This window comes from Daucus carota, chromosome 1, assembly GCF_001625215.2.
Source record: "Daucus carota subsp. sativus chromosome 1, DH1 v3.0, whole genome shotgun sequence".
In the NCBI taxonomy this organism is placed as follows: Eukaryota; Viridiplantae; Streptophyta; class Magnoliopsida; order Apiales; family Apiaceae; genus Daucus; species Daucus carota.
In genome coordinates this window covers 1,879,001-1,987,527 of record NC_030381.2, presented here as the reverse complement: position 1 = coordinate 1,987,527, position 108,527 = coordinate 1,879,001, and the positions used below count along the sequence as shown (strand labels likewise).

At 34.2% G+C, this 108,527-nt stretch overlaps 15 protein-coding genes and 1 long non-coding RNA gene across 25 annotated transcripts; 7 read left to right on the top strand and 9 right to left on the bottom strand.

Annotated features, from left to right (window-relative positions):
- The first annotated feature begins 13,550 nt into the window (after positions 1 to 13,550).
- Positions 13,551 to 14,222, top strand: LOC108200371 (brassinosteroid-responsive RING protein 1-like). The gene has a single exon (XM_017368498.2). The coding sequence runs from the start codon at positions 13,636 to 13,638 to the stop codon at positions 14,089 to 14,091; it is 456 nt and encodes a 151-aa protein (XP_017223987.1). The 5' UTR covers positions 13,551 to 13,635; the 3' UTR covers positions 14,092 to 14,222.
- Positions 14,223 to 17,845: 3,623 nt separating this feature from the next.
- LOC108198645 (zinc finger protein CONSTANS) lies at positions 17,846 to 19,803 on the top strand. Its single transcript, XM_017366420.2, has 4 exons — positions 17,846 to 18,591; positions 18,943 to 19,110; positions 19,195 to 19,326; positions 19,473 to 19,803. The coding sequence occupies exons 1-4, from the start codon at positions 18,094 to 18,096 to the stop codon at positions 19,566 to 19,568; spliced, it is 894 nt and encodes a 297-aa protein (XP_017221909.1). The 5' UTR covers positions 17,846 to 18,093; the 3' UTR covers positions 19,569 to 19,803.
- Positions 19,804 to 25,661: 5,858 nt separating this feature from the next.
- On the top strand, positions 25,662 to 30,662 carry LOC108196644 (AT-rich interactive domain-containing protein 2). The gene is made up of 3 exons (XM_017364032.2): positions 25,662 to 25,802; positions 27,221 to 28,641; positions 29,589 to 30,662. Exons 2-3 carry the CDS (start codon positions 27,265 to 27,267, stop codon positions 30,438 to 30,440), a joined length of 2,229 nt encoding a protein of 742 aa, XP_017219521.1. The 5' UTR covers positions 25,662 to 25,802; positions 27,221 to 27,264; the 3' UTR covers positions 30,441 to 30,662.
- A 2,130-nt stretch (positions 30,663 to 32,792) lies between these two features.
- LOC108204561 (uncharacterized) lies at positions 32,793 to 36,472 on the top strand. Its single transcript, XM_017374067.2, has 2 exons — positions 32,793 to 33,103; positions 34,554 to 36,472. The coding sequence occupies exons 1-2, from the start codon at positions 33,005 to 33,007 to the stop codon at positions 35,793 to 35,795; spliced, it is 1,341 nt and encodes a 446-aa protein (XP_017229556.1). The 5' UTR covers positions 32,793 to 33,004; the 3' UTR covers positions 35,796 to 36,472.
- A 2,809-nt stretch (positions 36,473 to 39,281) lies between these two features.
- On the bottom strand, positions 39,282 to 41,302 carry LOC108196352 (cytochrome P450 86A22). Its single transcript, XM_017363608.2, has one exon. It carries the CDS (start codon positions 41,020 to 41,022, stop codon positions 39,400 to 39,402), a length of 1,623 nt encoding a protein of 540 aa, XP_017219097.1. The 5' UTR covers positions 41,023 to 41,302; the 3' UTR covers positions 39,282 to 39,399.
- Positions 41,303 to 42,960: 1,658 nt separating this feature from the next.
- Positions 42,961 to 45,730, bottom strand: LOC108199832 (short-chain dehydrogenase TIC 32, chloroplastic). The gene is made up of 8 exons (XM_017367863.2): positions 45,439 to 45,730; positions 44,686 to 44,917; positions 44,508 to 44,587; positions 44,256 to 44,409; positions 43,912 to 43,990; positions 43,604 to 43,688; positions 43,471 to 43,517; positions 42,961 to 43,331 (listed from the first exon to the last, which is right to left on the bottom strand). The coding sequence occupies exons 1-8, from the start codon at positions 45,542 to 45,544 to the stop codon at positions 43,158 to 43,160; spliced, it is 957 nt and encodes a 318-aa protein (XP_017223352.1). The 5' UTR covers positions 45,545 to 45,730; the 3' UTR covers positions 42,961 to 43,157.
- A 2,460-nt stretch (positions 45,731 to 48,190) lies between these two features.
- On the bottom strand, positions 48,191 to 51,038 carry LOC135151363 (uncharacterized). 5 transcript variants are annotated; one of them, XR_010290191.1, is made up of 6 exons: positions 50,649 to 51,038; positions 50,114 to 50,434; positions 49,851 to 50,019; positions 49,661 to 49,771; positions 49,394 to 49,545; positions 48,191 to 48,464 (listed from the first exon to the last, which is right to left on the bottom strand). It is a non-coding gene; the product is annotated as an uncharacterized LOC135151363 (long non-coding RNA). The 5 variants fall into 5 exon arrangements; XR_010290190.1 differs by having other exon boundaries at positions 50,653 to 51,038; XR_010290189.1 differs by having other exon boundaries at positions 50,114 to 50,216; positions 50,315 to 51,035.
- A 3,777-nt stretch (positions 51,039 to 54,815) lies between these two features.
- LOC108210074 (aquaporin PIP1-2) lies at positions 54,816 to 56,490 on the bottom strand. The gene is made up of 4 exons (XM_017381333.2): positions 56,030 to 56,490; positions 55,618 to 55,916; positions 55,214 to 55,354; positions 54,816 to 55,092 (listed from the first exon to the last, which is right to left on the bottom strand). Exons 1-4 carry the CDS (start codon positions 56,424 to 56,426, stop codon positions 54,979 to 54,981), a joined length of 951 nt encoding a protein of 316 aa, XP_017236822.2. The 5' UTR covers positions 56,427 to 56,490; the 3' UTR covers positions 54,816 to 54,978.
- Positions 56,491 to 56,906: 416 nt separating this feature from the next.
- On the bottom strand, positions 56,907 to 58,728 carry LOC108205071 (probable aquaporin PIP1-4). Its single transcript, XM_017374851.2, has 4 exons — positions 58,262 to 58,728; positions 57,648 to 57,946; positions 57,279 to 57,419; positions 56,907 to 57,188 (listed from the first exon to the last, which is right to left on the bottom strand). The coding sequence occupies exons 1-4, from the start codon at positions 58,593 to 58,595 to the stop codon at positions 57,093 to 57,095; spliced, it is 870 nt and encodes a 289-aa protein (XP_017230340.1). The 5' UTR covers positions 58,596 to 58,728; the 3' UTR covers positions 56,907 to 57,092.
- A 1,772-nt stretch (positions 58,729 to 60,500) lies between these two features.
- Positions 60,501 to 62,643, bottom strand: LOC108197343 (uncharacterized). Its single transcript, XM_017364931.2, has 2 exons — positions 62,505 to 62,643; positions 60,501 to 62,012 (listed from the first exon to the last, which is right to left on the bottom strand). The coding sequence occupies exon 2, from the start codon at positions 61,958 to 61,960 to the stop codon at positions 60,617 to 60,619; it is 1,344 nt and encodes a 447-aa protein (XP_017220420.1). The 5' UTR covers positions 61,961 to 62,012; positions 62,505 to 62,643; the 3' UTR covers positions 60,501 to 60,616.
- A 682-nt stretch (positions 62,644 to 63,325) lies between these two features.
- On the bottom strand, positions 63,326 to 67,892 carry LOC108204768 (UDP-N-acetylmuramoyl-L-alanyl-D-glutamate--2,6-diaminopimelate ligase MurE homolog, chloroplastic). The gene is made up of 6 exons (XM_017374372.2): positions 65,871 to 67,892; positions 65,588 to 65,704; positions 65,216 to 65,391; positions 64,740 to 64,885; positions 64,408 to 64,572; positions 63,326 to 63,647 (listed from the first exon to the last, which is right to left on the bottom strand). Exons 1-5 carry the CDS (start codon positions 67,726 to 67,728, stop codon positions 64,554 to 64,556), a joined length of 2,316 nt encoding a protein of 771 aa, XP_017229861.1. The 5' UTR covers positions 67,729 to 67,892; the 3' UTR covers positions 63,326 to 63,647; positions 64,408 to 64,553.
- A 1,106-nt stretch (positions 67,893 to 68,998) lies between these two features.
- LOC108210744 (transcription factor EGL1) lies at positions 68,999 to 73,747 on the bottom strand. Of its 2 annotated transcripts, XM_064089760.1 has the most exons (9): positions 73,405 to 73,747; positions 72,867 to 73,121; positions 72,594 to 72,690; positions 72,460 to 72,474; positions 71,759 to 71,815; positions 70,902 to 71,654; positions 70,352 to 70,792; positions 70,085 to 70,182; positions 68,999 to 69,697 (listed from the first exon to the last, which is right to left on the bottom strand). In XM_064089760.1, exons 1-8 carry the CDS (start codon positions 73,497 to 73,499, stop codon positions 70,111 to 70,113), a joined length of 1,785 nt encoding a protein of 594 aa, XP_063945830.1. In that variant the 5' UTR covers positions 73,500 to 73,747; the 3' UTR covers positions 68,999 to 69,697; positions 70,085 to 70,110. The 2 variants fall into 2 exon arrangements, with proteins under 2 accessions (XP_063945830.1, XP_017237627.1); XM_017382138.2 differs by lacking the exon at positions 68,999 to 69,697 and having other exon boundaries at positions 69,933 to 70,182.
- Positions 73,748 to 77,164: 3,417 nt separating this feature from the next.
- Positions 77,165 to 86,321, top strand: LOC108204994 (kinesin-like protein KIN-14J). 3 transcript variants are annotated; one of them, XM_017374729.2, is made up of 19 exons: positions 77,165 to 77,306; positions 78,401 to 78,522; positions 79,002 to 79,126; positions 79,787 to 79,870; positions 79,992 to 80,069; positions 80,165 to 80,257; positions 80,357 to 80,386; positions 81,109 to 81,450; positions 81,537 to 81,618; positions 81,706 to 81,801; positions 81,893 to 82,072; positions 82,179 to 82,285; positions 82,394 to 82,572; positions 82,698 to 82,862; positions 82,971 to 83,224; positions 83,381 to 83,544; positions 84,836 to 85,443; positions 85,678 to 85,775; positions 85,933 to 86,321. In XM_017374729.2, exons 2-19 carry the CDS (start codon positions 78,435 to 78,437, stop codon positions 86,019 to 86,021), a joined length of 2,862 nt encoding a protein of 953 aa, XP_017230218.1. In that variant the 5' UTR covers positions 77,165 to 77,306; positions 78,401 to 78,434; the 3' UTR covers positions 86,022 to 86,321. The 3 variants fall into 3 exon arrangements, with proteins under 3 accessions (XP_017230218.1, XP_017230217.1, XP_017230219.1); XM_017374728.2 differs by having other exon boundaries at positions 77,166 to 77,306; positions 78,398 to 78,522; XM_017374730.2 differs by having other exon boundaries at positions 77,171 to 77,306; positions 78,352 to 78,522.
- Positions 86,322 to 90,439: 4,118 nt separating this feature from the next.
- LOC108218462 (serine/threonine-protein kinase BSK7) lies at positions 90,440 to 98,503 on the top strand. Of its 3 annotated transcripts, none has more exons than XM_017391582.2 (11): positions 90,440 to 90,658; positions 91,327 to 91,394; positions 91,472 to 91,692; positions 92,622 to 92,757; positions 94,436 to 94,569; positions 94,657 to 94,762; positions 94,974 to 95,059; positions 95,816 to 96,004; positions 96,533 to 96,685; positions 97,389 to 97,502; positions 97,875 to 98,503. In XM_017391582.2, exons 2-11 carry the CDS (start codon positions 91,328 to 91,330, stop codon positions 98,118 to 98,120), a joined length of 1,452 nt encoding a protein of 483 aa, XP_017247071.1. In that variant the 5' UTR covers positions 90,440 to 90,658; position 91,327; the 3' UTR covers positions 98,121 to 98,503. The 3 variants fall into 3 exon arrangements, with proteins under 3 accessions (XP_017247071.1, XP_017246998.1, XP_017246927.1); XM_017391509.2 differs by having other exon boundaries at positions 91,264 to 91,394; XM_017391438.2 differs by having other exon boundaries at positions 91,183 to 91,394.
- Positions 98,504 to 98,776: 273 nt separating this feature from the next.
- Positions 98,777 to 100,839, bottom strand: LOC108193908 (uncharacterized). The gene is made up of 3 exons (XM_017360759.2): positions 100,681 to 100,839; positions 100,244 to 100,523; positions 98,777 to 99,521 (listed from the first exon to the last, which is right to left on the bottom strand). The coding sequence occupies exons 2-3, from the start codon at positions 100,504 to 100,506 to the stop codon at positions 98,912 to 98,914; spliced, it is 873 nt and encodes a 290-aa protein (XP_017216248.1). The 5' UTR covers positions 100,507 to 100,523; positions 100,681 to 100,839; the 3' UTR covers positions 98,777 to 98,911.
- A 77-nt stretch (positions 100,840 to 100,916) lies between these two features.
- On the top strand, positions 100,917 to 103,354 carry LOC135149945 (protein MAIN-LIKE 1-like). Its single transcript, XM_064086232.1, has 2 exons — positions 100,917 to 101,227; positions 102,204 to 103,354. Exon 2 carries the CDS (start codon positions 102,206 to 102,208, stop codon positions 103,352 to 103,354), a length of 1,149 nt encoding a protein of 382 aa, XP_063942302.1. The 5' UTR covers positions 100,917 to 101,227; positions 102,204 to 102,205.
- Positions 103,355 to 108,527: the final 5,173 nt, after the last annotated feature.

Here is a 108,527-nt window from a genome sequence, read left to right as displayed (position 1 = left end):
GAATGCTAACATTCATTTCAAAACCATCCATCAGAATAGCAGAAAACACGGTAACATGAATAAAGACTCACACTCACATACGTAAGTCCAAAACTACCATAAAATCACCAAAACTAGATTAGTTAGTTACTGGGTAGGAGGAATTTAGGACTACTTTAATCCATAAACTTTTGGAGGAGTTCTTCAGAAGACAAAGACAACAACCTAACAGTTTATGTGAATAATTTATCTTAAAAATATGAAGACCAGTCAAACATAATAATGAAAAACAAAAAGTTACATTCATAACTGATTTCCATCCGCTCTCAGACACTAATATAAAGCTTATCTAAAACAAATAACTGGTGTACATAATCCCCAAATTCCAACAGCTTAAATTCACAATCAAACAAATAAGGTAAACAAAATGTTAACATAAAAACAGAGGCAGGGAGAGAGTGTGAACATATAGAGTGAACAAGGCATAATATAACAAAAACAGAGGCATTCAATTAAAAATAAAACAGAGATACGCACCACTCATACACATAATCATAAAACATATACACACCAATCATAAATACATACACAAGAATTGAATAAAAGTAGTACCTTAAAGTAGATGCTTAAGCTAAGTCCCAACTTATCCAACCCCAAATTAGCACTGGAACAAAGAGAGGAAACAAAATTAGTACCAAAATAAAGAGAGTCTCAACAAAACAGAACCAAAAAACAAACACCCCCAATTCAAACATGAAACCCTAGTTTTGTTTGAAGCTCGAATCGGTTCAAGGAGTCCCCATTTCCATTGATCTGTGAAAGTTTAACTCTCAATTGAAGCCAATTGATTTTCATCTACAGCTCAGTTGAAAGAAATTTGAGAGAGAGAAAGAGAGAACTGGCTAGATCTAGAAGAGAGGCAAAGAGAAATGTCCAGAGCGGGTAGGTAGACATTTTAATTTTTTCAGAGAGTGTGTTTTGACTTCTTCAAATATTAACCCGCCCTCTCCAAAAAAATTTGTCCGCTTGTCCAAAAACTTAGCCCGCCTAAAACCATAATGAAAATTGCAAATTTTACTTTATTTTTATATATTTTAAAGATAATATAGTTATAGATTGTATTCAAAAAAATTTTAATCGATAAAAATATTAGTTAATTACTATATCTAGTAATTTATTTAAAATAAATTATTTGTGTCATTTATTTAAAATCAACTAATAACATATTCTATAAATAATATTCTTTATTTTTAAAATTTATTCAATTTTGGTATTATTATTTTATTCCTATGCAAATTTACTACTTTTACTATATTTAATTATTTTAAAGCGATTATATGAAAATTAATCTTTTTTCACAAAGAATTGTGTTTTCATGTTTAATATAATATATTTTATCAATTAATCATTTAAAATTATTATAATTATATTTTATGTAAATATTATTATCATATTATAAATAATTATTTTACTAATACTCTATGCAACACATATGTTTGGCTATTGCAACATCAAATGGACATGAATGACTATCGTTGCGGTAGGTATGAATTAGTGCCTCTAATGCAACATAATTTTGCAACACTCGTGTTTACACCATTGCGATAGGCCATATATGGCGTAGTGTATGAAACCAACAACCTTGAGGGTTATTAGTTCCTTACAACAACTACAAGATACACAAACGTTAACAAGTAACATATCTCAGACTAAAGTGTAGGAGATAGCAACAGAACAATGTCAACAAACATTATTCAGCAGCTCAGGAATGTGAAGACTGGAAGAACAGACTGGAAGATTCAAGTACGGGTCATAAGGAAATGGATTGTCGTTACCAAAACTGGGGAGGTCTTCAAAGGATTCAATCTCCTACTTCTAGATGGGAAGGTAACTCTCCAGACCTTATCAACCTCATGTATGTTAACATAGCATCTTATGTGTGAACTAATTACAAATCATGAATGAAATAATAGAACTGTAGAATGCACGCCACCGTTCCTGGTTCAATATCTGAAAGACTAGATCGCGCACTGAACACAGGGAGTATATATGTTATAAAAAATTTCCAAGTAAAAGAATATGCAACCAAGGACAACTTCCGTCCTGTTGACATGGATAGGAAAATTGTTTTCACATCAGAAACTAGGGTAAAAGAAGTTCCTGAAACTGAAGTTTTCATTCCAAAACACATGTTTGATCTTCATGAGTACGCGGAACTGCAGAAAAGGGCTGCACAAGTTATGTACCTTACAGGTAACAAAATCAACTATTATGATCAACTAAAACATAGTTATTAAGTATCTTTAATGTCCATGTCAAATGTTTTTTAACATATATTACTACTGACCATGTGGATATTTTTGGGTAGCAGATGTAATAGGTATTCTGGACAAGAAAGAAAAGGTGAATAAATATAAGAACGGAGCTGGAGTGGACACTACCAACATCAGGTTTAAGATCAGTGAAGGCAGGTAATTATCTCTATAAGATGTTCAAATATTCAGACCTAAGCAAGTTCTAAATCCTCTATCTTTGTTTAAGGAAAAAAATTAATGTTACATTCTGGGGTTCATTGGCTGAAGAATTTGAAGAGGCAATGAACCAAGCAACCGAAGAACCACTAATTGTAATAATCTCTAGCGGAAGATTGACTGCTTGGCAAGGTATTTGTTTATAATTTATCATTTTATGGTTTATGATGAATCTACAGATAAATGAAAATGAATGGCTTGCCACTCACAGATCAGGTTGATATTTGCAACTACTGTCCTACACAGTTTTACATCAATGCTGAACATCACAGTGTGTCCAAACTAAGGAAAATGTAAGCACAAACAATTTTTTAGTGATTTAGGATTATTATTGTTAAAAATACTAAATGAATTTCATTATTAGGCTGCTGGATCCCAATTTCGCTAATCATGCAAAATATAAAAAGAAAAAGCCTACCAAAATTTGCAAGTTTAATGAGCTTCGAAACATGGGACCAGATTTCCAAGAGGTATCTTCAGTTTAACTTATAAGTAATATTAAATTTATTATGAACACTACAACTAAAGATACATATGGTTACAGGATTTGGTGGTGACCAAAGGAAATATCAAATTGGTGGATCAGACAACAAGGTGGAAGATAGAAATCTGTTCTTCTTGCTACAAAGAGCTTGAAATTGAGAATAACAACATGACCTGCAAGATTTGCAATCGCATTGTTCCACATCCTCTGAAGAGGTATTCAGTTAACACGATCGTAATTTCCAAACTCAACTATGTAAAAGATAATCATATTGAAATTTAAATACACAGGTTCGAGGTGATAGTAATAGCAGCAGATGATACAGGAGGTTTAGAAATTATCTTGAAAGACAGGGAGGTTAGAGCTGTAATAAACAAGACTGTCGAGGATCTGGAAAACAAGGTCAGTTAAGAAAAGAATTATATAACTATATGATCGTCCTTTTCATGGTTCTTAATGTCCATATTGGTTTATAGGATGATCAGTTCCCACAATTACTAAAGACTCTTCAAGGCAAAGATTACACGTTCAAGCTGAAGGTTACAGCAGATAACATCCAGAAAAAGAATCAAGCATTTGTTGCAACAAACATAATGATGGGATGGGACTACAAAGAGGAAACAGTGACCGAGCCGGATATAATAGAGAACAGCCAAAGCAAAATGCCAGAGGTAGAACAACCCTCATTTCCTCTTCTCTTCAACATTGAGCTTCATTCTTACCGGTTGGTAATAATAACTATGTTTTTTCTTCACTCTCAATGATAATAACAGCCTTCTGGATCATCTTACCATCTCGACGAAATTTCGCAACTCAATTACACCAACAAATGAGAAAATTGCATGTGGTAAATTCCCAAACTCAAATTCTTCCAATAAGTACACATATTAAGTTACCACAAATTGACATATTTTTTGTTCTCTCCCCTATAATTAATTTGACAGATGTGGATCAAACATGTTTCCAGGCAGTTGTGGTGGGAAAACTTTTGGAAGACGGAAGATTTCATGCTTTCAACTTTAAATTTGAAGTATAATCTAATGTTTTTGACAAAATTTCTATGCAGAACGCTATGTAACCTAAGATATATTCACTTTTGTACTGAATATTTTATAAAAAATTATGCAATTATGATTGTAGTATGCTTATTACTCCTCTTACTTCGAAAAATTAATAACTCTGTGATTGCCTGAATTGAATTGGGAAAATATCTATCTTCAGCATTAAAATGTCATACCCACATGGTAACTTCTAATTTATATAAGCATAACAGAGTTAAAGAAAACTATCTGTAACAGCTGAAAATGTAAATTGGAGAAAAGCAAACAAACATCTCCCCCCCTTCGAGCTCAAAATCTTCATAAAGGCATTGCACACCAACAAACTTTCGCATCTCCTTATTGAATGGAACTTGAACTCGGTAACCATTACGAAACTCGAGACACACCACATCAGGGAGACGGAGAGCATTTTTTTGACAAAAACGAAGGGGGACACGCTAAAATGGAATGCATGTACAGAAGTATTAATCTATTTAGGATAAGAAACTATGAATTAAACATCAACGGAAAGATTGAAAAAACTTACAATCTCATCGGTGAAAAGGTCGTGCTCGGTGACATACTTCAAGAAACGCTCAGCAATGAACCCAGCAACCTCCATTACTAATTAAATCAGCAAAAGAAGTTATGCTATGAAATAGAAAATAATGGATAGTTTATTTTGAAAACAAGTTATGAAGAGTGAAAGAGAAAACTCAGTCACAAATAGTTTCGAACTACACAATAGATTAAAGATGAGAGTGAAGAGAGTAATAACCTTGAATAACGGAAAAATCTTTATTACAGTGTTTAAAGTCACAACTGCATCGCCGTTACTTTTCTTCCTGAATCATTTATATTTTTAAGACCCATAGCATACTTCGGCCCAGGCCAACAGTAGTTGATGTAGGCCCAAAACATAACATCCAATTAATTAACAAAAAAAACCCTTTGTTGTAAAATATATTTCTTTTTCATGTAATTAATATAAAAAAACAAAATTAAAAGAGGAAACCATGCGAAGCGGGCAACAAATCCTAGTTTGTATAACACCTAAACCCAACTTAATGGCCACATATAAATTGTATTTTGATAGGCTCGGGTCGGGTCAAGAAGTGAATCGTATATACGGACTGTGTAATGTAGATGGACGGTCCTGCTAAGAAAATCGTTGAGAATGTAGGGGCTAGTTCTTTATTGTGGCTCCAACAGTCTTCTTGTCTACTTATTTAATAGTACTTCGATTCATTTATAAATTCAATAAAAATTCGACAACAACTTAACATTCATAAATTTTACATCACAAAACGACGTGTCAAGAGGTCATTAGGAGCTTTGGATCCATCACTGTAGCTAACGGATGCCTTATTTAAATTAATCAAATCTTTTGCCTATATAAATATTAAAATATATACTAAAAAAATTTGTAATATTTGAGACCCATTTTAGATGAATCAAGATATATGTCAATTAGCTAAGAAAAAGGTAGACTTTTGGTCTCTCCCGGTCATTTGACAAAGTATAGTGAACCGACGACGTAAACATCAGAGAATTGGTGAAAGATTCATAATTTGGAGAGCTGATGGTATTTAATTATTTGAGTGAAATATAAAATGGAAGCAATGGTCAGGGACTCAGGGTGCCCCTGATTCAAGTTTTATAATTCTTTTTTATATTTTGCACTCTTCAAATATATGAATAATTCTGAAATTCGAGATTCTAAATCATAAGGTACGCAAGGTTTGCGTGTGATCATTACATGCATAGGAGGCTCTCCAACCACAAAAACGTCTTAGCTGAAAAATGAGCTGTCATATCAAAAATAAAATAAATAATCAACATCTTGAAAAAATACTATTCCAACCACATTGTTTTTGTCTATAATATTAGCCAAGATCTCGTAGAGAGTTAAATTTGTAGAACCTCTGCATGCCTATAATAAATCTGTTAGAAGATCACACAACATTTATTATCATATTAAACTGGTATATTCGATTTATAACAATCTAAATGTTAATAACATACTATTTTTAAATTATAAGCAATCAACACAATCTATATCATCGAAACACAATATCTTACGGTGATACAGGTTTATAAAGTCTTACTAATTCAAAAAAATTTATATACTCCTTCCGTCCCCTCAATTGTTTACACTGGAGGGGTACACGGAGACCAAGACAATGTATGAAAAATGAATAAAGTTAGATAAAAAGTGGGTAAAGTGGTGGGACCTACTAATATTTAATAATAGATTTGAGATAGTGTAGGAAAATAGTGGGTGTAATAGTAGTTTTTATTGTTAAACATGAGATAATAGGGGAAGATAGTGGGTATAATGATGGGAAAAACTTACTATTTAAAGTAACGTAAAAAAATGAGAGGAAAATCTCAAAACAGTAACTGTAAAGAAATGAGAGGAACAGAGTAATATCTTACAAGTCAAATTTACGAGATCCTGGCGGTGTGGGCAGGGATACAGATACAATACGCACATGTAAAACAGGCCTGAATTTCCGGGGTACTATATTACCAATGCGTGTCTGAAATTTGGCCACAACTAGCAATGAAGCACCTATAACAGAGACTGCGTGTCTAACTATTTATGAACTTTTAATCATGTAGATTGTAGAGTAGTCACGAAATTTCATAAGAAATATGAAAAACACATAATTTCATTTTTATCTTTAGTTTTTTTCACTAAAAAATCTGAAAAATTGTTTATACATCTATATTTTCAATACGTATTAGAATATGTCCAATTAATTGGCAATTAATTTGAAATAGGAAACAATAAAAAAATAACTCAATTATACCACTACTGTCTCCCATTATATTATATAATTGATTTGGAATTTCGGAGACACATGTTAATACACATTGACTTTATCATTTTATAAAATATCGATAAAATTATTTTAAAAATCCATGAAAACACATTCTAAATTTTATCACGGCACTATATATAATCAATACCCTTAACTTGATATATGAATCCAAAATAAATTAGATCGTGAAAATATCATATTTATATAGTATAATAAATGAGATAGCAAATTTCTACTTGCGGTTTAATCTTTTGGCTGTTGAGGATGGAGAATCATATACACAGCCATAATTTTGTACATATTGTACTGTTGATTTAACGGTCAGAATTTAAAAATCAACTTCGTGCAATTCTTATTTCTGGCTAGAAACACATGATAAGTTCTTTTTTAGCCGGATGACAATCCTTCCGGTTGAAAAAGAATCTGATAAGTGAAAATACAGAAACATGTGGGTTTTGTTACTCGTAAAAATCACAAATCGGTCCTAATCAGTAGAGATGCCGATTTAAATTTAATTGAAAGTTGGGAATTAGTCTGAAAGATTAATTGAATGTATTTAAATATTAAAATATTATATCACATATATTTCTACCATATTAATTACTTATTAACAAATATATATTTATTATATCATAAATTCTACGATTACTCATATTTAAAGCAATATATTATTTATTTTAATAAATTGTTATATATACTTCAATTAAAAATATTTTATAAAAATTAATTAGATTTCAATAATGAATTAACTAATCACATACCAAGAAATTAATCAGATATTGATGAATTAAATCGGAAATTTTTAAAACACGATTCCTCACTATAGCTATCATAAGAAAGTCCATATCTTCATCTACCAGCTCTTTTACCAAGCTGGTAGAGATCTTAAAAAAAGAGTTCGACGACCGAAAATATCAACTAAATAAACAGTTAGATAGATGTTTCAATCTTAACTGTGAAATGACTGATCCAACTCAGAAAGTTGATGGTTTTATAAATGATCCTTGTCCTAGCAAGAAGACCAGACCCCAGTTCTAATCACTCTCTATATATTAACCTAATCCTTAGCACACACATAATAAGGTGGCAATGCCAATCAACATGAGATTTCCACTGAGCTACAGTGATTTCTCCATCCCAAAAATCATACACAACACATCATGCTTTCTTGGCCTCATCAAAGAACTCCTATATGTCATCCTCTTTTACCAACCATGCGTCGAGGCATTTCTCGACCCCGACATAGACTGGCCGACACGACTCAAAACCCGACACGAAAAGACACCGCTCTTGGCCGTTCTTACACGGGAGCTTCTGCCAGTGGTGAAGTACTCCGAGCTTGTCAACCCTCCAGAAAACTGCGCTGTCTGCTTGCACGAGTTCTCCGACAGTGAGGAGATTCGAAAACTGACGAATTGTCGGCACGTATTTCATCGGGAGTGTGTGGACCGTTGGATGGATCATGAGCAGAAAACATGCCCGTTGTGTCGGACGCCGTTTATCTCGGATGACGTGGAGGAGGCTTGTAATAACAAAATTCGGAATGCGGCTTGATTCGACTCCGATTTTTACCGGATTAATTAAATTGTCGGTACTTCGTTTTTCCGTGTTTTCTAATATCGGAATCTTTAAATATATTTTGCTTGTGATATATTATTTCTGATGATAAATATTAGAATATGATGTTAAAATTATGAATATCTTATTTTCAGGATATAGAAGCTTCAAGAACATGTACACATTATTATCAGAGTGTAATCGATATTTAATGTTAATTATTCGTAACTTTTTTAGCTGCAAGGTATATATTTTCTCACCTTAACAGCTACCTAAAGGGAAACAAAAATTACCACTCAAATAAGAAATAATCTTGTCATCTATATGTTTATTCACAGTAATATTGCAGGTAGGTCTCTGAGAAGATCCTGAATTCCTAATCCTAAATCAAACAATTCATGATATATAGTATATTTTAATATTTGCACAAATTACTTTTGAAATCGTAGGGTTCAAATTTTAAGAAATCTAAGTAATAATAAATCGATTTTTTATGATATGTTCATATGAATATTCTAAACACTAAATTCTATACATATAAATCATGTGATTGTATCCGACTTAATAACGATGGATCCTACAACAACAAGATCAATCAAAATTAACTAGATACATAATTTATTTCTCATAACATTTGTCCATCAACATACACTAAATAAATCAGTAATAAATTTGTCCACAAATAATAGGTGCTAAAAAAGAAATAAAAAATTTGTCAAACCATCAGGAAGGTTAGCAATAGATATCAACGATACCCATCTCACTCGAAAAATTAAGACAGGGTTTCTGTCTGCCACGCTATTTGACAACCCTCGCTAGAGTGCGACAACCCTTTGAGTGAGCCAACATAAACATCAAAATGGATGAAATCTTGAATTTTTGAATTTTCGAGAGATACGTATATAGGTTTAAATTTGCGCAATCTTGTCTCTCAACGCAATCCAGTGGAGCAGCATCCAAACATTAATGGCATTAATTTTATAGGTGGAAGGTTCGTGTGCTATGGATAAATACAGTTAGGGGTGTAATTCGGGTCGAGCAAGTCGAGTTTCGAGCCGGGCGTAATTCGAGTCGAAGTTAATCAAGCGAAGCCGAGCCGGCTCGTTTAACTAATCGAGCCTAAATTCCTGCCCGAACTCGACTCGTTTAATTTCACGAGTCGAGTCGAGCCGGCTCGTTTAGCCAAACGAGCCGGTTTTAGCGAGTCGGACGAGCGGCTCGTTTAGTTTTACACTTAATCGAGCTTAAACCTCTACTAGAACTCGGCTCGTTCAATTTCACGAGTCTGGTCGAGCCGGCTCGTTTAATTAAACGAGCCGGAACTTTTGCTCGAGCTCGGCTCGTTTAACTGAACGAGCCGAGTCGAGCCTACTTAAACGAGTTCGAGCCGGGCGAGCTCGTGAGCCGCCCGACTCGAATTACAGCTCTAAATACAGTTAGTTAACAATAAAAAAATGTTAAATATTTCAAAAATTATCATTAAAAAAAATTGTAAATATTATATGTGTAACATATAAAAAAGTACAGTAACATTCTTCGTGTACGCCCGTGACATTATTTATAAATCGAATTTTGTAGATAATTCGAGAAACCCGAAAAATACTCTAAGTGTAAGTAATTATTTTTTGTCAAGAGGTCAAATATGCACGATGCATGTTCACTTGAGTTTAGAAAACCCGATGTCAAATATGGGTTTATCTGCAGGTAAATTTCATAAAAACGTCGAAATTTATGTTATCTTTGGTGACTGACTCCTAAACACGCACCATAACCATGCGTTATTGCGTCGGCTTCTGAAAAACGCATCTTCTCTTTAATTTTTGGCGCTTGGAAAGAAGAATTTTCTGCTTGGCCGAATCGAACATGTGATCTCGCCAGGTCAACATACTTCTTAGGTGAGACGAATCCGAAGTCTCGGACAAATAAAGAAGGGTTTGTCTAGTGTGTGCCCATGGGCACATCTAAATGCAGAATTTCATAGGTTTGTAAGATTTTATTGGTGTGGTTGTTGCATTTGTAAGGGGGTCCACCATTATTAAGATACAAAAGTCAATCAAAATTTCTCAAACTCATAAAATTTTGCGCTCAGCATGTGCCCACAGAGACACACTAGAAAAACTGAATAAAGAATAAACTCAACGACCTGACTTATCTAATCTCGCTCCTGCTTTTTTACTTCTCAGAGCCTGTTGAGTGTTGACTGGTTCCATTAACTCCTATTAATGGTAGGATTTGTATAATGTGTGTTCATATCGGCATGCTAAGCACTAAAAATCAATTGAATTAGAGAGTTTTGATTGATGTGATTGTTGTAAATGCAGAGAGTCCATAGACTAAGCCAATAAAACCCCCCAAATTCATAAATTTTAGTGTTTAGTGTGTACTCACGGACACAACATAGAAAAACCCTTAAGGTATTAAGTCTCTTACATTTAAAATCTACTGTATCTGTTTCTGGTTGTCCTTGTGCTCTTATTGGGTTTGTGATGGTGCAGGCATATGCAACCAACTAATCATATATACATAGTACATAAAACGTCTGCTTTTTAAGATATTGATATTATTATTATAACATACTGTAACATATTGTTAATAGTACTGATTTACATATTTTTTGTTTTTTTAGTCCTAAAATTTGCTCTGTATTTCAAGTAGCCGTCTTTGTATACTTGTATTCAAGATATTGTTTAACTGTCTTTTCATGAGAATATATGATTACAATTTATTGTTTGTCGAGCTTGGTTATTGATGTAAATGTCGTATGACTTTTTATTATTAGATTAAATTTTTTAATTCAAATAAAAAACTTCTCCGGCATTTTCTACTTTTAGATTTATAATATTACATTTGACTATTTTGAGCGAAATGTCATATTTAAATTCACACAAATAAGTAAAAGAATACGGCCTCAAAAAAAGTGGAAACCATAAAAAGCATAATTACGGTATCCACTAATTGTGTGCAGATGTCTAAATATTCTTTTTGTTCATTTATCTTCTTCTTTTTTAAAGAAGATTTTCTTCTCTCCACATACAATTATACAACAACAGAAAAATGCTCTTTAATTTACTATACTTATTGTTATATTAGAAATAACTCCTTAATAGTAAAAGAAATTCGTGAAGTTTTGAGCCAGGTGAAAAATGAAAATCATGAGAACATCGTGCTAGAGACCGATTGCTTGTAAATAGTTCAAGCCATCCGTAACTCCTTGTGTTTTTCGTATTTAGGAAGAGTAGTTAAGGATTGTTGAGATCTTCTGGCAAGTCTGCAACAAACACATTAAGTTTAGGTTTGATAAATTGTTACTCCCTCCGTCCCCCTGAGTTGTATATATTGGGGGACGGGAACGCGGCACGAACTTTAATGCTCCTGCAAAGTGTAGTTGTGCAATTTATTTTTAAAATTTTTTTTTCTGAATTAAAATTTAGATGTTATATTTTTATACAGAAAAAGAAAATCTCAAAAATAAGTTACGGAACTATATTTTATAAGAGCATTGAAATGCGTGTCGAACAGTTAAAAAGAAACGTATAGAATTAAATGGGCAGAGGGAGTACATCTCAGTCTCACAACGATATGAGTGCAGGGAGACTTTAGTTCATTTTATAAATATAAATACTACTCCTAATTATACCAACAAATCATGAATTCATGATCTTTTAGGATTTTTGGTGCGCTTGTAAATTACTCAAGTTTTTGTCATTGGGTCAGTGTATTTCGACTTATTTCCGGACTCGAAATTCGTGACTTGACCCGATTTTCGAGAAAGACTCAGGATTTGATCCGGGTTTTGACTCGGGTTGTCGCATATGATATTTGGAGCCAGGTTTCGTAAACTTGATTAGTCAAGTTGCCGAAGGTGGAGACACAAAGGTTGGTGGTATTATCCCACAATGGCAAAAGTCCAGAGGTGGGGACACGAACCAGTCGGTATTATCCCACAATAACTAGAGAGGTACGATTTAGGCTTATGAGCCGTTTCGGCCTTAGAAATTTAAGTGGGGGAGTTTGTAACACCCCGGTCCCACATCGAGAAGTGTGGAGAACTTAGTTCAGTTTATAAACATAAGTACTACTACTAATTGCACCAAATCATGATTTTTTTGGGGCCTGTGGGGGACTTGTGAATTATTCAAATTGTTATAATTGGGCTAGTGTATTTCGGCTTATTTTCGGATTCAAAATTTGGGACTAAACCCGATTATCAAAAAAGACTCAAGATTTGACCCAGGTTGTCGCATTAATGGTCCGCGAACAAGATTGCTCATTTCTTGGTGACAACCTCTAATTCTATAACTAATGACCGATCGTATTTGAAGTGTGGGAGATGTCCATCCCGATTTGTATCTATCTTGACGAATGATTTGAGTAGTTAATAAAATCCAACTCTTTTATGACAAAAAATAATGATCTTCTTAATATTTAATAATAAATATTACTCTTTGATGACTATTATCGTAGAAAGTCAAAATCAATAAACACTGTCTAGAAATTAGAGTAAAGTTCTAGCCATCATTTTATTGAAATCCTCCTAGTTCATTTATATTCTGTAAATAAAATATGTTGTAAAATATGTTTCATAAATATCATTATTTTAATAAAATTTTACCAGTACTATATATTTACAAGTACAATATGTATATTCTATAACATGAACGTGTATGTTCTGCAAACTAAACATGTTTTATAAAATAATATATTTTACAATATTCTATTTGTAAAATATATGGAATACTTGTAAAATATATGGGAGTCACAAGATTTTCAATAAATTAATGATGTTTGTAAAATATTATTTGAACAATAATATATTTTAAATGCAGAACACGTATTTATTCTAAGAACTTCAATGAAACAGTGGACTCCATGTATAACTTAACTCCTACAAATTAATTAGAAAAATGTGAATAAATCTAATAATCAATGATATTGATAGCATATATATTATTTTTTAAACTATTATTCCCATGTATTACATCAGCAAATAATTAAGTGAATAATTAGTTGCCGATAATATATACTACACGCATGCTTAACATTAATTTGGCCGTACCTCTGACATTGACTTTATATTTAACAGAAAAATGGCTCAAATAATTGACATTTATCTACAGCTCCCCAGTTCTCATTGCTTGCTCTCTCTATATAACCATACTGCGCCACTATTTTTTGTCTCTCCCCTTCTTCTCCTCATCCCTTAAACACAAAGACAAATGGAATTTCCAGTAAGCTACAAAATTTTTTCCTTCCCCAAATTCATACACAACACATTACACTTTCTCCGTTCAATAAAAGACTTCGTATTCACAATACTCTTTTTCCATCCGTGTGCCCAAGATATATATTTGTCGACACGATTCAAAACCCGACACGAGGTGCCAACTTTGTTGGATGTTCTAACACGGGAGCTTTTACCTGTGGTAAAATACTCGGAGCTTGTCGACCCTCCACAAACCTGTGCGGTGTGTTTAAATGAGTTCTCTGGCTGCGAAGAAATACGAAGACTGCCGAATTGCCAACACGTGTATCATCGGAATTGTGTGGACCGGTGGATGGATCATGAGCAGAAGACGTGTCCGTTATGCCGGACGCCGTTCATTTCCGATGACATGCAGGCGGCTTTTAATGAGAGGCTTTGGACTGCTTCTGGAATCTCCGATTTCTACTAGGAATATTATTTAGTCGGGACTTCGTTTTTATGTACTCGTACGCTAGAATCTTTTATTCTCAGAGATACTTGTAATATTCCATCATCGATATAAGAAAACAAAAAAAAAATTGAATCACGAAAACTTGATTGTTCAGCACCTAGATGTACAGTTTCGACATTTCATATTTAATCGGTTTAATCAATAATCAGGTATGAACTCTAAATCACGTGATTTTTTAAAAGTAAAAAGCTATAAGATTTAACATTTTATTCTTTCTACGTTGAAAACGTTAGATTATCATACGTCATTAACTAATATATGAAACCATTTTTCACAATTTTATTATTCACAGATATTACTTCTAAATGTTGTGAGATTTGGAGCCATTTCTCTTACTTTTAAATATTTCATTTATCTTACTTTCAAATATCGTGAAATTTGAGACCGTTTCTCTACTATAGCGTGGAGATCATTATATAGAGAAAATTTGATAAAATTATATATTTTATTTAGGTGGTGTTTGGCAAACACTTAAAAGCCCGGCTTCCGGGATTATAAGTTATGAGTACTTATTCGTACCGTTTGTGTAATAAGTCAAGAAGCACTCATAAAAAGCTAGGAATGCTAGCTTTTGTCCCAGAGTTTCTACTTATTTCCCAAACACTTTAATCACTTATAAGTCTTGTTTTGTTTCTAACTTCTACTCCACTTATTTATTTTAAACAATAAGCACTTATTTTAAAGTCACCCAAACGGCCCCTTAGTATTACTACTTTAAAGAATTTTTTATGTGAAGTAACTAAGGAACTTGTAATCTATATTTTCCTTTACGTAGATGTACTTTGGTCATCTACTTGTTTGTCTCGTATCAACATTTCAGTTACCTTACATTCTCTTTCGTTTTCTATGTCTTGTATATAAGATATAGGCTCCATGTGTGCGGCCAAAACGAGTCCCCGAGCATATATAACTAGTTTATGTCGATTAATTAGTTTGACTTTTTTTAATTTATTCAAGCATAAGAATTTTTCCTCGTTAAATTAAAGGCCGTACAGAGCCAAATGACCGCTTTACACCATTCTCGCTGTTTTTAGTAGTAATAATTGTTACCATTCAAAATATAACGCAAAACATAAGAAGATCGAGAAAAAATAGCAAGAAAGTATGTATAAAATGGATAAGTGCATTAATATTAATAGAAAACACTCACCCCCTCTCAGTATTGTAATCCCCATTTTATTATATATTTTTCTGAAAAAGTTGTCCCGATAAATTTATATAGTGAATTCTAGGTAAAATTTATAACTGTTCCGGAATTTTTCACCACTTCCGGAACAGTAGACAGATAAAAAACTGGAATGCATAGATTCGACTGATCAAAATGATCGGTTAAAGTTAAATTTGTTCTTTTACGCGTTATTTCAACTATCTTTGTTTTCAAATTGATAAGATCGTTTTTAATAATTTCATCCGGCTAAATTTGATTATTTTTACGGTAAATAAAGACCGGTTAAAATTCGCAATCGATTTAGCAGTTTTTTCTATGACGTGTACTGTTGTTGAGGGAGGTTGAAATCCTTAAACTAACCTATATGGAGGCTATTTACAGTATAAAAGTAGCTGACTATAAATTCAACTTGTTTACATTTGTTGGTGATGTTTCTGATTATTTTTGGGCGTCATTTTCGTTCGTGCATTTTAATTTTAATATTTCGAACACAGCCGTCCTTGAACACAGCTTAAAAGTTGAAAAACAGAATAATGTCTGGGGTCAACGAAAGCGATTAGCAAACTAATTATATACTGTACTGTATTAGTGTTGTATCAAGAGCTTAAGAAAAGCTCATTTGATTTAGTCAAAGTTAATCCTGTATTAATACTTCTGGTTCAGTTTCCGTACATTCTTTGTTATGGCCGGCTAATAGTAAATTCATTATTTCTTTGGAAAACTTAAGCTGCAACGAATAAAATCGATCAAATTTACAGGAAATAGTCTCAATGTCACTGTGATATCTAAAAAGTAGAATTCCTAAACTTATACTCCCTCTCCCTCTGTCCCCTCATTTCTTTAAATTATTTTTTGACACGTTTTTCCACACTCATTTAAAATATAGTTTCATAATATATTTTTAAAATTATTTTCCTCTAAATAAAAGTTTGATCTTTAAACTTTTATTAAAAAATAAAATTTCAAAAAAAAAAGTTATGAAACTATGTTTTATAGGAGTCTCAAAATACGTGAAATACGTGAAAACAGTGTACGTAAACTACCACGGGGAGGGGGTATGATTAATTTGTAAAACTATTCTATCAGAGAATTGTATACGCAGATCTGCACTATTGACCATTAGTATGAGTGTATGACTATCAGTATAACTTTTTTTTTTGCCAGAACTATTATTAGTACTAGTATAACTTTATAAGTACTGTCGAGTGTCGACTATGAAACATGTCAGTTATGTTCGTTTTCCAAATTATTAGTGGGCCTGTTGATCGGCCTTTAAGTTGTAAAAAGTCCAGCAATCATAACATACACGGGCTTGAAACTTTTTCCAAAATTGCCGGTCCATCATCTGTTTAACTATGCGGGAAGTCTAACCTGTTCCGAGAAAGTAAGCTTATATAACTCTCACTTCTATACTTCTATTTGTATTCTCGGGTTTGCGATAAATTCAAACTTTAAAAATATTAAAGGGAAAATATATTGAAACGTCCTTGAACTATTCCACTTTTATTCGATAGGTCCCTGAACAAAAAATTCCCCAAACCGGGTCCTTTAACTTTTCAAAATTTTGTATCAAGTCCTTCCGTTAAGTAGATTCTAACGGACGTTAGAATCTTTGCTGACATGGCGACACGTCACCAGTTGATCCACCAGAATTTTTTTGACATGGCGACACATCACCAGATGATTTGTACATACTGCCATCATCATTCTCACTCTCTCCAGCACAATCTTCATTCCACTCTTGTGCCAATACATTTTAAACACTTTATAACCAAGATCACTTCGAACATACTTTTGAAGTATGAAAATAGATAACACGATTGAAAACATACTCGACCTTACCTCCATTGTAGTATTTGATGCCACGCTCTTGCACGATCTCACTTCCGTGATGAATGTACAAGGTGATTTCGGCCATCATGTCTGTGAATAGATGGCGAGATAGTTTGTGATGATAGTATGTATTTAGTGTAGTGCGTTTGTGTATAGAAGCTGCCCAATCTAATTTATTGATTAAGAACCCTAATTCCCTTTAATGGAACCCTAAAACCCTCTTTGTAGATTGAAAGAAATGAGTGAATTGGGAGATATAAACGCGCTTATAAACTCACATGCAGGGCATGTGACTTGTTTTTTAAATTTAATTTCAGTTTAATTTCATTTTTCTTTTAATATATGTACAATCAGCGCCATGTCAGCGATGGATCAGCATTAGTCGTCGCCACATCAGCAAGATTCTAACGTCCGTTAGAATCTACTTAACGGAAGGACTTGATACAAAATTTTGAAAAGTTAAAGGACCCGATTTGGGGAATCTTTTGTTCAAGGACATATCGAATAAAAGTGGAATAGTTCAAGGACGTTTCAATATATTTTCCCAATATTAAATTAGAACTCGGTAAATTTCAACCGACCCTGCCATACATTCCTCGACTGTTATTCAAACTTACCTAAACTAGGCCACCGTAAAATTTTCATCCCAAACATATTCGCGAATTTACATTACTCCATGGTAAGCTCTGGAATTTTCAGGCGAACTCATCGAACTCTCAGATGACGAATGGCTGATCACAGATATGCTTCTATTAGAAGTATGAGAACCGAGAATAGAGCTTCTTGCATTGATGTCAAAATCAAAACAAACTACACTACCAAGTGCCAAGTGTCCTTTTTATTCCATTATTTCTTTATATTAAACTCCATTAACCATCACATTTCACATAGTACAATGCAACAAACCATTTTAGTATAAATACAAGACTTGAGAAATTTCCACTTAAGTGTTTTTCTCAATGTCTTCTGATCTCTTTGTGTACGATCCCTCTTACTTTTCTTCCGACTCATTTTCTCCTTACAATGAGGCTGTTTCCATCAATGAAATTCTCCAAACGTTACCAGATGATGAGAATGAAATCAATGAGCTTGCAGCTACACTTTTTTCTTCTTCTTCAGCATCACCACCTGATCATCAGATGGAGAATCTGACTATTTCTCAAGAAACCCATGTGGGAAACACTAATGGGCTCACAGATTATGAAGTTTTGGATGTGAAAAGTGAGGATTTTCAGAACCCTTTTGGCTTTTCTTATGGTTATGGTGGTTCTTTTGGTACTAGTGGTGGTGAGTGTGAGAATGCAGTGAAGATGATGCAGAGGAGTTTTAGTAGTAAGCCTCGGTTCTTGTACCAACCTTTCATGGGATCCTCCAGTTTTGATTATGGCCAAGAATTTAGCTCTCCTGGAAACAGCTCAATGAAAATCAGAAAGGTCTGCAGCACTGGTGATTTACAGGTCAGTTCTTTCATTTATTTAAAACTAATTTTACCTGGGCTCTAGTCCCGACAAACACATGTCGTAACATATCAAATAATAAATTAATCATGACTCGTAATAATCGGAGTCATCATTCAATCTTGACTCTCGTAATAATCAGAAGTTGATTCATGGTTCACAGAGTCATATTAATTTGGTAATTTACGACATGTGTTTATGTGGGACCCGAACATTTTTACATTTTCGAAATTTTGAAATCAACATCAGAAGAGTAAGAAAGAGTTAGCTTTAGGGGACAGAGGAGAGTTGTGTTTCATGTTCTGAAGCTATACATCATAGCTGCTGAATTATTTGTGGTCCAATATTCAGAGTATCAAAACAAGGGAGAAGTTGTCATGTAGCCCACTGGGAACAGAGAAGTCTTTCATAGAAGAAGCCAATACAAAAGTGGTGAAGTACAGTGCAGAAGAGAGGAAAGAGAAGATTGATAGGTACAGAGCAAAGAGAGCCCAAAGAAATTTCAACAAGACTATTAAGGTACTTGATTTTTATCATCATCCATAAGTTTAATTATGCACATTATTCAGCATTGATTTATATGTAATTCTGTTCTTGGAATAGTATCAATGCCGGAAGACATTAGCAGACAATAGGCCGAGGATACGTGGCAGGTTTGCGCGCAATGATGAAGCTCAAGGGAATCCAAAAACTGTGAATTTTAATCGCTACGAAGATGCAGATGATTATTCATGGGTAATATTGCTAATCTTATTTACTTTACGAGTGAAAATCATGATCCCGTCCCCAATCTTGTAGTCTAGTGGATATCCCGAGTGGCATTGTAGCAAAATGTAGATGGTCTTATTATAAGAGATTTTTATTTTTGTTAATATGTATAGGCAGAAGAGCTTAGGAGAGGAGATGAAAGCAATGAAGCAGTTTTCGACAGCAGTGCTTCCTCTTCTTCACAGTTTCAGTGCTTCAGCTATCACTGATCACAGTTAAAGTTTGAGCTTTCATTAGATTTTGGTTGATGAGAATAGCGAGATTCAATGTGGAAAGAAGACTTTATCAAGTTATGGCAATAGCTAGCTAGTAGTTCTTGTTATCAAGTTATGAGAATATTTGTTAGGCTAGCAGTTAGTTTCTTTTCTCTTGTTTCCAGCAGAGTTTATAATGTACTGTACCTGAAGATGCCTGCACAAACTTCTCTTCTGTTATGAATCAGACTTTTTTCAGTCTCTTTATAATTTCATATGTTTTTATGTCGCTATCTTGAACGGAGGGTGACAATATCAAATACGACTGGACCGACCCGAACTTAAAACCTGATTTAATAAGACAAACCTGATCTGAAAATCATCTGACCGACGCAAAATTGGTCTGAAATGACAAATCATTTCATTCTTAAAATTTAAAATTTCAATTCAAGTGATTTTATCTAAATCCAAAATCGACCAGTTTGCAAACATGAAAACGACTTGTCATCCGAAGTTACCATCCCTATCTTGAGCATACATGACATGCGTTGTGCTATTTAAATGGATTACTATAGCACAACGGATTACTCACACGTATGCTGTTGTGCGGACAAATACTCATTTTGGCTTTGAACTCTCAAAAACTTGCAATTTTTGTTGCGAGAAGTATTTCATCAAACATCACAAAATCAAAATCATGCAGGGAATTTTATGCTTATTTGTTTGAACACATCGATATACAGTCAAAGAGCTAGCATAATCAACTGGACCTCTGTAACGGCCTTATTAAACACCTTACACCTCCCCCGAGAAACTACTCCACTTCGATAACAATAATCATCAGAAGAAAAACACAATTTTTACTGCAGATTGTGCTTATTGTTTTAACGGTCTTTCTAATATGTGCCCATTACCTAATGGCACACAATAAGCACCAACTCTCATAAAAATGGCTTGTTTTGATTGGTGGAATTGATGTGAATGCAGGGGGACCATTATCATTTATTACCCATCCACCAATCAAAAGCTAGTATTTTCATGGGAGTTAGTGACTATTGTGTGTTTATGGACACCATAGAAAATTCGTTGTTTTAAATATCTTAAATAAAGAGATCAGGAGACGGAGGATATATATTTATTTAATATTGTTATGGAATAAGTTGTACGGATATAAGCATAAATTTATAATCCGTCTTTTTAAGTAAGGATTCGAAAACTAGAGAGTGCTCTGATAGCAACTGTGTTTTAATGGAGAGTATCAATAATTATCGGATTGAAATAAAAATTTAAACTAAATAGACTAATTTTGACAAAATCTTAAAAGAGTTTTTCGATTATAATATTGTCGGTGTGCTTAAAATACAAACAAATAATTTAAATAGCTATTTATCAGAAAAATCATGCAAACAGTTTACACTAACAGTACTAACCATCACAAAACAGCTAATTCAATATGCTATGACTATGATTTTAATATTGTAATTCACACCTTGACCATCTCATAGTATGTTAAGTCTGCAAACCAATGAGTGAATGGTGTTAAGCTTGACTAATTTGCATCAAGTATTATGCTGCACTAACAAGGATACTAATACAGTATATAATGTCTACTTAATCATCATTATGTTTGTGGATTATTGTTCTCCAAGAGCTCCAAAGCTTTTGGTTCATGTTTAACACACGACTTGACTGCTTTCTGACCCTATATATCATATATGGTAAAAGGCAAAAACAACTTTTCCTGCTTGGTAAGTGAAACTTGAAAAGATTGCTAGTCCAATTAAAAGCAGTCAGACGAATTCAACCCCTATAGGTTTTATACCTAGATGATAACATATGCTGCATTGTTAATTGATCAATGTGCTCTAATCCTTCCTAGTGTGGTCTAATCCATGACACTAATTATGATTAATTCACTATATTTAGCTTAATCAATGCGCTTCCATACATGCAAGGAGGGTATTGTCATGAAAAACGAGAATCGGGTTTAATACCTATTTGATTGACCGTTAATAATTCAGTTGACCATTAATAATTGTACTCTACAATATATTGAAGCACATTAAAGGCATAATTTTTCACTTTAATACACAGAAATAATAATTGAGAATGAAAACAAATAATCCGGGAATTGGAACTAACAAGATCGTGAATGATATTTAATAAGAATAATATTTTATAGAAGTAACTAAATTATTAATTAAAATATCGGATATGAAATAAGAATCAGATTTTTGTTAACCTGATTTATCAACTACTCCCTTTGTTGGGATATAATAGTCGCTTGACTTTTTTCCACCTATTTTTAAGAGTTTTGACCATACACTTATAAATATTATTTTTAAAATTTTCTTTTTGTGAATAAAAATGTTGGTGTCGGATTTTTATTCACAAAAGAAACATTTTAAAAATAATATTTATAAATATGCTCAAAACTCTTAAAAGTACGAGAAAAAAAGTTAAGAGACTAATATATCCTAATAGAAGGAGTATCATACAACATGCTTATATTATTACTGCCTTTGTCCCACTCATTTTATCCAATTTTTTTTATCACTTGACACATATTTTAATATTTTTATAAAATATAAATGTATAATTTATTTTTAATATTTTTTGTTTCTAACTATATTTTTATTTAAACAAATAAAATAATTTATAAAATTATATAATTTATAAAAATTTTAAAATACGTGTGGAGTCCTCCATCTTAAACGTATATAACTCAATGAAACGAAGGTAGCCCATGTTTGAAGGAGGGGAGGATTTACATATATATTCTCAACGTACATCTGTATCAATTTATAAACTTAAAAGGCAGATGCTTTGATATCAAACCTAACTATTGAACTATCCTTTTCAAGCTCATTATGAAGCATAGCATCTTCAGCATCATATGCTTGATCACATAATTGACCAGATTATTTATTCTAACCAGTGTAGTTATCACATAATTGACACCTACATATATTCATGCTTGAACACTTCACTAGAAAAACACCACAAAGGGAAATGTCAAGCATCGCATGAGTTAAAAAAAGAAAAGGAAATAGCAGATGATATATATATATATCAAGACCGAATCTTTTATCTGTCTTTTCTTTATGTTTCTATACTTCTCTAGTTCAATCATTCGATTCAATGCAAAAACGTCTTCGAATTTAAATGAAAAAATAAGGATAATGCCATTAAGAAAATCGAGCAATGTCACGAATGTCAAAAGAAATTTAATACTTCTTACAAAATGTTTTTATATTGTTGCAACCATCTGTGAACACGAGTCTGATTCATTGGGTCCGGTCCGAGTCGGGTTCCTGCCGACGAATCTGCCACCTATCCGCTGATTTGTGGTTGGTACCGTTGTTTATAATTTAGTTTATTTTAAATAAATTTGTATTTTTTGACTGATAAAAAATAAATTTGGCATGTTTTGTGACATTGCAAGGATTTAGCCTAAAGCTGGAGTGGAAGAAATGCCATTCCTAGTAGGGATCACAGCTTAAATCATGACCGAGATTCATATATCCGAAATGTTAAAGGCCGTTCCATATCATATCAGGTCCAGGGCGAAAGCAAAATTTTGGATTCTATCGGCAAAAATTCTTATAAAATATGTATGACATTGCGAATTAATATTTAACTAAATAGGTTAATACATAAATTATACTAATGAAATCAAAGACCGGCCTGAGTACTAACAGGTTATTGGGGCAGCCCACTGCGCCGGTTGTCCCTCCGTCCCTGCTCCTATGTACTCCGGTGCGCGGATTCTTTGTTAACGGGGAACCTGGTTGATGCCGAGGGTAATAAGAAAGAAATGCTCATTGAATTCATGATCGAGGTAATCCCACTCAAAATGATTCCCAAGTCTAAAATCACTTTTTGACCAAAACAATACAACTGCATTATTATTAATTTTACAGACTCACCGTTGTGTATTTTCATTTTTCAACACCATATCATGAGGTTATGAGTTCGTGTTTATAATAAATTTGAAGTATATTTAAAATGTTAGATACTCAAATATCAATTCTTTATCTAAACTATGATATTGTGATAAATTTCGATTGTTCTAAATATTAAAAACTCTTACTTGTTATTTCTCTTTTTTAATGCAATTTATCCAAAATTAATACAATAATATTCATAAATATGTCAAAACTAATCAATATTTTAAAATTATGTAAAATTCATAAAAAAAATTCATCTAAATTGGAGTGAAAGCCGGCGCCAGAAAGGTGTTTGAATTTGATGTGTCGATAAATGAGAGATTCAATAAAAAATTTGCCCCCGCAATGCTGGTGGCCATTCTAGAAAAAGAGCTTGGCTGGGCCCTAATCAATTCCCAGTTCTTGTACATGGATAAATTTTTGAGACAATCCTCACATTTTTTATTTAATACTCCTTCTGTTTTGAAATATAGGTCGCTTGACTTTTTGACATATATTTTTAAGTTTTTTGATCGTTTAATTAAAATTGTTATTTTTTAATTTATTTTTTCCCGAATTATAATATTAATCATATACTTTTAATTGGAAACTTTTTTTATAGAAAATGATTTAACTATACGGTCAAAAGACTTAGAAATGTATATCAAAAAGTCAAACCACTTATATTTCAAAATAGAGGGAGAATAATAATACGCGCACGAATGTAATGCAACTACTCATCATTGAGAATAAAGAAAAGAAGAATAAAGAATCCCTTGTCACGATGATGAAACTAATTTTGTGGGGAAAAAAAAAGGGATGAGGAATTGTCAGGAAAAGAACCCTAATAAGGAATAGTTAGAAATAGTATTCCGAGCTTTATTTGATTTGCCAACTCGTCGTCTTTGTTTTCGATCTTTTATTCTACTTGTCTCCTGCACCCTAAAATAAACTTTCTTTGTATCGCTCTCCGCATCATGCAATAAATAAGCTAATTTTAGCTAACAATCATCATGCAATATATGCATCAAAATGTTCACCTAAATTTAAATTCACATCATTTTACAGTTTCGAACTTTTTTTCTTGAATCCTTGGAATTTTAATTTCGCTTGGCCCTCCTGTGATGTGAACCGTCCTAGCTCCCAATTCCCAAACTCCTGGTTGTTGGTGTGCTTTAAACTTTAAAGAGTTAAAAGGAAGTAATGATCCCTACTAATTAGTGCAGCAAAAAGCAAATGTCACAATGGCAGTCAAGTGATAGAGAATCATTCATTCGTATTCAAGTGTTTGCCACTGCAAAGCAGAATCGAAGGAAGTTCCTTTACAAAGAAAGAATCGACTATAAAGCTCCAATCACATCTCTCCAAATATCTCTAATGGACGTTTAAGCAGCCGCATAAATTAATCGACGTTTAAAACGTCTTGATTTTTTTATTAAATGAGTGATTAAGTATTTTTAAAAATTATGAGCCAAAAAAAAAGTATTTTTAAAAATTAAATTTAAATATCATTTATTATAGACAATGTTCTAATTAAGAACTGTTGGCCGTCGAGACTAATTGATATCTAAAATGCTTTCATTTTTTACTAAGTTGATGATTAAGTATTTTTTAAAACTAAGCGAATAATTAAACGGATTAAGTACTCATTAAACGGAATAAGCGGCTGAACTATCAAATTTAATTTCACAATATTAATGTTTTGGTATTATTACTATCACTATATTAAAAAATGTAGAAAATTATCTTATTAAAAATACTATAAATAAATAATTTTAATTTTGAATATAATAACATTATACCTAAATATTTAAATGTGTATATTGTTAGTCCGGTTAATGACCCACTTTAAATTTCACTTAAGCGCCAAAATATTTATGTTATTAGATATATCAGAGGATACTAGTTCTGAATATGAAAATTTTATTTATTTTTTTCATTTTATTGTATTTTTGTTAAATTTAAATTAATTTACTAAAAGTAAAGAAATGAAGAAAAAAGTATATGAAACAAAAAAAAAATTGGGCACCCTCTCTTTGGTTTTATCGTATACATCAGTTTGGGCTCATCTTCCATTTCCTCATCTTCATAAAGCCCAAACCGTGTGCAGTCAAGCCCGGTCCACAACTGGTCAATATAATTTTCATCCCCAAATTATACACAATTATAAAGCACTCAGTTTCGGTGCTGTCCCTATCACCGAACGATCACTATGCTCACTCTTCAATAAATCAAAAGCAGCTCGTCAATTTTCATATATGGAGTATCAATTTTCTCGATTCGCTACTTAATAAGCCTCATCGACAAGATTTTATACAAGGTAATTATTCATAAATACGTTACAAATAATTATGCATGCTATGATTTACTGTAGATGAATCTAGTTAAGTCCGCGTCAAAATTTGCACGTTTATGTGAGATTTTCGGAATAGTACTGTTTCGGAATGTTTTAGTTAATATATGATTTAGTTAATTTCGAGTCCAAATTGTCACGTTTATGCCGAGATTTTTGAAGTAATATTGTTTTGGAATGTTTTGGTTGATTTTTGATGCAGTTAAGTTCGAGTCGAAATTGTCATGATTATGTGGGATTTTTTGAATAATAATGTTGTGGAAGGTTTGAGTTAAGATATGATCTTGTTAAGTTCGAGTCGAGATTGTCACGTTTATGTGAGATTTTTGAATAATAGTGTTTCGGAATGTTTTAGTTGATATTTCATGTAATTAAGTCTCATTTGAAATTGTCACGATTATATGAGATTTTTGGAACCATGATGTTTTGGAAGCTTTTAGTTAAGATATTATCGAGTTAAGTGTTTTAGAATGTGTTAGTTGATATTTGATGTAGTTAAGTTTGAGTCGAAATTGTCATGATTATATGAGATTTTTGGAACAGTGATGTTTTGGAAGCTTTGAGTTAAGATATGATCCGGTTAAGTTCCGGTCGAAATTGTAGTGTTTATGTGAGATTTTTGAATAATAGTGTATTAGAATGTTTTAGTTGATATTTGATGTAGTTAAGTTCGAGTTAAAATTGTGACGTTTATGTGAGATTTTTGGAATAATAATGTTTTAGATGATATATGATTTAGTTAAGTTCGAGTTGAATTGTCATGTTTATGTCAGATTATTGGAATAATTATGTTTTGGAATGTTTTAGATGATATATGATTTTGTTAAGTTTGAGTTGAAATTGTCATGTTTATGTGAGCTTTTTGAAATAATTATGCTTTAGATGATAAATGATTCAGTTAAGTTCGAGTTGAAATAATGTTTTGAAGTCAAGAGTTTGATAAAGGCTAGTAAAATAAGTTCATGTTTGTTTTGAGTGATTAAGTTCCCTGGTGGCTGGTAGGTTATTTGTTATAAATGTGATGCATTACTTGACCTATAAAATTTTTTCAATAAATTTCAATGATCCCTGGGAGCTTGTTCGTTGGATTGTTACAAGTGATGATAATAAATGTGTCCGAATCATGAACATTGACTAGGTTGTAGTCCACACAAACAAACATAGGCCAGGGTGATTTTGCCCTTGATAACCCTGTCCCGTAAAATAGGTTTAATGAGTTCTCCATGATTCATTCTTGGTAACCTTTTCCCCAAAAAGGAGGGGCGTGTTAGTGATTTTATATCAAGTGCATACTGTATTCTTTATTGGTATTTCCTTTGGTATTAAAGTATGGTACTTATGTGCATTGATTGTTTTGTTTTGCTTCCCTCATTTTGCATGTGAAGAAAAAGTTATATTTTGAAGGTGTAAGGAATAAATTTGAGGTTCAATGGCTGGATGGTCGAAGCCAAAAGACATTTTGGCACTAACAAGTTATGAAACTAACTGTGAGGGCCATAAGATGCCGGGTGACAATCTTGGTTTTACTGTGAAAGATAGGATTTTCCATGACTGCAAGGATGATTTGGAAAGTTTGTTTGATCAAGTAATTCCAATTTTTCTGAGGGAGATATCTGTAGATAATTGTGCTAGACCTCTTCCGGCAATGTTGAGCAATGGCCAGCCAGTGAATTTGTTTCAGCTGTTCTGTGTAGTGAAAAGAAACGGAGGTTTCTGTAATGTGTCTGAGAATGGTATGTGGGGTTTGGTTGCAGAAGGATGCGGTTTCAGTCCTGTGTTAATGTCGTCAATTGAATTAGTGTATATTAAGTATCTCAATGAGTTAGATGGATGGTTACGAAAGATAAAAATGGATGCGAGGATGGATAATGGCGAGACCCAAATTATCAAAAAATTAGGTCTGTTAATTGAGGAGTCAAAGGAGCTTAAGGGTCTGGTATGCAGTGATGAGGACAAGGGGAGGAACACTGGTAAGGTTGAACTTGATTTTGACAGCACTGGAAAACCTACCGATATTTATGGTGGTAAGCATGGACCGCAACAGTCAGATGACAGCATGAATTTAAATAAAGTAAATCATGCTGTAGAAAGTAGCTACGACAATGAGAAAGACATAATCATACAACATGACAAAAGTATTACTTTTTCAGCCAAATCCTTTGTTGAGAACATAATCAACTCTCAAAAGAAAAAATTGTGTTCTGAGGCTAAAGTAGAGAAAGTGCAAGTGAAAGTAGAAGCAAGTAGAAGTTTTGTTGACAACAGAACTATTGGTGTTCGGGATGATTATGATATCCTTTTATCTGCTAGAAGTGTTGTTAATAAAGTAATTAGTTCTATGAAAAGTGAATTAGGTCCGTCAAGACCATCACAAGAGGTAGCCAATGTCAGAAAGACTAATGACTATGATCGATATTTTTCACCCAAAAGAATAGTTGATAAAGATGTTGATTCCCGGAACAAGGTAAATAGTCTGTTGCCTTGGAAAGGCATAAATGTAGTGCATGGAAATGTGGGTAATACTAAAGCTGACTGTGGAAAAGTGCGCATTCCAGATAATGCCAGGGTTGGGAACCCTGTTGTGTTTCGGAAGAGGAAACGGGAACATATATCTTTACCGGGAATGCTGAAGTGGATGGCTCATGTTGCAAAGCACTCCAATGATCCAGCAATTGGAGAAGTACCTGGGCCTTCCACTTGGAAAAGTCATGGAACTCAAGAATACTGGCGGCAGGCTTTGTTGGCACGTGAGGCACTCTTTGTAAAAAGACCAATATATGCAGACCTTGTAGAATCTTCATTTCAGGTACAATAATATTGTCTGTAAAACCTCTGTTCACCATTCCCACTCCCTAATACAGGCATGGGACCTATTTCTATAATTTCTTCGAATAAAACAGTGTAATTTATTCCCATTTAAAAATTTATACACACACATAAATGCAAGTTACATCAACACAAATAAGAGCCAAATTTTCATATCTTGTGTTCATTCACGTAGGACTTTTGGCTTTTACTAGCGAGTTAAGATGAAGGATCTGGTTATTAAAGTGTCCTAATTGTTTCCATTTAGTAAAACTTCTTCAAAAATTAGTTGTTAGTTTTATTGGGCCTCTATGGCTCTACGAGTCAATAATTTATTTAAACCAATCCCTCCCATTATAGATAGTAGCATTAGCACGTAATCAGGTAATCTGCATTAGGATTATAATCCACCCTAGACAAATTCCACAAAATCTGTGCCAAGCACCGCCTCAGACAAAAATCTAATGGAAGATATAATTTTGTTAGATAAAGTAAGAAAGGATATTCTCAATTTTGTTAGATAATATTAAGAAAGGATATTCTCAATGGTACTGGTATTAATGACTATTCCTGGTGGTAAAATAGATCTATGCTCCAATGACTTTTGTAATTCTGATAGAATATAGTAAAACTATATCAAATATAAATAAAAAGTGATGATTGCCAAATTTTGGTACTATAGCGTTGTTTTATCTTTGATTGTAAGTGCATATTAGGTAGATTATAAGTCATAAATGCTAGGTATTATACGTATTTTGTTTTTTGGATATGGCTTATGACGAATACTAATTATGACTTTGATTACAGTCTCTCGCTTGACACAGTAAATCATAGTTACTATTGCTACCAGATTCTCATATATAGTCATTTTAGTAACCAGCAAATTGTATACTTGCTTGTTTCAGCTTTCGTTATATCTCACAATATAATATTGGCATTAAATTACAGAAGAAGCAGAAGATGCATCCTTCAATGTATGAGGACACAGATGTCATCCACAAATCCGCAGAGAGAGTGCAACGTAGCAAAAGCTTCTTATTGTCAAAATCTCAGTTTTCCCCACATTGGAACCGTGACGATGCTACTCCAAGAAACCTTGCAAGTCCTGGCCAAGTAGAAACAGATAATGCGCGGAAAGTGCCATCATCTCCTATGAGTGAGGGAATACTAAGTAGGTTTGCCTTGGCTGTTTCAGGAGAGGAGGCCCCTGTGAGCGATGTTTCTGTTGGTCTTTCTTTTCAAGCAGAAATTCCAGAATGGACAGGCGTGGCTTCAGAATATGATTCGAAGTGGTTAGGCACAAAAATGTGGGTTCCGGATAAAGATGAAAATAACAAAACTCCAACAGAAAAGCATCGTATTGGGAAGGGAAGGCAAAGCACATGTGATTGTCTGGCTCCAGGTTCTTCAACATGCATAGGGTTTCACATTGCTGAGAAGAAATTAGAACTAAAGGTTGCTTTGGGTCCGCTATTCTATCGTTGGAAGTTCAATCGGATGGGCGAGGAAGTTTCGCTGGGCTGGACAAGAGAAGAACAAAAGAGATTCAAGGCTATGGTGCTACAAAATTCTACTGGCCACAACCATTTCTGGAACAATGCTTTCAAGCTCTTTCCTTCCAAAACAAGAGAGGATTTGGTGAGCTACTACTTTAATGTCTTTGTTCTCCGGTGTAGAAGCTATCAGAACCGCGTCACACCAGATAGCATAGACAGTGACGATGACGAAACAGATCTTGGACCTATTGGCAGAAGTTCTTATTTTGCAGGAAACCTTGCTCCAGTAACTTATTTTACCTGAATACTCAGATTGGGAGCAACCTTTTTCTATATGGAGTTTGTATACATATTATGACTTGTAAACTAAATTTCTGGCAGGGACCGATCTTTTCGGTACTGACCATCTTTCTCTTTTCCTGAGATGATCGTAGTTTTAAGTCTTAATGTGTCTAGCATGACTATGTTTGTAGAAGTCTGGAAGACGATGGTACCTGGTTTTCTAAATCGTTTTCTTGCTGGAACATTTAGTCTAAGTTGGTATTGTCTGTGCTTCTTTCATTAGCATTCTAAACATATACAGGTCTCTTTTAGAATCTCATTTATCAGGTATATGGATGAAGGAATTAGAAGTTATTTCTGAATGTTGTGCCTTGAATATTCGATATGATGCATGTGGAAAAACAAATTTCTGCATGGAAGAAATGCGACAAAACGCGACGAAGTCATGGCAAGGTAAAATTCCCAGGTATGTTTCTCTCTTATTCTTTAAGATATGGTAGACAAGAAAATGTTGTTCATTCTACTGGCTCAATCTCTGAAAATGTTTTTGAGATTGCTTCTTAATACTTGGCTCCATTTCACACACATTCTTAGTATGACCGAGTTCATAATCTATCCTGTTTTAATGAAGTATGAAGCATGGGTGATTAGGTGATTGTTCAGTGCCTTGCTTGTCGTTTGGCTTAACTGATGCTTAGCTTATTAGGGTGATGTGAATGTGATAGTCTACTGATAAGCCCTTATCTTTGATTGATCGTCGTAAATTTTGAATAAATTCCGAGTTCGATTATCTTTTTTCCCGAAAACTAAAAAGAATATATTATATTATCGTCTCAAAGACATTAGTAAAACGAAATAGAATTTTATTAAACAACAACACGTTTTACAATAAAACAGAAACAATATTTTACAATAGGATATACATATTTTTATCACCGAGAGGGGGCGTTTTTACGGTGGGTGAGATTAATTTCTAGTTTATCAATCAAATATTTTAACTTATCTTAATTTTTAAAAAGAAATCATTTATTTTCAAAAAAAATCATACTATATATATATTTATCTAATATATATGGTTTAATTTTTCTAATAAGTGATGCTAAAAACTTATTAAATATCTAAATTTTAAAAATAATATATAAATATAATTTTTTTCTAAAATAAATTTTTATTTTTCTTGAATATATATATCAGATTTTAATCCTACTTTCTTTCCATTTCACATTAATTCATACCGATTTCTTAACAGCCCAACATCAGATGCACAAATTAATCATTTATTAATAAACCTCCTTCTATAACTTTTTTTATTGCAATTTGCATCAGAGTAAAATAATACTCCCTCCGTCCCAGTCATTTGTATACAAATGGCTGGGACACGGAGACCAAGAAAATGGGTCAGAAATGAGTAAAGTTAGATGAAAAATGGGTATAGTGGTGGGACCCATTTATATTTAATAATAGATTTGAGATAGTGGAAGAAAGTAGTGGGTGTAATAGTGTTTATATTATTATAGAATGAAGATAGTGGAGGAAAGTAGTTGGTATATTGATATTTTATATTATAAAAATTTACTACTTTTGAAATGTATACAATTGATGGGACGTCCCAAAAAGAAAACCGTATACAATTCACTGGGACGGAGGGAGTACTATATGAAAAAAACTGACCGAACATCACAATGATATCAATACAATTGGGAGAACACGTGTTATTGTTAGAAAGGTTAGTTTGGAGTAGCAGGTAAAGTTTGTACAGGTAGTTAGATGCGCAACCGCACGTGCATACTTTGACAATAATTCTCCATTTTTTATCATTATCCCTTTTCAAGCCACGACTCTTCCGACTCACATATTTTCTTGGACTTCACCGTCCTCGAAAGTCAAATAAATGAACTGATTCAAGTTAATAAATCCGAAAATTTCAAATTCGACTTTAATAATAGATAAGTCTTATTCAATTTTATTTATGAAACGTGATTTTTATATATGATATAAATATTATATAATAAATTTAGTTTTATTAATTTGTATTGGTCCATAAAATATAACAAAATCAAAAGTTTTATATATTACCACTTATTAAAATAATCATATTTAAAATTTATATTATTGAATATATATTATAATATTTTTTATATAAACTTTGAACCTTTCAAATTATCAGGGGATCTTTGTTTTCTAGAAGCAGATAAACTCTTACTCGAAAATTTGGATGGGCTTGGAAATGGATTTTAAATCGGAGAAAACTCCTGGTCACGAAGTAACACGGTATTCATCTTGTTCGAGCTAGCTAACGGTGGCTGCAAAAGGACAATCTCGTAATTTCACAAATACAAGGACAGTAAAATATGCGACCATAAAAGTCCTTGCCGTGTTCGACCTGATCAACACTTACATACTCGCAACACGTGTGTGTTTATATTCAGACATAGATACACAAATTGCAGTTAAATCTGAAATTCGCTATACTTTCAATATCTAAATTTCGAATCCAGTTTTGCTTAAAATCTCGTCGAAATTTGCGAGAAATTCGATTTGATCGGAAAATTATATGTAAGCTTTTGTTGAGTTGATCGACGAAAGATGAACGGAGGAGCTCACAACACATACGAAACTATAAACGCAGCTGCCAATGTGATCGCATCGGCTGAGAATCGTGTGCATCAAGCTTCTCCACTTCAGGTGATTCATTTATGTTCTTTATACAATGAATTCTACTTTCTTTGCGTTATTACACGTCATTCTGTACATATTTCTGTCGTCGTGTTACTTTTTTACGATGTTTAGTGTTCCGGAGATCTCGGAAGTGATTTTTTTTTTTTTTCTGTTTATGTGAATTTCCTGATATTGATTTCGGATGTTTTGAGTTGTGTTGTTATAAATTGAAATCGAATTGTTATTGTAGAAAGGTAATGGAGTCTGCGCTTTTTTAGACGGTGAAATTTGTGATTCGAGAATTATCGGATTAAGAATTTGCTGTGTTGAATGTATTGTGTAGAATGTGATGTACATTAGCCAATTGGTAGATTGGTAGTTGAGTACAGGTTTTTGAATACGCTTAAGAAGGCGAATTTGTGATGTTATTGCAGAGGAACTGTATCTGGTTCCTTTAATTTTGTTAATACGTTATGTGTTGTATTTGTTATTGGAAATGTTGTAATTTGAGAAAGGTTAGGGAGATCGCATTTTGGTGTCGGTGAAACTGTTTATAGACTATACAAGGGTAGCTGGCAGTATTAATTTATCAGGTTAAATGATCACGGTGAAGAATGTGTCCTCTGGATAGACCGTGTACATTATGTAACTAGTAGATTGTGCTTGAGTATAATATTTTGGATTCTTTTTAGCTCTCCATAGAGAGGCGGTTTAGTGTGGATATGCATCTATTGTTATTTCCTGCATTTTAGTTCAGTTGCTGAGGAGGCAATCGTGTTCCCTCTGTTCGAGTAAACTAATTATTTCTTGTATTATACTGATTTATCTGTATGATGTCTTTTCTCCCTGCCAAGTTCGGGAGAAGTGTGGACGTAAGTCCGAATCTAAACCCCTGTATGGTTTTTTCATAGATCAGTGATTTATAGAAATAGCACTTCAATTTTCCAGTAAAATGTTGGAGTTATGACTGATAATTAGGTCAGATACACTATTACTGGATCTTCTCAAATTTGGGTAATTGGACCTATACCATTGATGTATCATGTATGATAGAATGTACTGCTTAATGAATGTGTTCTTGAGTAGCAGAATGTTATAGTGGGTTATTTCAGATGTATATTATTATATATGATATAATGTACTGCTTAATGAATGTGTTCTTAAGTAGCAGACTATGGTGGGTTCTTTCCATATGTATATTATTAATATTTTTAAGTACTTTATAATTGCTTAATATCTCTAATTATTTTGAACCTCAAGGTGACTGAGTGACATTGCTGCAACTTAACTACTAAGTTACATCATCAAATTTACCCAGATAAAGAATACAATCAATTCATTTGAATGATGGAACTTGCCTCTTCATGTTGTCGAGAATTATAAACTATCGTCGTTTTTGTTACATACATGACGAAACCAAACATACTCACTCTATGTGACATGCATAACTCTTACAACTATATTATCTTGAATGCAGAAAAAACGGTGGGGAAGCTGGCGGAGTTTATATTGGTGTTTTGGGTCTAACAAACAAAAGACAAGGATTGGACATGTTCCTGAACAAACAGCAGGAGCAGATGGTACTGCGGAACACAATTTAAACCAATCATTGTCTGTGATACTTCCCTTTGTGGCACCTCCATCCTCTCCTGCATCTTTCCTTCAGTCAGAACCTCCTTCCACACTTCAATCGCCAGCTGGTTTGGTTTCTCATTCTGCCAACGTATACTCACCTGTGGGAGCAGCCTCTATGTTTGCTATTGGTCCTTATGCCAATGAGACCCAATTAGTGTCGCCCCCTGTATTCTCAACATTCAATACTGAACCATCCACAGCTCCCTTTACTCCTCCTCCTGAATCTCTTCAGTTAACTACGCCTTCGTCGCCTGAGGTGCCATTTGCTCAGCTTCTTGATCCCAACCACCAAAACAGAGACGCTAATAAAATATATCCGTTGCCCCAATATGAATTTCAGTCCTACCAGCTTCACCCGGGAAGCCCACTTGGCCAACTGACCTCTCCCAGCTCGGGCATCTCAAATTCAGGGACCTCGTCTCCTTTCCTTGATTGCAATTCTACTCCTGCACGACCACACTTCCTTGATTTCCGTACTGACAACCCTCCTAAGCTCTTGAACCTTGCCAAGCTGTCTCCACATAAATGGGGATCCCAGCAAGGATCTGGTTCTTTGACCCCAGATAATATGGGATTAAAGTCCCAGGATGGTTCTGTGCTGAATGAGCAGAACTTTGATATTTCTGCTCTCAAGATTTCATCCGATGTGCGGAAAAATGATGAAACTGCAATTGATCATAGAGTCTCATTTGAGATCACTGCAGGGCAAGTCGGTAGATGGGTGGAAAACAATCTAATTGCTTCCCCGAAGGTTCTATCTAAGTCGGAATATGTAGAGGGCATTCCTGAAGGCGATGAAGGTTCAGCCAATTTGCCTAGTGATTGTGAGTGTAATAATACAGGTGCAACATCTGATCAGACTGAACAGAGAGCTTGCAGAGACTGTGCGGATAGGGAGAAGCATCAGTCAGTTACCCTTGGGTCTTCCGGAGAATTCATCTTTGACAATGCTGAAGTAGGAAATACTGAAAACCCACCTAGCATAGGTTCTGACTGGTGGGCAAAGGAAATGGTTAGCGGTAAGGAGGCTGTACCAAGTCAGGGCTGGACCTTCTTTCCTGCAACGCCGCCAAGTGTCAGCTAACGGATGCATATTAAACCATTCTTCAGTTTTGTGCACATAGGTGATGCAAGTTGAATTTGGACGTATGTTGTGAAGTTTGCGGTTTTGGATCAGAGATACATATCCCAACTCATACCTGCTTATAGCGAACATCTCCTCACTCTGAATCAGACATTCGAAAAGCGTAAAGTAGAATAATGATCAGTTTCAGTTTCCCTATATAGTGCCCGTCCATGTTATACCAACTTCTGTCAATATATATGCTTGTCTTTCCAGAATGATATGCTTGTCAATATCGGCACTCTCTAGATCAATCAGATTAGAAAAAAGTTTGTAGTCGCCTTGGCTATAACTGTGCTAACAAATGGTCTCTTCTACTTAAATTTTGCTCATCTTGCAATTGAAATGGTAGGAGTTACTTGTAGTGTGGATTCTAAACTGATTGTTTCACAGATGGAAGTGAAATAAGTTAGTGCAAGACCAATGCTGCTTGTCGGTCAGTGATCATCTGTTTACTAATCATTTCTGCAGAAGCATTCCTGCATCTGGAACGGATGAAATTCATGTTAGTATCATATTTATATGATTTTACCTTTTGTTTTAGACGGAAATTATGTACATTAACATTTTTTCCGAGCTATTGGTAGGCATTTGGTATTAGAATATGTTTCTGTTCTTCTGACAGTTTCCTTGTTTAATTCCGTTTCATGTTTAATTCCGCTCTTTCGAGAGTTCGGAGAAAAGTACCCGGGCCTTAAAACAGACACTCAACCGGAAACAGATGAAATTTTCGGCTGGACCTTATGGTCAGTTCAAAACTGTTCTTGTGTAGGCTCTTGAGACTTGATGAAGTGATGTTCATGTCCACAGAAAGATACTGATTTGTTGCAGAATAATATTCCCTCCGTCTCAATTTATAGGCTCCTTTTGTCAAAAAAATTTGTCTCAAAATACTTGTCCCTCTCTTCTTTCAAAACAAATTTATCTATATATTAATAGTACTTTTTTTAAACTCAACATTATTCTAATTTCTCAATGCACAAAATCTCTATATTTATTGTGAACTGAGAGACTAAGAAGATTGACAGTTGAGCTGAATTCTAACCAACAGCTTTAATCATCCCAGGATTAGAATTTTGATGTGTTGTGACTGTGGAGTCTTGATAAATTGCTTGCACGTAACGTAATCGAAGATAAACATTTTCATTAATTTAGCAACAAACTTAACCAGATGAAATAGTCTTGTCATCCTATTTCTCTGTTTGTTTTTCGATCATAATAAATCTCAACTGGAGTCCCTCGGCTACAGGGACGAAGCTATGTAGGGGCCAAAAGGGGCCATGGCCCCCCTAGGGTTTCCGTAATACTATAATTTGTATTATATAATTTTGAAAAAAATTATATTTTCTTTTTATATTTATATAAATATAAAAATTTGGCCCCCCAAAAAAATATTTGTCCACTCTTAAGAGATAATTTTAACATTATAAGATGAAGTGTTAATTTTTAGATTTCTCTAATTTATGTATTAGACCAAATTTATGAATAAAAATAAACAAATATATATATATATATATATATATATATATATATATATATATATATATATATATATATATATATATATATATATATATATATATAATTATACTATTTAAGAAAAAGATTTATGTGATAAAGGTAAACGTCAATATAATTCTTTTACAAGAATTTTTGGTGGAGGACTTTCTTATCCGAGAAACTTAAACCCCACTTATTCATTTTCGTAGAATAAATTAAGTTAGTCTTTGTGCATTATCAGTTTTTTAATTAATATTAATATTTTTCTACTCATCGTCAATTCAAATTTTATCATCCAGGTAATATTTTTACTTGTTTAAACTATAGTTTGTCATCTTGTAAATAAGTATAATATTTTTTTTAAGGTTAATAAGCATAATGTTTAGTTTTTGAGATATTGTAAAAATTTTACTTACTCTTGTTTAAAATACAATATAATTTTTTTTGAAGTACAATTTCATTTAATGTGTGTTACTTGCTAATTAAAGATTATCGTATAATTTAGAGTTATTATGATGAGTTTCCTGATATTTTATACTCTTATATATCTAAAGACAAATAGCTAAATATTTTAACTGACACAATTATATATTTGATTTCCTGGTTTAAAAGAAGGCAAGGTTCTACTATAATTTTTTTATTAGTACTTTTGTATTTATTTTATATTGAATATTTCACTGTGTTGACGAAAAATTTCATTGTGTTGAAGAAATTTTTTTGGCCCCCCTTATGAATGTTTGCTGGCTTCGTCCCTGCTCGGCTATCGAGAATATTGTTCATTTGTTTGTGTCGAAAGAGTTATGCGCCAGTGACTTATATTTTTCTCCTTAATTTGACTATTTATAGAACTATTATAATATTTTATTATTTTATTAATAATTTAAAATTATTCAAACACATAAATTAAAAATTATTTTTAAATTATAAATAAATTTTTACCAACAAATCATAATTATTTTTTATAATATTATATAATACTTTAATTCTTGAGGGTAGGTGTAAGCTGTCCGTTGTGGAAATAATCAAACCTGACAGAACACTGATGATAATAACTGTGACACCCATGCATTGTACGTGGTAATTACTACTCCCTCCATCCCATTTTAAGTGTCCACTTTGCAAATTTCACACATCTTAAGAAACAATTAATGTGATGTTTTTATCATTATCTTCACACACCTATTCACCTTGGTTTTTATAAATATTAATTACGTATAGCATCACTCCTACTTGAATACCGTGTATTTGACCTTTCTTCACTTCAAATTATACTATACATTCATATTCCCTACATTAATGCATTAATGAATTTAGGAAAGGCTTGTTGGTTGTATTTAATATTGGAACTAGTAAAAAATTGCATGGGTTAAAGAGTATGACACATATTTTGGGAATTTTTTTTTTGGCAAAATGGACACTTAAAATGGGATGGAGGGAGTACATATGATCTATGGTCCGTAAATCATGGAGCTGTCTATCAACAACCGATCATCCAACAAAGCCATGTACGTGGCCATTGGCCGAGGACAAGAAGGATCAATTGATCGTCAAATATTGAGTGAAAATGAAACTCAAAATCTGAAAAGATAGAGATAACTCAGTGGTTAAGAGTTTATGCTCTGTCGTTTTAGGTTTTGGTTCGATCCTGGCTCTCACCCCGAGAAATTTTGTAGAACAGATAATCATTTGTAACCCTGGCTCACCTCGAGAAGTTTTATAGAACAGATACTCAATTGTTGCTCTTTCTGTCTCAGAACACTATTATTTTTCGTTAATATTCATGTTTTATTATATCATAATAGTTAAGTTATATGCTATTAAAATTTGTATTATTTTTCCAGAAAAAATAATAATTTTAACATGTAATTCCTCACCAACCTTTCTGAGACAAAGTTTATGTAAAAAAAACCAGTTTGGTCTGGCTAAAATAAAATTTATAAACAAGAATGAAAAATTGAAAATTCGTAAATATAAACTGTTATACACATACATGTACTAATGTACAGACATCATATCTACATTCGACTCATAGATGATTATTGTAAATATGCAGCAGAGAACATATTCAAGCAACATAATTTAGCTCCTCATCAGCTTTTGTCTTGCCCATGCATGCAGAATTATCTGCAATCTTGGCCACCACAGGAGCCAAGTCCCTAGGGTGCACATCAACCTTGAGCCCATATTTCATGAACAATGTCAGCGACATCTTCTGCTCCACGCGGTGCCCTTCCGCCACTGTCAGGCGGTGGCGCAGCAGCACTGCAGCCGCAATTGACTTCATTTGCAGATAGGCCAGGTCCTTGCCTAGACAGATCCTCGGCCCTGCATTAAAGGACACAAATTTAAAGGGATCCTTGGTTTCGAATTTTGTACCATCTTGAGTTAGCCATCTTTCAGGTCTGAATTCGAGACAATCCTCTCCCCATATGAACTTCATTCTCCCGGATGAGTAGATTGAGTAGGTGATTGATGAGCCGGCCGGAACCACCGTGCCATCCGGCAATGTGTCGTCGGAGAGCACGTGTTTCGAGTCCTCCGGGACAGATGGATATAGCCTGAGTGTCTCGGACAGAGCTGCCTTGAGGTATATCAGTCTGTCAACTTCTTCGAACACTAGTGGCTCAGCAAGCCACGTGGATATATCCCTGCCACGTGTCTCTGTCAGAACAGAACATATTTCTAACAAGATTTTTTCTTCTACTCTGGGGTTTTTTGTGACCAGCCAGAAAAACCAGCTCAGCGCCACGGAGGACGTGTCGCGTCCAGCTAGGATGAAGTTGAGTGCCACGTGTTGCAGAAATTTGTCAGAGTATGACTCTTTTTTCTTCATGAAACGAGACAGCAAATCGTCGTGTGGGACCCCACCGCCGCCATTTTGCTGACTAATCAGCTCGATCTTACGTGTATTGATGACACCTGTCAAGTACTTGTCCACGTGGCCAACGCCCTCACTCAAGCCGACTTCCATGCCAATCCTGAGCCATTTTTTCAGCTTCCAAATCATCTCTGGCAAGATAAATCGCCTCAACGTAGCCTCCGTGGCTCGATCAAAAGCCGAAGCAAAATGATTCTCAGGCAAGCCAGGAGCCAGAGTCTCAGGATCCTTACCAAAAGCCAATCCACATATATTATCAAAAGTTAGCCTTAACAATAAATCTTGAAGATCAACCGGCTCGCCTTCAGCCTCAGCCCTCTTCAGAATCGGACAAAACCTAACCTTAATGGCTCGACTCACCCACCGTGCCATGGCCTGGCGCAACGTCCTAGTCGTAAACTCCAGCGCAGCCGTTTTGCGCTGGAATTTCCACGTGTCACCGTCAGAATTAAAAATCCCCTCACCAAGCAAATCATGAAACACACCTTGCCAATTAGGCCCCTTGGGGTAATTCTCAAACCTCACCTTCAAAATATGCTCTAAATTATTCGGATCACAAGTGACCGTCACGAGGCCTTGCTTCCGCGCCAGAAATGGCACTGCAGCAATGCACGTCTGGTACGTGCCGCCACAGGCTCGTAAATTTTCAGCTATCCAATCATGCATTCTGTCAGAATTCTCAATCAATCCAGGGAGACTCCCCAACAAAGGCCACACTCGCGGACCCTTCAATGGCCTAATCATCGCCTTGAACCACATCATATAAGCCGCGATGACTGCAAACACCAACATGATCGTCGATGCATCCATTGATCAATGTAGGATTTTACGGAAATTTGAAGTCCAAGAACAGAGGAAAATAGCTCTAGGGTTGTCCAAGACAATGAAAGAGTGAGTATTAATAAGGGGATGGACCGACTTTGTGTACATTTTGTAGCTCCGTAAAATATGAAGAGGCTTTTATGGCGTGTAATGCAAGTTGTTGGGAGAGAGTTTGCTAGCTGCTAACTAATTACTGTAAACAACCACTTTCTACAATTTTGAAGATATGTTAAGGTGATTTCGAGGAGGTTTCAAGGTTATATCGGTTTTTAATACGCATCGAATGACATATTTGTAAATATAAGATCCCGCCCCTCCTTGATTTACATAAATATCTATCTGTCTTGAAAATAATTGTAACGGCATGATGTCCTCCTCAGACCAACAAACTCCAATATATGTCTCGTTACAGAAGAACCTTATGTCGTATGTCCTGCAGCTTTGTTTGCCCTATTTGCATTGACACGTAGTATTTACGCAGGATTCGGGTTTTTGATAAGCGGTTGACATTAAAGGAAAAATGGCTAATTTCGATCAAGATAAACGGGTTGAATTTACTTATTTTCGATCGTTCTCGATCATAATTGAATATTTTCGAGCACGGGGTCGAATAGTTGAAAATACCTAGACGATCGAAAATAAATTGTTTTCGACTGATAAATTCTAACTTTTCTATCTATTGTTTTTTCGACCGTTCTCTATTTCGACAAAATGTGGGTCGTCGATTTACATTTTTTTCCTATTAATTTTGACCGATTTATACTCAACTGGTTTCGGTCGAAATTATAGACGAACGAAAAAATCCGTCGAAAATAACCGTTTTTCTTTCGTTATGATTGAGCAATTTTTTATATCATGAATTAAAATTTTGTATATGAATGCAAAGGACATGCAACGTCACTCTATAAATTGAAGCTTTAATCACAAACAATCCATTACAAAAACGCTTCACATATAAAAAAACGTTTGAAGATGTTTACAAACAATCGATTACTACATACCAGCTTCCTAATATGGATATGTATATGAAACTCTCACCTAATTTGGCAGGAAAAAAGGGTTGAGTGCAGAAGTTATAGCAATAGTTGGGAAAACGAAGAAAATAGGGCATACATATGTTACAATGCAGGATACATTTAGATTTGTATAGTTGGTTGGAAGATGAATGAAGTAAAACTAGTACGACACCACCTTGGCTGGTCTTGCAAGAAAATGAGGAAAAATACAGAGCTGACATATTTGATATTTACAAAAACTCTTAGCTAACCTCATTTTAATTCTTATCCATTTTCTTTTTTCCATGTTATCCCGTACTCTTTTCGTGTCCTTTTTTTATATAAATAAATATATCTATTTTTGTAAGAAAAATATGAGTTACACCTTCCATTTCTCAAATGAGTTGGCTGATTTTATATAAAGCAATTTAAAGTGTATTGACGATATATTTCTTTAATTTAACTTTTTTACTTTTTTGTACATAAATTTTTATTCTTAATATTTGTATTTACAAGAATTTTTTTGAAAAATAAACTATGTTGCTATGAGGTCAATTTCTTTTTCTATTTTTGATAATTGCAATCAATTGAATTGTGTATTAATCAAATATTAAAATTATAGTCTGATGATAATTTTTTAAAAAAATATTCAAAAAGTTGTATTGGAAAGAGACATGAGAAGTATGTATTCAAAAAATTGCTTAAGAGACGGGAGAGTATTTTGGACAAATTTTTTAAGTTGTTTTCCTCTGTGAAGTGTTAACTGATTTCTATTATACTGTAAATCAAATGAGTTGACACACCAACTCAATCTAATTGGACTCAGATCTATTTAACAGACTGAAATGAAACAATAATTCAGTAAAACAAGTTTGTCTAGACTTCAATAGGATTTTTTATCAAGAGAAACAAACTCATTGCACAAGCAAACTGAAAGGAAAAACTTTACTCACATACTCACATTAATAGTTTGATAGTTAAAATGATCACTCTGCGATTCAGAGGACAGACAAATTAAGTCAGATTGTTGCATCTTAGAGAAAATCCACACGAATTCGATGTTATGGCACAGAAAAGTACAGAAATTACACACAATTCTGAACAGGTCAATGTATCTTTTAGTGAAAGCTACTTTCCTGCTGTCAAGTTCAAGCTGAAATCCCACAGTCTCTTGGCCAACTCCGGATCCTTAGACATTGCGCTAGTGGCGCTGGGATCTGCTTTGTTACTGTCTATAAAGTATTCGCCGCTAACCCCTTTAACTTGAGGATGCAATGCCACATAGCATGTAGTTGCTGCTCCCTATAGGAAACGAGATTCACATTAGCTCATGAATCAATTTTAATTTTGCATACACGACGTCAGAAATATAGATTTAGGTATTATAGTTGAAAGAAAATTGCAGAGAATGTGTATCAGAAATGCAAAAGAGAAATAAAACCTGGGCAACATTTTTGAGAAAGAACTGGCCGATGGTAAAGAACAACCCTGCAACAGAGCAAGAAAGCAGCTGAATAAAATTGATATAAATCAATATATGTCTAAGGTAAATTTGCAGATTGAAAAATACTTACAACCGACGAGGTTGAGGTTATTTGTAATATTAGTGGCAATAAGCCCAGGATGTAGTGAATTCGCAGTTATATCTACTCCATCTGCCTGTCAATCGTAGAGAAAGAAACTAATAGTAAGTTTCAGCAACCAGTCTTTCTACACCAAGGTTTCAGGTCTTTCTTGATTGGCTAAAATCATTCACCAGGATAACACAATGCACTATAAGATGATGACTAGTCGACTATCCCTGGCTTGCAGATACATGATACTCATTTGTCCGCTAAAAAAAATCAAGCTAATATTCGATAGTAAATGAAGTAAATGTTACCTTTAAGCGCCTTGCTAGTTCATTAGTGTGCAATAAGTTACAAAGCTTTGATTGTCCATATGCAGCATTCCCATCATAACTGAAAGTAGGCCAAAATTACAACACAGTAGATAAATGATGATAACAACTGCAAATAATCATCTCTAAGAAGCAAATTAATTTATACTGTATTGTTTAGTTTATTAAAAACGCAAGCGATGAAGTAGAAACACATCATTTGTTTTTATATAATCTTGCCCCTTGTTTTTAGCTGTCGCTCAGTTGCAATTTTGTACATACTACACAAATCACAAACACGAGTGGTCTTGTGTGTGTGTGCACATTTTGAGTTCTGACATACGCACCTAGATTCCTCATTGATTTTATCAAAGCGAATTCCTTCTTTATAACTGCTCTTGTGTAGCACAGATGACAAATTAACAATTCTTCCTTCTTTGTTGCTCTCACGTGCTGTTTTTTTCATCGTGTCCAATAAAAGATTTGTCAAATGGAATGGGCCTGAGAAAGGGTAAAAAGACCTTATTATGCATGTAAAAGTAAATAAACAATAATGGCAACTAATAAAAGGAAGCGGTGGATAACATATCACAGCATACCCAAATGATTAACAGCAAATTGCTGCTCTATGTTGTCTTTGGAGAGCGTGAAAGGAGGTGCCATGATTCCTGCATTGTTACTTTTGACACCAAACACAAGCAACTCAATTGAAGCAAGGAATAAGAAGTAGAAGACAATAGTATGGCACTGAAAAAAAATGGCTAAACAGTATCTTACATGAGGATGTTTAAGGGAAGACCGGAGGAAATATATTCAGAAGCAAATTTGCTGACAGATGCCAGTGAGTTGAGATCTATCTCCATGACATCAATTGTAGCATTAGGGGCTTCTGCGAGTATTTGTTCTTTAACTTTGTTTCCAGCATTAACATTTCTTACTCCCATAACAATGTGTACTCCACGCAAAGCAAGAGCACGTGCAGTTTCGATTCCAATCCCATTCGATGCTCCTATTATCGTACATCAATAGGTAAACGAACTTCTTCATACAACTTATCTGTTAAGTTCTAAAGCATCTATCGAAGTATCCGATAATTTTCACCTATTGTGTTGCACTATATGTCTATATCAATTTCACAGTAAAGAGGTTTTAAACCCAAGTACACCAGGATTAGATAGCTGGATCACTGATTTGTCCTACTTTTTTTTTCTTGGTTTTCCCCCATTTCGGGATTAACTAATGAGGGCAGACATTTTAAGCATCTATCTAAGATCCTAAATACTTTATATCCAAAGCTAACTAAAACAACCCAACAAAAGCACTTATGCAGATCACAGGTAAAAAAAAGTCACTTGTCCAAGCCACAACCAACACTATCAACAGAGTTGAAAACAAGCCCATCACTCATCAATCAACAAACAAAAGTACTATATATCTGAGCTATCAGAACAAACCCAATGCAAATCAAAGACTAACAACAAAAGAAATCATAAAAAAAATAAAAAAATTGTCAGTGAGTAAAAAGAAGACCTGTAACAATAGCAGTAAGGCCAGTTCCATCAATCCCTTGAGTAACTTGCTCAGCTGTGGATTTACCAGAGAACCCAGATGGCCCAGCCCATCCAAAAATCCACATTTTAACTTTCTTGTTAATTAAGATTAGGAGAGATAAGTAAAACCCAAGTCAAGAAATTCTGTACTGATGATTCCTAAAGCTAAAAATTTAGTACAAAACTGAAGTTATTACAAGTGAGTTTAAGTGTTGCTCTGATGTAATAATAAGCTAGTGGAAAGTAAAAGCAACTTGGGCCAGCCAAAAGAGACCAAAAATAGTAGAATATTAGCTATATAAGTATATACTACTAAAATAATACCAGCTTTAATAAAAGCAGCGCAATAATTCTTTTGCTTTATTTATAAACTAGGTGTGAAGACCGCGCTTCGCGCGGTCCGTAAAAACATTATACTGTACAATACTTCGAAGCATTGAGAGCACATTATTTAAAGAATTAAGCTGTAAGCGAGCCAGAGAAATTAATATAAACGGGCTCCATAATTTTATATTGTTAAATAACTAATTACTCTCTCCGTCCCACCCAATTGTTTACATTGGGTTTGGGCACGGAGGTTAAGAAATATGTATAAAGTAGTGAAAAAGAGGAAGAAAAGTGGGTGAAGTGGTGGGACCCATCGATTTTTAATATATAAAAGAGAGATAGTGGAGTAAAAGTAGTGTGAAAAGGAAGGAAAAGTGATAAAGTGGTGGGACCCATTAACTATTTTGGGAAAGTTTTGTAATGTAAAGAAATGGATGGGACGTCCAAAAGAGGTAACTGTAAAGAACCTGGTGGGACGGAGGGAGTACAAGTTTACAAACTACTTTCAAGCTGGTAAAATTTCCTGAAAAAGAGCATCTGCTCTGCTTTTCTTCCAAGCATTATATTTACACTCTGATGCTTTCATTTTCCTGGCAGCAAGAACAATGGAAAATATGTTTTTGTATATAGGAAATCACCTGGTTGTCCTCCTTAAGCCAGCAGAGTGGTACTAAATGATAGCCGCATAAATGGCAGGAGTTTGTAAGTTCCTTAAATTTGCACTTTGAATTTTAAAACTCTATAAGATATCTGGTACTACCATCCATTCAACAGAAACATTATAGGGATACAATACGTGTGGGGTCCATCACAATATCAAGAGAAGTTTGGTAGTACACTCCCAATCAGAGTTGTTATGCGAGTAAAAAGAACAAAGCTTTTTTTTTTTTTTTGTCACAATAAACGGTTGTATTAAACCAAGAAAAAATTACAATTCGGATGGACAGAGTTTCCTTCATTCAAGAAGGTATATCATCTAACCGAAAGTATGTAAATACTCCGGACGCTTAGATAACATAACCTTTCAAGTCCGAAGAGAAAACCCACAAAAAAAGGGCCTCGTTAAAACCCCTCAAGAGCAAAACCCTGTGGGAAAAAAACTCAAGGGGGAAAAAGAGTACCCTACAAAAAATACATCGATTACAAAATAGACTAAAAATGAAGTCTTCTTTATTCCTTTCTATCTTTGTTTGTAGCTCAACTGTCTTGTCCACCAAAATTCGCGTCTTCTCGGAAGACGCCTTAATAGATAAATTCTTAAATGCTTTTTCAAACATCCTGAAAATAAGACAAAACAAAATGAACGAATGTGAGCAAATTTAAAATTAAAATAAAAGACATAAACGAGCCAACATTATGGCACTTAAATGCCTCTTATGGGCCAATAATGCCCCAATAATGGTCGCCATAAATGGTCGCCATAAACGGTACTAAAACCTTAATTAAGAATAATTAGTATCCTTAATTAAGGCACAATTATCGCCAAAATAGCTCTTCTTCTCCACCCTTTCTGGACCTATCCATCACCACCATAGATATCAAGAAGTTCCTACATCCATAAAATTAGCAATACCAGAACAACACAATATATAAAATGGATGAATATCAAAATATAAAAAAACGACGACAAATAAAATTAAATCAAATAACTCGAATTCAACAAACTTGGGATCAATACTAGATTCAATCGAATTAATAATGTAACAAACCACTTAGGGTTATTGGAACCCCTCACCTGAGCCATGGTCGGGTCTCACATGAACTTACCCAGCTACAGAACCCAATTAAGCCATAACTATCTAGGGTTTGATCATCCTTTAAGATCCGTCCCTTGTAAATCAGCCGCTGCTGCACAGCTGGAACATTGCAATTCTCCGCGACAACTTGTTTGAACTGCGACACAGTGGATCCCACACTCGCTCGGACACTAAACTTGGAGCCGTTGGAGCAGCGGACGTTGATGGAGACGGCGTCGTCAGCTGCGGCGGCGCCGAGGGGAAGCGACTCAAGGATAATCCCACCGTTTGTCGCCGAAGGTTTCGGCTTGTGGATTTTGTGGAGGTGCGTTTGGGAAACGCAAGGAGGCGCGTGCTCAGAGGAAGCCTAGATCTGGTAAGCGTAAAGTGTGATGCTGTGTATATGTAATTGGTGGTTACGCCGGTGGAATGTTCCGGCGAGGAGTTTGCTCACTGGACTTTTAAATGGCCAGAATAACAGTGATTGTTCTTTGTGAAAACGCGTTCTTGTTCTTTGTTAAGACCAAGCCTTTAGCCAGATTTTTGTGCGAGCTAAAGTTGCAAAATAATTTAACATCAACACCACCTCATTGGCCAACAGTAAACTGAACCCCTATGGCTAGGTTCAACTCCAAAACATGATAATGAAAACAAAGTGCTAGGAAAACATAACAGATAAAAGGAGTTGTTCATTGCATTCAACTGAAAAAATACAAAACACCAAACATATAATGTGTCTTAAAAACATAACGTCAGAAGCGAACAGTAATATAGCATCTTGCATGAAGTTATGGTACAGCAAGCAGTCACCCATACATCAAGGTGCCGCATTTTGGCTCTCAACAACAGCGTGAAGAACGGGTGACCGCTTTCTCTTGCCGCTGCCAGTATCTGCTTCCACTTTGCCAGCAGATGCTGAAGACTCCGCCTGATCGAAGGCAGCCTGGAAGATGACAAGCAGCGCATGACAAAGATTAATTACTTCCCAAATGAGCTAGAGAAAATAATTTAAACGGCCTCCATAACTTTAAATTATTAATAACAATATTAGTTGTTATATCATCATCTTTATCGCCATTAGCCTGATTTACAGACGAACAACCCTCTTGAAGTGATGGCAGCCGGGAACAAATGCAAGGTGAGGTCTCGAAGACTCACACTGCTTTTTATGCAATTAACTTCGAATTTCATTACAGATAAGTTCTAAGACCTCATCTAATCACATTGTTTACCTGGTCACCCGTATGTACAGCTTATCAATTCGGTGGCCTTTTCACATCTACACTGAACTTGAAAGTCCAACAATCTTATTTAAATTAAATTTCAATGTATGCATGTACTCCTGCAATACTCTGAACTTGAAAGTCCAACAATTCTTATTTAAATTAAATTTCAATGTATGCATGTACTCCTGCAATACTTTGAACTTGGAAGCCCAATAATTCTTATTTAAATTAAATTTCAATGTATGCATGTACTTCTGCAATTTATATATTGTTCCTCTATATTAAACTGGCACACTATTTCAAAAGAAAATCTGAGAGGATCTTAAGGTGATAATTAGTTAAATTATTTGAGAGGATCTTAAGGTGATAATTAGTTAAATTATTTATTATTATGCACATTTTAAAGAGCAGAGAACATTTTAAGATTGATTTTTCTGGTGAAAGGGGCACTAATATAAAAGAAATAAAGCCAAGCGAGAAGAAATAAAAACAGAAAATCAGAGGCATTGCTTAACACACAGAGCATAGTTTAAATAATGAGTGAATCACATTATCATGAGTGTGTGCTAAACTACAAAACAAATAAGCTTTCAATAAGCACAAGCAAGAAGTATAGCATAGGCTGCAGCTGAAGGAACGCACTTACCTATGGCTTATTTTTCCTCGCATAAGGAGATTCAAGATGTTGCACGGGTACATATACCGTAGAAACTCCATAGTCCTCGCAGCCATCAACTCAATTGTACTTGTTAAGTGTCAGTTTGAAGACAAATTCCTTCCCTACGAGGGTGTGCAGTTCTGCAGGAGTAGAGTTGTATCTGATAAGTTTGCATATCTCAAAAAAATCTGTACTTCTATGATTGCAAATTTAAGCTCCTATACTTGTTTATTTGAAATAATGTTGCTTCCTTACCTCTATTGTCATGGAGGACTCCTCTTTAATTTGTAAACTAATGCCATTCTCCGAAGCAAGCAATTACTCTAAGGACCTTCATCCTACTCTAGTTGACAGCTTTACGACCATCTACATATATATCACAAAAAAAGTACAATCGTATTGTTCGCTTGAGTCTGGAACGAATTATTTTAAATTTCAAATCTACCTTAGTATTGGCTTTACAATTGTAGCGTAATTCAGCACCACGAGCCACAAATTCCTTCCAAAAATATGATGTGAACATTGTGCGCATCTGTTGAAATCCTGGAAACTCTCCGCATCTTGTAGAAGAAAAATCAAGCTTGATACCACCTCCTTTAACTATTCTGAACATCCTGTGTAAAGAAGAAATCAAATCATCTTCAAATCAAATCATCTTCAGATCAAATGCTTCAGATAACACACATGAATAAGTGCCAAAAAACTAACTTTTCTTTGTCTAGAAGATCAGCCTCTCCACAAATAAATGACATTAACCTTCTACTCTAACAAAGACATCCACCATATTCTTCTCCTTGATCACCTGCTCAACCTGTCAAATCCGATATCGAATTAAAAACCGGTACAAGGCACAACATGCATTATAGCAGGGGACAAAAATTGTGTTTGTCAAGATCGATCAAGAAGTACTCGATTGAGATCCGAGATCGAGTAGCTCAACAACATTAGATCAAGCCACAAACTTCGGAGCATATCACTGATTCTTCAGCACAAAGAGTCTAGATATGGCCTGGGCTAATCGCCCATCAACTAAAAATTCAACCAATCACAAAGCAAATCAATCAGTTTGATCAATTTAAACAAAGCCTCTAACATCAAGATAAAAAAAGGTAAGTTTCACACACCGCCAAATCAAATTATAAAGTAAACACAAAAATTAATCAAACCCCTGACAATAATAAACATAATTGACCAGAACAATGAGGGAAAAAGAATTTGGGTTTGATTTTGGAAGAAATGGCACCTACAAGATTGGAGGAGTGGATGTCCAGGGACGCCGCTGGAATTTTCTTGATTAGCTTGATTTTCAAAAGAGCGAGAGACAACGAAGCCGTACAGAATTGTTCCGATCCAAAGAAGGTCGGGGTGCCATGGCGGAGAGTTTCGATGATTGTCAGTTTTGAGATTTTGAGATGAGAACTTGAACTTAAATTTTTTCAGTTGCGGCCTTTATGAATACTCAACTGAAAGTAATAAACTTCAGTAATTAATGTTGAGACTTTCAATTTCTGTCCAGAAGTTCAAGATTTCCTAACACTTATCAACAAACAGCGAGGCCTAGGAACCGAGGGAAAATAGAATGGGAGTCTTGGAAGCCGCCACGTCAGCATCCCGAGATTTTCCTTTATATAAATATATAGATATAGATATAGAGGGTGAGGTTCAAATCAGAACCTATACTAGAATTAGAACTTAGGACCGTAGACATCCGTCAGATTTATTTAAAATCTATGGCTGTGATCTAAAGGGCATTTATATTAAATCATTTAATATCTTCCCTCATTAAAGCACACATTATATTTTCATTATATTAGGTAATAAATTATATATCATATCTCACTATTTCAGGAAATATATCACACATGATATAATTATAGTATACCATTGCAGCATATCTAAGTAATAGATAAAAAAATCAAGTCAATCCGTAAATATATTATGGTATATCATTGCAGTATATTTAAGTTACAGATAAAATAATGAATTCACTAATTATTTCATTTTGGCTTATATCGTGTTTCTGAATTGAATCTATTATTTTATCTATTACTTACATATACTGCAATGGTATATACTATGGTTATGTTATTTTTGTATTAGTTCGACAATAATGTAAGAGTATAATTTATGATATACTGCAATAGTATTTTTTGTTTTAATGAATATATGACATAAAAATAGAGTATACTGCAGCAATATATAATAATTATATATTGCTGCATTATAATCTATTTACAAAATAGAGTATACTGCAGCAATATATAATAATTATAATTAAAACTAAAATTAGTTATGGTAAGTAAGTCATTTTATTTAAAGTGATTAGTTAATGGTCATAAATATGTACATATTTAATGCATATAGTACTTCGTAATTAAATGTAATTTCAATCTCAACCATATAATATATTTAGATCTAATGGTCCTTAGCGAGTTCTAAGTTCTAACAATAACTTGGTTCTATCTCGAACCTGACCCTAGATATAGATATAGATATAGATACTTTGTAATTTAAAATTAGACATAATTTAACAAGAGATTGTCCAGATTTTTATGGCTTTGTACGAACTTCGCTCCTTAAACAAATGTTACACCGTATTTATCACGTTTTTAGTATTTTGTTATTAAGTGTAATTTTTTATATTATTGTATTTAAAAGTACACTCTAGGTAATGGACCTTAAACACACTCAATATTCACCGAATATGTTTTTAATGAAATTCGAACTTCGAATACTCGTAAAAAAATATAATTGTCTCATTTTTGACGAGATTTGAACTCTCGACATCCTGTAAAGAGAGCGAGAGAGATATCATTAGATCAAGAAACCGTTTGTAGATTTGGCCGTTTGAATTAACAAGTGACAAAAGAATTGCCTACATGAAGTCAGCAGAAGATCATGCATAAACATGACGGAGAAATTAAAGAATCTTTTGTTCAAAAGATGCAAATTCAAGCATGAATACAGCACTCACCGATAATGTACATGCATAAACATATTGCTGGCAAATCAATCCTTAAGCATAACCTTGACAATTACAATGCAGCAGGGAGAAAAACGGAGGAGCCGATAATTAATCTACTTCGATACAGCAATATAAGCTGTGCTCTTGAAAGGAATGGCTCGGAGGACTATCTGGTGGTATGCTGCAGCAAGTGCAGCGCCGATGAGTGGACCGACCCAGAAAAATCCACTTATATAAATGAAATCTAACACGAATTAAACTTAATATATGTTATTGATGTCTGAATATTTAACATTCAAAACGCAACATTGTTCGGTGTTTGAAACTCAAAACGTTGCTTCAAATTGGGTTTGTAATTCAAAATGCAATTCGAAATTGGGATTTGGAAAAAACTAATAAAAACGGTTACATGATTAGATTGAAAAGAGCTTAGGAAAAATAATAATAATAAATGATATTTAAGATCATTTCTTCAGAAAATGATATTTAAAATATTATGTATGGAATATGATAAACGAGGCTTTTTTTTAGTATCTGTTTGATGGAAGTAAAAAGTGCTCCGAATATCTTGTGACAAAAAGACATTATTTTTTATTTTTTTTTGAAAAGCATTCTTTTATTTATTATAATAACTCAAAATATTTATATATTTTATGAAAATATATTACATTCTTATAATTTATATTGAAATCACGTGATGAACTTGAAATATTTGAAATATAATGATGATAATGTTACCAAGAATTCATATATAGGCCAACATTCCAGAGAGGGACTCCTTGTATGGAGTTACATAGTGCGCCACTATAAATCATCAATTTTATTATAAATTCTGTTATAGAATACATATAAAACGTGATTCTAATATAGAATACTATAAAATAAATCTATTTTAAGTAATTTAACACTTAAAATTTGATTAAAAAAAGTATATTTTCGAAACTGATTCTACAACAGAATAATTCTGGATGATTATTATTCTGTTATAGAATCATGTTGAGATATTGCATAACTTTAGATGATCTTTGGAATAAAAAAATTGTATAACTTTGTTTTCGGTTTAATAATCAAAATTTGCAGTTATATTTCATAAAAAATATAATAGAATATATATTATGTATATATTTATAATGATAATGGTATGCTATGGAGTGATGCCTTCATATATATTTGGATTCATATTTCCGTTTAAGTTTACATAAATTTATTATGATTTTTTTAAGTTCACATCAATTGATTATGGTTTTGATTTTCAATTAAGGATTTGATTTCGAAAACCTACATTCACACCTGTATAAATTAGGTATACAGTAAAATCAATAAACGGAGAGGATTATAACAATAATCCCATGGGTATGCTGATCACGATGTTAAATCGTCGTCGGCTCTGTCAAGCGGAAACAAATGCTGACATGGTGGCCAGAAGAATGGATGTTTTGAATCAAATATGTCAACCAAGAAATCAACTAACTAGGCAACAAATGGAGCAACTAGGCAATGACAATTGCAGATTTTGTCAACTAAATATCGGAATCAATCGTCTGAGGAGTCAAATTACTGCACGAAGAGAATCAGTGGCAAGAATCGAAACCGCGTTTCGAAGTAGTATAATGAACTCTCCTATGATAGAAGTTAATGATATGGAATCGGCGACATTTGTGTGGCATCTGCACAGCACTGGTTTCTGGACAGGAACTATATGCATTTGCACCAATATGGTCCCTGATAACTTGCAACAGCAGATACTGGTGCGAATTGAAGGTATCCCCAGAAGGTTTTTCACTAGGGATGAACAGGGAAATATTACTTTTCAAGCGGTCGTAGACTCGTAGTTTATATAAGAAGATTTTTGCTCATGTGAGATTTATTTTTTGATAAATATTGAATGTTTGGTTTACTTTTTAATTCTTTATCTTGTATTTTACATATCTATACGATTTAGTTTGTCCAAAACTCAGCATTTTAGAAGCAGAAGTAATACAAAGGCAAAGAAAAGTTACAAATAAAGCAGTAAAAAGAGATTTCTAGAGAAGAGCATACCACCTGGTATTACATATTTACAAGTGATATCCTTTGTGGTTACATCAGAACGGTAAAATCAATCTGAAAAGTTACAACATATTTTATCATGTTTTTAGTATTATTTTTATTAAGGGTAATTCATTAAATTATTGTACTTGAAATTATACTTTCATTTTTGTATGATTAAACACACTCCTCTTGTTTTTAATGAAATTCGAACTTCGACATCTCGTAAAAGACACACAATTGTCTCATTTTTGACGAGATTGGAACTCTCGGCATGATGTAAAGAGAGCGAGAGAGATATCATTGGACCAAGAGACCGTTGATCAGACAACTGTAACTGTAGTTTTGGTTGTTAGAAGTAACAAGTGACAAAGAATTGCCTACCCGAAGTCAGCAGAAGATCATGCATAAGCATGATGGAGAAATCAAAGAATCTTTTATTCATAAGATGCAAATTCAAGCAGTAATACAGCATTCACTGATAATGTTCATGCATAAATAAACTGCTGAAAAATCAATCCTTCCGCATGACCTTGACAATTACAATGCAGGAAGAAAAACAAACGAGCCAGTAGATAATCTATTTGGATACTGCAATATAAGATGTGCTCTTGAAAGGAATGGCTCTGATGACTATCTGGTGGTATGCTGCAGCCAGTGCAGCCCCGATGAACGGACCGACCCAGAAAATCCACTGATACAACAATAACAACAACAACAAAAAGTTATCACTAGTTGAAATTTGAGAAGTGGCATAATTTTATTTTATTTTTTTAAGTAAGGAGATTGCAGATTGTTGGTAGAGGAATGCTTACGTGATCATCCCAAGCGTGGCCTTTGTTGTAAATGATGGCAGCGCCAAGACTTCTGGCTGGGTTGATTCCGGTCCCTGTGATGGGAATGGTGGCCAAATGAACCAAGAAAACCGCGAATCCAATAGGAAGAGGGGCCAATATCTGAGGCACAGGGATCAGATGATTTTCATAAGAAACAATCAAATGCAACAAAAAAATTGGAATCTATTAACAAGATCTGTTTACTTATTCGGTGATAACAATTAATAAGAAATGCTGTCCAAATCTTCGGATTTAATTACAGAAACCAGCACTAAAAACAACAGAATAATGGTATAGGACAAGCAAGCATCCAAATACTAATTCATGAAAACATAAGAAGTGTAAATTGGAATATGTTATTTGAGCCGAATAAGAGTACATACAGGAACGTGTGAATCTCTGGCACTTCTCTTAGCATCAGTAGCAGAAAAGACAGTGTAGACAAGAATAAAGGTGCCAACAATCTCAGCACCAAGACCATCGCCCTTGGTGTAGCCAGGATTCACAACATTAGCCCCACCGCCATTGAGCTCAAATCTTGATGATCCTTCAAACCCCTTGATAACACCAGCACCACAGATAGCACCAAGGCATTGCATCACAATGTAGAACAATGCCCTGGTCAAGGAAAGCTTCCTTGCCAGAAACAAACCGAATGTCACAGCCGGGTTGATATGTCCTCCTATTTATTCCCATCAAACAAAACAAGGCCTAATTTAAATTTTCAATCTGCATAATTTGAGCAGCTATATGGATGAAATGAAATGATGAAAACAAAAAATACCGTAAAATTACCTGAAATTCCAGCAGTGCAGTAAACAAGGGCAAAGATCATGCCCCCAAAAGCCCATGCAATCCCTTGAATACCCACAGAAGCACATTTATTAGGTGCATTGGAAACACCCATAACAGTCAAAACGGTGACATACAAAAACAAGAAAGTGGCTATAAACTCCGCAATGCCAGCCCGATAGAAAGACCATGAAGTGAGTTCACCAGGCTCAAACAAAGGTGCTGGTGGTGGCTCCTTATAGTCCTTATCTGTTTGTGCAGATGTACCTAGTGGTTGCCTCTCTGAGTACTTGTTAGCTCCCACTTTCACATCCTCTTCTCTACCTTCCATTGTTGTTTTTACGCAAAACTTAACAGAGGAAGTTTTGTGAGTGGTTATAACAGAGAAGGCTTGAAACATCCTAATTTATAGGTAAAAATTGAGTTTAAGCCAGATCATTAAATTATTTAAAATGGAAATAAATCATTGGTTTTTTGGAGGGAGTGGCTCAATGGTGGTCTGCGACAGGCTCTACGATAAGTTTGTTTATACTTTATTCTTTATGTGTTGTGTTTATCATCACAGATTGTCACCATTATAGCCTGCTTGATTGCCATTATAATAAATTTAAAAAGAAAAATTAAGTTGATCTAATCTTTTTCAATTCAAGTACTGTGTAATGTACCTCAATATAAGTTCTGTATTTCCTCAAGCTCTGAACCAAATTTTACTTAATTGAACCAAAGTTCTGTACTGTGTAATGACAGCATAAATTGTGATATGGAGATCTGGAACATGTTACTCTTATCTCGAAATCTGATTATTAATATCTTGTCTCCAGAATAAGGTATATATAATTTTGTGGAGATGTGAAACATGTTGCTATTATGAATCAAACAATAAAAAAAGAATATCTTCTTCAGATGCAAACTCAAGCTTAAATACAGCATAAAACAATGATGTGCATGGATACTTTAATAGCTGAAACCGACGAATTCACATGACAGTGACAATTACAATAGACTAAAATGAAAGACTGAGATCGAAAAGGGATGACAAATAGTTCTGGTACATGCAGACTGAAATTTAAGATTTGCTCTTGAAAGGAAAGGCCCTGATGACAACCAGGTGGTATGCAGCAGCAAGTGAGGCACCGATGAATGGCCCGACCCAGAAAATCCACTGATACAAGAGAGAATTTATTAATACGGTACAGCATATATTATTCATAAGTCCTGGATTGTTTGATTGTTGTCAGAAAAAAAAACTCACATGATCGTCCCAAGCGTGACTTTTGTTGTAAATTATGGCAGCTCCAAGACTTCTAGCAGGGTTGATTCCGGTCCCTGTAATGGGGATGGTGGCTAAATGAACACAGAACACCGCGAAGCCAATGGGAAGAGGGGCCAAAATCTGCAGGCACAGTTGTCAAATAATTTTCATAAGACACGGCCTAATGCAAAATAAGCTCCATTTAACTGAAATATTATGTCTGCAATTTGTGAAATGTATATAAAAACATCTGACTACAATTGCACGTCTATACTGAAGTCCTTCAATTCACTTTCTGTAGCATAAGTCGAATAAAAAAAGGCTGGAATATTATTTAAAACAAGGATTAATCTGAACAAGAACACATACAGGGACAGTTGAGTCTCTGGCACTTCCCTTAGCATCAGTCGCGGAAAACACAGTGTAAACAAGGACAAAGGTGCCAACAATCTCAGCACCAAGACCATCACCCTTTGTGTAGCCATGATTCACAGCATTAGCTCCCCCACCATTGAGCTCAAATTTTGAGGATCCTTGAAAGCCCTTTATAACACCAGCACCACAGATAGCACCAAGGCACTGCATCACTATGTAGAACAATGCCCTGGTCAACGAAAGCTTCCTTCCCAGAAATAAACCAAAGGTCACAGCAGGGTTGATATGTCCTCCTGTTTATTACAATTAAACAACACAAGGCCTCAATTAATTTTCAAAGACTGAAAACCTTTCATTTTTGAGAAATTTTAATGTCATTAGACCTTGTTTGGGGCCTTTCTCCAATACCTTAAACTTTTAGATGGACTAGTTACTTAACGTTTCAGAGCTTGGTTTAGTCAGGGGTCTCGGGTTTGAGTCCTCCCACCCCCATTTGTTTAATTTAATTATCTTTTTATCTGTCTAGTTGTTCAATTGGATGAAATCTAAAGAACAAAAAAATGCACACACCAACAATTACATGTCAAATCCGATGTTAAAGACATTACCTGAAATACCAGCAGTGCAGTAGACAAGTGCAAAGATCATACCCCCGAAAGCCCATGCAATGCCTTGAATCCCCACAGAAGCACATTTATCAGGTGCATTCGAGACTCCCATAACAGTCAAAACAGAAACATACAAGAACAAGAAAGTGGCTATAAATTCTGCAATGCCAGCCCTATAAAAAGACCATGAGACTAGTTCACCATGCTCATACAGAGGTGCTGGTGGTGGCTCCACGTAGTCTCGATCGTGCATTGCAGAAGCAGATGTTCCAAGGGGAATCCTCTCAGGGTACTTGTTGGTTCCAACTTTGTCATCCTCTTCTTCAATCCCCATTGATGCTTTATTTTAGCAAACTTTGTTAAGGGATAAGAAGTGCTGTGAGTTGGTGCTTAAGGTGAGTGTTTTATAGGTGAAAATTTGAGCAAAATGCAGAACACAAATTTATGCAGATTAATGTAAATTATTGGTTTTTTGGGAGGGAGTAAGACAATGTCACAATGGTGGTCTGGAACTGTGACTGTTATCAAATATGTTTGTTTGTATTAATTTGTTCTTATGTGCTTGGTATTATTTTTCTTTTTTTGTTTTGTTATATCAGAATTCAGATGTCTGGATCAGCTTTATCAAGTCAGTTAGATTTATTTATTTTGAACCATTTTGGTTTGAATTTTTGATGTTGTTTGATCGTGGCTTCTTCATTTTATATCGACAAATCTGATAACTGAATCTAGATGTGATCAATAATGAGAGGTGAAATCAACTCCAAAAATTTTGCAACAATTTTTTAATATTAAAATATTATAATCCCGATCAAATTTTCATCTGCGTCTTCCGTATAAATTTATAGATACTACAATTGAATCGCTTCTGGATGAAATTTTGTTATTTCGTGTTTGTTATGTGAAAATTTTATTTATAATTTTAGCGTATATCATCATATTGATATATAATTGTACTATATTCGAAATGAAAAATACTTATTTATCTCTCGATAACCAAATGACAAGAGTATATATATACTTTGCTAGGTCGTACTGGATTTTTGCACAACCCGGATTATTTTATTTATTTATTTATTTTTGAATAACCCGGATTATTTTTAACAAACTGCTGAAATGCAACGAATTTCTAGAAACAGTATTTGTTGTTCATCGGTCATAGACTCGAAGTTAATAAAAATATATTCACGGGTTGCTGATTTTCACAAAGGAAGTGAAGTCCAAGCTGGAATATGGCTGGGCCCAATAGGGTTTTGTCGTTTTGTAGAAATGGGCCCTGGCCGACTTCAAGTTAGGCCGCCTGTTAACATCAGAGGTACAATTGTCCTTATTAATGACGATTTTGATCTGGGGAATTATGTTATGTCATATTTATTTATTCAAATACAAACTCTAGGTTTAATTTGTCTTCAAAAATTATTTTTACAGACTATAAAATGATAAAATATAAATATATTGAACCATCCTTTGAGATTTTAACTTTAATCCCACTTCTAATATTATTCCAATTCCACTACGGGCTTTTTTAAATTGTGACAAGATTTAACTAATTTTTTTAATTACAATGTGCATTTTTATATGAATATTACTTTCAAGTAAAAATATACCGACTAAAATTGATTTGTTTTTTGATTAACTAATCCTAATTATTTTCGTTACAGTTTGCCATTGCAACATCATTTTCAACAGTTAGACACTTGACAGACCAAGAATCTTTTACAGATAATATTGTTTATTACGAAATTTATAAAGTCCAAATATTTGAGATTTTAGTGAATCCATTGGAGAAGAATGAGCTGTCCTCTTCTTGACTTCTTGTATAATCCAAATGCCTCAGACTTTATAGCTTCATTCGATTTCAATCCTGTATACTTGGTTCATAAATTCATAATCGACATAAAAAAAAACTCTCATAATATTAATAGACGGTATCAGAATTTCAAAATAGCTTGAACTAATCTTTCAAAAAAAAAATAGCTTGAACTAAAAAGTAGTTAATTTTTAAATGATTTTTGCGACTTAAAAAACTTGTTTTGATATTTTATACTAATTTTAAATAAAATTTCGAGTTTTAAGAGAAATAACTCTACCAAATTTTGAAGTTCAGTCAAGCCGGTCAGCCGATTTTGGTTCCTGCCATCAGTAGACATTGATTTCCTTCTACATAGAATGTTTATGAATGAAATGGATAGATATTTTATGTATTGCAATTCCTTTAACTAATCAGTGTCATGCCAGATTTTAGTTGAAGAAATGAACAAGAACTGCCATTTAAGAATTTTAACAGCAATATCATAACACGAGAGACTTGACAAAGAATTAAAATCAGCATATCTGCCAGAAGAATTCCAGGCCTCAATTAAAATTACCATCTCTGAGATCTTGTATACTGAATCTGTTAACTTCTTCATTTGCTTTACAAGGCATGCCATTGCGGACATTGTTAACAGCAATGTTGTCTGACAAAGTCTGAGCATTCGCGGAAAATCCCATGGTTCCTCCATTCATCCTCCAGCCTAATAAGTTGTTGCCCCCCGAATAATTTTCTAGTTGGCTTGGAATGTTGAAAGTATTCTCCAGCCTCTGATGGAATGGAAGCTGAAATCCATTACGCGTGCTGGAATTTTGAGTGCAGTGCTGGTCATTAAACCTGACATATTTGGTTCCCATTTGAGTGAACCCCGGAAAGGGTACTTCTACTTGGGCTCCAGAAATGTAACCAGAATGATTCATTGCATTTATCATCATATTTCGCCTGTCACAAGCCAAGGCTGTAGTATTACCATTTCTGAAAGGCGAATCAGTGTTCTGATGCTCTAGTAGTTTCCCTGATGGGGGGGATGGTAGTGTCACGTAAGAGGAAGCCACAAACTGATCAGATTGATTACATGTGTACATTGGTTGCTTTGCCAACAATCCCATAGGTTCTCCTTTTTCCTTTTTGTTTGAGCTGAGGTTTTGTACAGCTTGGTGGTCATAAGTAACGCGCTCATCTAAAACGTTGGAGTAATTATTAGAGTCTGGAATCCAGCTGCTTACTATAGACCGTCCCAGAGTTCCATCGCTACTGTTCCAAGGTCTCATGTCTGATTCAGTGCTCTTGACATGCCTTACCTGGCCAGCTATCTTTCTGCTCTTCGGTTTTGTTGTTTTCACAGTATTCAACTCAACAGACACCAGCTTCTGCATCTCTTCTTTCATTTGGGCAAACATCTGTTCCCTCTGAACTCTAAGATCTTGTATTATTGTCTCTGTGAAAATCTTAAACTCATTGAGTAAAGCGGAATTTAGAGCACTAATTTTTTTCTTTCTCTTACTGATTCCTTTCCTAGATACCTTCTCTGTTTTTCTCTCTGTCTTGCTCTTTTTGCCTCTAGCCTTTGTTGTCTGCGCCTTTGCCTTTGTTGTATCCGCCTTTGTCTCTGTCTCTGTCTTGCTCTTCTTTTCTTTAGCCTTCGTTGTTGGTTGTTTCTTTGGCCTAGGTTTTTTTGATTGCACACCTTCACCTGGCTGAACTTGATCTATCTTTTCATTACCTGGATCATCACTATTGTCGTCATTGCCAACAAAGATCAAAGCAGAAGCCAGGTCACGCTTTGCTTCACCTTTACTAGATTTTGAATCATCACTTGAGGAATCAATATCATCATCTTTGCTCCTAAAATTCCATATCTGCTGAAAATTCCCGTCTCCACTCATTTTCTCACCTCGGGTTATTACCAATTGTACAGCTTCACTATCATGCTCATAACTGTAAAAAGAAAACTACAAAATTACCCAGCATAGAGGGGGAACCCCCATAAAAACCTATTAACAATTTCAATTGGGGAAAAAAAAAAAGATCCTCATATTGGCATTAAAATACATGATCAATAGCAGATAACATCTGATGAGGTCACACAAATTACTCCTAAAAGACTAAATTTTGCACAAAATTCTGACAAGAGGCCTAATTCAACAAACTGGACTATGGAAATCACTGACAACTCGAATCCCAGTTCGAAAAGGAACATTTCAGTATAACAAGAAATGCATCAAGTGCTAATGTATTCACAGAAACAAGATACCAGCATGCACAAGTAACCCTACATCAAACTAATCAAAAATTTAAATGAAAAAACCAGAATTAAAGCCGAATCATGATTACTAAAACTGCAGCAGAAGAGAGATTGCATGCAACAGAATGAAACTAATCAAACTGATAAACAAAAAAAACAGTTATTATTCATAGACCAGAATTTACCACTGATCAACAGAGAAGAGATGATCCACTAATCAACCTGCATTGCAACTCAGCAGCTTTACCCAATTTATGCATCTTCTGGGGAGTTTCAACTCTGAAAAAGGAAGAAAAAGATTGGATTTTCAAGAATATTTGAATTTATAAAGTGCATTGATTTCTGGATGTTGTTGACAAGAGTTGGCAGATACTGAGAGTCATGTGTAAGGAATAACCATCACTATAATTAAATTTTTTGCTGTTATATCCTTTTGATACACCTACCTGACTAGTACCTCCTTGTTTGGTAAACCAATGAACAAATATTGCAATAACCGATCCGATATTCGAAATTATGTATGTTACTGATAAACTGAAATTTTCGAAAATATTTATTTCTTGAATTCGAATTTGCATTTATTTTGAGTTTGAGCTGGTCTGGGATAATTTTATTTTGTGATAAGATGAAAATCTTGAAAATATTTGTTTCTTGAATTTGAATTTACATTAATTTTGAGTTCAAACTAGTTTGAGATAATTTTATCTTTTGTAGTAGGATAACAATTACATAAATATTTATTTCTTAAATGAGCTTAAACCAGTTTACTAATACAATTTGGATCCCATGTGAAATCCTAATAACAGATGCTTAAAAATTACTTTTAAGATCCTAAATTCAAATAATTTGCTCAAAAATGTGTTGGCTCATATTTTTAAGATATCTTGGAATTTGTACAAAGTAGATGATCTGGTTATGATTTAGCAACTTAGAGCACTACAGTCTAAAGATTCAGATATGAATAGGATGATATACACTTGAAAAAACATTAAATTTCATCCAACAATTCAACTGTAAGTTCTGATAAGTATAAAGCTCTGGAAAACCTTGTTCAACAGCCTCAAACCAATGCTTAAATTAAGTACAGAGCCCAGTTCGTAAATGATTACAATGATTCAGAACATATTTCGATGTAATAGCGTGTGTTCTTCAGTAACATGTATAGAACAAATATACATTGAAAGTCCGGGAACACTAGTCTCCAAGAGAGAAGCGGTCGACAGTTCTAGTTGACACTATAAGAACTAAACTATCTACTTGCTACAAAATTTGTACCTTTACCTAGAACTACCAATATAACAGTTTCATGAAGCAGCCAGGCCGGATAACTGCACAGCAAACAAGAAGAAATTTAATTTATAAGAAGTCCCAAAATACGCAATCGGATTCGACTAAAAAGCCCAAATATTGGTATGCAATGTGTTATAAATTGTATTGGTCTACTGTTAATATGAAAATTCAGATTCAAGCAGAAAATTCATACTGTGCCGTAAAAGCAACTAAACCACCTGTTAAGGCCTTTCAGGAAATACGTCTTTAAGATTTTATTAAATTCACTTCAGAAAAGCTGTATGAGACATGGACTCAAGTGCTTTTTACTTCAGGGATGGTTGTGGTGACTCTACACATGGCACAAACACAAAACATTTGGATATGAAATAATAGATGCACAATTGCACAGACATAAGGTTTACAAGTACACGTCACACCCCTTCTGCAATAGACTCATGCTAGTTAAGTAGAACTCTATAATAAGCTTAACAGTGAATGTAGATTTTATCCAAACAAGGTCAAAAAGACTTTTCTTAATATTTTGCTTAACCGGACGGTCCGGACCTTTTAATTTATTTAAACATTTATGTATTTATCTAGCAATAATTTAACTTGTCTCATGGATACCATATTCTAAGATGAGAAATCAACCTCGAAATTTTGAAGCATACTTAAGCGGAGAAAATATTTAAAGCTTCTTCACTTGGATAGAGCAAATACACATCAAACTGTTATATATAATATGATAGTTTTATATATATAATTGGATTAACATATCATGATTAGCAACCAGGATTTTCGAAAAAAGCTACTGACCTTAAAATTTGGTAATATCTTAAATTTTGAACGGGAATGCAGATATATTCCAATTTGAATTTATGGAGAGCCCACATTCCAGCCCAGAGGCTCCAAAGCTTCAGCTAACATCAATATTTTCTCTATACCTTTCTTTTGGCTAGACCTCAATGACTCTCCGGCAACCTGTTTCAGTGTGAATAATAGAACACATCATCATTCAACTACAAGCATAAAAAATTACTTGATTTTGAGTTCTATAAGAAAACATAAATTTACCATTTTCAATGACTAGCAACTCACAATTGCGTATCATTATGCATTGCATGCAAAATAATAACAAATTAACTTACCGCCATGGAAATTCACTCGTGTCAATTCCTGCTTGGTGAAGTTCATCAACATACTGCAACGCTTCTCGGCATTCTTCACGATCATCAAAGAACTCCTTTTTGTCACCCTCAATATCATATGTTTCATGGCCTTTGCCAGCAACCACCTTCAACATATGGACAGTAACATTAAAATGCAAAAAGACCTTTCCAGTCTCAAACATAAATTACAGTTCCAAGATCTGATTATTGCATCAAGAGAGGGATGCAAGGCAAGTTAAGAGTGCAGAAAAGGTTTATTTGCGAGCGTCAAATGTATTCAATTTATGGCTACAGATAGTTATCTTCACTTCCTAAACTTGTAATTTATTAAATTGTTTGATTGTACTCCTGATTCAATGTAATACTCAAATTGTGTGCCTTCGTAAACTGCTCATAGATATTTTACTTCAGATGTCAAAAGACAAGAAAAGGATCAAATTTGTTGCTACACTTACCACAACGTCACCTTCCTCGCCCATGGCAACAGCAGCACGTACAGCTACCCGTCTAATGTCATGAAGAAAAAGTCTGTTACCATTGGGAAGTGGCGGGTAATAGTCATTTTCTCCATGTTTCAAGTAATCCTGCATAGTCATCCCCACACCAGACAACATGTCATCCAAGATGTCCACTGGTGAAAACAAATACAAAGACATTAGTAGGTTCTCGGTTACCTTGTATGAGCCAGACATTAAGAAAATACAACGTGATTAAGATGACTTGTATTTCAGAGATCAAGGTTGCAACAAACTAAAAAACATTATATAGGCTATGGCTCAAGAATAAATCTCGAACATATTATCTTCTTTCTTGGTCAGCAAACTTACATGGATCCTCGTTTCTTGGATTGTCAGATGTTAACAAAGTCACATCACTTTTCTCTGTTGAGATTTTTGTCATCAATGGCCTCTTCCCTCTCTCGCTCTCTCCACAACACCCAATAACTTCACATTTACATGAAAGTTTGGTCAGAGAAAGAATTCATTCATTAGTAGAAGCTAAGCTTGTTCTTAGACAGTAAAGCTTGTTCAAAAAAAATTGTGCATTGTTTAATCTAATAATATATGTCTAAATCCGCAACTGAGAGTTCAAAACATTTAAGAAGAATACCTGTAATGACCCTCCTTGGACCAAGCTCCCTGACAAGATCAAGGAGTCTAGACAGACCATCAGGAGTATTTGCATAGTCCACTATTACCCCAAAGGCCTGCTCCTCATCTATCAACTCGCATCTACCCGGCACCGCATCAACCTCTTCAATACCTCTAACAATATCCTCTAAAGGTGCCCCAACTGCAATTCCGACTGCAACAGCTGCTAGGATATTGTAAATGTTATGCCTACCCAGCAAACCTGATGAGATCTCCAATATACCCTGAGGTGTGTTAACTAACACCTGTGTCTCAAACAAGGATAATTCATACTTTAATGGATGAATATCAGCATTTTTATTCTCCATGGCAAAGGTCACCACAGGCACTTCTGGGTTCCCTTGGGATATAAAGAAAGCTGCATGTGGGTCATCAATGTTAACAATTTTCCGGTGCCTTTCTGGGTCCACCATCCTCGAGAATAACTTTGCCTTGGCATCCCTATATTCTTCCTCAGACCCATCAAAATCCGAATGACCTTTAGTCAAATTAGTGAAAACTGCAATATCAAAATCGATTTCATCACACCTCCCTGAAGCAAGTCCATGTGAAGAAGCTTCCATAACAAGAGCTTCTGTCCCATTATGCTCCATCTTTGCCATTAATTTCTGAACTAGAACAGTATCTGGTGCCGTATGTGGTGACTCCAACTTGTTATCCCCATGTATATAGTATTCCACGGAACTTAACATTCCAGTTCTCACTCCCATAGCTTCATACATTCCCTTGATTAAGTATGAAGTAGTTGTCTTACCATTTGTTCCCGTTATTCCTATAACAGACATCTTCTTCGACGGATACCTAAAAAACGATGCAGACAATGCTGCAAGAACCGCACTTGTATCTTCAACAAGAACCAATGCCTTACATCCTAACGTATCTTCAATATCTATCTCCTTACTTGCCACAACCGCAACAGCCCCTCTCTTATCAGCCTCACTTAAAAACAAATGCCCATCATTCTTCTTCCCAACACAACAAACAAACAAATCACCCGACTCAACCATCCTCGAGTCATGTTGAATACCCGTAATCTCAATTTCTAAATTCCCGTAGACCGACACTGGAACAACCTTACTTTCATCCAAAAGCTCAGCTAATGTCATTCTAAACTTAGGATCAACAATTCTAGCTTTACCACTACCAAAACTATTGAAATCAACATCAAAAGATTCATTATCAGACAAATCATTCTTTCTCAAATCATCATCACTAACCTCAAGATCAGAACTTTCCAACTCCGAGTCCTCGACATTGCCAGCCAATCCCTGTAACTCATCAATCTCCTCCAAATCATCAGCTTCTTCAGGCTCCAATTCATCAACCACTTCACCAGCCTTCCCTTTCTCCTTCTTCGGGTTCGGCTTCAACAAGCCTTGCTTAACAAACTCTTTTCTTTTCAAGGCAATAGCTTTATCAATTTCCCCAAACAAATCATCCCCAGAATCATTTTCCTCAGCTAAATTGGGATTGTCTGGTGCATCTTCCACATCAGCAATGGCATTCAGAAAAATGGACTGGTCTTTCTTGTATTCCTCATCTGCGATTTTTCGAGCCCGAGAAGCCTGGCGACTGATCTGGGTGTACTTATTAACACCATGAGTAGCGTCTTCAGCGGCTTCAGGTGGGTCGTTGTCAGATGGGGTTGGGTAGAATTTTCCATCAGGGCCAATGGCAAATGGGGTTAGAGAAAGAGGGGATTTTATTCGAAAAATTGGGAAATTAGGGCAGTGGGTTTTCAAGAATTTGGGTGGAAACGAAGATTTTAGAGAGATGGGAAGTGGGGGAGACAGAGTAAAGATAGTGTGGAGTGTCATTTTAAAGAGAGGGAGGGGAAGAGAGAGCGATGGGGGGGGAGAGAGAGAGAGAGATGGGGGGAGGATATGGATATGGAGGGTTTTAGAATTTGGAGAAGAAAGGGGATAGAGGTTTTACAGACAGGAAAGTTTTCATTTTTGGACAAATGATTGTTCAGGATGTTGTTTTGGGTAACTTCAACTTTTCGCTCATAAGTTCATCTGTGGACTCTGGGTGCAGTGATTTTTTATTTTACTTTCGGCACTTATCATGCAAGTAAAAAAAATGCTAAGATAGAATTTATTTATTTTTCAGTATTTTTACAGAAAAATAAGTTGAAAAAATGTTTGTATTTCTATCTTTTAGCGCCTTTGGTCCCAAAACTTTCCAAATCCTCTGCAGTACATATTCTAGGGCTTTCGAAAACTGATTTTGACTAGGGTCTCACTAATCTCAGGACTGCCATTCTGCGGCCCTGATTTTGTAGACTCCTTTGTCTGAAATTGGAGATCACAGACCTACAGACAGGTAGTTCATGTCGCGGTAACATTCAACTGCTTGTCAAGATTCGCATTTTGCACCCTAAATTGTGAAATTTTTGGCAAAGCTGGATATTTGAAACCTGCTGATGAAGAGTCACTCTAATTTCCATGCAATAATCTATTAGTAATTTGTGAAAACCTTTCTTGCTTCTTGTTAGCAGACGTATCTTCCCCGAATCCTGGGAACATTTACAAAGAAGAACTTCAGGCAAGCTTCGATGACACGGAGAAACATCTAACCACAGTTTTGTTGCTGGATTTATTGTTTAGCAGTAGCAAGGATGTCACAGTCACAATTTCTAATCAGCAACATAAACCAGCTTGGGAGGCCTCGATGGAAGTTTAAATAATCATTTTTAATATTTATGATTTCAAAGAAAAATCAATTACAGTTTATCATGTTTATGATAAAATTAATATTTATAGCTGTAAATGAACATCTAGCAAGCTTCTGAATTATACTGGAAGGAGATCTGAATAAATTCAGGCTCATCAGGTGAGTTGACTAAAGTTTCCTTTCAATTGAAAAAATGAATCTTTTCGCTTCTAGAATCTAGGCAAGGAAAAAATGCAATAACTAATGGCGACGAAGGTGTGAAAAGAAACGACTGATTCACATTATGTGAACGTTGATGATGATCATGGACATAGGCATGAGGCATTTCAAGTATCTCATGAATAGAAAGTAGAAAAAACAATCACTTTACAATATGAGTACATTGAAGATGATATTGCACATAATTTGACAGGTTACCTACTTCCACCAATGATAGTTCTGATCACCGAGACGTTTAAACTTGTAGAGCTTGATTTCACTTGTCCATATTGCTTCTATGTTTGTACACAGGTGTCTCAGTTTAAGATATAGTAATAGAACATTAGAACTCACAATTTTTTATCACTTCCGGTTAGTTGTTTTATCTAAATCATGACACTCTATAGTTCATAACACTTTGGAAAGAAATTTTTTTAACTATTGGTAAAGATCTATCTCTTTCCATCAGTACAAGATCATGGGTTTAAAGTTCAGTCACTCGTAAGATCTGGAGTATAGGCCCTCAACAAAAACCCCGAGACCGAGTGCCTTTTGCCAGTTGGTCATCATTGAAATTGTAGCTTACCTCACAACCATAATGTACATACATGATGTGCATTTTCTTAATATAAGCTACCAAGATTGAAGATTGATGTTTATGAGCAATGATTCCTACAGCCAAGTGCATTTCTTAGTGGGAAATATGAAGTCCCCTTTTACTCAGAGGAAAGATGTATACTGGCCCAGCTTATCTCTTCTGAGTTGTAACGAGGTTTTCTGTCCCCCTTTCATTGATCGGAAATCACTTGGCTAAATCAAATCATTACCTTAAATCCATTGTCTGAAAAATTACGACTATGTAGTCCTAGTGGATCGATAGATTGATAAATTCTGTCGTCAACATACTAGAACCTTCAAAATTGCAAAATCAACTGTCAGTCCATCAAAACAGAATCACCTTACTACCTATCATCTGTAATGGAATCTTGGCGGTAAAGAAAGGAAAGCATGTAGAGTACTATTTAAGTATGGCAGCTGTTTTATAAAATTATACCCTGTGTCTGCAGTGTTAAACTGATTATAGGAAGAAATTTAGGTAGAGCCTTTTAAATTAATTATAGGGATGCAGAAAATTGCGTATATGGGCTGAAGCAGAATACTCAGAGAGATTTTATTGAGCTGCAGAAGAATGCATGAACAACATAGCTATCTGCGAAGATTACATTAAAATCACAACTCAAGAACCTCAGGTTCTTATCAAGAGATACCATACAGGTCCTTGAGTAGACAAAGGCAAACCTTCGAATATGGCATAAACATGGCCTTTAGGACTTTCTGGTAACTCGTTGAAGTGCTTGTCTTATTATATTTACAGATGGCATAGTTGATCCTTTCACCTGCATTATTACCATAATCATTCAGTAGGATACCAAAAACGGGAAAGGTGACTGAAAACTTAATAGCATGGCCATTTTTGCAGCAAAAGAAACCACATGCATTCAGATGAGCAGGCAGTTTAGTGTGCTTATTTTACATATATATAAAAGTTTGGCAATTAGAATGAACCTTAGAGTTAATCGTCAAAGAAAGGTTTCCATCAATCTTGGAAGATTGAACCGAGTGAGAATCCAAATGAAGGTTGTTTATTGCGCCCATGATATCTACAAACAACTCCTCTCGCCAAGGACATTCAATCTCTATGACAATGCCCTTCCCTGTTTTAGAAACTTTCACGTCGTCAGTCTTATTGTCTTCCTGATGCAATTGGTTTATAGCATTCATAGCGTTGGTACCAGAACCCTTCCTCTTATTCAGCACCTGCTTCTTGCTGTAACTTACTCTCATGTCGCCATAGTTATCAGAAGTACTCTCTATGACATTAAAAATTCTCTTTCCCCTTCTTGCTTCTACGTCTACAAGCTCTTTCTGAGATTCTAATCCCTCAACCCTTTTCTCAAGATTTCTAAGGTATTCTATAGTCTCATCAAGCAATGACACATTGTCAACCTATAAAAAATAGAGAGAGAGATCTGAAACAATGAGAATTCAAAACTCACATGAGAGTGTGTGAAATATATCACTACGCAAAATGATCTCAGTCTAGGGTTTTAGCTACCTTGCCAGTTGAAGGTACTATCGATCTAAGAATCATAAACTTTTCCTGCATCTTTTCTCTTTGCCTTCTCTCTTCTGGTGCATGGTTTGTATCAGATTCAAAACTCTCTGGTTTCCTTATTTTACCATCGTTATGCTTTACAGGAACTTCGTACAGTACCTTTTTCAGCAATCTTTGAGAAGTTCCACCTGACTTGTATTTACACGGGGATCTGCCTTTTTTCCATCTAACAAAGCATGAATCTTTTATACTGCTTTTGAAACATGGTCCCATAATCAATTGGTGGGAAGTCTTCAGAAGGGTGGACACAATACCTTGGTAGTTGATATCATCTTCCAGAATCTCAACTGAGGTCAGTTCCATATCCTTGGAGCCTTGAAGCTCAAGTAGACGGTTTTCATCAACCTTGTTATATTTATCTTGTTGAGGGACAGTCTTTTCAGGGGCTATAAAGGTTTCGGATATACAGTCACTGGAATCTCCAGAGTCGAGGAAAGTGTTACTGATTTCACCATCCATTAATTGCCAGCTTTTTTGCTGAGAGGTGCCATCATCAAGGCGTTCAGCCACTAGTGATTCCTTTGCCTGATAATTTGGCTCAACTTCTTCTAAACTACCATTTGAGGAGCACATGTTGCCTTTTTCCCATTCAGTATCTGGGTTCAGATCGGCATCAGCAACACTCTCAAAAATTGCCCCTGGAGTCCCCAAGAAAGATTTTATGTGCTGGACTATACTAGGATCCTCTGAAACCTTCAATAGGACAAAAATATAAAATCAGCAACAGACATTCTTTAGTGTGCTAAAACAAATATTTAGGCATTTAAACTGGGCCAGACAAATTATTTTCAGCTTACCAGGTCAGTTGTACCAATTTCAATTACGCCATCTGAATATGGAAAGCATACAACTGTCTGAAACACAGAAGACGTGATGATGCTGATATTTCAATTGGGTTAATTATCAACTAGGTCACTTATTACGCTTGGAAAATATCAAGTGGGTCACTGCGAAATTTTTGGTCTCATTTGAATCACTAGAGTCATAAAAAATATCAAATAGATACCTCTAATATCTTTTCGAGGAGTAAACTTTATTTTTCATTGAGTTTCACACATTTATCTTAGCTATTAGTATAATCAAATGAAAAGTTATGAATTCTAGTATTTATGATAATATATTCAGATTTTAAGAAATTTATTTACTATTTATTTTTAATTTTACAATTATTTTGTTTAATTTATATCAAATAAATAATAAATGAATTTTTTTAAATCTAAATATATTATCGTAAATACTAGAATTCATAACCTTTCATTTGAATAAACTAACAGCTAAGAAAAATGTGTGAAACTCAATGAAAAATAAAATTTACTCCTCGAAAAGATATTAGAGGTATCTATTTGATATTTTTTATGACTTTAGTGATTCAAATGAGACCAAAAATTTCGCAGTGACCCACTTGATATTTTCTAGCGTAATAAGTGACCTAGTTGATAATTAACCCTATTTTTTCAATTGGCCGTATAATTTTAAAAGTCAAGGTTGAAGTAAGTACCTGAATCAATGCACTCTGAGAAACATCATGCGATCCAGATATGGGATGAAAAACAAAAGGAGAGGAATTTTCTTTAGTAGCTAGGACATTTTAAGCAGATATAAACATAATCCAGGATCACAGAATATACATACCTTTGCAAGCAGAACACGATTAAACACTTTGCTATCTGCATAATTTGCATTGCACAACCAAGTGGTTTGATTTTTTGCTAATGATCTCCCAGGCAACCTATTAAGTACAAAATACGTATCAAGATGTTAAGTACAAATACGCAATTCACATTTCAAATTATAAATTACTGATGTTTGGGACAGCTTTCTGCAACTAAGAAGTAAAGTCAACTTCATATGAATCAAGAAAATAACAGTAAACTCAAATCTAAACAAGATGAAAGTGTGAAATACCCTTGGCCACTATTGAACACAAACGACATGCATATCAAGAAATACCACTCGGTATCAGTAAGATCTTCAGGAGATAATGCAGCAGAAGGCCTTGCAGAGTGTCTGTTGTTTTCGGCATCCAGGAGGGACTCATAAAGTTCTCTCAATTGCTCAGTCCTTTGTAATCCAAGCTGATCAACATTTAACTGTTCTGCTTGAATTGTTTTTCGCGTCTTTATATCTCCATTGTAGTACCCATCATCCCACTCCAATACCCTAAAAAAATTTCACCATACATTACTACCAAAATATCAGATTTTTCATGTGAATCTGCAGTTTACTTGCTACATATGACAAACCAAACCAACATGTACAGATAGTAAACAGAAAATTTCAACAAATACTATGAAACAATGTACTAATCATCCACCTACCCCTTTAAACTTAATCTGTAAAAAATCAAGAACCAAACAATTATGAAAAATCTAGAAATTCTATGACCGAGGTGAAGAATCAGCTCTAAATTACAGAAAAGATGAGAACTTGAACTGACTCATACCCATTCTGTGATGATGAAATGGCCCAGAAAATTGCATAGCTCCACTGAATCTTCTTAACAGCAAGAGCCAGCTGCTTTCTCAGGATCTCTGCCATTGTTTTCTCCTCTGGCTGATCAAAATCTCTTACTCCTCTGTCATAAATAAAGAAGATAGCAGCAGAAACAAAGAGTGGCAATATAATATTAGTACCTTTATTACCATATACTAGATCCCTCCAACCAATAAGGAGAAAGATTTAACATGTGCCACAAAACAATTACATGTATATATATTCTAGTTGTTTGATCTTGTTTTGTACCAACTACCAATAATTTGAGATATTGTGTGAAATTGTATGAAAAGTGCTGTTTGAAAAGTAAGCATGCAATGATTCATTACAAGAAGACATGGCACAAACTAACCAAGACTTAATATATACCTGTCCCATTCGACTTATTTAATTATTAAAAAATAAATTAAATTTCATTAATTTTTTTTTTTACGTAGGAACCCGCAGCCGAACCAGGTAAGAATCTGTGACCAAGAGGATACAAGTCTCCTCTTTTAACCAGCTGAACCAACCCTTGCGAGCTTGAATTTCATTAACTTATAAATTACTGATATGCATTCGGAATTGTATGATTATTTCAGAATTCTGATTCCACCTGAAAAAGAAAGAGGACAGTATGTACAACAAGTTCAGATTTTTATAAATGATTGTTGACTATTAACAGTAGATTTTGGTTTAGTGAACTGGTGATTTGAATGTGAAAGAAGCATGTGAGTATGGGGTACACATGGAGGAGAAGTGTACAATAAAGGTAATTTAATGGGGGTGATAAATAACTTGTGAGCAAATGGAAGCTTCCAAAAAAACAGGAGAAAATGGGGTGAATCTGAATGCAAGTTATCTAGAGATGGTCAGGTCAACTTGATAAGATGAGAGAAGAAATGACAAGATATATAAGGGTATTATTTATGAAGATAAATAAGGGTGTTATTTATGGCCAATATTTATGCCAATATCTCAGGAACATGAAAGGTTGGACAACATATAGTGAAGGTTTCCTTCCAAAAAAGACATATAGTGAAGGTGATGGCTCTGGCTTGAACAATAATATCTGACAATATTTGAAATAATCTAATTTATGATTTACCTTTTGTTAAGAATATAAAATATAAAATGATAGTCGAATTTTTATTCATTTTTATACGTTAAAAATTCACATTTACAATTAGATGGTTAGACATTATATTTATATTTCAAAAAAAATGTATAAGTGTCACTGAGAAAAAAATAAATTTTTTCCCTCGGAACAGTGTCTTTAACCATCATTTCGATGAAATAAAATAATATATAATCACTTTGTTAGAAATTTAAATTTATGAGAGAAAAAAAGATAAAATTCGGTCATCAATTTATACTTTAATATTTCAAATGAAAATTATAAAAAAGTAATCTGAAATTGATTCGTGAACTTGTAAAAGTTTAACAGAGTTGTAAAATATTAATGAAAAAGAAAATTGAACATTTCATGAGTGGCAAGAAAAGTGATATAGGGGACTAATTATTATAATGGAAATTTAGCATATCTACGTGGACATATTAGAGCATCTCCGACCATCTAAAACCATTGGCTAAAAGGTGAGCCAGAGGTGAGTTGGCTTACTTAAAATAAAAAAATTTAGCCAACAGCTCCAAAAACTCAACTCCAACCATGCTCACCTGCTGTCTATAAATTTAGCCAACCTCCTATGGATGGCTAAATTTGTCGAACCTCTACAGGTCTGTAAGAAAATCTGTAAGAAAATTGTACATCATTTATTACCATATTGAATTGATATATTCTATTTTAACAATTTAAAATATTAATAACATACTATTTTTAAATTATAGCCAACCAATATAGTCGATACCATTGAAGCAAAGTGTCTTATAGGTTCAGCAAATTTTACATAATGTCTTACAGATCCAATTTAGCGCCAACACCGTTGGAGATGCTCTTAGAACCGCAGATGTATTTTCCATATAATATGAAATATTGGGTAGCACGTAATGCCTAACTGACGGGACTTAATATATGAATTAAATAGTAATCTGCATTATTTTAGTGAAATTTGGATCTTTTGAGTGTCAAGAATAACTAGCTTTGATGGAGGCTTTTTAAGCAAATCACTCGACCAACTAATCACTATATTTGGTGAGTAACTGTCGTTCATAGTCAAAGGCGTCAAGAATTTATTTGTGGCTACTAATATATTTTTTTAAAAGAATTTTAATCGATAGAGAGGAGACTTTGATCAAAGAATTTCGAAATTATTGTTCAAAAGAATCAAAGGCAGGTTTGAAATAATAGAAATATGTTATATGAGATGAAATTTGAGATTATTTCTTATTATGCTAAAATAATATTTAGTATTTGAGATAATCATACATAATAATGATAGTATTTAATATTTAAATATAATCAAATATTAAAATTATTAGAGAACAACTCGTGCAACGAATATAATATATCGAGCATTTTACATCTTAGCTTTTATATGTTTAATTAATTAATTGATTATATTTAATAAAAATATAATAGTTAATAGGTTATATCTAATATTTTTTACTTATATATATTAATTGTAAAATGGGTCTTTCTAATGTGTGCCCAAGGGCACACAATAAACACTAACTTTGATGAGTTTGGTGGTTTTTTATTGGTGGACTTGGTGCAAATGCAGGGGGGTATGATTGGAGGACCAATAAAAATGTATCATACTCATGAAAGTTAGCGCTTAGTGTGTGCCCATGGGCACACCACAGAAAAACCGTTGTAAAATATAGTAAAATTAAATAGTCTTAAAATTTATTAAATTTAAATTTGCAATACATTGAATATAAAATAATATAAAATTTAATTGCAAATACAACATTGTATTTGATTACACATGCATAATCGAGTATGATTTGATTTTACAGGTAAATGGATGATTGTTAACTTCACTGTATTTTTACTCAAAAAACTTCACTGTATTTGTTCCCATCTGTCGAATGAAGTTGTATAATATGACATATTTCAACTTAATTTAAATAATTTGATTTTTTAATTTTTGTTGGGTTTTATTTTCTCTCTCATTTTGAGAGTCGACTCTCGTAGTAGGGTTTCAACCGTCACTTCTCGGTATTTCATATCTTCATCTTCTCACTAATTAACCCTTTAGCTCTCTCATCTCCCTTGTTACCAAGATTGTGCATCGTTTTGGGATGTAGTGTGTACGTGCCCATTGTTGATTTGACTGATAATTCTGAACATTGGACTACAAATGATGCTTGCTAGTTTCATTACTAATGTAGGTTGGTTGCTCGAGATATCATTCTAATACTTTTTATATCAAAAAATATGAATATTCTATTTGTTAAGCGATCTGAAATCAAAACGACTATTTGCTTAGTTCGTTCTTTATTTCACAATCAGATTGTAGTTGACAGTTCGGGGATTTGTCCCGGCTGGATTTGTGCTTCGTATTAATAAAATCTTTTGTTTGTCAAAAAAATTAATTTAATTTTTTAAATATTTCTAGTGAATAAGTTTTGTATATATACGAATGATATTTAATAATTTATACAATAATATATATATATTTCATTAAATTGACAAAATATCAACAAAATCTTAGACCCCGACTAACACATACTCCTGCAAGGCGGGAATACATACAAAATTCCAAAATACAACACTATCAAAAATCCCATTATCCGACAAACATATACACACAAATTTGTATCTATCATTTCAAAAACAAACACAAAAGCCCAAACACAACACTTTTTAAAATTTACCAATTTCATCTTTCATCTATTTATATAGATTCCGTTAAATTTCTCACCGATGCGCTCAATTTTCACGATCTGGAGCTGAAATTCATCGGAAAGGTTCGTGCTTTCACTCGCATTTCACCTAGGGTTTCGTTTTGGTTCGATCTGCTGGTGCTGTTTAGTGATTGAGTGTGTTTGTGTGTGTAATGTGGGGTTTTTAGGGTTTTTTTGGAGTTGATTGTGATAAAGTTTGGTTTTTTAGTTGTTGATTTGTGGGTTTAGTGGTGAAAGATTGAATCTTTTGGGAGTTGGTGATGTGGGAAGTGTGATTTAGTGGGTTTTATCGCGAGAAGTTGTGTTATTTGGAGCTAATTGAAGTGTAATTTACTTTTTATCACGAGAATTTGTGTTATTTGGAGCTAATTGAAGTGTGATTAACTTTTATAGTTGTTGATTTGTGGGTTTAGTGGTGTGAGATTAAGACTTTGGGGAATCGTGATGCGGAAAGTGGGATTTAGTTATTTTTATCACGAGAATTCGTGTTATTTGGAGCTGACTGCAGTGTTATTTACCTTTTTAGTTGTTAATTTGGGGGTTTAGTGGTGAACGATTAAAACTTTGGGGAGTTGATGATGTGGAACTTTGAATTCACTAGTTGTTATTATCGAAAATTCATATTCTTTGGAGCTGATTGTAGCGAAATTCACTTCTTCATTTGTTGATTTGTGGGTTTAGTGATTGTTGAGATTCACAATATCTAGCTGAAATTTAGTTGTTTTTTTAATAAGGTGAATTATGGAACCATTTTTTAGCAGTTACGATTAATTATATTAATTTAGTGTGTAAATTCTTATGCTTGTCTATTATAAAAGTTTCTCGGTTTTTCACTAAGCTTTGGGAAGTACATTGTGACTATAGGCACTGCATAATTCCGGTAAATTACTTTTGTATATCTCGACCAACTCCACTGTAAGTCAATAATGCATTTCAGTCTGAATTGCTAAAGACAAAACCAGGGATTTTTAGTAATTACAACTGAATTGTGTCACTCGTTTATTTCTTGTGCCTAGTTACATTAAACTTTTAAATAGATTAAGGAAGATGGGGACGGTGTTACTTCTTGCTGTATTCTGATTTTATTTTCACATTCTTTACTTTGAAGTTTGAGCATGTGTGACTTATCTGGATTACTTGCTGTATGTCCATAGTAGATCTATCGAGACAGATATATCTACCTAGTTTGACATGAATTCACACTCGGAAGTGTTTTTGACTGAAAACATGGAGTCCAATGGCTTAAATGAAGCTCTTCGTGATGTTAATGACCACCCAGGTAACAACTTAAATGGTTCAATTCAAGGTATAATTCCAGTGTTTATTTTGCTACTGTTAGTAATTGAATATAATAAAATTTGAAAATTTATTTATTAATTCAGTCCAAATACAAGTACAAGCACACACTGTTTTAAATTAAAGTTCCAATCTAATATGGAAGAAGATAATTTGGTTGCAAGCTAGTGTCGTGCCAATTATGACTAGTTAAGCACACAAATGCTCCCCATGGTTCTAATATGGAGAAAATTATTTGTCATTGCAAATATAGGTTATTCTAACTGTAGCTGACTTTGTTCCCAAGTTCGACACAAAGACATGCTAAAATAGTCTTTCTCTTGAAATATCACTTTAGATCACAACTTTTAGACTCTAACTAGACTAAAGCTTCTGCTGGTATGCAAAATTTGATAAGTTTTTTTCATAATAAGACTGTATGCTTACTTTGTGTTTTAATACTTTATTTTTGGTGGATCATAGGACCATTGACTGATACACTTAATACTGGAAACAAGTCCCGTGATCCTTTTAACTCGATGGATGGATGTTTTGCTGATGTTTCTGCTGCAGAGATTTCTGAGTTGTTGAAAGTGAACAGTATAGAGGTAACTATGATAGCTATTTCTCCGTTATGTTTTGAGATAATGCTGTATGAGGGGATTCTCGTAGCACGTAATTTGGTTTTGCAGTTTTTCCTTAAAGCATATGTGCTGGTACTTCATCGAACACTAACAGCCTTTCAAATGTACTGTGAACCACTATACCGATTATACTGCATCGTAACTGCTGTCCTGTCATGATTTTATAATTTAAAAAACAGCCCATTATGACTAAATATTATTTATTATAACTAATATTAGTAAGTATTAGTATTATTACTACTACCAAGATAGAAATACATGTCTTGGATTGATAATAATAGATTAAACAAATGATATATTGTACACCTATGAGAGGCAGTCCTAGTTAGTAGTAAGTAATGATGTGCTTTAAATGCTTCAGGAGCATTCACAATGACCAGACTGCACCAGTCCATTCATAAATCTTTGCACCAAACCCACACTGATTAGGAAAGTGTGCGGTGCACATTGTCCGCTTTATGCCTTTTGCCCTGTCTGTGTTCTTTTGGTCGAATTAGTCATGTCTACATATGTTTGAATTGTAGTATTATCTCCTTGTTTGCTTAATTCACACCTACACGTGTGCTATGTTTAATAAGCTAATTATGCATTATTCTTTTGACAACTTTTATGTGCATTGTGCAGAATGCGTCTACTCGGTCACTTCTCAGTGTTGCTAAGAAGATTTTGGATGAAAATATAGAAAGAAAAAATGGAGATATTCCCAATGTATGAAACTTAATATTGCACCCAGGACTGTCATAGTGTGGCACCCAGAAATATTTTATTTAAGTTATGTAGCTAGTTCCCTTCGTTGTGTTTTGTATTTTAACTAAAACTATGTTTTCAGCGTGTAGCCTCTTTATTAAAAGTTGTAATCCAAGAGATGGACCAAAGGTTTTTTAGGCAAGCTGAAAACTTGAGAAAGGTATACACAGTATTTTGTAATATCACAGTTTTGCTTATGGTCATATTAAATTTTCCTGTGTATAATTATATTAATAGCTTAGTACTTGACTGCAGCAAAAGTGTACTTACAAGTCTCGTGAGGAGAAGCTTCAAACAAAGATAAGAGTACTAGAAACACTTGCAACAGGGACCACAGAAGAAAATGAGGTGCTATTTAAAGGGAATGTGCACATAGACTAAATATAGTATTATTTATTCTATTTATTTTGTTTTTTTTTTGAATTTACCGTCTGGTTGTATGTGTAGGTTGTCCTGAATCAGCTTCAGAAAACAAAGGTGCTTTTCTTGTCTACGAGTCTTACTTTTATTGTCCTTCATTCAAGACACATTCCTTTGATTTTGTTAGAAAGATTAAATTGCTAAACTAGTCCAATTTCGTGTTGCTTGGTTCCTTTTAAGACTATATAAACAACACATGTATGCAAAGACTATCTTTAATCCTCAATTCGACTTGATCTGTTTCTCCAAAGTAGTATGCTGGCTGCTTTCCAACAATGTACTTCTTTTAATACCTCATATTACTAATTGAGCCTGAGTCATGACTTGTAAAGAAGTCACCATGTAACTACTCAATTTTTACTGGTTACGGAGTCCAGATTAGAGTATTTGCAAATGCCAAGGTCAATTTTATGAGTTCTTTGACTACAATATTTCCACATCACTTTAATGCAAAGGAGCAGATTTCGGGCCTTTTTGATATGAATGTGTATCACCATAACCAAGAAAATCTGTAGTATTACTCTTTTTTGTAATATTAACTTCAATGGTGTCTTCTCTCCCTGATTAATTGTGGTGAGGTCCAAGCATATTCAGTTCATCAGCATAAAATAGAATCGGAGTACAAAAAAGATGCTTGTTTTCTGCAAAGTTGGATATCATGGGGGGATGTTGCTTGTTTACTATTTGTCATAGAGTAATCTTTTTACTTTGGGCATATTTAAATCTTAGCTCATCATCTTGTTTATCTTAGCTCATTCAATTGCACGTTGCATGCACAGATGGAGAAAATGGAAATAGAGGAGAAAAAAAAACTTGAAGAAGAAGATGCAGTTAGGCTACTGAAGCTCAAAGAATCTAGTGATAATCATGTCATAACACTTCAGGAAGAACTAGATGTGACAAAAAGGACATATGAGAAACATTGCTTTCAACTGGAAAGTCAGGCGAAAGAAGCTAAAGTTGAGTTACAGAATAAGATAACTGAGCTTGAGTGTCTTTTAGCTGATTCAAGGAAGAAGGTGGAAGAGCATCAGGCCTCGACACAATCAAAATATAGGAGATGGAAAAGGAAAGAACTTGGATATAAGAGATTCCTAGATTTGAACTCTGGATCCCTGCAGGTTTTTGATAGATTAGTATATCTGGATTATAATTATGTAAATCTGTGTATTTCATGATCTTATAATATGTTATGCAAACTACTCAGGATTTAAGGATGCTTTCCAACTCCTTAAAGCAAGAAATTCTGAAGATACGAAATTTTCATATGGAGGAACTCAATGACTTAGGTACATTCGATAGCCCAACAGTATGTTGAATCAATATATAGCCATTGTACTTTCCGGCTTAGTTTCTCATCTTCATCTTCTTAACAGGATTGAAGCTTACAAGCCTGGTTGAGGCTGCTCAGAATTATCATGTGGTTCTAGAAGAAAACAGGAAGTTGTACAATGAAGTCCAAGATTTGAAAGGTATTTTGTTTTTCCTTAATTATCATGGTTGAGTTGTTTATGCTCTCAATAATTTTATCTAATCTAAGCTACCTGAATCTTTATTTGGCAGGAAATATTAGAGTTTATTGTAGGATCAGACCATTTCTTTCGGGACAAAGTCGGAAACTAACCACCATTGAGTACATGGGCGAGAATGGTGATTTGGTGGTAAAAAATCCATCAAAACTGGGAAAGACCAGTCACAGGCTTTTCAAGTTCAATAAAGTCTTTGGTCCTACGGCAAGTCAAGGTATCAACTAGCTGAAGAACATATGATTTCAGTTGTTATTAGTTCAATCCAGTTGTTGGTGTTAGTTTTACTTCTGAATTTCATAAGTTATAATATATCTTTGCAGAGGAGGTTTTTCTAGACACCCAACAATTAATTCGGTCGGTTCTGGATGGATACAACGTTTGTATATTTGCATACGGCCAAACAGGTTCTGGAAAGACTTACACAATGGTATGATACAATTATGATTCACATGTTGACAAGTTTTTCTTTTAATAATTTTTATGCGTGCAATATATTTGCTCCATGTGTATGCTATAATTTGTTGTTTTTTTGCAGACAGGACCAAATTTATCATCCAAAGTGGACTGGGGAGTCAACTATCGTGCCCTGAATGACCTCTTTCATCTGTCACAGAGCAGAAAAAGTTCAATCACCTACGATGTTAGTGTCCAGATGGTCGAGATATACAATGAACAAGTGCGCGATTTATTAACGGGAAACAGTCAACAGAAAAAATATCCTTTACCTTCGCATTTTGAATTAGCAATAGTTCAGTTTTACTCGTATCTTCCATTTTATTGCTGTTTAGCATCAAATAGACGCAGAAGTTGCGATTCTAGTTTTCTTTAACTTGCAACACTCTAGGAATTTGGAATTCTACTCAACCAAATGGTTTGGCGGTGCCTGATGCTAGCATGCACCCCGTGAAATCAACGTCGGATGTCTTGGAACTAATGAATATTGGATTAATGAATAGGGCTGTTGGTGCTACAGCCCTAAATGAAAGAAGTAGCCGATCTCATAGGTACATTTATTTGCAACCCGATATTCTTTTAAGTTAAACCTGATATTTTTCGAGATCATTATACAGTTTTTGCTTTCTCAAAATTTATGTTGTATCCCTTTGTTGCAGTGTTCTTAGTGTTCATGTTCGAGGTATGGATTTGAAGACCAATACAATTCTGCGTGGCAATTTGCATCTGGTAGATCTTGCTGGGAGTGAAAGAGTAGATCGCTCTGAAGCCACTGGGGACAGGCTACGTGAGGCGCAACATATAAATAAATCATTATCTGCCCTAGGTGATGTGATATTTGCTTTGGCACAAAAAAGTCCACACGTGCCATACCGAAACAGCAAATTAACTCAAGTTCTTCAAAGCTCTTTGGGTAATTATGCATTGATTCTTATTTATGATGAACATAGAAAGAATCGGGTTATTGCTCTTTATAAATGTGATTTAACGAAACCATAAAGTATGGTAGGTCAATATGTTTGTTAATTGCTATATGTCTAACTTGCTTTTTGCATTATGTATTTCCTAGGTGGCCAGGCAAAGACACTTATGTTTGTACAGCTCAATCCAGATGTTGAATCCTATGCTGAAACCATCAGTACACTGAAGTTTGCTGAGAGAGTGTCAGGTGTTGAGTTAGGTGCAGCTCAGAGCAACAAAGAGGGAAGGGGTGTAAGAGAACTTATGGAGCAGGTTAGATACTTTGCTATTTTCTGCGACAGTTTTTATTTTGAATATCTTATTTCTTGAAGAAAATACAAGCTAGAAAACAAGTGAGCACTTTAACTTGCTTCCCGAAAATCTCATGGGGATGGTCAAAATTTTTCTAGCAGTCAGTGTTGTTTAAGGCGCACAATTTAGAAAGGCGCAAGACCCAGATTTGAGGCGCAACTCGCGAAGCGCCGTTAATTGCGCGCCTTTTGGCCAAAAAACAGTTACTCACATATCTAACAAATAAGTAATACTCCGTACTAAACATATTCTTGACATTCAAACATAACAAAGAGCATAAATAACATGATAAAAGTGCCAATAATAAAGCCTTAATCAATAAGGTTCTCTATTTCAAAAGCTGTGGTGTTATGTAGCTCAATCTTCTGCCCTTCAAATTCTCTTCTCTTACTCCATCATCTTCAACTAGTAGACTTGATGTTGAGTGAATAAAAGCTGAGCGGCTGAGATCTGAGAGATGAAACTCTAAAGTGTGTTTTTTCTCCTTTTAACCTTCTTTTTATTTTATGAGCGCCTTTTTGCAATTCTTAGCACTTTTAGCGCCTTTTAGTGCCTTTTGGATGATTTCAGAATCGCTCTAAAGCGCACATTTTTGAATCGCAGATCTTGCGCATTATCGCGAAATTCAGTTTGCGTTGTGTTCAATCGAATTGTTGAACACACGGTTTTGGACTTGGAAAGCATTTTACTATCCAGATTCAATCATGTCGGAAGACTGAAAAACAAAAACATACAACTAGTATTAAATCTTTCAGCTAGTTTTAATTTGAAGATGTAAGAAAATTGACTAGTGTGGAAAGCACTTAATTTTATGTTTGAGAGATGTGGGAGAGCTAATGGTGGCTTAGTGATGGGTGTCAATCTTGATGAGGTCCAAATCCCTCATATTTTCGAGACCCTAAGAGTACACATTCCAAACCCATCAAAGGAGCAGTCTGCTGGAATTGTCCAAGAATTTAATCTGGGCTTTATTGCTTTCCTTTGCGTGCTCAAGTAATCATGAAATGAAACCTCTGCATGTCATTCCAAAATCCTAATACCTCTCGTACCGTCAAAAAGTTAATATATCCCCCTTCGTGAATGCTAACTTTATCAGTTCATGATAATTAACTTAAATAAGATTTTAGGGCTACAATGTTAGTTGATTGATCTACGGTCTACAGACATGTGTTCTCACTAAATATGTCTGGCAGTTTCTTTGCATAGGGTTCTGAATATTAATTTTTTATCCTTTTCTTGTTGATGTTTATAGGTTGCAATTTTGAAGGACGCAGTTGCAAGTAAGGATGAGGAGATTAGCCTTCTACTGGCTAAGACTAACTTAAGTGCTGAGAAACGTGCTTTGAGCTTACCTAGTTATGGGTCTTCCTCTCCCAGAAGACACTCCATAGGCAGTCCAAGGTCAAACAGAAGAATATCAGGTTGTAGAAGTCCCAAAGTTTTTGGAAAAGCAGCTTCAGATATTGAAAAGAGTTCAGAGGACAGTGATAAGCATTCTGAAGCTGAATCCCGGCTTTCAGATGACTTGAGACACAACAAGGAGTTTTCCCAGCTATCACGACCTGCTGCTATAGACGCTACTCTAGGTCTTACTGAAGAAGTTGTATCAAGAATACCTTCAGTACATAAACGTCATAATTCTAATGATGATTTTGAACTCCTTGGATTTGGGGATGCAGAGTCCGAGGGGAGACTAAGTGATATATCAGATGGTGTTCTCTCCATGGCAACAGAAACTGATGGTTCAATTGCCAGTATTGTAGAATATACTCTATTTCCAGAAGCTTCACTATCAACATCGGAGGTTATAACAGAAAGCACAATACCAGCAGCTGAGAGCACAAAGCCACCGGTGGAGAAGTAAGCATTACATATAATTGATCTTATTACTTTCGGTAATTTGTCTGATATAGTTTAGTGAACCAACTGAAAACTCTTGTGCCCTTTACCTGCCCTCTCATCTTTGTAAAATGTCAAATACTTAAATGAATTACTTATAATATTCAATTCAAATTTAGGTATATTAAGTGCTTTATCTACTGTCCATAAGTTATGCATCTTCTTTTTAAAATTTTTATAATGCTTGAATTCCAGGTCCAGTGTGTCAGCTAGAGTTCCAAGACCTGCGCAAAAGCCATCACAAGGATCTTCTCGCATGTCATCATCTAGAAGCTCCACAAAAGTCTTGCCAAGTATGCATAACTATTACTTTGAAATTCCAGTCTATATATTAAGTTATATAACATTTTATAATTCAAGAGCAAATCTTCTAATACTTTTTACAGACTTGTTGCCAGCAATAAACAATTATCTAAATATCATTCCTTCCCCCTTCTGTCTGTTATTCAGGTTCTAAAAAACCAGCAACGGGCAGTTCCTCTATAGTCAAGTCAAACAGCGCATCCTCTTTACTCAAGTCCGGCAGGCGGCGTTTATGAAGCAAGATAGGCGTTTGAGGGCCGAGTAGCTCCCTGTGTCGGCTTTCAGTCCTCCTGAAAGCATGAAAACATCGGTGAAACTTATGTCAAATTAACATTGGTAGTGTAGTACTATTACTAGCCAAGTGTCTGGAAATGCAAGTGAAAAGTAGATTATTTATTGTATATCAAGGTGGTTGTAGTTGCCAATTTAGACATCATTTTCTCTTTGTAGACTATATACAGCAAGCTTAGAAGATGTTGAATTGCTGGTGCAATGTGGACACAGAGGTTTGTTATTATATTTATTATTAAAAAATCCTTACATGTGTTTTTTAAAAGATTTATTTGTAAAATATGCAACCAACTTCCAGGCATCTTTTACTTTCATCCAGGTAACTCTGTTTTAACGAAATAACTCTATTGGGCATGGGCCCGGCTAATTATTGGATTTCAGTGTAGCTCCCAAATTACTGAATTGGGCCGTGCTAATAGAGGCCATGCATGTAAAAGTATGGACCTGACCCGACCCAGCAGAACTTCCATGCTGGATAGAACGAGTCGCGGGAAGATTGAATCGACAGACCCAGACCTCTTATGCAAGATAGTAATTAATACTCCCTCCGTTTCAAATTAGATTTCCACTTTAAAAAAATCACACAATTTAAAAAAGGGAAATCTATAAAACTACCTACCTTTTCTTTTATTGTTTTCAAAAATACTATCTTCCAGAATTATTTTTAAAAATACCTTTTCATAAATTTTTTTTTTTAAAAATACTGTTTGCAACTTTTGCAACCTCATTTGCAACTACAGGCGGCGCCAGCCGTGTTGCAACCTGATTTCAAGTTCCAGTTTTCAAATGTCATTTTCGACCTCATTTTCGGAATCGATATATATATATATATATGCATATGGTTGTATTCAGTTGCATATGGTTGCATTCAGTTGATTCTATTGTAATCTAATGGCCCCGCCAGGGGCACACCATACATATGTTGTTACTTACAGTTTTCAGTTGCATTTAGTTGCAACTGAGGTTGCAAAAGTTGCAACTGCAGTTGCAACCTCATTTGCAACTTTTGCAACCTCATTTACAACTATATATAATTTTCAGTTGCATTTAGTTGCAACTGTGGTTGCAAATGAAGTTGCAACAACTTTAGTTGCAACTTCATTTGCAACCTCATTTGCAACTTTTACAACCTCATTTGCAACTTTTGCAACTTACAGTTTTCAGTTGAACTAGTTGCAATTGCAGTTGCAACAGTTGCAACTTTCCATTTTTATTTGCAACTTTTGCAACCTTATTTGCAACTTTTGCAAACTCATTTGCAACTTCATTTGCAAATGAGGTTGCAAAAGTTGCAAATCGTATTTTTGAAAAAAAAAAATTTATGAAAAGGTATTTTTAAAAACAATGAAAAAGATGGTAGTATTTTTAAAAAAATAAATTTACAGATGGGTATTTTTAAAAAGATCTCTTTAAAAAAAGTGGTTGTTCACAAATTAATTGCATCAAAATATGTGGAGTGAGATTGATCTAAGAAATATAAATAAAAGATATGCGGAGTAGAATTGATTTTGGAAATATAATTTTGCATTGAAAGTTGAATTGGACAAGTAATTTGAAACAATTTTTTTTTTGAAAGTGAATATGTAAATTGAAACGGAGGGAATATTATATATATAATTTCAATAAAAATTATAAAAATTAGGTAAAAAAAATTAATTCTAATTTTTACTTTCTATAATTTTAATCAGAGCCATGTTGATTATATTTGGCTAACTTCTAAATACTCCTATCGATTATATTCAGCCGGTCTCTGGTAATTTGGAGGAGGATTTTGCATCGTCTATTTTCATATTTATATAATACTAGTTTTTAACTCGTGCGAAGCACGGGCGGGTATATAGTTCGTAATTTAGTATTTATAATTTAAATTTTAACATCATTTTATTAGTATTTTCGTATTAATGGATTGAATTTTAATTAAATTATAATATTCAACTGACTATATTTTCTCCCGATTACTTAAAAATGGACAAACCCAAATATATATATATATATATATATATATATATATATTAGAATTTTAGTACATTTAATCAGAATTTAGTACACATAGATTTAAAAATCAGAAAATTAGAAAATTCTAATCTTTTTCAAACATAGTCGATCGTGTAATACCTTTGAAATATTCAGTAATCTAATCAATCGAATTTTAACGTAATTTTGTAATCTTAGTTTTTTTTTACAACAATAATTTTTAAGATTAAAGTTAGAAAGGATTATGTAATGGTTATATTGAAATAGAATACGTTAAAGTTAAAAAGAGTTATACGAAGTTCTTGTTAAAAAAAGATATTCAAAATTGTATATTTATAATTTTATTTATAACATCATTATAATTTTTTTAATAAAATATTATATGATAATGTATTGTTAGGAGTGTTTTTAGTATTTGAAACTGTTTATAATACTAATAGACTCCACATTTATAGACTTGTAGTACCAAAAGAAGAGTACCAAACCAAAAAAATATAACTAAAACTTTGTACTACAAATTATACAAATTATACCCATGTTGGTTTATTATAGTATAGTATAGATATTTTATATATAATAATTTGAAACAATAATAATATATTATTTTTAGATGATATTCAAACAATGTAAATAGTATCACTGAGACAATATATGCGTTCAACAAATTTACGAAAAAGATATCTTTTAAATTTGATTTAATTATATATATTTACAATTCTAACGGAAAAAGACACATAAATAAATAAAAGTTACATATATGTATATATATTTTCAATTTGTTGATATTGAATTTTATTTGTTGAAGTTTAAAAAATTCGTAGTGAAATTGCATTTCTCTTGTAATATAAAATATTACATGATAAAAAACAATATATAATTTTTAAAATATAAATAATCATTATACTATTTTGCCCCCTAAGAATGATTTATGGATTTAGCAAATTTTATATAATATTATTGGACATAAATCATCAAAAAACTGTTGCGTTCTTAATTGTTGCACTTCGATAGGTTTAATTATAATGATTAACTAGCCTTTAACCCGTGCAAAGCACGGGCGCTTATATAACTCGTAATTTATTAATTATAATTTAAATCTTAACCCCATTTTATTAGTATTTTAGTATTAATAATTTGGATTTTAGTTAAATTATATTAACCAACTGATTATATAAATTTAGCTTTTACAATTTATTATCTATCTATAATTATTTTTCTGATATTAATATGTGATAGTTTATTATTCAATTAATTTTAAATCAAAATTTTCATATTTCATATATCTTCATATGTTACGTAATGGTTCGTGTTTGTAATGAAACAGAACACATTAGAGTTAAATTTCGAGTAGAATACGTTAAAATTAAAAAGTTAGAGTTAAATTTCGAGTAGAATACGTTATAATTAAAAAGTATTGTCTCTAATTATTTATATGTATTTTAGACAAAAGATATTCAAAATTGTATATTTATAATTAGTTATACATTTATCTATAAATTTTTTTTAATATTAATATTTGTTATTAACAGCAGTTTCATTTTTTTCACCTTTAACCTCAAGCAAAGCACGGGCGTGTATATGATTCGTAATTTATTAATTATAATTTAATTCTTAACACCATTTTATTAGTATTTTAGTATTAATGAATTGGATTTTAGTTAAATTATATTAACCAACTCGTTATATCTCCTCACGGAAATTTAGCTTTCACAATTTATTATCTATCTATAAATATTTTTCTATATTAATATGTGACAGTTTATTATTCAATTTAAATCAAAATTTTCATATTTTATATATCTTCATATGTTACATAATGGCTCGTGTTTGTAATGAAATAGAATACGTAAGTGTTAAATTTCGAGTAGAATATGTTATAATTAAAAAGTAGCGTCTTTAATTATTTATATGTATTTTAGACAAAAGATATTCAAAATTGTATATATATGATTAGTTATACGTTTATTTATAAGTAATTTTTAGTATTAATATATGTTATTAACAGTAGTTTCACCTTTTTTTTTAACTAATTATAAATTATATTTAAAAAGATATTAATATACATAAGTAGTGTTTTTAGTATATGAAACTGTTTAATAGATATCTATTTGTAGACTTTTAGTTTTAGAGGAGAGTACCAAACCAAAATTTTGTACGACTACAAATTATACATATGTTGGCTTTTTATAGTATAGTATAGATAGTATAGATTATATTTTAAAAATAATTATCACTATAATTTAAAAGTTTATTATTCACAAAGTATTTCAAAATTGTATTATTTGTTTAGAATAAATTGAGTTAACGGAAAAAACATAATAAATGTCGGTGCGAAAAACAAAATAAAAAGAGAAAACGAGTAGAAAGCCCGATAAAACAAGCCATTGTTCCATTTAGTACAGTGGGATCCACCTGCATCTCTATCTATCTTCCTCCATCTCTTTTATTGCATCCATCTGTTTGTATAAACTTGCATATTCCCATCCTTTTCATCTTCATCTTTACAAGTACATATATATATAGTACATACACACTTCAAGCTTTCTGGGTTCTCTTTCTTGTCCTGATCAAGCTACTTCAAGAACCACTTTTTTTACTACAGTAAAAGGTGCTTACTTTTCTATGTCCTGATCAAGTTTTTTTTTTTTTTTTTTTTTTTTGAGTTGAATTTGGTTTGTTATGGTTGATTACTTCTGGGTTTGTGTTGTATGTGCTTGACAATGATGTTGGTTTTGGTTTTATTAGGGTTTGATAGTTGATCATGGTGGTTGAATTATGGGTTTTGATAACTGATAAGTATGTTGTGTATGTACATGGTGTGTTATGAGTCATTGTAGTGTAGAAACTGCTTAGTGATAAGTTGAAATAAGTAGTTTTATTAGTACTAATCACGAGTCACATTACTGCAAATTTTCGGTTTGCGGTTTGTAGGCTGATGTAGTTTGTATTTGAAGGAATTACTATTGATATGCACATTGATTGTTTGTTTCTTTTCGTTTATCGGTATTGTATTGGTAGTGTATGATCAAAGGGTTGAGGTTTATGGATTCGGCCTTATAGATAGACTACAGGATGAGGTGAATTTATACTGAAATTGATAATAGAGATTGACAATTTGTCTACATTTTGTAGTATATGGTTAATATTACGAGTTGGGTTGGTTTGTGAGAAGTGGAGAAGATAATTGTGCATAACTGGACAATATTGATAAAGTGGTGAGCAGGGTTATTGATCGATCTAGTGAGCTTCAGTACAACTTGGAATTTTTGATACTAGGATGGGTGCTAAACTTACCTGCTGTTGGGAGCCGGAACACAATGGAGGGTCAGACAACCATCATCTTGGTACATAATGTGTCCCCCTTCCTAGTTTTTTCATTGGCGATGAGGATTTGTTCACAACTTTTAAATATGTTTGACAGAACATGAGGACTCTGGTGAATCTGGAGATTTGCCGTCTTTTCGTCAGTACACTGTAGAACAATTAAGGATTGCTACATCTGGATTTGCGGTGGAGAACATAGTCTCTGAACATGGAGAGAAGGCTCCAAATGTGGTTTACAAAGGGAAGTTAGAGAATCAAAGGCGGGTTGCAATCAAACGCTTCAGTAGATCTGCATGGCCTGATCGTCAGCAGTTCCTTGTAAGTGTCATGCTGATTTTTGTTTTACTTTTTATTTTGGGAAATTCTTGATGGTACACTCGTAGAATTGGCTTTTCTCAATGATACCATCGCATTTTTGACTTCCACCAGTGGTACCCTCGTACTTTTAATTTACTTTCTATGGTACACTCGTGTACTTTTGATCTACACTCTATTGATTCCAGACTGTAGAACAAATTGTATATTTGAAATCCTTGCGAAAAGTTACATAAAATAGACCCTTAAATCATGTAAAACAGAGTCAAAATGAGTGAGATATTAATGACAAAGTTTGGTTATGAAGTTTGAATATATGTCACTCATCTTGACTCTGTTTTACATGATTAAAGGGTCTATTTTATGTAATTTTTCGCAAAGATTTCAAATATACAATTTGTTTTACAGTTTGAAATCAATAAAGAGTAAATTAAAAGTACACGAGGGTACCATAGAGAGTAAATTAAAAGTACGAGCGTACCATCGGCAGAAGTCAAAAATGCGATGGTACCATTGAGAAAAGCCAATTCTATGAGTGTACCATCAAGAATTTCCCTTTTATTTTTCATTCTTGAATGGCCCTAAATGTAGTTTAAAGCTCAGTTGCTTTGAAGATTCTTAAGTTTAGATAGTATTTGTCAATCTCAACTGTTGTTTTCTTAATGTTATATTCCCTTACCTCCTAGCTCGTTGTTGCTGTTTTTGTGATTACCCAGAGCTGAGCTAACAATATAACATTAATTAACGAATTGCCTAATCACTTCAATTATGCAATACGGACTTGCCTGCAACTACTTACCATTGGCTATACACTTTCCAATCTAGGTTATGAATGCTGCCTGTGTTTTTGGTCCAATAATAGTTCACCTCTTTTTACGGAAACCATGTATCTTTTCTTCTTTATATACATAACCTGATAATTAATAATGCAGGAAGAAGCGAGAGCTGTCGGGCAACTCAGAAATCATAGATTGGCAAATCTACTTGGTTGTTGTTGTGAAGGTGATGAGAGACTTCTGGTCGCAGAATTTATGCCTAATGAGACTCTTGCAAAACACCTTTTTCACTGTAAGTTTTTTTATAGAAAACATATATTGTTTCATCACCCATTTCATCTTTTAAGACGCAAATATACGTTAAGGTTGATTGAGACTTGTGCAGAACAACTTTTTTGGTCTCTTTCTATGCTACCTTATTTTTCTGCAAGTCTGTTAGCTATAACTTCTTTTGTCAAATCACCTATTTGTTTTGGTTTCAAACACCCAAGATTACATTGCTTTTGATTGGTGTATTAGGGGATAAAGAGAAAGTTAGTGTACCATTAGTTAGGGGAAAAAACCAAGTGTCTGCTTACAGCCTCTTTTCATCATCTAAAATTATTTTTACCTAAGATTCTATTTATTTCAAGAACATATCTTTTTGTTTATTAAAGTCTGGTGTGTCGTGTCAGATAACATAGCACTATAGCAGATGCTGTGTACTGTCGAACTTCCTGTTCCTTGAATTAAATTATTTGTCTTTCAATGCAAGTTTGTAATTAGATCTCAGAAAATAAGACCAGTGAAGGATATGTCTACATCTTACGTTACAGAAGTCTATTACAAATAATAAGTATCATCAGTAGATATTTTAACGGAATAAGGGAACAAGACTAGACTTAAAAGAACCCTAGATAAATGAGGACAATTGTTTGAAATTACCAGTAAGACGGTTAAATTAAGTCATTCTACTACAATTTGGGTTGTTATTCTTGGTTTGGTTGGAAAGAATGGGGTGGAATAGATTGACACAAAAACATGTCACAAGAAATACTAATGGAAGAGGGAAAATTTGAGTCTGCAAAATGTTCAACGATAAGGTTTGTAAAGTATGTGAGTAGGAAGTAGGAATAAGCATTGACTCTAGATGGGATTAGTGGGGACTGGGATCATGTAATCGATTTTTATATAAGGTTGAATCAGTGGAACGTATTGAGGAATTAAACTAATATTAAATGCCGAAACAACAATACGAATTACTTTTCATTAGGATCCCATTTCATTTCTTTCAACCACAGGTAGATCAAATATTTCTTATTGTAAAGAGAGTAAATTATACTGTATTGGCTTGTTGAAGTAACAGTATACCCTTTAAAGTTTTTCCTTAGCCAGAATGCATTAGCAAAAGACATTACGGGGCACAAAATTCCTGTAAATATATGGAGTCTTCTTTATACGTGGATATCGTGTTTTTTTATTAACTTGTTAGCTCTTTAAGCGAATGTACATAGTTCTATATATCTATATTTAGATGCTCGAAGGATTTTTTATGAGTAATTTAACTCCTCACTCAGTATAGTTGATGCTGGTGCTGTGAAGAGTTACTTGTTGTTCAAAGATAGGATACAAGGATACCGCAATAGCATAGCCTTATTCATATCTATAAGAATACCGCAATGGCATGGCCTTAAATTCATATCTATAAGAAATCCCTATAATTGTATGCTATTATTTCAAGCATACAAGGATATCTAAAGAAAATTCATATTGAATTGGTAAATATAACTAAATAACGTGGTATCACCAGATATTTTTTTTCCGTGTAAATAGATTGATGGGTGTCTGTCCTGTACTTTACTGGGTTGCAATTGGCATCTGCCTGTTAGTCAAGGGTGCCTGTCCCTCCTCTTTTCATGATTTGGATTTATCTTAATCAAGTCATTGTCTTAAATCTTGGTAGATAAAGATGTTCTTTCATTGTTGCGTAGGGGAATCACAACCTATGAAATGGGCCATGCGGTTGAGGGTGGCCATGTATCTTGCAGAAGCTCTTGAATATTGTACAAGTAAAGGCCGTGCCCTGTATCATGATTTAAATGCTTACAGGATAGTCTTTGACGAAGTAAGTGTATTGTTTCACTTTTGTAGTCTTCTGGCTTTTCAAGTATTTCAACTGAAATAATCATGTACTATCTGTGTCACACCATAGGATGCTAATCCTAAACTCTCGTGCTTTGGGCTGATGAAAAATAGCAGAGATGGAAAAAGTTACAGCACTAACTTGGCATTTACACCTCCGGAGTACCTAAGAACTGGTATCAATACTTTGTTGTTCAATTTTAGCTATGCATGAACGTCTCAATAATAAAAATGGTTCCAAATAGTATGCCTAAATAGATACTTGCTTTCCTAAATAGATACTTGCTTTTTCCAAAATAAATGACATTGGTAGGCATTGTTGTAAATTTATTATTTATGTCCTTTTATTGATGTGTCCCTGAGATAGCTTCCTTGTCTTCACTGTAGGAAGAGTAACTCCAGAAAGTGTGATGTATAGCTTCGGCACCCTTTTGCTAGACCTTCTTAGTGGAAAACATATTCCTCCTAGCCATGTAAGTTCCCTCTTTTTCCTCATGTTAATATTTTGTGAATATCCTAGTTTCTGTTTGCTACTCACATTAGCCGCAAGATGCGTCTATTGTTGTGAATATAAAGCAGGTGAGTGAGTAATGAAATTGTTACTAGACGAGAGTTGATTAGTTCATGTGCTAACAACGAGAAGTTTTATAACCGACCAATGTAACAGCTAGTTGTATTTTTTATTAACCGTTGTGTGCAGTTATTCCTACTTTTAGGTATTCTATAATTCATTATCAGAGCATGTCGAATGCTAGTGCTGAAATACATATACTTATTGCTATATTAATATAGCATTTTTTTCCTCTCCTGATTTTTATAGCGTTAAAGAGCTTTTTGTTGTCTACCACCTCATGCTTTCTTAAATATCTTATGTTCCACTACCATATATCGTATCTACAATATTCGTGCTCCAAGACGACGTCTTTGAGGCATGAGTTGAAATTTACAGTGTCCTAAATTAAACGATAGCCTTCCATCAGTGGAAGAGTAGGTCTTATTGACTAAAGCCTTGTGCATCTATATGTTAGGAATTTTGGCTTTAAGTTTTGTTTTTTTTTTATTTTCCCATTTTCCTTTGTTGCTTTTCTCAAGCTTGTCATATTATGTTTGTCAAATTGACTTGTGTATGTTTATCTGAAATGTATTGCACAGAAATTTTCTGTAAGAGATTTAGCAAGCACTTCGGTCGACCTAATGCAGAATGCTCATTCTTATGTAATATGTACCAGGCCCTTGATCTGATAAGGGACAGGAATCTTGAGATGCTGACAGATTCTTGTCTGGAAGGCCAATTTTCTAATGATGATGGAACTGAGTTGGTGCGTTTAGCTTCAAGATGTTTACAATATGAGCCCCGGGAGCGTCCGAATCCAAAATCTCTAGTTACTGCTTTAATACCTCTGCAGAAGGAGACTGAGGTGTGTTGTTCTTTATCTAAAGCCTCAAAGTTGCTACAGCTTTCTGGCACTTCAAGTCTTCAAACACCAACATGCTTTATTATATTATTGAATTGATCAGTTATACAGTTGGATTTTATTTTTTCTTTCTGAAATTTAACAACCAATATCTAGTAATTATTTGTTTGAAAACTCTTGGAACAATTTAAGATTTTATGTAATATAGAATACTGATCGATTACCAGAGATACAACAGTATCTGCCAAAGCAGTAGCTGGGCCACTGACGTGATAATTATACTGTGTCGTAGATAACTTTTCCGATAGTATGCGTCCTACTTGAATGCGGTTTCAAATGTCATGATTGTAACATCTACTGTTTGGCATGTATTTTAAATCTTAATCAACTGGATTTGGTGTCTTATTTAATTTTTTTTAAAGCACCCTTGGCAAGTATTAGGCATCATTTTTTGTCACCCATCTTCACTGGTGTTGATTTATCATACCAACATAATGAATGGATGATTTAAAAATATAGTATGTTTTGTAGGTTTCCTCTCATGAACTTATGGGCATACCAGATAGTACTGCTGCTTTCCCCCTTACCCCGCTTGGTGATGCTTGCTTAAGAAAGGATTTGACAGCTATACATGAGATTTTGGAAATGCTCGGGTACAAAGATGATGAGGGCACTGCAACTGAGGTTTAATTATTTTTTTTCCACATTATATGCTTTTAAAATATGTCAATTTTACTATTGCAACATAGTATCTACATATTGTTGGTTTGCGGGTTATATGGCATTCTTTTACTTTTAAAACTAAATTGATACCATTAAATTCACAGGAGCCCTTTTTGATTAGCAAAAGATGTATATTGCTAATAAGCTTTTTTCTTTAGTTTCTATTATACATATTATTATAAATTGTTGAGGAAGATCCATACATCAACGTTCTTTGAAATATTTGCATATGTTCTACTCTTCTTAATTACTGCTTTTGTTCAAACGCTAAAGTTGGTCTATGAAAATTGAGAGGTATTAGTGCAACAAGCATGTTGGTTCTTGCTTTTCACCATCAAATGCCAGTCATATGCTTTATCTCATACTCCTGCTGACTGATTGTTTCTGCCATTCATATATTCAGTTACTACCATTTTAGTATACTTAATAAAGGAAATTTTTATTATCAGAACGTCATACATTTTCTTGAGTTTTGCATCTTCATGTTTTGCTTCTGATTCATCAGTTTTGCATCTTCATGTTGTATTCTCCTTCTCTTTTCTTTTTTTCTAAAAAAGACGTTTCTTATAAGTCCTACCGGTCTCCGGTCTATTATATATGTACTGTATGCAAGGCCGTAACTAAAGGTCTTCTTAATAGTATTCTTTTTCCTTGTTACACGCAGCTTTCATTCGAAATGTGGACCAACCAGATGCAGGAAACTTTAAATTCAAAGAAGAAAGGTGACGTCGCTTTTCGGCATAAAGAGTTTAGTGCTGCAATTGACTACTACACACAGGTATGAGAAGTCCATAGATATTGAATCAAGGGTAAATCTAAATGTGAGGTACTTAGATGGCTAAATTCCGGACTCCCCAATCTGTACAAATTAGATGTTGCAGAACTATCTCGTGTCTTCCTTTTTTAGGAATTAAAAATCACTCCAGCTGTTCATCAACTTATACTTATTCTGGCTTATAAGAGATAAGGGGAAAGTGCTGGGCGAGGCTGGTACATATACACTTCATGAACATAGTAATACAATCTTAAGTAACACACAAGAATAGTGCTTGTGCATATCAAGGATGACTTTGTGAGGCACAATTGTATACAGGATCCTTTTTATGTTATGTATTAGACTCAAATCATGATATATTGCACTTGTTTGCAGTTCATTGATGTAGGGATTAGGGTCTCCCCCACTGTCTTTGCTCGCCGTAGCTTGTGTTACCTGATGACTGAAAGGCCTCTAGAAGCTCTTAATGATGCCATGCAAGCACAGGTGATATCCCCTGTTTGGCATATTGCATCTTATTTACAAGCTACTGCTCTTTCCACTCTGGGGAGGGAGAATGAGGGACAAGTAGCACTTAAAGAAGGTACTGTCCTCGAGGGAAAAAGGGATGAAAATCCATGAGAACCGGAACATCTACTACAAGTTTTTTATGAACGACAGTAATTATGTCAATGCTACTCAACTCTAGGCAGAATTGAATTCCTTCAGTCTCAGAAAGTAACAAATTTTGATGGATAGAAATGGTGTCAATGTTCATAGATGCTGTTGGTCTGGTTTTGCTAAGCATCCTTTCATATAATCATTGGATAGGTTACTTCGTTGAGTTTGTTGAGTTGGTAAAGGATAGTATGAATCATTTTATGTGTTATACACGTGAAAGAAAGGTAGGAGTGAGTTTCAAAATCTTTGTATAGAACTACATTACCTGCTTAATACTGATTAAAAATTTACAGATATGTACATTCACATGCAAGATGCAAAAATACATAGAGATATATTAGTTACTTCGTCTCTCTCATTTTTTTACAGCTTTTTTATATTATTTGATACATTTTTAAAGATACATATAAAATATAATTTCATAATTTGTTTCTAAAATTTAAATTTTTTATAAATATTTGAATATTAGAAAAAAAAATTAAAATAATTTAGAAAACTACATATTATAAGAGTTTTAAAATGTGTATCAAGGCCGTCCGAGGGACAGAGGGAGTACAACTCAAGAGGAACATAGCAGACCTCGCTGCCTCAGGCCCTCTCATCCTCGTATCAACATATAATCAATTCTAGCACATATTCAATTTATTTCTCTAATGGATAAAACTATTCATGATATTGCAAGTATTGAAAATATATAGTCGTTTAAGAAACATGCATAGCAGCATTCAACCGTCAACAGTAAACAGATGACCTTAAATGAAGAACGGGATAGGTAATTCAGTTAAATTCCTGCGATTAGAATTGTTACTGCTTTCTGCAATTTCTTTTAGACTGGTCCAAGATTTTCTCTTCCGCTTATTGGAAGCGCTGACAGTTTCTCCAGCCTCTGTCGAACTAATTTGAGATTCAGTTGCTTTCTTGGATTTTGACCTATTCCTCTTTTTGCTCCTGGCCTCCAACAAAGTCATGCCTGTTCTCGCTACCGGAGTGACAGGATCGTTTAAGTCATCCTTCGGCACATCTGACATAGCAACCTCGGCACTTGCCATAATGTCCCTCCCTGAAGCGGCCTCAGGTTTCTCATGACCCGCAGAATCCTCCAAGCTGTCTGATATAGGTGCCTTAACAAGTATGCTATTAGCACACTTAAGTTTTGGAGGGGCTTTATCCTTTGGTGGATACAACTCTTTCAAGTGACCTTTTGGTGTCCCTCTTGTTAAGTTAGAATGTGAACAGAAATGGCACTTATAGACAACATTGTTCTGAAAGAGAGCTTTTGATTTCTTTCGTTTGCGTACCTTTGCTCTGTTGTTTTCAATCCGAACTGTACAATTAGAACCGGGTTGAAGAATAGATTCACATCTGCAAATAATCCAGAGGATAGTTAAAAAGCAGTAGGTCTTCAATCATTATAACTTCATCATCTAACACAAAAAAATTAAGTTAGAATTTTCATTTTTGCAAAAAAAAATATAGACATGAATACTTCTGTATTGGTTATTAAAATTAATACTTTGATTTTGTGCAAGTAGTTACTTTACACCAATCGAGTGCAATTTGTGAAAATATTGAATTGGCGTACAGTGCAGGCATCATTATGTCCAATACAGGGATCGGAGTGTCTGGTTTCCAGAAAAGGGATAGGTTGGGTTGTTGGGTAACCCTTTTATCCCCTAATTCCTAGATCATGAGGCAAAAGCATAGAGCAATTTTACATCGAGGCAATGAATAAGATGATATGGAGTATCCGTATCACCAATTTACCACCTGAAGTATGATTTTGGAGAAGTTGTGATTTCACATTAAAATCAACAAACAACTTACGACAGATACAATTATTCAATACATATATCTTAACCATTATTTGTACACATTATCAAAACCAGCATATTGTCGAAAGCACTAAGAAAGAGTTTAAAATTGTTGATGTTCACTCAACGGGAAGACGGATGGGGTGTATTTACGACAGTCACAAGAGTAACTGTATACCCTATCAGGTCTACGAACAATTAAAGCAAATAAAAACACAATGCACTACCCACAACTTAAAATCGAAATGCACCAAACAAGAGAAGAAACCAAACCTCTGACAAGTAAACAACGCGGGATCACCAGGTACCCCCAACTCCTCAGTAATATCCGCCAACCGGTGTCCGAAAAAGGCACCTAACGAAGGCACTGAGGCTTCAACACTAGCCCATTTCGCAACATTCTTGAAGTGCTGCACTTTCAGCATCGACTTTGCACTAACATTGGTTTCCTTCTTACCCAAAGATTCTTCTCTTAGTGTCATTGAACTATTACGCAACATACCCACATTCTTATTCTGTGATCCTTTCCTGCCCATGATGCTCTATTTTCAATCTGTTAAGGATTTTCAGTCAGGCATTTTGACAAACAATTGGTGGACATAGATAAAACATGTACATAATCAGAAAAAACAAGCAAAATTATATGTAATTGTAACAACCGTATAAGATAGATTAATTAAGCACGCATATTGAAGGAGAAACAGGCTGACCTGGATTGATGCTTGAAGTTAGAACCTCAGGGCGACCGTTTCACTTCTGTTCGTTTGGTGTATAGTTGATGCAACCGTGACTAAGCGAAAATCCCCGTCAATCATATTAATTTATCAAATATCACCAATAATAATATACCTTTTTTATATCCTATATATAGATATTAAAAATGGGGCTTGTTCCACAACCAAAGGTGGATAACTATTAAAATATATCCAACTTATTTATAATCGTCCATTTAGCAATGGACGGCTAGGATTAAAACAATATACGCGATTTAAAAAAGCGTATACGATATATCATAGAGCGTAAGAGAAGAGCCGGTTTTTTTCCTTCTGGGTTTACGCTCTATCATATAGCGGAGCCGGTTTTTTTAACGGAACCGGGTTTCGTTTCATTGTATAGCGTATCGTGGATAGTAAGTAAAAATCAACGAAAATAACAACTGAAAACCCTAACCACCACCGATAACCACGATTCTAAAGGCGATTCAAGGCGATTCAAGGCACGTTCTTGCGATTCAAGGCAATTCAAAGCTAATTCGAGGTATGTATATGTCCGATTTGTATGTATATGTGCGTATTTGTGTATGTATAGGTTTGTATTTTCTTGTATGTAAGATTTGATTTCGCTTTATGAATGTTTATATACAATAATGTATGTGAAGTTTAAGTTTTTTAGCTTGATTTTCTGTTCGATGTTGGGTTTTTTGGTCGAAGTATGTAGAAATTGGTGAAGTTGAATTTTTTAGTTTAATTTTGAGTTTGATTTTGGGTTTGATTGTGTATATTTTGGAAAATTTAGATTTTTAGTTTAATTTTGAGTTTAATATCGTAGAATTTGGTGAAGTTGAATTTTTTTTGTTAGATTTTTGGTTGGATATTGAATATGATAGTGTAGATTTTGGAAAAGTTGGAATTTGATTTTGATTTGGAGTTTAATATTGTAGAATTTGGTGATGTTGAATTATTTTTGTTGAATTTTGAGTATTATAGTGTAGATTTTGGAAAAGTTGGAATTTAATTTTGATTTGGAGAGGCCATATTGTAGAATTTGGTGAACTTGAATTTTTTTTCTTGGATTTTTTGTTGGATTTTTGGTTGGATATTGAGTATGATAGTGTAGATTTTGGAAAAGTTGGATTTTGATTTGGAGTTTAATATTGTAGAATTTGGTGATGCTAAATTTTTTTGTTGGTTTTTTAGTTGGATTTTTGAGTATGATAGTGGTGATTTGGAGTTTAATATTGTAGAATTGGTGAAGTTGAATTTTTTTTGTTGGATTTTTGGTTGGATATTGAGTATGATAGTGTAGATTTTGGAAAAGTTGGAATTTGATTTTGATTTGGACTTTGATATTGTAGAATTTGGTGAATTTGAAATATTTTGTTGGATTTTATTTGGATTTTGAGTTTGATAGTATAGATTTGGAATAGTTTGATATTTTAGTTTGATTTGGAATTTAATTTGGAGTTTGGTTTGTTGATGTTGAGAATAATAACATGATCTCATTTTATTTGTAGATATGGCGAATGATTATTGTGGCCCAGTCGATAATTCTGTGCTCTATGACCAAGCTAATCACATAAGCACCACAATCTGGAACGGGGGGTTAAGAGAAAAGCTAACAATCCGTCAGAGTACATCTAATCTCGGCGAATGGCATTTACATGATTATCAAGTCCACTTATTGCGGCAATGGGGATTTGGGATGTTTGTAAACCCAAAGTCGGTTATGCAGAATGATGTTAGCTTGATCACAGCTTTAGTGGAGCGTTGGAGACCCGAGACCAACACTTTTCACTTCACTTTCGGGGAGATGACTGTGACCCTTGAAGATGTATATATGTTGATGGGTCTACCAGTGGTTGGAGAGCCAATTAGATCCGATGATGATATTCCACATAAGAGTACATGGCTTCGAAGATGGCACGATCCAGAACTTACAGAGGAGCAAAGGATATCTGCCTTGGACCGTGGTGGTGTGAAGTTGAGATTTTTGAGAGCGCAGTATGGTACTTGCCCTTCGAGTACAGATCGGGATATGATGGTGATATACACTCGGGCATATGTTCTCTACTTGTGTGGGGCAATACTGTTTCCTACCAAGTCCAACAATGTCGTCCACCCTCGACTGATCCTATTTCTAGAGGATCCGAGCAAAATTTATGGATATGCTTGGGGGGCTGCAGTTCTTGCATATCTATATAGGAATTTGCAAGAGGCTAGTAGAAAGGATGTCAGGTCCATATCCGGTTGTACAACAGTTTTGATGCTATGGTCTCGTGAGAGGTTGCGCCCGGGACAACCTTTGATAGCAGAAAATACGAGGATGATATGGCCTAGGGCATTAGCATGGGCTGTTGCTCCAGTCTCTGCAGGGAGGTCAAAGTTCTACAACGTTCATCACAACATCGATGCATACAGAGGTATGTTCGATAATTTCTATTTGGATTGGGTGCGTTGGAGGCCATATGCACGTTTCTATCGGAGGCCTGATGCGCATTTCGAGAGAGCTCTAATTGCCGGCATTGCCCGTGTACCACTCCATTACTTTGAGGATGTAGAGTACCAGCTCCCAGAAAGGGTCCCAAGGCAATTCGATATGCCGTTGTGTAAGTCTAAATGTAAAGACAACCCTATCTGTTACATAGGGATGATAACTCAACAATAGAACGGGACAAGTAAATAACACTACGCCTGCACCGGAATTGGAAGATACGAAGACAAAGGGTGAAGAAGCCATCTACAGTCTTGAAGGAATAAGCTCACTGGAAGAAGTTCATTAATATGTTCATGCCTCAGTGAAGAATAAAGATTGAAGTATTCAAGATTGTGGAAGCAATGAAGATGTTGTCCAAGTACTCTAAAGATTTCAGTGCAACCCCTGAAGCAAGATATTTCTATATGTCTTGGTTGGTTATTTATAATCAACAAACTGAAGCATAAACTAACCCGGAATGACTGATCAAGTATATTGTTAAGCAAAAGAATTCAAGGGATTATTTCAGTTCGAGTCGTTCGTGAACCAGACCAGTGCACAGGACGTCAGGACGTACGAAAGTATTCAGTGGATTCGATCAACGGATTAATTGATCAAGTCAATCGAGCTGCTCCAGAATATTGCCAAAGGAACTTATTATTATATATATATGTATATATATATATATATTAATTGTGAATTACTTGAACATAAATAATTCAAGTAATTATTTAAACACAATTAATTCTATATATATGTATATATATATTTTAATAAGTGATACAAATGGGTAGTCTAAGGCAAAATCTTCTAAGTATACAATCATTGTATACACTGTGAATAAATCAGGCGCCAAGTTTGACCAGAAGTCAAAACTTGCGCTTGGTTTATTCATCAGGATTTTGGCTAAGTGAAGCTATCAGTATACTGAAGGAAGGAGCGCAACATTTGACTAAAGTCAAATGTTGCGCCTCCTGTCATTGCACTTGGCGCAACATTCTCTTTATTTGGCTAAGTCACAGGCAACACAGTGATGCTCAGGCGCATCATTTGACCTTGGTCAAAGCGCAACATTTGACCAAGTCAAATGTTGCGCCTCTGACTATGATTAAAGAGCAATGTAGTGTGTGAAGCATTTGCCTAAGTCCCAGCAAGTGGAGTGCAATGTGAGGCGCAATGATTGACTCACCTGGCGCCAAGTTTGACTCATCCAAGCGCAACTCTGGTTACTTGGAATTTCTCCAAGTACTGAAACTACAGTGGCAACAGTGAAGATATGTTGAAGCGCAAGAATTGACTGGCGCAAGTTTTGACTTTCTATATATACATATATATATGTTCAAAGCGCAACTTTGTTATATATATATATGTGTGTATATAAAACCTGCGCCCCTTCATGCACACAATTGGAGTTAGATTTATTTTGTTAAATCGAATCCGTCCAGGACGAACTCAAGTCGTCCAGGACGAACTCGTTAACCATGGTTAGTTTATGAAAGCCTATAAATATGTGATTGTGGTTCTCACAATACACACACATCCTTCGGGATGGATGACCAAGTGCTTTGCACAAACTCTCTCAAATATACACACACCCTAGCCTAGTTTTGTACCATAAATATTTGTAGTGGATAGGGCTTGTAATATTTAGAGGAGTGGTCATTGTAGCCAACCTTCGGGTTTGGATTTATAGCACCTTCGAGGTATTTATCAATATACAGATATACCTTGGAAAATATTGTGTGTTGGTTTAATATTTTCATATCCTCAGAAACCGACCCAATAAATATCCGGAACACGAAACCCATTACAGAACTGCAATTTGTTTATCCGCAAGATTCGAAAGAATTTTAAATTGTAGTGAGTATCGTATTCAACCCCCCCTTCTACGATACTTTGGACCTAACAATTGGCATCAGAGCGAGGTTGATTGATATACAAATCAGGATCCTTATCGTACAGAAAATCAAGAACCTAGCTTTCGATATTTGATTAGGGGAAATGTTCTTCCGGTTTGTGTTGCTGAATTTGTCCATAGGCCTAAGCAAGGATTATCCGTCGGATACTGAACTTTGGACCAGGACTTATAAATTTATACTTTAAATTTTAATAAGTTTATTTTATAAATTTGACTTAATTTATTTTAAACTTATTAATTGAGTTTATTATGAATTAATTAAATTTATTTTATAAACCTAATTAAATTTACTTTATAAACTTTACCAAATTCAATTATTAAATTTGTTTAAATTTATTTTAGACTTGTAAAGTTTACTCTTAGACTTTACCAAGCTTATCATAAATTTTTATAAATTTATTATTTAAATTTGTATAGTTTATGATTTAAATTTAAGTTAAAATCTAGAATATAAATTTAAGAGGATTTTACTGATTATGGATCTAAGTTCAGGTTCAAGGGTTCAATTTGGTTTGTTTTAGAAACAATGATTTAATTGGAGATGAGACACTTGAATATTTTCAAAAAATCAAATTTATACAATAAATTTTAATATATTTACTAAATGAATTTGAAATAAATTTATTCTAAACTTATTCAGTTTATTATGAATTTATTTGAATTTATTTTTTTTAAATATAATTAAATTTACTTTATAGATTTAACTAAGTTTATTTTATACTTTATTTTCTTTCATCTCTTAAAACTTATTTTTAAATTTATTTTCTTTATAATTTAAACTTAGTTTAAATAATCAAGTGTCCCGTAACCTTTTGAATTATTCTACTCCAAGACAAATCAGATTGACATTTAGTTGAGACAGATCAGGCTGACAGATTACAAGACAAACATCGGGCTTTCAAATACCAGATTCTCAGAAGCGGTAATGGAAGTACATTGATGACCCAATCCAATTGATTTCTCAAAAGATTATTAGAAGCAGTTTTCTATGTTCGACAAAGATGATTGTGATTCGAAGAAGATTCTATTGAAGACTAATTTGGTACTACTAAAAGTGGATTTTGAAGAAGGTACTTCAGGCCTTGATCTGAGTAATTACTCCGACTTGATTATCAGATCACCAGATCAGGATGGGAATTTGCTACATCTACAATGAAGCATCTTTCCAGGGCTCAGAATGTCAACTTTGAATGGCACCACTGGTAGTAGGAAAAGAGAAGTTTTTACGGACGAATCTTCAAGGGATTTCAATCTAACTCAGTGATTCAGGGATATACAATTACACAGTGAATTGTAGCAATGATAAATCCATCCAGAATCAACTGAATCAAAGACAGAGAACTGTGGAGGTTTAAGGATATAATTATCGAGTTACTACCGCATCAAATCAGTTTCGTGCATTTATGTCGGAACCTTAGGATTGAACAGAAGAGTTTGTAACTACTGAATTTGAGGAAGCTCAAGTCGACGAAAGTTAAAACTTTTGAAGAATGTGAGGACAGAACTTCAAGGACTAGCATAACACTATCTGAGAGGTTTAGTCATGTCAGATTCAGATGGAATCCATTGGTTTCAAGTGGTGACTCTTCAGGGTTCAGTTCAAGGAGGTTGCTTTCAAAACTAAGTTGGTCAATACACACAATATTGTTTGGTATCTTTAGCAAAGGTGGGTTGCTATATATATTGAAGCCTCGGCAAACAAGGATGATAGGGCTTGTCTGAAATTCAAGTGGATGTTTTGAAAGAAACATCACAACAAGTTCTTATGCTATTTTAGGAAAGGTGTGAGCTGGATCAGTTGCTGATGAGAAGGATCATTATGGTTATCTGGCTATCCTATCATTCTCTGAAGATGACTCAACTTGCACATCTCAGGTACGAATTCTTTCTAACTATGCATTACATATTTCTTTATATTCAAAGCATGTTATAAATCTCTGAGTGGAATTGTTTAACACACAAGCACAAGCATGATAGCATCACAATAGATAATGTTAAACTAGTATGCTAGATGACTATTCTGGTAACTAGGATTGATGATAATCTTGTGCATGTGTCTTTAGCAGATTCTTAACATGTGTATGAATATTTAGGATTTGATTATTTGCAATTGTGAGAGTAGAAGCTTTCCTTTGGAACACGACTCTTAGTTTTAGGGGTTATGATCCTAGCATATATAACTTTGTTAAAACATTTACTTTCAGATTCCCTAGTACAATTAGATTTGCTTATTTATCTAAATTGTTTGTTAAGGAATTTATTTGTTCTATGATGGAATGTCTACCTTGTGTCAGTAGAACTTTTAGAACTTCATGTTAGATCTAAAACTGACTTAGGTACTAGAGATAGTATAATGCCATATAACAATAGAGTGGGATTAGTATGAATTGATAATGTGATTATTAATTTGTCTATGATCATTATGATTTTAGGAGATTATTGAATATCTATAATTCTGCTTTCTACCTATTACACTTGTGTTAATTGGTTTAAGTAGAGAGTACTGAATCTTCTGAATTGCATAACTGCCTGTCTTGCTCTTGTCTTATCTTTGTCTGTTTGCCATGTGTACTCAACATCATGTCTGTTTATTTTCATGTCATGAATGCATGTCTTTGTACTTGCATTGATTTTAGAAAAGCATGTTTGAGAATCACATTAAGGCAATGTCTAGATAAGAATTAGCATGTTAAGGCTGCTTCTGTTGTTACCACTGTTAAAGAAAAATCTCTAATCCATCCGGACCCAGTTATGATTGGGGACCATAGAACTCTTTCCATTTGTGATTGCAGGTTACATATGTTCCATATGATTTTTGGTGCACTCTGTTTGCTGAGTAGCTGAAGTCATATGATTCACAAAAGTACCCTGTTAGCAAATGTGATCGTGTGAGGAGTTCCGTCAATAATCTTTGAAAGATGACAACAAAGATTCTCTTACGGGACATGCCTGTTTTCCTGGAATGTCATCATGGAAGAATATCTTTCTTGGAAGAGTCAAAGCACACAAATTCTTAGTATCAGACGGTTCTCTGACAAAGGACATTATGTCAGTTCATAGAATAGTGTTTTATCTTAAATCAAGAAGGATGTGAATTTTTCTCATAGCTAATATGGAACTTCAATTGAAGATGGAGTGAGCTGTTTTGATAGTGAAGCTTCATCGGATGAGTATTAGCTATGGCACTTGAAGCTCTCAAACTTGTATGTCAAAACAAGGACCTCTTTTTATTAGTAAGAAGAGAATTGGTGAGAGGACTACCTCATTTGGAATTCATTGTGGATGAAGATTATGAGGTATGTCAATAGGGAAGTCAAAGGAGCATCGCACAGAAGCAAAGATATGATCAACATTACTGAGCCGTTTCAGATGATACGTATGGATTTTTACGGATCAGTTAATGTCATGTCTAAAACAAGCCAAATATCTTTTTGCGATGATCATTGA

Coding starts and splice junctions, on each gene's coding strand:
- LOC108200371 (XM_017368498.2), top strand. CDS start 13,636: ATGGAATTTCCAGTAAGCTACAAAATTTTTTCCTTCCCCAAATTCATA.
- LOC108198645 (XM_017366420.2), top strand. CDS start 18,094: ATGTCTTCTGATCTCTTTGTGTACGATCCCTCTTACTTTTCTTCCGAC. Junction 19,111..19,194: donor ATTTCAACAAGACTATTAAG/GTACTTGATTTT, acceptor TTCTTGGAATAG/TATCAATGCCGGAAGACATT. Junction 19,327..19,472: donor ATGCAGATGATTATTCATGG/GTAATATTGCTA, acceptor TAATATGTATAG/GCAGAAGAGCTTAGGAGAGG.
- LOC108196644 (XM_017364032.2), top strand. CDS start 27,265: ATGGCTGGATGGTCGAAGCCAAAAGACATTTTGGCACTAACAAGTTAT. Junction 28,642..29,588: donor TTGTAGAATCTTCATTTCAG/GTACAATAATAT, acceptor ATTAAATTACAG/AAGAAGCAGAAGATGCATCC.
- LOC108204561 (XM_017374067.2), top strand. CDS start 33,005: ATGAACGGAGGAGCTCACAACACATACGAAACTATAAACGCAGCTGCC. Junction 33,104..34,553: donor ATCAAGCTTCTCCACTTCAG/GTGATTCATTTA, acceptor TCTTGAATGCAG/AAAAAACGGTGGGGAAGCTG.
- LOC108196352 (XM_017363608.2), bottom strand. CDS start 41,022: ATGGATGCATCGACGATCATGTTGGTGTTTGCAGTCATCGCGGCTTAT.
- LOC108199832 (XM_017367863.2), bottom strand. CDS start 45,544: ATGTGGATTTTTGGATGGGCTGGGCCATCTGGGTTCTCTGGTAAATCC. Junction 44,918..45,438: donor CCTTACTGCTATTGTTACAG/GTCTTCTTTTTA, acceptor GTACGATAATAG/GAGCATCGAATGGGATTGGA. Junction 44,588..44,685: donor CTTCCCTTAAACATCCTCAT/GTAAGATACTGT, acceptor TGGTGTCAAAAG/TAACAATGCAGGAATCATGG.
- LOC108210074 (XM_017381333.2), bottom strand. CDS start 56,426: ATGTTTCAAGCCTTCTCTGTTATAACCACTCACAAAACTTCCTCTGTT. Junction 55,355..55,617: donor CCAGAGATTCACACGTTCCT/GTATGTACTCTT, acceptor CCTGTGCCTCAG/ATATTGGCCCCTCTTCCTAT. Junction 55,093..55,213: donor GCCACGCTTGGGATGATCAC/GTAAGCATTCCT, acceptor TTGTTGTATCAG/TGGATTTTCTGGGTCGGTCC.
- LOC108205071 (XM_017374851.2), bottom strand. CDS start 58,595: ATGGGGATTGAAGAAGAGGATGACAAAGTTGGAACCAACAAGTACCCT. Junction 57,947..58,261: donor CTGCACTGCTGGTATTTCAG/GTAATGTCTTTA, acceptor TGTAATAAACAG/GAGGACATATCAACCCTGCT. Junction 57,420..57,647: donor CCAGAGACTCAACTGTCCCT/GTATGTGTTCTT, acceptor CTGTGCCTGCAG/ATTTTGGCCCCTCTTCCCAT.
- LOC108197343 (XM_017364931.2), bottom strand. CDS start 61,960: ATGAGTGGAGACGGGAATTTTCAGCAGATATGGAATTTTAGGAGCAAA.
- LOC108204768 (XM_017374372.2), bottom strand. CDS start 67,728: ATGACACTCCACACTATCTTTACTCTGTCTCCCCCACTTCCCATCTCT. Junction 65,392..65,587: donor TCCAAGAAACGAGGATCCAT/GTAAGTTTGCTG, acceptor TGTTTTCACCAG/TGGACATCTTGGATGACATG. Junction 64,886..65,215: donor GCGAGGAAGGTGACGTTGTG/GTAAGTGTAGCA, acceptor CATATGTTGAAG/GTGGTTGCTGGCAAAGGCCA.
- LOC108210744 (XM_064089760.1), bottom strand. CDS start 73,499: ATGGCAGAGATCCTGAGAAAGCAGCTGGCTCTTGCTGTTAAGAAGATT. Junction 71,655..71,758: donor AAATTGGTACAACTGACCTG/GTAAGCTGAAAA, acceptor GTCCTATTGAAG/GTTTCAGAGGATCCTAGTAT. Junction 70,183..70,351: donor CTTTGACGATTAACTCTAAG/GTTCATTCTAAT, acceptor GTAATAATGCAG/GTGAAAGGATCAACTATGCC.
- LOC108204994 (XM_017374729.2), top strand. CDS start 78,435: ATGAATTCACACTCGGAAGTGTTTTTGACTGAAAACATGGAGTCCAAT. Junction 81,802..81,892: donor TGAAGTCCAAGATTTGAAAG/GTATTTTGTTTT, acceptor TTTATTTGGCAG/GAAATATTAGAGTTTATTGT. Junction 82,073..82,178: donor TGGTCCTACGGCAAGTCAAG/GTATCAACTAGC, acceptor ATATCTTTGCAG/AGGAGGTTTTTCTAGACACC.
- LOC108218462 (XM_017391582.2), top strand. CDS start 91,328: ATGGGTGCTAAACTTACCTGCTGTTGGGAGCCGGAACACAATGGAGGG. Junction 91,693..92,621: donor CTGATCGTCAGCAGTTCCTT/GTAAGTGTCATG, acceptor TTAATAATGCAG/GAAGAAGCGAGAGCTGTCGG. Junction 97,503..97,874: donor CAATTGACTACTACACACAG/GTATGAGAAGTC, acceptor ACTTGTTTGCAG/TTCATTGATGTAGGGATTAG.
- LOC108193908 (XM_017360759.2), bottom strand. CDS start 100,506: ATGGGCAGGAAAGGATCACAGAATAAGAATGTGGGTATGTTGCGTAAT. Junction 99,522..100,243: donor GCGTTGTTTACTTGTCAGAG/GTTTGGTTTCTT, acceptor GATTATTTGCAG/ATGTGAATCTATTCTTCAAC.
- LOC135149945 (XM_064086232.1), top strand. CDS start 102,206: ATGGCGAATGATTATTGTGGCCCAGTCGATAATTCTGTGCTCTATGAC.